We start from the raw sequence: 131,799 nt of genomic DNA on the forward strand, positions 1-131,799 counted from the left end.
AAAGGACCCCATTACCTTAAATAGCTTGGGGCCCCACTAAACCTAAACCCGACTCTGACTATCTAGTTATGCATGTTTGCTCCCTCTCTTTTCGAAGCAGTGTTTCTTTGATATTGCTTCCAATTCCGGCAGGTTTTACCAAGGGGGGAAGAGTCCTTACTCATTCCAGACATTCAAACTAGGGACTGGACTACTTGCTCCCAACATTCTGTCCCCCATGTATCCCGGTCTGAATCAATTGCCTAAAGCCCATAAAACATTCAAATTCAAATGTAGATGTTGTTCATCAGTGTCGACACCGAAATATTTCTCAATCAACGGTAGGGGTGTTTGGTATCCTCAATCTGTCTCCCTCTTATTGGCGGAGAAATACTCTAAATTCGGTAGTAATTTATATATATATATATATAAAGTGCTGTTTAATGTATCGCATAGGAAACTAAATTTTAATATACCCTAGTAGTATAGAAACGCACCATACGGTACCTTACCAAAATAAACATCCTATGCCAAGGATGCAAACATTAACAATAATAATAGAAAAACATACTAATAAACATTTTAAAGACATTCTTTCATTAATCAAGTCGTACTTAAAAGTAAAAAAAAAAACAATTTTGGTTATGCATGACTTAAAAAAAAATGGGATGCGCTCTAATATAGGCTTACATACAGTTACTTTATAAATTCTTAAAATGACGCGCCCCATTCTTTTTATTTAGGCTTGCATAAATAAAATTATTTTTAACTTTTTAGTGCGAATTGATTAACAAAAGAACGTCTTTAAAAGGTGTTTTATCATTTTTTTTATTCGTTGGACATATTTTCCAAATCCTAAAGTGATATGCAACCAGGGAAATAAGGGCTGGTTAAAGGTTAGTATTTATTTTAGGATAAAATAGTTGAAAATAAAAACATATTAAAATTTGCTTTTAAAATAAATAGATATATTGCAAAGTATGAAAGTAAAAATGAAATATTGTATTGTCGCCGGACTTACGTCGCTCTGTGACAGTTCTTAGTTCTATGACGTCAGGAAATAAGTTCAATGTATACGAACACTTATTCAATGTTTGAAACAAACACCTGTTACGTCCTTGTACACTCATCTCCAAAATGATTGTCGCATATCTATAACTGTCTTCATGTAAGAATATAATGTAATACTGATTTTGCTGGGTACTTTTAATACTGACTGTGTGTATAATCGGGAAATGTATATATGGTAAATTTCATAGGAAAATATTTATAAATACGAAAATTAGAATGAGTAAATCATAATGTTGCTAAATGGACACGAAAGTTTTATTTTCGTTTTATTGTTCTTATTTACTCCTCTTTTGACATGAAATTTGCAATTTGCATACATGTCTCTGCCGATTGTACACATACTAACATTATAAGAAATACCGGGTGAATTCGTTATCAAATTATATTCCTACAACAACAGACAATTATAGACATTAATTATTACTACAATTATAGACATGCGACAATAATTTTGGACATGAGTGTACCTTCCTGAAGAAGGTGACACATCTTTTAATTCTATTGTTAATGAAGTGGTCTATTTCCCCAAATAAAAACCAATTCCAAGCAGGGCATATACTCCCTCCTGTCCTTCTAAGCCGGTACCCAAGGCTAAATGTAACATTGCGCCCCTTTCCTGTTGTAATAGGAAAAATTCAGGATGGTCAGCTACTGGTATCGATCCCAGGACCATTTGAATGTGAAGGAGAGACAGAGGGTAAATCTGGTGATCATATTTTGAAAAAAAATAAAGAAATGGATTCCACTGAAAAAGAGTCACATTGCCAATACATTTCAGATCTTTGTCTGGGTTTTCTGCCTTTCAATTCCAAGTTTGTTTTTTTCTAACCACGAAGGCCCAAAATAAATTAGAATATCGACTCTCCCGTGTATATATATATATATATATATATATATATATATATATATATATATATATATATATATATATATATATATATATATATATATATATATATATATATGCAGGGTTCATTTTATATCAGACTCTTCCTGCACTATTCCCGCGTTATTTACCATAGGTAGAATCCTTTGAGAAAGAGACAGGCGACAAGTGCTTTAGTTCTCTATGGTATGTTTGTGACCGTTGTAGATATTTGAGTGGCTGACGGCTGATATCATGTTGGTCCCTCTTAGAATATCTCTGTATTTATTTTTTCTTCAGTTCTGTTTCTCTTTTAGCCAAAAGAAAGGAATTTCACTCCTTTGTCCCATTTACATCCGTAACCATCCCCCTCCTGCGCTGTCCAACTTTGACCACATGCAGGGGAAAACGAAGGAAAAGGAGGGGTGCCATTTGCTTTGACGGCATTTCAGCAACAACCCCATCTGTTGCCAAAATAAGGAAACACTTTGCACTTCGATATCTTCGAATTGTCAAGGTCACTTGACTCCCGCCGGCTCTTAAATTATTTTGTTACTCGGCCCGAGCTAGATCCGCCACTGCTGCATATATACAAATGATGCATAGAGATTATGTTCGTACGCATTCCGACATTTTGGCAGGAGAATCCTTTTTGTGTGTGCAGACCAGTATGGCTTCTTACGAATTAAGAATGTATTTCAGGTTTTGTCACATGATGGCACCACTGGCTTCTCACAAACAGAGTAAATGGAAGTTATACAAGTAATGCCATAGTAGCCATTTTTCGAGGTTTCTGGGGATTGTTTCGGTCATCTTGATTGGATAATTGTCTGCTTCAGCGTTCGTCATTGGTCATTCCATTCCCAATTAAAGAATGGATTGTCATTATTCGTACGACTTCCGTTTACTCTGACCAATGTTTTATTTTAGTCACATGATGGCATCATTCAGAATCATTTCAGAGAGCTCTAAATCTTGATATTTTCCAAAGTATGAATGTTTGAAAGCGAAGGTAGGCCATCCCTAACTTTGTGGAAACTGATAAAGAGTAAAGTTCGCCTATTTACAGCGAATATATTGCCGCTTAAAAGCTCGTCGAAGATGATTTGAGGTTTAGCATCCACGTCTATACTATGAAAACCTTTTTTTACTTTAACGTCCCACAGCTGTGCCCTACAGGTTAAAGGAGACGGATGATTTAATGAAAGTGAATGATTTTGATTTTTGTGTGTGTCTGTGTGTTCTCCCACCGGGAACGAACCTGTGACTACATGCACCAAAGGTATAAAACGCGCTAGTGGCTTTCTTAAAAACTATTTTCTACTTAACACGACGGGAACTCAAACATGGAAACATAGAGGACAGTTAAAAATTCTGACTAAACTCTCCCACCAAGAATAAAAACCAGGACCATGTATACCAAAGGCACACGTACTATCCATTAGACCAGCGGTAAGGGTTATCAGAGTTAGAAGAGATGGAACTTGAAAATGTTTAGAATGGTTCCCAAGCTACTTGGTTCAGTCAGCACAAGAGAAGATATATATATATATATGGAAATCTCCAACAGACGGCCGAAGATATAAGATAGACTATATAATGATTCGGGAGAGGTATCAGAGTAACGCGAAGACCCTTCCAAGGGCTCGGATTTATACAAAAAGGAAAAAGCGGTATATACGGTATTTATTGATCTAGTAAAGGCTTTTGACAGCGTGAATTCGGAATTTTTATTGGAAGTTCTAAGGAAAGTTGGATTGGAATGGAAAGATCAAAGACTCATAAGAAATTTATATATGAACCAACAAGCAAGTGTTAGAATATTGGAGGAAATGACAGAGATCAGTTGGAAAGGGAGTTCGGCAGGGATGCTGCCTTTCATCTACTTATTTAATATCTAGAAGTGATAGCGAAAAAGAACCTACAAAATGAAGACAGCATTTCAGTAGGAAGTAGAATGATTAAGTGTGTAAGGTTTGCAGATGATATGGCGCTTATTGCTGAATGTGAAGAGAAATTTAGAAAGATGTTAGAAAACTTGATTAGGGGTGTGAAGAATATAGAATGAAAATAAATGTTACAAAGACAAAAGCCATGATGATTGGAACGAAGGGATCGGTGTCAAGTATACAGGTAGGAGGGGAGAAAATAGAACAGGTTGACTAGTTTTCGATACCTGCGTAGTATTATTAGTAATGAAATGAAGTCTGAACGTGAAATAAAAGCAAGGATATGAATGGCCTTTAGGAGAAAGAAAATACTATTTTATGGGACCTTGAATAAAGAATTAAGAAAAAAAGACTCATAAAATGCTTCGTATGGAGCGTTGTACCGAATGGGTCAGAAACATATACATCACGAAAAAATGATAAAAAACGACTTGAAGCTCTCGAAATGTGGGTGTGGAGAAGAATGGAGAAAAATAGCTGGGTAGAGTGGAAAACGAATGAGAGGGTGTTAGAAATGGTGGGGGAAAATAAATAATTTTAAATATTAATAAGAAGAGGAAAACAAGATGGTTGGAACTTTGGCTAAGAAGGAATTGTATCATGAGGGACGTGCTAGAAGGTATGGTGACAGATGAGTGAGGGACGGGCGAAGGAGACTACAATTAATAAACGATATGAAAACCGAAAAACCGTACGTGAAGGCGAAGAGGTTAGTGGAAGACCGTGGAGTATGGAAGATTCTTATCTGCAGCAACTGACCTGCCAATAATGGCAAAATACCTGCAATAATATAATAATATACTTCCACTTTCATATTTATATTGTCAATGTAAATAGCAGCAATACAAAATATCAATATCAATATTTAAATAATTGTATGTTTTTTGCAGAGTTTCAATGAAATCAAAAGGTCAGATAAGCAGGGATAAGAGCCGTTCTATGCAACCTCTTGCATTGTTTCCTTAATTGGTCAAACTGTCTTGGGATGTGAACTGTGGCAACTTTTACATACTGCGAGTCTTACCATGTTAGAGATGAGCTACTGGAAAACACAATAAAATTTAGTTTGAAATGACTTGATATAAGACCGAATTAAGTTTGTTTTATGTTCGTTTCAGTTAGAATGTCAAACTGCTTTCTTGCAACTGAGTCAATCAATTTTCCATTTCCCTGCAGGTATTTTAAAAAATCGTATTATTAAATGTGAATAACATTTCTAATATCAGAACTGTATCTAGTTATTTTTCCGAGAAGAAAAAATAGAACAATATCTAAAATGTATGATGCAACTTGAACAAATATTCTTCTTACAAAAGCTATTAAAAATTATATACTAAAGAAAAAATCCCCTGAAGAAATCCCTCTCTGCACAAAGTTTCCCCTCTCCGAACAGTAGGCCCAACGAGAATTCAAGTTATGCCTAAATATAACTTAAAATATTTCCTACAAAGTGCTGGAGGATCTTTAGGCAGAACGGGAGGACACCCTTGGAAGGACCACTGTATATAATGTAATGGGTTTCTCCATGATGCAGCCACCAGCAAAAGAAACAGCACCTCTGGGTGCTCTAATTCCATTGCTTGGGGTCCAGATCAATTAAAATTGTGAAACTGCCTGGACAGATGCAACCCAACTTATATGAAAGTTTTCTCGGCACTGACAGCAGTTGGTAGCACTGAGCTAAGTGTTTATTCAGGTAAAATTACAGAATAGGAAACTAACGAAACAGTTATCCATTCTAAGATGAATCTCTATGGTTTGGATCATATTATCCGATGAACACCATATATTAATCTCAATATTGCTGTGTATGTAATGTATTATTTCATTATATACTGTACCTTCAGAGAAATAAAAATACTGAGCACGCATGAATCAGAAAATGCTTAAAAGTAGATGAAATTACCAAATCTAGAACAACTGCTGGAAATAAGACTGTAAATCATTGTCTCCCAGCGGCGGATCTAGCCCGGGGCCGGGAGGCCTAGGTCCCTCCAGTTTTCCGAGCAACAAAAATAATTTAAGCTACTATTTATATATTTTTGAAAGCTTATAGTATACTCATGATATACCTATCATAATCTGGGTTCTGGGTGCCCCCCAATTTTTACTTTTTAGTTCCGCCACTGTTGTCTCAATTGACAGACATTCTTCAATTCTCCTAATTCCAACATATTTTTTCTGAGGAGGATATCTTGCTTTTCACACTGAGTATGCATTGAAATTGAAATTAAAACCGGGAAATAAAAAAAGGTTGAACCTGGTGGGATTTGAACCCGGGACCGCCCCATTGAAGTTCAATGCGCTAACCACTTACCCACTACTAGTTTTATTGTTCATGTGCTTGTCTTTATACAAAAAGTGTACAAGAACCAGACTGACTCCTAGGAATACAATATAATACAATACAATACAATATGTCTTACATACAAGAAAAGGAAATTGTAAAGTATAACAATAATCGCGAAAAATAAAAAAAATTAAATAAAAACGAAAAGATAAACCTACATCATGAGTTGTAGCTTTTTTTTTTACGAGAAGGAAGGAGATTACTGCAACACCACTTCTAGAAACCTACTAAAATACTGCCTGTCCAACTCGGGGGAAAAGAGCTTATAACCGCTACCAGGTTATAGAAGGATTTTTTGTGGACACTCTATATATTTCGTCAAGACAGTGATCATTATTTTCAATTTATACTTTATTCTGCAACGCACATAAGTTCTTTCTTGGTGGGAATTGCTTCTTTCCCACACAATTGGACAAAGAAGTCTTTCATCGTTTTTTTCATATATATATTTAAAACATTGCTTTTGCTGAGAACATTTCAGTTAGTGACTAACCATTTCAGTGTTTCTCCCTGACTTATTATATGCACAGTATTTATTCTGCAGTTATTGGGAACTGACTTAAGTGCTTTCTTTAATCGCTTATGGAAACATTATAATAGATTAGAGAAATATGGGCTGACCAGATGTCCCAGTAGCCAAAGTGGCACCAGCCTCACAATTTTCGTAGTTCGTTATCTGTACTTTCTCACGCCAGTGTTATCGCCGTGTCTAGTGCATTATGGGCAGTTGACTAAAATTAACAGAAATTGTTTTCCATATTCTGTTTGTATGTGCATACAGGTGAGTAACTGAGTGATTTTTGAAATGAACTGCCAACACTTTTCCGTTGACCATTGCAACCCGTAGCTTGAGCTTGGATGCTCGAGGAGTTTGACTCCAGGTCTGGAAGATGCAACCACGCATCTCGCGTTGAACTTCAAACATAAGTTGTGTTAAGGGGCACAAGCTATTTAGCCGGTGAAGGACGATTTCTTACGGCTAGCCCCAATCAGTGAAATCCCAGGTCCTCAGACCTTGTGCGTTTAAAATGTTACATACGCGCCCTCCAATATCTGTATTCCATTGTGGAGATCTTCTTTTGTGTGTTTGCTGAAGATTCACCTTTACGCTGCAGGACTGTTCAGCGTAACAACTGGATTCATCGTGGGACGATCCAGACAACTTTTCCCCAGTGCGAATCCCCCAAGTGTGTTAATGGTGTGAGCAAAGTATTTATAGTGATACCTGAATTATAATCATATATATATATAGAAAGGGCTCTATTTCCCGAAAAGGGCAAAACGTAATTTCAGCGGCAAAATTTATTAGTGTCCAGTGTTGTGTTCATTTCTCTTCGTTATTTTTTTTTCAAAATAGTGTTCTAATAAATAAGTATAGTGTCATTTAACCCAGTGTGTTTTCGTTGTTTGTATGAGTGATGTTTGTGTGCGTTATGGTCTGGATGACCGTCTGATCGCCCGTGAGGTTTTCGAGACGAGACACCCGAACCTCTCGGCGCCTAATGCTCATCTCATTATTGAGACCGACGAGCTTTTTGGAAACAGTTTGTAACCTTTCTTGGAGAGGTCTTCATCATCCTGTCCAGGTAAGTTAAAGTATCAGGAGTATACTTATTGGTAATACCACGAGCCGAGGACAGCGAACAGAACTCCAGGCGGTTACAAATAAATGTTCGCCCGAACATGAACCACGAACTGAGGACGGGTACAAATAAATGGCGCCCGAACAGGGACTTGAACTCCAGCCGGTTACAAGCTTTCGGCGAGTGCGTTTTAAAAAATCCAAGTAGGTGCGAGCATCCAGCAAAGGTACATGGCGATGGATATACACAATTGTACACGCCAGTAGAAAAAGCACAGCGTGGTGTTTGGTCTGTGGAAAATAACGAAAATCCGGAAACAAAACATAGGATACTGTGAACTGGTGTGGAGGTCGACGACAAATTCGTCCTAAGAAGGGCGTGAGACAGTTCCAGATAGCTGGAGCACCCACACACTGATTGAACCGGTGGGATAGTGTATCTTCTTTGGCGCATCGAGAACACAGTGGGTCAGGAACACGTTTCAGCTTAAATAAACGAGCGCGCGTAGGCACCAACTGATGCACCACTTGAAACCATTCAACCTGTAGGTATGAAGGTAATACCGGGGCAGAGATATTAGCCCATACCTGTGACCACGTAGTCTGAGGATATCGGTGAGGAATTCGGAGAATAATCTGATCGTTAGTCAACGAGAGAAGGAAGTTATACAAAGTGCGAGAATTGTATCCCGTAGGGCAGAGAACCACACCACTGTATGTCCAATAACGTATTAGTGAAGTAATGTACGCCGGACAACAATCAGCAAAGTTAATAAACGGGGGGCTCACAGGTAATTCATAACTAGGCCAAAAACATCGTATCCATTGCTGTGTGAAGGATTCGTTAATAGCAACTGCAGCATAGAAATCGAGCATAAACAAAGTTTGACATTTCAATCTGAGATGTACTAGACCCAGCCCTCCCTGTGAACGGGGAAGATAGAGTCCCGCACGTGGGATACGAAAATAGAAGCCACGCCATATATTCCATAGGAATAAGGAGTCAAACCGCTTAGCGAACAATTCCGGTAAGGGGAAAATTCGAGCCCGATACCACAGCTTAGGTGCAATGTAAATATTGATAAAGTGAATACGATGAATTAAATGAAGGCGACGGAAACGCTGAGAAAACAAAAGCTGGCGAATTTGTAACAACAACGGGGACCAAATCTCCTCGAAAAGGGGAGTAGGTTGTGACGTAAACGGGATACCTAAGATCTTCAAGGAAGTGACGTGGGGTACACACGGCACCCCAGGCTCGTTAGCAGGTAAATGAAAACCATTGAATTGTAATAGGTTAGTTTTCTGTACATTATACTGTAATCCGGAACAAAGTGCAAAACGTTGCAACACTGCAAAAACCCGCGCCATACGAACAGGATCCACGCCGGTGATGGTGACGTCATCCGCATACCCGAATATATTTTGACTCAAGAAACGGGAGGGTCCAGGGGGGTGCAGGGTGGCCAACTGTCGAAGTAAAGGATCTAATGCGAGTGCAAAAAGTATCGTTGACAAAGAACATCCTTGCCTTAATCCACGTTTCAGCGGAATAAGAGGGGACAGGTGTCCGTTAATCTGTATACGGAAATTGGCCGTGGTATATAAATTGTTAATGAATGTGCGGAAGGCTAAAGGAAACCTCCAGGCTTCCAGCACCTGCAACAAAAACTGTGATCTAAACTGTCGTACGCTTTTTCTAAATCTACAGCTAATGCGCCCGCAGGCACCTGCCGGAAATGAAAATAAGCAAAAATATCGCGCAAAGAGCGAAGAGTATAGGAAAGGTTATGCGTAGCATGGAGTGCTGCCTGATAAGGACTAATGTAGTGACGGATGATTGGTCGAAGTCGGGCTGTAAGCACTTTAGTGAACAACTTAAGATCGACGGGCAATAAAGAAATAGGTCGATAGTCCTGAACATAATGCGCTGCGCGGGATTTCGGAATGAGGACTAAGATAGCGGTAATACGACCCACTGCTTCGCCTCCTAACCAAGCATTGAATAAAGCGGTAAGAGAGGGACTAAGGTGAGACCAATACTGTTTATAAAACTGGATATTTAATCCGTCTTCTCCGGGGGCACTACGGCCCTTTGCCCGCCTGAGGACTGCGAAAATTTCTTCCGCACTAATGGGATTGATCAATGTCTGACACTCGTCATCCGTGAGATGGTGAGATAACGTGGACAAAAACTCCGGGGCATATGAGTAGTCTATGGGACGCGCACGTGCAAAGTCTGTATAGTAGCGCGTGAATTCTTGTAAAATCTGCGAACAATTAGTAGTAGTAGTGCCATCTCCCAGAATGAGAGAATGAATGGCGGTGGAACGCCGTTGTCGCAAAATCCAATCAACATGATAAATAGTTATAGTCTCCTCCGGAAAGCGATGATAAAAGTCTTCCGACAAATACGCACTAATCGACGTGTGGGAGTAAATAGTTTTCAATCGGTGTTTGATACCGTTAATACAAGCCAGGTTCTCCAGCGAAGGCGGAGCATTCCAAAAGTCACAGAGAGCTTGATATAAAAATTCATGTAAATGGTGGTCGTCTTCCCTCGCGACCCGCCCTTGCCATTGAAAAGAACTGCGTAATTTAGGTTTACAATATAAATTCCACCAGGAAATAACAGAGGGGTAGTACCGCTGCATGCTGCACCAATAAGGTAAGCGACGCGAGAATTCCTCTACAACCTGCGGGCGAGACATGATGTCATTATTAATCTTCCAATAGGAAGGGCCTCGGGCCGGTGGTAGCAAGAAAGGCATTTTAAAGGCTATTTCAATCGCGGCATGATCGGACACCGCCACTGGAATTGTATTTTGTTGTATCACCGTAGTGCATAAACTCTCTGAAATGTAAGCTCGGTCGATTCTACTCTTCGTCGTAGTAGTGCAGTGGGTGAATACATGCTTAGAGTTAGACACAACTAAAGCGTCTTTTAACTTTAGGACACGAATAAGCTCTGACAGAGTAGAACAAGGCGTGGTAGGCGTCAGAGAATCTCGGGGATCAACAATGGCATTGAAATCTCCGGCAATTATACAATGAGGAATTCCCGGAGGAAGTAAAGAAGGAATGGTAGTTGCATAAAACTCATTCCTCTCTTTTGCACGTGTAAAGCCAGAATGACCATATAATGCTATAAAACAAATGTTCTGAATATAACAACGTATAGCCCTTCCTTCAGGGGCTAACACAACACGATCATAACTCAGACCCTTTCGCACCAAAATCGCAACCCCAGTCTCTTGGTCGCGGTTAATAATAACTTGATAATTGGTAAGAAAATCCAAAGATGTAAGCAGAGAACTTATTTCTTGTAGAAAACAAACGTCTGGTCGGCGGCTTTCGATGAACTGTTTTAGAAGGGCCTTATTATGATCGGAACTGATTCTATGAATATTGAGTGATATTAACTTAAATGAATTTACTGTTAACATTAGAAAATCACTCAAAAAGAAAACTATAACAAAAAGAAAAAAGTACTTACAAAGGTGAAAGGGATTCTTTCCCATGAACACTAGTAAAGTGACGCATTTTGAGACGAATAGAAAACAAACCGAGTGAACTTTCCTGTACGAACACAAACACTATCACTGCCAAATACATCATAACATACAATGTGGACGAAGCCCTGGAAAGCAGGTGTGAAGGTCAATAGCGAAGAGTAAACACACCACGCCTCAGGGCAATTCTCAATCAGATATTGCCCGATGTTGTGATCGTAATTCGCGTGGCTCAGCTTGGTCTATCCCTCGTGTAACATCAAGGGCACACTGTTCTTTCTTTCGTGTAGACGTTCGAGTAACTTTCCTTCTTTTTTGTTGTGAAGAAAAATCAGCTTGCACAGAAGTAACAGTATGTTCAGCTGAAGACGGGACAGTATTGTCTTGCACTTCAGACGAAGAACCAGACGGAACTGTTAACACTTCCTGCTCCGACGGACGAGTCGAGTCAAGTTCCATGACATCCACCGGCGTATTCTGTAAAGGCGGGGGTCGCAGTTTCACTTCAGAATCTTCCATAACTAGGGCATTATTTGTTAGAGATGAATTCACTTGGGGTGTTCGTACTAACACTGGAAACTCGTTGGTATCAGTCAATGAAGGCAAGCCTGAGGAACTCTGATCAGGGGCCCGGGGGGCAGTGACAGAGAGCGAAGGCGAGCCAGAAGAGGGAAAAGAGCGATGCACTTTGCCAATCTCCGTCATGTGTAGAGACGTCTGTTCAGGGGCGGCCGTAGTTGGTTTTGCGTTCTTCAAAGGGCACGTGGCAATCGTGTGAAAATTACTCTCACATCTGAAACAAGTAATAGGCTGCCCTTCATAAGACACACTCACCTTACAACCGTGCACTATGATACGGGACGGTATATGCTTATGTATTTCCATATGAACAATACGTACGCCACTGTCTATGCCTGGGGTAAAAGGGGCACTCCATAGTTGTGGTACCACTTTGCGCACTTTACCATAACTTTTGAAATGATCTTCTAGGAATGATAACGGTAATTCAAGAGGAAAGTCATATATACGCACCAACCGAATGGGGTCATCAGCGGGGACGATCCTTACTGTGCTTGTTTCCCCAGACACATGCGTGAAATCTACAGACGAAGGAGCTGTTGCTGCGAAATGTTCATAGGCTTGTAAATCTTTAAACTTAATATATATGCTATATGATTCCGCATGTAACTGGAGCGCACAAATGTTGTCGAAGATACGAGGAAACTTATTTTCCAACCACTGATATACTTGACTAGCATTAGGTTTGACATTTCTATATCTTCGGTCAAATATTAATTGAAATTGTAAGTCCTTCTTATATTCCATACTACCACAAGCTATTTAAACTGCAAAACACTGTACACACAGGATGAGATTCACCGAGCACACTAAAGCACAAAACTTGTGGAAGAAGCACAAGTCTTTTCAACTAACGTATGAGTAGCGATATCAGGCACTCCAATGGGACCAACACTACTCACGATGTGAACAGCTCGAGACAACGAGCTCAACTGAGGATATCCAGTCAAAACCCACCGCGGAACTTCATCTTCCACTCAAACAATTAGCTAGTTACAATAATCATTTAATGTAAGACTATATACAAGACACTAATGCTCGTATAAGAGGTTATTTATGTGACTATAACAATGACTTACTCGAGATTTTGTTCTTTAAAGTCAAAAACAAGTTATATAGACCTTCCTCAGTGAGGAAAATATCACGAAACGATCTTCAAGTTGAGGTTACGTCATCGGTTTCAACGATGGTCTCGATTTACATCATAATTCTTCCTCACCTTATCTTGTAATTACCAAAGAAGAAAAGAGGGCAGACATCATTTTCACATTCTTTGAATTGTATCAACACGAGCAGAAATCGATAGTTCTATTTTTATCTTCCGCACTACTAGTTTATTTTCTTATCTTTGTATGAGGAATTTGTGGCAGAGTGACAAGCAGGAAACTGCCGTCGCAGAAACCCGGTTTCGAACCCCGTTATGGCCGTTATTATTTTACTTATTGGAATATATTTTTATGTAATTGGTATTGTTTCTGTTATTTCTTTATTATTATTATTATTATTATTATTATTATTATTATTATTATTATTATTATTATTATTATTATTGCAAAGTCGAGACCACTTAAAATGTTTAATTTTATGAAGTTTCTGATTGGAGTTCAAGTCTTTTTGTTGAAGAATCAACACACTCCATTATAAACGGTTGTGGGAGAGAAATATCATCATGTTGTTTTTGTATTTTTTGTTACTCGCACGCTACACCAACCCTGGATACTACATGTCACCTTTGTATATCTACGGGAAGTACTCTAAAGGTTTGATGATCATAAGAAGGTAAGTGAATAAGTGGAGAGATCAATGAAGTTCGCATATTAACAACATTTAAAGTATCAAGTTGCCGGAGAAGTCGTGACGTATTTTGGTGAAATATGACAAATGAAAATTTGTGAATTTACTAGATTTATTCGGATCCATGCAACTGTTACGTCATGATTAGCTAAGAGGTTCAGGGTCTTGTGTATTAATATTGCTCTTAGTTTGGTTTAGTTTTTCAGATTTGATAACACATAGAAGACGGAAACCTAAAAATTGCATTTTCACAATATTTTATTGTTTTACTTCTGGAAAGGGAAGAGCGCGCGAAGAGGTTTTGTGACTTTTACTGCCCTCAATGTCTCTGTGCTTTTGTCCCTCTTCTCAAAATGTTACTGGAAAAACTGTAAAAGTGAGTGAAACGAGTAAAATTAAGTAAAACGTGTAAAAAGAGGAAACATAAAGTACTGACGAAAGTTCGCTAAATTAGTTAACTTAAAAAATAATCCAGTGCTCTGAAACACCAGATTCCAGTCAAGAGGAGTTACTGTCAACTGCCGTGCCATGGAAAATAAGCGCTCAGAGCGAGAGCATACGATGGGGCCCCCACTCATATGTGCGAGGTTGCTAGACCAGCCGCGAAGCGCCAAAATGTTTGGCGCAGAGCTAAGAAAACTTTCAAAATATAATCCATGCTTTCCCATGATTTTGAGCTCTTTTATTACTTTTCCTTCTTTTCTTTCTCCTTCCGAATTTTAGACCCATTATTTCGGTGCTGGAGGCTGTTGCCCCACTTAATCCTCTCACGGCACGGCACTGTGCATGCCAAGAGTTCGAAGCTCTCTACAGGCCAGTTTCTCCTTTATGAAGGTCTCTAAAGTCCAGTTTCTCCTTCAAGTCCTTGCGTGTTTGTATGTCTTTTTGTTTTTCAATTTAAAGTAACTTTACTATTTTATCATGACTGAAATCAGAGAGTTTTGTCATTATTACATTGGAATCGTAAAAGTGTGCAGTTTACTAAATTCATTGTACATCCAGTTTTTTCCTTCTCCGACAACGGTGATGTATTATAGTGGTGGCTTAAGCGTTAGTTTCGAAATGTTGGGGTCGCGGGTTCGATTCCCGGTAGTAATTAAAGAAATTTTTTATCATTTTCAATATTGATACTTCTATGTGTAATAACATGAAAAATATTCAATTTCTCTGGGTCTCAGAGTTGAGAAGACTTTCTTGACAGTTGAAATGCCGATAACACGAAACTAAGTCATCCGCATCAACATTGGTTCTTACTGTCTGGGAACGTTGCGTGTTAAGCCAACAATTGATAAATAAATACGGCTCATCCTTACTCGTAGTTTGGACCAAAAATGTGACTAATCAAAAATGTGTTGTTGTTTCCTAACAATTGTGGAATTGTTCTTACCTGTGCACAAATTGCAAATAGTGATACAACTTACAACTGTAGTCACGAGAATGATAATATTTAAGATGTCACCTCACCTTTCTACGTAGAACATGGGAGAAACAAAATTCATGACTGTTATCAGTTAACAACTACTTATACTCCATTTCTTGACATAAAATGAAAAATTTATCTGTAAATCTATAAACGTTAAAATATTATTGCTTTAATCTGTAAATTAAGAAACATGCTGTTCCTATGAATAGCTTCAACTATGTTGCTTTTTCGTTCGTAATAATAATAATAATAATAATAATAATAATAATAATAATAATAATAATAATAATAATAATAATAATAATAATAACATTCTTTTTTCGTCGAAAACCTGTAACTTTAAGATCTATGGTGTAGACCTGTAATCGCCAAACTTTTGAAGCTTACTAGTAGCTTTTGATTGCAAGTTTGGGAGAACTAGTGTAGAGCTTTGTCGAAGATGACACATTGGGCATTGTTTATTTAAAAAATGATGCAAAAAAACCATTGATTAACTCATTGTCCACAGTTTGGTCTGTAAGAAATGATAATTCTCGACGCTCATGTGCCAACCAAAGTGAAATGTTGCTTCTACACAATTTGCTTTTCTTGTTTGACTGGATATTTTTAAAAAACAAAAATATTGTGATAAAAACAAAACATATGGTTTTAGCGGGAATCGAAGTGAGAAACTTATCAACGTGAGTCCACGTTGTTATCTCTTACACCATCAGGACGCATGATTAATTTATAGAGGCAAGGTACTTCACTTTGAATATTTTCCTTGTTTCGATTTTATTGCGTTCACTCTTTGTGTTTTTCGTACAATGCTTGAAAAAGCAAATACATTTTTCGTTATGCTTTCCAAGAATATTGCTTTAACTGATGACAAAAGTACGAATCTACTTTCGAAATGGTATGGGATAATGTCTAGTATTTTATTGTCATACCATCAATAGCAGGAAGAGGTAGATTATACTATCCGTGAAAAACATGCATTTAATTGTTTGACAGATAGTACAACAATGTTGTGAGCAATTGTTCGTGGTCCCGAAGGAGTATTCTGCCTTAAACGATATCGAAAGAAGACTCGTCAGAGAAAGATTAGGCTCTCAGTCTTGTGGGATTTTAAGGGAATTGTGTTTTTTGAGTTTCTACTTATTAACACAACAATTGATTCCAAAGAGTACTGTCGAAAATGGGCGAGTTTGGACGAATCCATCATCCAGAAACGGCCAGAATTAGTTAATCGTAAAGGGGTTGTGTCCCATCACGACAAATCGAAACCACACACAAATTTGGTCAGCAGTCAAAAACTTTTTGAACTTGGATGAGGTGTACTGCCGGACCTTGCACCGACAGCCTTCCACTTGTTTCGCTCTCTTCAACAGTCCTTGTGTGGTATTACGTTCAATTCCGATGAGGATGTAAATCAGCACCATCTTTAGTTTTTCTCAGATAAAGATAGATCCTACTATGAAAGAAGGATTCAGCAATTTGCTGAAAGATGGCACATTATTGAACAAAATAGGTAATATTTCATTGATTGAAATGTATTTTTGTGTTATGAAATAAATGTTGTAAAACATAGACCAAATGCCTTGACTTCTTCGACAACCTGCCCCATGCCGTAATCGTCGCCAATACCTAGTGGCCCATTTGCCGGTAAATGAGGATCGGCGATATAGCAACACCTCGAAGGATTGCTACAAGTAAGCCACTAGCGGCAGGGTTTCGTCGAGTCAAAACAGATATCTAGAGTCGGGGTGTTGAAGTTACCACCGCGTAGCAGTGAGTGTTTTGCTAAGTGCTCCTTCGATACGTCGCGAAGAATCGGGAAGGGACCAGCACGAACTATCGCCAGTCATGTGCATGCTGTTATTATTCACACGAATTATTCCTAAACTGAGATCCGGTGGACAAGAGTAACACCTTCCTCTACATCATGAAGTGAAAAATCTTGAGATGAGTGAGAGCAATTGTGTGAACTTAGACAGCAACATACTGTCACAATCACTAGAAAGTAAATATGCGAGAACTATGAAATAAAGTAAATAGGCGCTCGTGTTTTTTTTCTATAAAATTACATGCCGAACGCATTTTATCTGCTTCCAAACGAATACACACGGATAAAGAAGCACTCTGATTGGCCAAATTAAAAAGACGTCAACGATTTACCTCTCTACAAGAACATGCAGCTAGCAATCATAAGATTGGTGGTTCGAGCCCTCCCAAGGGTACTTTCTATTACTGCTTTTTAGGCTGACCTTAATGTAAAGAAATCACGAATATAGGTGATTTAACATATTATGGCAGAGTAATTTTCTGGTTCACTGGTGTTTCGTCACGTATCAGCCGCTGGTGGTGTAAATTTCAAAACGGAAGTAGGACCACCGCTGGTCGTCGCTGCAAGGCCGCCAATTTTTGGAGAGATGTCTCTAGTTGCCCATCAATGGTCCACAAAAGCTTACGGCATGGGGGCACTATCAGAATATGATTTAGTACGTTTTCTACGCATGGTGACTATCTTATCCTGGAAACAGAAATAGTATCCAGAAGGAAACACTCAAAAACATACCGAATCGCTTCGAGGAAAAGATATAAACGGTAACGTCTTTAAAGCTCAACTTGAGAAGGAACGATGACGCGACCCTAGATATCGTGATGTACCTTGGTAATCTAGTGCAATATATTGCAATGTATATGGAATATTTCCTTTTATTAATTATCTATGTATATAAGAGGTGAAAATGAATGTTGGTATAGAAAAAATGAAATGAAATCTTTGAGTTTTACGTCCCACGTTATGCCGGTTAGGCTAAAAGAAACGGTAATGATGAATAATGAATGAAATGGTGGAATGAAGAAAGTGGGAGGAAACGGGAGATCCCCGATGAAACCCACGCACACGGTGTTTGTCCACCACAAAGTTCCCTTGGCGGGGGCTGGGATCGAACCCGGGACCCCAAGCACCAGAGAAGAATGCTCAACCACTGAGCAACCGCGGCCCCAATGTTGGTATTGAACTGTCTATTGATATAATTGTCATAGATTTAACAACTTCAGTGTTCCGTAACAGCAAAGTGATGAAATTTTCTTACACTAAGATATAAAGACTCTTACTGTTCTTAGAATGAAAGTATTAGAGTTCGTATTAGGGAGAATAGACTTGGCTGTACATGAGATAACTTTTTAAGAGTGAATGAGGTTCGAGGCTAAGTAATTTGTTTACATGAAATATTTTGATGAGATGATTTACTTTTTAATAAAATACAGTATAAACTATCGTTAATATTAATAATATTATTATTAATAATAATAATAATATTATTATTAATAATAATAATAATAATAATAATAAATGAATAAAAGAATTACAATACCAATTACATAATCAATATTCCAATAAAGAAAAAATAATCGCGAAGACGGGAGTCGAACCCGGGTAACTGCAATCGGAGTTCCCTGCTTTCACACTTTTCAATTTTTTTCAAAAAATTCGCCCCCATTGAGGTATTGAAATTCGCATTGGTACAATTAGAAGCATAGAAAATGTAACAAAAATTTAAGTCCAACTTAGGGACAAACTCTTGCGCCGTGTGGATATGTATTCCGAAATACACTTCTCATCTACTAGTTACTTCCGGTATTCAACTCAACATCCCGTTCTCCACCTCTCCTTGTGTGTGACGGAATGTACTCTTTCCATTCAGACGGGAAAAAAAGGAACCAGTTTACAAGGTTTATCGCTCTAAAACCGTCTCTTTCATTTGTTTATTCTGGAATGTCTTTCTAGAGCCTGAATAAAACAAAACGTCACAAACTGTTCCCATAGCTTCATAAACACCCTTATTTGCATTCTTTCCTTTTTTTAAAGGCTGCACATCACATCAACCTAGGAAGATGTTCTTGTGAATTCTATGGAACTTGTTAATCATGGCAGTAGGTTTTGTGCTTCCCAAAGTCTGTAATGCGGGCGCAGAGCTCTAAAAACTACTGACAGAAATGAGTGTTACTCATTTGTTGTCAGTAATTACAAGCAAATGTTCCAGTTGGCGTTATTTGGGCAGGTCAAAAGGATGTAATTGCCCTCTTCCTTGAGCTTGAGAAATACATATTGTTTGATCAAATTTGTAGTAATATAATAAAAAAGTTCGATCCCAGGTCGCGCCAAGTAAACATTGTGGTGGACAAATACTTGAGCGTGGGTTTCCCCGCTTCCTCCTGCTTTTTCATTCCACCATTTTCTTCATTGCTTATCGCTAACGTCTCCTTTATCCTCCCCGTATAATAGTGGGACGGAAAACTTAAAGATTTCATTTCATTTTTTTACTAATAAAAAATGAAACTATTTTATTATGTCGGAGGAGAATCTCCGCCTATCCCTCCCCGGACCCGGCGAAAATTTAAAATGACGCTGTTTTTAACAACAAACCTATATAGTTACCATAGCACATTGCTAGAACGCTTACATTTAGTTTCAAGATTCGAAGTTTTGATCCCAAGTCATAAGAGTTCATGGATGACATTGAGAGAGATATATATTCAAATATGGAGACAGAAAGGATTGATTTACATATATAAGTTTAGAATTGGAGAAAAAATGATCGGACAGCATCCATATTATGATGAAAATTGTGACTGTGAAACAGAAGAAGAGAAAGTTCCGAACTTCGAGAATCACATTGGGCAGTTGTTGAATTAAGATGGAGAATTCTTTTTAGAGCATCAGATGATTATGAAGGGAGAGAAATATCTTAAGATCTGGAGAACTAAGAATTTAAAAAAAAAAACCTTTAGCTTCCGAGCCGGGTTTCAAACCACTAACCTTTTACTTATCGATCTATGACTTTATCCACTCTGCCTCAAAGAACTCTACATAGCCTGTCACATACTTTTCCTTTACCTAGTAGAATGGAATATTCCAAACGTTCAGATGGGACGCGGACCTCTTGTAGCTTAGTTATAGGGTGTATAATGAACTTCTCCTTGTTCAGGAACACTTTTTAAGTCAGTAAAATGTATTCTTATTATGTCCATTAAGTTATTTCATAGAGCTATATGATAAAATAGTGCCAAATATTTTGCGCCATTGTCTGTTACATGAATGTTTAATGTAAGGAATTCCTACTTGGATGGTCTTAGGTTCGAATCCCGACATTCTTATTGACTTTTTCTTCTAGCAACGCTCATACTATGCAATTGAGAAACTCAATTTTGAAGTAAATGTAGTCACAGCTAGTTTAAGACGAAATCATCTTCAAATATATTTGCTATTATATGCTTTTCTTTAACTTTCGATATTTCAGTGTTGATATTAAATCCTACAACCATATGTAGTTCATTTCCGTACGTTATATCATGCTGAATGTTTGAACAACGACAGTCGGATGGTAATTTAAAAAATCCCATATTTACTGTCATATATGTAACTTAAAAATTTATGCAAATTTATAACTTACAAATGGCTATGTTCACGTCGTGGCTTGTCAGATCAGGGTTTAGTGAACGATATTCCTTCCCTGGTGGTCCTAGGTTCGAATTTCGTTAATTCTTGTTACTTTTTTCTTTTAGTTACACTTAGTTTATGCATTTAGATCTTCAAACTTGAATCTAATATAGTATCAGCCAGTGAATTAATTGTAGCTGACATTATTTTCAAATATGACACGTTAATACATGCTTTTCACTAGCTTACAATATACAACTTTGAAAATAATAGTACATTCAACTTTGTAGTTACATTTAATTCACTAGCTGTTATTGTATTTGCTTCAAGCTTGAAGATCTGGAATGCACAAACTAGTAGCTAAAAGAGAAAAGTAACAAAAATGGGCGAGATTTGAACTCAGGAACACAAGCGTAGAAATCCCCTTCACTAACCCCTCATCTAATAAACCGCGACGTAATATCACTATTTGTAAGTTATAAAGACGTATACCCCTGTCTGGTTTGACATAAAGAGATATCAGTTAGTGAAGCATGAACCTAAACATATTTTCAAGGTAGTTAAAACAACGAGACATTGGCCAAACAACATTAAAAGAATCATCGATCCTGTGATTAGAGAAACTCGTTCTTCTATCATCCAGAGAACATATTGTTGGCTATGACAGTGGATGAGAGACAACACGTACGAGTGTTGGGTTACAGGGGATTACCTGAGGCAAGAAATCAAGATCCGAAGGGGAAATCTGTTTGAACTTTTATGGCAGCTTCAATAAATTTTGATGCCACGGAGTAAAAAGCTGATAGCTTGAAGAAAATGTAAGCTGTCGTCCCCTCCATGGGCGACTATCTTATCACTTTTGCATCATAAATCTGCTCATGAGTTTGACTTCTTAACATTCCCATGCGATACTCAGGAAGTTGAAAGTTGTATCTAACTTGTCACAGAGTCTGCAGGAAAAGTGTGCTGACAGGAAAACAGAGATGGCTACATTACGAGTATAGCAACTTTGCTCTCAAGACTCACAATGACAAAATTTGATTTAAAAATCTGAATTTAAGAAAATATCCTTGACTAAATCAGCATAATTTAGCACACCCTAATTGATAGGAGAATTGGGTAAGGTGCGGGTGCAACTCGAATCGAAGCCACCTCTTCGTGATGAGTTCTGGGTCATTTCATGAAAAAAGATGTTCAGAATTGGGCGCAGACCTTCAAAATTATTACGAAAATGTATAAAAACACTCACATTAACGTATTAATAACAAACATGACCTCACAACTAAAATTAAATACTTAGACGCTATAGAAATAAAAAAAAAAATAGTAATCTGTATATTCCTTGCGTAAACGTAAGTTTTAGTGTGTGTTACCATTTTTTGTCTTTTTTACTAGCCTTTAAGTAAATTCTCAAAATACTTTTTTCTTTGAAGATAACGTGTAAACTTAAAAAAATGAGTCTCTCTGCCATATACTTCGTATGAATTAATTTCTTAACGAGTATGTTTTATTACGTAACAAACCCCCCTTTTTAAAAAAAATTCTTCTTTTCTCTCCCCAGTCCACAGATTTACAGGTACTCAACAATACTTTTGAAATAAGAAAGACTTTTACGCTCCTGTAATGACTCCGTTTGCTACCTTTTGATTATTTTAAATTCGCATTTCATTGCAGGAATGAGAATTTTCTAATACAAATTTAATAACTTCGGTTCTTCAAGGCACGAAGATTGTTTTAATTTATTACAGGAAACAAATAGGAAATCTAATAAATTTTAGTTCATAACTTCAAAGAATTCATACTATTCCACTATTTGTTTTAGCACTTGGAAATGAAATTTAAATGTGAATTTTATTTTCAGCAAATTTTGAATATAATAATGAAGTGACGTTGTTCTTTGTTCTCTGCTTACGGGTAGTGTGTAAACAGCTTGCTGTATGTTCCAGTTTTTTCGAGTGTGTTGCAAGTGGCAATGTGTTTTTGTGTTTTTCTATGTTACTTTATGTCTTGTGAGTCGTAAATAATACTTGTGTATCTGTATAAATTATAAACATTTAAATACAGTTAAATAAATTTAGGATATTCTGGATTTTATGGATCGGATCCTGGAAATTCCTTCAGATCCAACAAAAGCCCCATGTAGGTTTTGCAAGTGAGACATAAAGGCTAAAAGGTACGATGTATCCTTCTGATGACGTATTTCAATTCGATTGATAATTCATTCTGTTGACTTTCACAAATCAGGTGAGTTGTTGATGAATTTTATTGTAATTTAAAGTCAGCCTTCAGTACTATAAATGACCTATAGTCCTACACTCAAAAAAAGATTGGCTTAAAATCTACAATCTAGGTTATAGGTTAGCAGTCCAAAATCTAGCTATTTTCTGCGTATAAATGCTTATTTCTGAAGGTCATCTAGCCTTTTTTTCCTGAGAGGTTGTTGGCAACACTGCTCAGTTGTGTTGACGCATGATGCAATGTGAAGTGCAAGACAACAAATATTTTAATATAGATCTATATATTTACATTTCCAGCAAGAAAAATGCAGGTATAAGTAATTCATGATACAAATGAATATACAAGCTTACATTTATGCTTGATATATTTCATATTAATTGCATGTACTTGTGATATGGTGCAAAAACAAAGTGTTTACGTTTAACTATAATGTTTCGTTAATCTTGTTGTTTCTTGTACCTTCCTCATATTCTAGGCAGTATCAGCGCAATGGATTTTAATCATACAGTTCGTTAGCAGTGGATGTGATATATATAATTTATAAGTACAGCACATAAACATATCACCCCTTTTACATAATTATTTATTTTTGTCCTCCTACCACCGGATATCAGAACAAAAAAAGTGACCTTGCATTTTTTGCGCTCGTGTGTGTTTGTTTGAGTGCTCCTGTCTAGAGTTGCCAAATCAGCACTTTGTGGCTAGATATGGCCATTTTGAGAAACTTGCTGGCCACAAATTTTCAAAAAAGCCCACTAGTAGCTTTTCCAGCCATGTGCAGTTGCGTAACTACAATGGAGCGAGTGGACAATTGCTTCAAGCGCACAGTAGAAGAGCTCAAGAGCGAAAAAAGAAAAAATAATACAGAAAACTATTCCTTATGCAAAGAACATTTGAAAACTATGACTAACAGCTGATACTGGGGGCGAATCCAGGAATTTTTGAGAGGGGGAGCGCAAGTCTGAAAAATAAACTTGATACATTTTTCAATATTTGGTTCGCTTACTAAAAATGTGGACTGTAGTGCTTCATAATTCGTATTTATCTCCGCCCTTCTGGAGGCGGCATTGAGGAAAGCCATGTTGTTCAACAACACGAGAGAATCCAGGATTACCATGAACTGGAAACGCATATATTATATGCAATTAATGGAGAAAGCATTATGAATCTTTTGAGAGAGTTTTTTTTTCAGTCTTTGAACAAGCGCTTCATTACTTACTAATTTATATTTTACTACTCCGGATGGAGGGGCGTTCGAGCCCCATTTCTGGATTCCCACTGGGCGAAACCCGGACAATCGTCACTGCATTGTTTGTCTAGCTAACTGTCTACTGAAAGTTTTGCAGAATGATTCACTGCAATCAGCGCACGGCTCCCCCTCCTGGTTTCCACTCCATTATATATATATATATATATATATATATATATATATATATAGATAGATAGATAGATATAGATATAAAACCAGGTGAAATGCGTGGGGCAGGGCAGATATGAGTAAATCGATAATCGATCGATCCTGGGCGCAGTAAAACTAGTTACGACACTGGCCATGTGCTTTCTGCTTTTAACCATTTCTAGCCGTTTTCTGAGTTCAACCACTTTTATATATATATATATATATATATATATATATATATATATATATATATATATATATATATATATATATATATATATTGTGTGCAGTGGCGTATTTACGATTTTGTTTCGGGAGGGGCTTTGCTAACTTTCGGGGGGGGGGCTTTGCCTGGAAATGTGAAAATTCTGCAAGATATTTCATTTAATTTACTATACTAAGTAAGATTTCGGGGGGGGCTTAAGCCCGGAAGCCACTGATTGTGTGTCATTTTGTTATTTTCTGAAGTTTGATTCGTTGTCTAATAGGCAGCATTCTAAACCGCACTGCTAGAATTAACTTCTTAAAATATAGCATTAATGGTCATATTGATCCCTCTTCTTAGCTTGGTTATACAGTAGAGAATGAGTTGAAAACCTGTAAATGACTTCCTGATTATATAGGCATCCTTAGAAGATGATGCTTTTCAGCGTCAATGAGGATTTCAAACCAGTGAAAGATTTTGACTGACTTACCTTTAGTTTTCACCAGTGGCGGATCTAGAAGCTAAAAACTGGGGGGGGGGGCTACCAGAACCCAGACTATGACAGGTATGTCATGAGTTTACTATAAAGTTTCAAAAATATATAAATAATACCTTAAATTATTTTTGTCACTGAAAAAACTGGGGGGCCTAGGCCCCCCGGCCCTGGGCTAGATCGCCACTGGCTGTCACTTTAGGATTTGAAGATAATATCGATAAAACTGAAAATCAGAGGCAACCATAAATTCATGCTTTCAACTGAAGAATTTTTGCAAGAAATAAATAAGGAGAGTTCATTTTCAGAATTAGTTTCGTTGATTTTCTTTCATACCAAAGCTTCCACATTCGAACGAGGAAGTGTGTACTCAACCAGGGGAATATAGTAAAAAATACACTTAGTAACAGGTTGAAAACAAAAAAATCTTCAATTTTAAGAGCAATATTTGGGGTTACACCGTGTGCAAAAGTGAAATTTCTCTATATGAAATTTCAGCCACAGTTTTGCAACTATTTGAAACAAAAGCAACCCGGTACAAGCAAGACAAAAGAACGTACTTCTCAACCAGTGTTTCTTCCAGACATGTTTTTGGGGAGCACTGTCCCCACGGAGCTCTGAAGGTGCCCCCTCCGGAGAAAACCAAAATAATACATTTATAATATAATAATAAATAGAATAGTACCAGCAGTGCCCTCCGGAATACTAAGTGTGCCCCCCGGAACATTGTTTCTGAAATAATCACTGTTCTCAACCTAAAGTAGATGGTGATGATGCCATTTATTTCTGTTAGGGGAGTTTCCCTTTAATTTTGTTATTATAGGAATCGAATTTATTTAGCTTTGTCTCAGCGCGAAAGCTTGCTTTTTTTTTTTTTTTCCTAGCCATTTGTGGTCATTTTTAGCTATTGATTTTAGCCAATTTTTTCGTTGAGTGTTGGCAACACTACTCCTGTCATAGGCAGATCAGAATTGTTCATTTCAGTGCAATGATGTGTATGCATTCAACCCAGCTAAATTCAAGGTTACGCGTTTAGTGAGTCACTCAACAATGAAAAGAAAAACAAATAAATATTGTCAGCGGTTTGAGTAGTAAAAAAAAGGATGAAACAATGGGAGAAGTACAATTAGCTCAATTAATTAAGAAATGCGCTTCAGTTAAAGGTCAAGCAACAAGATACAGGCATTTGCAGAAACTATAAAGGAAATAAAGCCTAGTATACACAGGGTTGCCAATCGTTCCGATTCTGTCTGGACTGTACCGATTTCTGACTTACTTGTCCCGTGTCCCGACCGGACACTCGTCGGGATGCATATTGTCTCGATTTATCGATTTTCAAATTTAATTAATATTATTATACTGGGCCAAAGACTTTGTAATAGCCAAAGAATATGCCTTGATTTTAGTAATATCTTTTGTCAGTAATTCCTTAACAATGTTATACACTCATTTGTGATAAAAATTCTATATAGTTTTCTCTCTAAATTTTGTTTATATTGAATAAATTGCAGTTGATTTGGTTTGAATTTGTTGCATTTATTGTTTATACCTAGTGATGAGCAGTGGGTGGGAAAATAAAAAAAAAATAAAAAAAATAAGGTGCTGCATTCATTTAGGTTCGTGTCATTCTGCTGATTATTTGCATTGTTTTCAACGACTAGCCGTACGTGTAGTCGTCTCCAAGGGAGGGGGGAGCGCTCCAACACTGATTGTCTCGTCCCGATTTTTTCTTAAGGAAAATTGGCAACCCTGAGTATACAGGAAGCGAGAACGAGGCTAGTGTGTGTTAAGTTTGGTGAAACACGGTCAGATATAGAGCTCTTGGATGAGACAGGTGATCAAAAAATTCACAAATTTACAAGGAGTTTTATTATGATCCAAAATTCAAATTACAAGAATTTATTGACAGTTCTGGACAAAAACAAATTCAGAGTCAGCAAATAATAAAGCTACAAACTCTGGAAATTCGGTACAGTTGTCTATTTTTATTTTACCTACATTTTATGGTAAATACCAAAAGTGGTCCCCTTTTAAGGATATTTTCACTTTACTTATCCACAATAACGAGTCATTAAGTACAATTTGTAAATTTCAATACTTGCGTACTTCGCTCAAGGGAGAAGGTTTACATTAATAGCAAATCTGCCAATAGTAGACGTAATTTACGAAATCGCATGGAAGCTTCTAGTTGAACGCTTTTTTGAGAACAAACGGCTAAAGAACCGAAGTGGGTTGATGAACCGAAGTTATTAAATTTGTATTAGAAAGTTCTCGTTCTTGCAATGAAATGCGAAATTAAAATAATCAAAAAGTAGCAAACGGAGCCATTACAGGAGCTTAAAAGTCTATCTTAGTTGATGTTGAGCACCTGTAAATCTGTGGACTGGGGAGAGAAAAGACGAATTTAAAAAGGGGGGTTTATTGTGTAATAAAACATCCTCGTCTTAAGAAATTAATTCATACGAAGTATATGAAAGATAGACTCATTGTTTACGTTTACACTTCATTTTCAAAGAAAAAAGTATTTTGAGAATTTATTTAACGGCTAGTAAAAGAGGTGAAAAATGACAAACGGTCTAAAGTTTGAAAGAAAATGAAAAAACTAAAAATTTACACAAGGAATGTACAGATTACTATTTTTTATTTCTATACCGTCTAAGTACTTTATTTTAGTTGTGAGAGGTCATGTTGTTAATTCGTTAATGTGAGTGATTTTATACATTTTCGTAATAACTTTGTAGCTCTTCGCCCATTTCTGAACGTCTTTTCCATAAAATGACTCAGAACTCACCACGAAGTGGTGGCTGCATTTCGAGTTGCACCTAGGGGTGTTCGATAAGGCTGACGATCTATCGAACTTCGGGAGTGAAAATTTATCGAATTGTCATCGGTTACTCGAAAGCGTTCGAGTATTTGAAATTATCGAAGTTTCGGGTATTATCGAAATTTCGAGTACTATCGAAGTTTCGGGTATTATCGAAATTTCGAGTACTATCGAAGTTTCGGGTATTATCGAAATTTCGAGTACAGTAAAACCTGTCTTCAACGGACCCTTTATTAAACGGAAAACTGTCTTAAACGGAAATATTTCACGGTCCCATGAATTTTGGAGAACAAAACGTGTAAAAGCCCCTTCATTAAGCGGAAACTGTGTTACGCGGACAACGGAAAGAAAAATAAACATTTAACGGAAAATTCTGAGTTCCGGACTACAGCGTTTAGATGTTTCGACATTCTGTGAGACATATACATTACACTGTTTGCGATAAAATGTTCGTTCTTTTGTTAAATATTTCTGGACTGTGTTGACCTTCCCCAACCACTACTCATATTCACCCTCACAAATTGTCCTTAATCGCCGCAACTTAATCAAGAATCATAAGGAATGTCGGAAAGAAGAAAACGAGATATAGGAAGAAGAGGAATACAATACCGAGTTCCAAGAAAAGTGTAGAATAAATATATATCAAATTGTTCTCAGAAGTTTAAAGGAACTGCAAAAATTTGTCTTACGGAAAAATGATTCTGATTCATTTACTATAATTTCTTAGGCTAAAGTGTATGCGGAAAGTCAACTAGCCAAGCAGCAATGTACACAGAAAGCCCTGCTTGGCTATTAGAAACATAAAGAAAACATGTGCATAGCATATTTTGTATTTATTTTAATTTTTTTTGTGTATTTATTCGTAGAAGAAAGAGTACTGTAATCGAACAATGTACGTACAGCAATATATTTTCTCAGTATGCCCCTTTATAAGCATGTATTAAAAAAAAGAAAGGAAAGGTCTACCTCCACTAAGCGGAAACCTGACTTTAACGGAAATTTTTGCAAGTTCCGCTCGATTCCGCTAAAGACAGGTTTCACTGTATTATGGAAAGTTCGAGTGTTATCGAAGTTTCGGGCATTATCGAAAGTTTGAGTATTATCAAAGTTTCGAGTATCGAGTTTGTAGGAAGAAACTTTTCTTTCACTTCATCTCGAGAGAGGCAAGTTTTAAAATGAACACCCTGCATATATATACTACATGTACACCTATGATAACCTCGTTTGCATTGTTTCTTCTAAACACTCCAATAATACTGAACTTTTCAAAATATTCAAACGACTCCATAAATTGCGATCATACTGAGATCTTTCAGTATTTGCTGCTTTCAAACAATTCAAGACTCACGTACAGATCGAGTGTCTTAAACTCGTCGAATGTTTCTAACATTTCTAATGTCTCGAATACCTCGAGTGCCTTCAAAACTTCGAGTGTCCCGAACATTTTGAGTCTCGAACACTTCGAGTGTCTTGGACATTTCGAGAGTCTCGATCAGTTCGAGTGTCTCGAATACCTCGTGAGTCTCAAACATTTCGAGAGTCTCGAAAGTTCGATAATTCGATAAAATTAAAATTCTATATCGACGAAACGGTTTTGAAATTTTATCGAATTTTTATCGATTACTCGATTATCGGAACAGCCCTAGTTGCACCCACACCTTACCCAATTCTCCTATCAATTAGAGTGTGCTAAATTATGTTGATTTAGTCAAGGATGTTTTCTTAAATTCAGATTTTTAAATCAAATTTTATCATTGTGAGTCTTGAGAGCAAAGTTGCTATACTCGTAATGTAGCCATCTCTGCTTTCCTGTCAGCACACTTTTCCTGCAGACTCTGTGACAAGTTAGACACAACTTTCAACTTCCTGAGTATCGCATGGGAATGTTAAGAAGTCAAACTCATGAGCAGATTTATGATGCAAAAGTGATAAGATAGTCGCCCATGGAGGGGGCGACAGCTTACATTTTCTTCAAGCTATCAGCTTTTTACTCCGTGGCATCAAAATTTATTGAAGCTGCCATAAAAGTTCAAACAGATTTCCCCTTCGGATCTTGATTTCTTGCCTCAGGTAATCCCCTGTAACCCAACACTCGTACGTGTTGTCTCTCATCCACTGTCATAGCCAACAATATGTTCTCTGGATGATAGAAGAACGAGTTTCTCTAATCACAGGATCGATGATTCTTTTAATGTTGTTTGGCAAATGTCTCGTTGTTTTAACTACCTTGAAAATATGTTTAGGTTCATACTTCACTGACTGATATCTCTTTATGTCAAACCAGACAGGGGTATATGTCTTTCTAATGTAGTTTACGAGCGCTTTGAGTTCATTAGTAGGATTTGTTTGAGAAATGTACGACCATAAGGCTCGGTTTGTATATACATGTCAGCCATCGGAAGTGACTGACAAGTCTAGGGTCTCCTATAGCCACATCTGGAGCTCACTGCCCTCTCTAAGTAGCTCTGTTAGAAATTTTATGGCATCTTCAATAAATTTTGATGTCGCGGACTACAGTGAGCTGATAGATTGGAGAAAATATAAGCTGTCGCCCCCTCCAGTACCCGAAAACTTGACAACTTAACAGCCTCCATGGGCGACTATCTTATCACTTATGCATCATAAATCTGCTCATGAGTTTGACTTCTTAACATTCCCATGCCATACTCAGGAAGTTGAAAGATGTGTCAAATTTGTCAGATTCTACAGGAAAACTATGCGGACAAGAAAACAGAGATGGCTACATTGAAGCAACTTTGCTCTCAAGACTCACAATACCAAAATTTGATTTAAACAAAAATATAAGTTTAAGACAACCTCCTTGACTAAATCAACATAATTTAGCACATTCTAATTGATAGAATGTTGTTGGAACTCGAATTGCAGCCACCTCCTTGTGGTGAGTTCTGGGTCATTTCAAGATAAGAAAAAAAAAGTTGAGATATGCGCGAGAACCTACAAAATCATTATGAAAATAAAATGTATAAAATCACTCATATTAACGAATTAATAAAAAAACATGACCTCACATAGCAAAAATAAAGTACTTGGACGTTATAGAAATGAAAAAAGTAGTATGTATATTCCTTGCGTGAAAGTAAATTTTGGTGCTTTTTGTTATTTTCTTTCAAACTTTAGGCTGCGTGTGTGAACTGAAGATCCAAATTGTGATTATTTTCGTTACTTATCCATTGATTAGCACGCGTATACGCAACTTTTGAGCCCTATTAGAATTCGATACTCGAAAATTGATTTTTTTCGCTCCACCCTAATATATAAGCTTATCCAGTCCGTGCCCAACCCAACCCCCCTTCTTTTTTGAGGAACATACAAAACACGCATTCCCTCACTTTACATCTACAATACCTGTGCAGAATTTCATTCACTTCGATCCACTTCCTTATTCCTTTCGGGCTTCAAATTTCAAAATATTGGGTTAGGGCTTTTGCCCTCAATAACCGTTTTTAAGCAGAAAACACTAAATACATATTCGTTTATTTTTTTCCTTTTGTCCCTCCACAAAGTTTCGTTCGAAGTCTTCATGTCCTTCAAGCACTTCTGATATACTGTTATTAGCGGCTTGGATATTTTATGATCAAATTTTTGGATTGGTCCGTGCCCCACCAAAGCATTTCTTCGAGGAAAATATGAAATACTTGTCCTTTTACAGTTAAAAAATACTAAACATTCAAATTTCGGAGGTTATTGAACCCCATTTGATGAGATTTTATTACCTTATATGATTATATGGAAGTATACAGAGGTCTATTCTCTTTCTTAAGATATAGGTACATTGAAAATTTAGGGGGTAATTGGTAATTGTTATTAGAATATGAATATAAAAATTAGGTCGTATCCCATTCTTTGGGTAAATCATTGTCAAATATTAGTATGGTCACGTGGTCAGTTATTGACCTATGATGGGATTATGGGTCCAGATATTGGTACATTAATACGTTCCTCTTAAACTTCGTAGGATCACTTTCCTTAAATTTGAGAATTGTCAAAATGAAATTATCTCACTGGTTTTGATTATTCCCGCCTATGGGCCAAAATATAAACGTAAGCAATACGATGTATCACGTGGAAGGTGTTATTGACATTGATCACGTGGAAGGTGTGTACAGGAATACATTTCCTTTTCAAAATTTGTTGTAGTACTTCTTAAGTTTGGGAGTTATCAAATAACACTTCTACACAATCGTTGGTTTTGCTAAGGTAAACAATTGATGGAGGTTATTGACCTCATTGAGAGCTAACTACAACATATATGGTTAATTCTAAGACTTAGGTATATCGAGAGAGGTACGTAGGACCATCCTTTAAATTTGGGAATTGTGTTAAAGAGGCCCGAAATTTCAATGTTCAATACCCCATTAATATGAAACAATACTTTGAAATTTAGTGACAACTCATAGTCTAAGATCATTGGTGGTGGTTGATTTTTACCTTGAGCTTTAGAAATCTGATAGGTAATCTTATTGAATCTTAGAGTTGTAGTTATGACTCAAAGTCTAAAGGCCGTATGATACCTGATATCCTACAACACTTTGAAATTTAATCATGACTCACTTCTAAGGTGATGTAATCTGATTGGTTAATCACTGGCAAATTTACTGTTGAAGCAATTTGATTGGCTGATCATTATCTTTCATGCAATCTGATTGATTGATGACTTTCAAGTCTTTGCTGGATTCAGTTTTAAGTTTTGTTTAACATTTATCAATTACTGTATAAAAATTTCTCCTTAGGTTTCAAATATAACTGACGGTTCGTGGTTTGTTTAATATTTGTGCAGATTTATACATTCAGACACAAGGAAAACAGAGAAGAATATAGTGTCAATAAACAACAATTTAAAAATGCACGAAATTAACGGTTAATATCAAATACAGAACCATTAACAGAATTAACTCTGTAACTCGTTTCCTCCATTCAGTTTCCTTCCGTTACTTTCAGGATTACATCATCACTGAATGTCTCCATTGGAGATTATCTTTCATTTAGCAGCATCCAACTGGAGCTCAGCCTTGTAAATGAAACATTTTAAAAAGTGTAAACGACGAAGGCGAGAATCGAATACGGATTGCCGGATTACGAAACTACATCGCTAACCACTCATCTAAAGCGTTACTTATTCCGGTTCGCTTAAATAAAGAGTCTTTTCTCTTCACTTAAAACAGTAGCTTGTTAATAGTCAGATTGATTGACAAAACACAGGAACATGTAATTAAGGACTCGGAGGGAATTACATCACTGTATTTACTAAATTATCAACATTACAGAATTAAAAAAATAAAAAACTCCTTTATTTTGAATCAAATACGGCGCGTGCATTATACTCGTAAAAAACTAAATACAAATCAATTGCTATGTAGTAATCGTGTTTAAGTGGTCAAGGCGCTTGACAAGTAATCTGAAGGTTAGTCGAATTGAATCGCATCCACGACACAAGTATTTCTTTTACCTTAGAATTTTTGGTGGCGACTGATCGGCGATGACACACGTTTTATTTTCTGGTGATATTTGAATACTCGGATGTTTCAATACTTGAACTATCAAATCTTCAGGAATAATAATAATAAACGAATAATCATAATTAATATATCATAGAAGATTAAAAGTTAGGAGCTTATTATCGCTCAGGGCATAACATTACAACGAGAAATGTAACATTTGGCAGGAATATTTCGGTTTTGTTTAGCGTTGCTCACGAGAAGGGGAATTTCTCAAATCGTTTCTGAAACAACGCAAAAAAAAAAAAAAAAAGAAAAAGAAAGAGAGACGAGAGTTAACATTTTACATTCAAGGCGGGAAAAGGCTAATTCAAATTATCGTGTCGCTTTGGAGATGGAAATCGAGAGACGAGAAGGTATCATAAATATTTCTTTTTTATCTCTATTCTCGAAATAGTATATGTCCATTCTTTAAGTAATAATTGCTTTGTAGGCTGAATCTCGTACGCTATTTTGTTACTTTCTATTTCGGAGCTCTTTGAATTTCTTATGGTCTGTGTAGGTATTTTTGTAGGAAAGCTTTTATAATTACTTGTACATATCCTAAAAGTTAGTTTATTACATGCCTTACTGTTCAGTGATATTCAGTTATTTTTATTACAGTTCTTTTCCTCAACACGTGCAGAAGAATACTTTCTACATGAAACTTTAGTGGAACGCTTTGGTTTAAAATTTTGGTAGTTCCAGAATTGTGTCCAGCAGGTCCAGACACGCTTTCGAAATCTCGACTTATCTGTAAGTTTTGCCTAATTTTAAGGCAACTTTTAAAAAATTTAATACCGTTATTATTATTATTATTATTATTACCAAAAATTTAAGACCTCAATTTCACGTCCTATTGCAATGTAAACAAGTAAACAAGTTGATAGGAAAAGAAAAAGAAAGGATAAGAAATAGTTTAGAGGGATTAGTGTCTCCCGAAAGGAAACGAGAGGTGAGAAAGAATGTGTCAGTTCTTGGACAATATTAATATTGAAACTTCGGATGCCTAAACAGAAATTAAGTAGTTTTTGTCTTCACCACGATACATAGTAACACGCTTTCTTTGGATAAAATACCTTGGATTAGTATGCGTTATATTAATATTTAATGAAATATACATACAAATATAAAAAGGAATAGTTCCTATTTACAACGTTTGGTTGAACGGATATATGGAACGTGGAAATGGCGAACGAAAATATCATTATTTCTAGACAGACATTGTAGATAGACATGTAACGTCACTTTGCTAGTATTTAACCTGTGAATAAAGCTGTCTCCACTCTAACTTGTAAGGCCGAAAGAAATTGAGTATTTTTCGTTTTATTACACATCAGAAGTATGAATATTCGAGTTGATAAAAAGAACTTGCCGCAGCGAGAATCAAACCCGAGACCCCTGAATTACCAAACAAATACTCACGCTACTACGCTAAGACTGCTCTGTTAAGTAAGAGTCAAAAAACACTCGTGTATGCAGCAAATTCCACACGTTTACGATAACGACGAAACACACTGATTTCTGTCATGATAAAATACTATAGTCGAGAGAATTCTAATTTAAATTGAAAAACAAAAATAGACATATAGTTCCTCAGACCACTTTCTTTTCTGATTCACCGAAAGTATCTCCGTAATTTGTCTTTATTATACTTAGTAATACTCGTTTTAGAGTTATTTCCAGTAACTTTGAACGACAGGGACACGAACTCAGATACATAAAGGACATATTCAATTTCAACGGATCTGCCTCCGGGTATTGAACACGGGACCGCGATTACTGAACTTCTCAGGCAGTCATGCCGTGGTCAATGAAAACAACCCCCCATCCCCAATGACCCACTCTGACGCACCACCCACCAACCCCTTCCGACCCACCACCTACTAAAACACATCGTCATCAACTCTGACACATGATACACAGCATCTTCTCTACTGACTAACGAGCTTATACTTGTAATAAAAGCAGGTTGTGAAATTCTAACTAATCGGAGTTTGAATGTTTACGATCACTCGCTCAAGCACCGGTCTGTTAAAATAACGGTGGATTTGACCTTTACGATATAAAATGGTAAAGTGTTTGTCATATGCCAAATTTAGATGAATTTCAATTAAATTATCATGGTATAACTATTTCCTTATTGAATTATTGATACTTTTCAGTGGAAAAACGCATGAAATTTGAAAGTCACAAATCAAGGTAAGTAGACCAACGTACAGTCCAAACTTAAAATTTCAGTGTAATTAAGCGCACATTACAAATTTTATGTATATTGTTCTCACAACTTTATTGCTTGATTGCCCTGTGCCCTAAGCGCTTCATATACTAAACATAAGCTTCAGCAATTATTATAGTAGAAAGCGCATGGTTTCTGTTTCTCAATTTCTTTGTAAATTTGTTTCTCAACTTATATCGATCGTTCTCGATTATTTTTACAAACCAATCCACTACTAATTTTACATATATAGAAAGTACCCCCACTCTCATAAAGAACAATTTTAAACAATGCTATGAGACGTTGTGTTCATTTACAATAGAGAGTTAATATACTGAATTTCAGCTCCGTAAGTTTAACGGCTTGGAAATACTCAATTTTTTTTTTCGCAAAAATTCTGGATCCCCACTACCCCCTTAAGATATTATAATAATGAAAGTGATATGATAACATCCCAGTTCGGATTAGGGTTTAACTATATACCAAAAGTCATTTGACTTTGCAATTTGGCCGTGATGATCAGGCAGATATAGTTACATCCGCTTTTATATAATAATTTATTTTATATAGTGGTTCAAAAATGTATTGTTTAAAGTAGTTAGCTCTTCTAAAAACTCACAGGTTGTGTGTCTTGAAAGCCAAGTAGTAGTGTAAGTCCTATTGCTATTATTGCAATTACAAATATCAATATCCAAAAATATTTGAAGTTCTTTTTTGACTTAGAGATACTCATCTCAGGTGCCTAAACAGAAACAAATGAAAAAGGAAGGGTAATGGAGGCCTTGAAAGTAAAACGTAGACAAATTCACCAATGTTCAGAAGCATATTCTTAAAGGACGCTTGACCCTAGCAATAAGAGCTTAATACGTGGTTCTAATTAGTTGAAGTTATCCGTTTCTCGCCACCTACCATAAATATAGCACAAATGAACCACCTACTACTGTCGGTCTTCGTGCCCGAGACTGCTAGCGCAAATATTTAGTAATTATAATTATTTTTGCGTGGGTTCAAACCCTGCTGAGAAGCTTTTTTAATTCTTATATTTTATTTTTATTATGTTTCTGTAACACTTTTTCAATTAAAATATGATAAATAATACTAAAAAAGTATAAAATCTTTAGTCAGTAGGGAAGAGGCTATGTATCAGAGTTGATGCCGATGTGTTTTGGTAGGTGGTGGATTGGAGCGGGTTGGTGCGTGGTGGGTCAGAGTGGGTCATTGTGGATGGTGGATCCGAGTGGGTCATGGTGGGTGGTGGGTCTGAGTGGGTAATGGTGGGTTGTGGGTCAGAGTGAGTCACGCTTGGTGGAGGGTCATAGTGGGTCATGGTGGGTGGTGGATCAAGTTTTTATTGACCCACGTAATCACTGCCACAGAAGTTCAGTGCTCGCGGTCCCGTGTTCAATTCCCGGTGGCAGATCTTTTGAAATTGTATATGTCCTTTATGTATCTGTGTTCGTGTCCCTGCGTTCAAAATTGCTGAAAATAACTGTAAAACCAGTAATACTAAGTATAATAAAGACAAATTACGGAGATGCTTTCGATGAATCAGAAAAGAAAGTGTTCTCAGGCACTATATGTCTATTTTTGTTTTTAATTTAATTTTGAAGTCTCTTCACTATAATATTTAATCATGACAGATATCAGTGTGTTTCGTTGTTATCATAAACGTGTGCAATTTGCTTCAAAAACGAGTTTTTTGACTCTTACTTAACAGAGCAGTCTTAGCGTAGTAGCGTGAGTATCCGTTTGGTAATTCAGGGGTCTCGTGTTCGATTCTCGCTGCGGAAAGTTTTTATCAACTCGAATATTCATACTTTTGATGTGTAATAAAATTAAAAATACTCAATTTCTTTCAGTTTTACAAGTTAGAATGGAGACGGCTTTCTTCATAGGGAAATACTAGCAAAATGACGTTAGATGTCTCTGTACAACCTTGATTTGTGAAAACGTAACGTGTTTAGCAAACAATTCATGAATAAGACCCCTAAGGGTCGTGCTTATGGCCTAGTATGAGTCATAAATATATCTGAAACGATATTGTTTCCGAGCAATTATTCCGAACGTTCCGAATTAGTCCTACTGCTAAAAATAATATTTTCGTTCACCATTTCCAACACGTTTCATATATCCATTCAACTAAAATTTGTAAATAGGCACTATTTTTTATATTTGTATGTATATTTTGCTAAAATATCAATATATCGCATACATAATCCAATGTCTTTTATCCAAAGAAAGCGTGTTACTATGTATCGTGGTGAAGACAAATCCTACTTAGTTTCTGTTTAAGCATCCGAAGTTTCGATATTAATATTGTCCAGGAGCTGACATCTTCTTTCTCACGTATCGTTTCCTTTCGGACACTGATCCCTCGAAACTTTATTTTATCGTTTCTTTTTCTTTTCCTATCAACTTCAGTATTCTTATTTACATTGCAGTAGGACGTAATGTTGAGATCTTTTATTTTCAGTAATAATAATAATAATAATAATAATGCTTTTAAAATTTTTAAAGTTGCCCTAAAATTAGGGAAAACTTACAGATAAGGATGTCTGGACTTGCAGAACACACCTCTACAACTCAGGCCCGTATTTATATATTGTGCATCCCTGTGCTCTAAATAACTTGCCGTCCCTGCAGAAAAATTTGCTGCCCCCGCCCATCTAAAACGACTATATTAGAGTTGAATTCACAGTTTTTGGGATCGCTAAAATGAATAGTGACAGTTTTAATATAATTCAAGATAATATCCCACTCTCCAGGAAGAGGGCAAGATTTTAAAAGTAGTCAAAAACGACAGATATTAGTGTTGAATTCATAGTTTTCTAGGTCGCTGAGTTTAATAGTATAACTTTTCACGAGGTTCAAGTTCATCCTCACCCCTTGGAGTGGGGGGTTAAAGAGGATGACTTTTTAAAAATATTCAGATAAGCGAGTTAATTAGTAACTACTATAATTATAACGAATAAAACAAATGAAGATATTTTCTTGCCCTTGTGTGAGACTCTGGTGGTTGTTAGTTTTAAGTAATACTTTATCATGAATTTTTAAAAAATCCAAAATTTTGCCAATCCCTAAATTCTGCCGCCCTGTGCCCGATCATGAAATAGCACTTACCTAAATACGGGCTTGCTGCCACTACCAAAATTTTAAACCAAAGCGTTGCACTAAAATTTCATGTAGAAAGTATTCTTCTGTACGTGTTGAGGAAAAGAACTGTGATAAAAATAACTGAATATTACTGAACGGTAAAGCATATAATAAACTAATTTTTAGGATATGTACAAGTAATTATAAAAGCTTTGCTACAAAAATACCTACACAGACCATAAGAAATTCAATGAGTTCCGAAATAGAAAGTAACAAAATAGCGTATAAGATTCAGTCTACAAAGCAATTGTTACTAAAGAATGGTCATACACTATTTCGAGAATAGAGATAAAACGAGAAATATTTACGATATTTTTGGTCTCGTCTCTCGATTTCTATCTCCAAAGCGACACGATAATTTGAGTTAGCCTTGTCCCGCCTTGAATGTAAAATGTTAACTCTCGTCTCAATTTTTTTTTTTTTTTGCGTTGTTTCAGAAACGATTTGAGAAATTCCCCTTCTCGTGAGCAACGCTAAACAAAACCGAAATATTCCTGCCAAATGTTACATTTCTCGTTGTAATGTTATGCCCTGAGCGATAATAAGCTCCTAACTTTTAATCTTCTATGATATATTAATTATGATTATTCGTTTATTATTATTATTCCTGAAGATTTGATAGTTCAAGTATTGAAACATCCGAGTATTCAAATATCACCAGAAAATAAAACGTGTGTCACCGCCGATCAATCGCCACCAAAAATTCTAAAGTAAAAAAAAAAAATACTTGTCGTCGTGGATGCGATTCGATTCGACTAACCTTCAGATTACTTGTCGAGCGCCTTGACCATTTAAATACGATTACTACACAGCAATTGATTTGTATTTAGTTTTTTTACGAGTATAATGCACGTGCCGTATTTGATTCAAAATAAAGGCGTTTTTTATTTTTTTAATTCTGTAATGTTGATAATTTAGTAAATACAGTGATATAATTCCCTCCGAGTCCTTAATTACATGTTCCTGTGTTTTGTCAATCAATCTGACTATTAACAAGGTATTGTTTTAAGTGAAGAGAAAAGACTCTTTATTTAGGCGAACCGGAATAAGTAACGCTTTAGATGAGTGGTTAGCGATGTAGTTTCGTAATCCGGCAATCCGTGTTCGATTCTCGCCTTCGTCGTTTACACTTTTTAAAATGTTTCATTTAGAAGGGTGAGCTCCAGTGGGATGCTGCTAAATGAAAGATAATCTCCAGTGGAGAAATTCAGTGATGATGTAATCCTGAAAATAATGGAAGGAAAATGTATGGAGAAAACGAGTTACAGAGTTAATTCTGTTAATGGTTCTATATTTGATATTAACCGTTAATTTCGTGCATTGTTAAATTGTTGTTTATTGACACTATATTCTTCTCTTTTTTCCTTGTGTCTGAATGTGTAAATTTGCACAAATATTAAACAAATCATGAACCGTGAGTTATATTTGCAACTTAAGGAGAAATACGCTTAGTACCTGTTAGTTCTCCAACTCTTTTAAGTGTTATCGAATTTTGCTTTTTTAATATTTACAAATAAATTACTGCACAACAATATTTACCATTTTCAAAGGTCATTTAACGAATAATGAAGTCAGACAAGTTTTTGTTTCGAAGTAACATTAGGTATCAATCAGTGGTGCCAGAACCTAGGAGCTCAGGCCCTGTTAGACCCCCAAAATTTGCATTAGGGGCTGGGTTTTTCCCCAGAATGATCAATCCATACTTTAATTGATTTGCAGGTAGGACTACTGTTAGTAGTTTTAAAACACAGTGCAAGGCTTTGTGTTTATTTTAAAAAATAAACTAATACATATACCGCATTATCTATCTGTATATTATTTGATACGCGTATATGTATAGTCATTTGAAGTAAGCTAACTTGTTTATATAATGCCTGGTTTGAGTTAATTATATGATTATTTAAGTTCGCCGACTGTTATAGTGTCATCAGCGCCACTGGTGTCCGTATATTTTTTTCTGGTTCTGTTCTGTGTATTGTGAGCACAAGTATGCAAAGACTCCCTTTTGTCATTTCGTCTGCCAGCGTTTTGCCTCACTCGTGCATAAAAACACTCTGTACAATTTGTTCTTTTCACCAGTGAGGGCAACTTCGTGCTGCTGTTCTAGCTACTCTACCAGGCGTAATTAATCTTGCAGCGGGCGTTAGTTGGGTTGCCTAGCTAACGGATTTTGTACTTCAAGAATTTCTGTGGCCCGCTGTACATGCTTGATACGTTTTTTTCTTTTCTGGTACAGTACGAAACCAACAATTTTTCCTTATGGAATGCGAACTCAAATGTTCCAATGTCTTTCTTGCGAGAAGGCTGGAAGGACGCGGTATCTCTGGGTTATTTTTTCGTAGTGTCCCAACTATTGTAAGATTGTGCCTCAGCATTTCTTCTGCAAGGGGAACTCTAAACTTCCTTCATTATACGAATGAACTAGCCGTAAATTTCGATCTTCTACATGTATCAAATAGTTGATAAATACGTTCATTAACTGAAAGAGGCAATTGAAAATGTTGACGGAAACAAGCATATTTAATGGTCATGATTTAGTATTTACATGATGGCTATGCAAGATCAAGCTTTAATGATCTAAGCGATATAATAAGAATATTATTCTCCAGTCAGTTTGTGTGGAACATTTTCTAAGTTTGTTGTTCCTAAGTTCGTGGTTTCTTTTTTTACGTTAATTATTATTATTAAATTTCAGAATACAATTTACGTTTCTTAAAACATGATTTTTAAGAATCCCAAGTTATTTCTGCAGTAACATGCATTTTCCGCTAACAAAATTTAACAATTAACACTGATGGCATGATTATGGAGAATTTATTAGTGTACTTCCCACATATACAGTATTTTGTTGTTGACGATGAAGTATTAGAAATCTCATTCTCTTTAGCCCTTTTCGAGAAATTGTCAAGAGTCCCACAAAATGTTATTTTTCTTATAGGTTGGTACCACTGCGTTAACGGCGCCTAGGCGACTAACAGGCTCAATATTGGACTTAAGAAGAAGTTGGTCAAGTGCTATATCTAGAGCATTGGACTGTATGGTTCACAGACTTGGACATTACGGAAATTAGAGAAGAAATATTGAGAGAGCTTCGAAAAGATAAAATGGAAAGAGAGAATAGTTTTAAAACGGATCGGGGAGAATAGGGCACTTCTAGCCTGCATCCTTCGTAGGAAGGCTAATTGGATTGGACACATCTTGCGAAGAAATTTTTTTTCTTCATACCGCCATAGAAGGGAAGATGAAAGGAAAGCGAGGAATAGGAAGAACACAACTGATGGATGATTTGAGAAACAGAAGAAAATATTGGGAGTTAAAAGAGGAAGCTGACGACCGAAAAACGTGGAAGAAACATTTCCAGGCCTAAATCATAAAAAAAAGAAAAAATCTAGTACCAGGACATGCCGAAATGCAGAATACTTAATAATAATAATAATAATAATAATAATAATAATAATAATAATAATAATAATAATAATAATAATAATAATAATAATAATAATAATAATAGGGCGAGCGGAGATTTTGCTACCCTACCTTCCTCCACCTATCTCGCCAAATTTCATACTAATTTCTTAGTTTAAATCCTTTATTTCAATTCTGTCTTCTCAATTCTTGTCAAAGATGATTACAACTTACTGTGGAGAAAAAGCTAAACTTCATTATTCAAAATACTTTAATCAGTCTACAACAATCACTTACAAGACCTAAAAATTTAAAACAATTGAAGACACGTCAATATATCACTTCTGGATTTGTTTCTATAAAAAACTAGCCATTGGTTAGCTGGGGGCTCGGCTCCCAGACCCCCGTGTTTGCTCGGCCTACGGCCTCACTTCTCTTATGTAGGCTATTAGCTTTTGCATCAAGAGTGAATTTCGTGTATTGCTCTTAACATTTCCTGCATTTGGCCCAGCTCGGAATTCCGCCTCCAGATCCCTCATTTGTTCGGCCTATGTCCTTGCATCTCTTAAACCCACAATTTTACCGAATTCCAAGTTTCTTTTCCTATTTCAACTATCTAAATGAGAAGATTTTGTATCCGAAGAAAACGCCCATTTAAATCACATGGGCTTTTTCATCCTTCCTTTAGACCCCTTAAAAACTAAAAATATTCTCTATGGGCAATTTTCCTGTGAGTTAGTTCCAGAAGAATCAAATCATACTAAATTTCATTGTTTTGATCCTGCCGGAAGTGCCTAAAATTGTGGGGGTGTAAATGTCCCATATAAATAACATGGGAAAGATTTTTCACTTCCCAATAAAACTACTAAAGTTCAAAATTTTTATTTTTGGTGATTTACTTAGGTAACGCTATCAAAAACGTTTAAGCATACCAAATTTCAAGTTTTTATTCCAATTCCAAATACCTAAAATATGAGATTATATTTGGTCTAGGAATTAATTCGTGCGGGTGGACAAGAGATGGTGCAACGAACGGAGCGTCCCACAGTTCCGTGTATCCACACATGTGTTGCAAACCTCTGTCATCGCGTATCGTTCGTAGTATAGGGCAGTGGATTAAAGCGTCAACAACACCAGTTTGTATTTAAGTGAACATGGCGCAATTTGTGCCTGATAAAGTGTTTTTGCGGGGTGTCCTGCTGCATTACTTTAACATGCAGAAAAGTGCGACTGAAAGTCATCGTATTTTGGTGGAAGTGTATGGTGACCATGCTCTAGCTGAGCGAACGTGTCAGAAGTGGTTTGCACGGTTTAGAAGTGGTGATTTCGGCTTGGCAGACCAAGAGCGAGCTGGACAGCCAAAAAAATTTCAAGACGAAGAATTGACAGCATTGCTCGAGCAGGATTCGTGTCAAACGCAGGAACAACTTGCAGCAGCATTAGGCGTAGATCAAACAACAGTCTCCAAACGCTTGAAAGCCATGGGAATGATTCAAAAGATGTCACATTGGGTTCCACATGAATTGAAAGACAGAGACGTTGAAAGACGAAAAACCATTTGCGAATTGCTGCTTCAACGACAGAGCAGAAAGGGGTTTCTGCATCGAATTATTACGGGTGATGAGAAGTGGATCCATTACGAGAACCCTAAACGAAAAAAGGCCTGGGTGAAACCAGGTGAACCAGGTCCATCACAACCAAAACGAGATATTCACTGTGCAAAGGTTATGCTGTGCATATGGTGGGATATGAAAGGTGTGGTGTACTATGAGCTGCTGCAACCGGGTGAAACTATGAATGGAGAACGTTATCGACGACAATTAATGCGTTTGAAGCAAGCTCTGGCCAGAACACGACCAGAATGGGAGAGCAGACATGATAAACTTATTGTTCAACATGATAACGCTCGCCCACATGTCGCAAAACCGGTCAAAACCTATTTAGAAAATGTCGGATGGGAAGTTTTACCCCACCCGCCGTATTCACCAGACGTTGCTCCTTCGGACTACTACTTGTTCGATTGCATGAACAACGATTTGATTGGACAGCGGTTTACTTCTTCAGAAGATATCGAAACATGGGTCTCTGACTGGATCGCTTCCAAGGATGAGGACTTCTTTCGCCACGGAATCCGTACATTGCCTGACAGATGGGCGAAAGTGGTGGCTAGCGATGGACAATATTTTTCTTAAGGTATTTATGTATTTTGTGTTTGTACTACAGTTTCAATGTGTGCGTACCAACCGCACGAATTAATTCCTAGACCAAATAAGTACCCCTCAAAAAAGGTAAAAAGGTCAAAAATGAGATTATGCAGAGGTTGTTCAGCCTACGTTTGGCCGATTTCGTTCCTTCCCCCTCCCGGGCAGAATGGACTCACCCGACCTGGCTAGTGGCGTCCTGCAGTGTAGTGCAGTGGCTTCCTGGGAATGGACTTGTTTCTCCGCGTGGACGACAATAACGCACAAAACAGGGCCATTGTTGTGAGTGTTGTGTTAAATTTGTTTTCAAGTGTATGGGTTTCCGCACTGTCACCAAAAAGCCGTCCAAACTAAGCCGGTTTTGGGAAAGCTATGTTGCGGCTCTTTATGACGCCCACTTTAGTGTTTCTGTCACTAGAAAACAGTGCAAGAAGAATGGTTGCAACATCATTTTAAGTGGAATAAAAAATGGTATCAAAAAGTACAAGGGCAACGAAGCTCCACCATTTGGATCACCAACGAAGCTACCTAGGAAGCGGGAATGCACCAAGGCCACCTCCAGCATGCAGAGGAAACTTCGCAAAATGGCAATGCAAGAAAATCCGCCAACACAAAGGTTTATGGCTAATCGTCTTGACGTGGCTTTGGGGACTGTGAGCCGGACGTTACACCATCAACTCAAGCTGGAAAAAGTCATGAAAGCTCGCGGCCATCTTCTCACGGATGCCCACCAAAAGGAACGAAAGTGTAACGCCCGGAAGCTGTACGAACTGCATCTGGCAAAACAAAGGTGGATGTACGTCGTAACGCTCGATGAAGCATGGATTTACCTTTCTTACTGCGGCAAACCCAGTTGCCATCATGTACCGAGAGAAAGGCGCCAAGAACATGAACATCAGAAGGTGTATCCGTGTCTGTAAAGAATCCTTCCCAAAAGGGTTCATGGTCGTTACTGGCTACTGTTACCGAGGTAAACTGAAGATTCGTAGGGTGGCGAAGAACTACCAAATAAATTCACAGTATTTTCAGGAGTAGATCATGCGGCCGATCTACGAGCATGAGATTCCAACAATGTACGGAAATGACGCCTATCTGGTGCGCATTCACATGGACAAGGCCTCATCACATACATCACGATCGTCCCTCACATTCTACAGGGAGATGGAGGAGGCAAGTGGTATACAGGTGATACCTTTCAATGAGGTACCTGTTAAATCTCTAGATGCAAGTCCTATGGACTATTGTGGATTTGGATTGCTGAAGCGGGCTTTGGGAAAACGGCGTGTGACAACTGTGGAAGGACTTTGGAAAGCTGTGCAAAAGAAATGGGACAAGATTCCCCTCCCAGTTCTTCAGACAAGCCTATTACAATGGAAATTACGCTGTGGGGCTATTGTTAGGAACCAAGAGAAACACATCGAGTACTTACGGACCTGGCGCCATGGATTCTTCTAAAATTTTAGGTAAGTCGAAATTGGCAGATGTAGACTGAACAACCTCTGTAGGTACTTCCGTTTCCTCCCACATTATCATCCTTATTCACTTCCCCAAATCATCCATCTCCATTAGCCCAGTGGGCATAATCGCGGAATGTTAAACTGAAAGATTTCATTTGTAGTATGCGTATATTGTGTCGTATTTTGTTGTTGATCATTTTTCATTTTTGCAGTCAAGTCGAGAGTTCAGGATAGACTACATGAATAACCAGTTCTTAAAAGATGGGGAACCTTTCCAATATGTATCCGGTTCACTTCATTACTTCCGTGTTCCATCCCCTTATTGGGAAGACAGACTACTGAAATTCAAGGCAGCTGGACTAAACGCAGTTTCAACGTAAGTTTTCTTTTCTTTTATGGTTGCTTCTAGACTTGTGAGAATGTAAATTAAATTAGAAATTAATTTTAGGTTACATGGAGATTACTTGAAAGGTACTCTTTTCGTTTCTCATTCATCATTTTACTGTTGACAATCTTGACACAACTTAGTATTTCTTTCCTTCTTTTATACATAGCCTCCATTGAAGTTTTATATCTTCAGATACAGACTTAGGTTCAAGTCACCAATATCATTGAATTTGCCATAAATAATTATTTTGTATCGTAGTAAATTCACAGTAAATATTGACGAAACTGATCGGTTTTGACAGAAGATGGCGATCAACTTAATATTCACGTCTTAAATTTTTGAGAATTGAAGCAAACATTTAAGACAATCCATTGTGACATTATTAAACTTCTAAATTAGCTTTAAAGTAATAACTTTGCCTTGATTCAAAAACCAACATTGTTAAAACATTTGATAATACAAAATTTTTGTTCCACGTGACATTATTCACAGTGAAGCCATAGAAGGTCGGAAGAATGGCCGCCCGGCCTCCCAAATATTGTTTATTAAACTTGTTTATTATTTAGGAAATGAAGAATGTATATATAGAAAATAAAAGAAAAATATTTTTTTAAAAACAATAAACCATTTCAACCCGTTAACATAATAAGAACAACTTACAGCACTTACATATCTTCGGCGCAGAAGACCTGGGTTCGAATCGTGGCTGTAGCTCATGTAATTCCTGCCCTACGTTAAGCTGTAAGTCCAAATTACATAGTGCTGAATGGGACGCTAAACGACAATCCACTCAATCAAATAATTGAAACAAATTAATCGTCCACTTAAATGCTTCCACTTGTAACTGAATTACAGAGTTTTGAATTTATTATTGTAGTACTAGTATCAATTACCCGCTTCGCTGGGTTAAATTAAGAAAAAAAATCATAATGTTCCGTTACTCAGTCGCTTTTTATTGTTACTGAAGAACTCTTTAATATCGGTCATTTTCGATTATACTTATATGTCCCCCTCCTCTCCCAATGTTGCAGGGCACGGCATCGGAAGTGCCATTGTTCATCTCAACGACCCCGAAAATTATGGATTCGACACTAATATCGGTCATCTTCGATCATTTTTAAATGTCTCTACTCTCCCCCACCTTTAAAATACACCGTCAAAGTGATATGACAAAATTCATCTCATGTTTAAACTTCATCTAGGTTGTGAATTTGATCAAGATCGGTCCGGTGGTTCAAGAGTTATTATGTTTTATTTATTTTTATATATCTCCCCATATCCCTCTCCCCTAAGTTGTACCGTTAAAGTTAAATGACAAAAATCATCCCAGGCCTGAAAGTCATCTATGTTGAAAGTTTGATCGAGAACAGAAAGGTGGTTCAAAAGTTATTAAGCTTTATTTACTCTTGTAGATCTCTCTCGTCTCCTCCCCTTCCCTAAGTTCTACCGTGAAAGTAATATGATAAAAATCACCCCAGGTCCGAGCCTAATTTATGTAGAAAGTTTGGTTAAGATGGGCCGGGTGGTTTAAGCATGATGAAGTCACAAAGACAATCACTTTTATTTTTTTTTTACATATATATCTTTCCCTTCCCCCTCCCCTGCGTTGCAATGTAAAACTGAAATGACGAAAACATCTCGAGCCCGAACCTTATCTACGTTGAAAGTTTGTTCGAGATCGGTCAGGTGGTTCAAGAATTATTAAGTTTTATTCATTTTTATAAATTTCCCCTCCTCCTCTCCCGCATCCCTAATATCTACCGTCAAATTGAAATGATGAAAATCTTTCCAGGTTCGAACGTTATCTATGTTGAAAATTTGATTGAGATCGTTCGGGTGGTTCAGGACTTCTTAACTCACAAATATAGTCACTTTTATTTTTATACATATTGATTTTAGTATATCTTCCCCTCCTCCCTTTCTCTATGTTGCTCCGACAAAGTGAAATGATAAAAAAAAAACATCCCAAACTCGAACCTCATCTATGTTGAAAATTCGATAGAGATTGGTCGTTTGGTTCAAGAATTCTGTTCATTTGGGAGCTGCGGCTTCCCTGGTAGGGTCGTCGAGACCCTGCACCCGGTAATGACAACGAGACCTGGGACGAAGAGTTCCGCACTTCCTCAGCGCTCCTGAAGTACGAGAGTGCATTAGGATACTAGGTATCCCATCCCAGACCCAAGAGCACACACTGCACGCTCCTTGAGGGCAGTACCTACATCATCATCTCGGTAAGGCGTTGGACCCGCCCACACTTTACACACACCAACTACCAACTCTTTCATACGTGTTGCGGTACCACGAAGCCTTATATCCCGGGCCCAACGCCATGGCCTAGTTGCCCATTTCCGAGGATAGTCGAAGCCTCACCTCCGCCAGTAGGTTGTTGTTCAGCGTTCAAGACGGTCTGTTTGGAAGAGTTGCCCTGGGTGCTGGACATCTGAGATAGATACTTGTTTCCAAGAACCACTCGAACTTATCTCCCCTTCAAAGCATCCGGTCCTCCACAAGGCAGAGGTAACAGGCTGTCATGAAGGGGCCCCTCCTCCATTCTCAGCACAGTGTTGAGACCGGCCACGGCGAAATTATTTCCGTGTAATAAATTCAAACTGGCATGACCTAAACTCAAAATACACACTTTACACATTTCAACGATGCACAACGCCGTAAACTTAGAGTTGGAAAACGCCACAATGAACCTCTCTCAGAATGTGTTCAGTTTCGGCGGAATTAGACTCCGCTCGATCACACTACTCTCATGCGCGACTAACAAGATACTGTTGCTTGCCTTGTGGGAATGTCACCGTAATTAGTTGCGCATGCGCGGTACAGTTGCACACTGACTTTAGCTTAATATAATTGGATCAACTTCTGTATGTTTAACGCCTGTCCAGTAGGGAAGAAAATTGTGACTAATTATCATTTTTAAAAACAAACACGAATGAGTCAGTGATTTGGCAATTCCATCAGTGGTCTGCACACCCAAGAAGAATCCTGAGTCAAAATAATAATCAGCCAAATACACCAAGCCTTCATTACTACATAGTTAATTTGTCATACTAAATTTCTCCCACGATGGATAGAACACGAAAACCCTAAACTCTAGCCAGCACGATCACCGGACTTAAACACGTTGAATTTCGAAGGTATCTAACTACTATCTAATGATATACAGGTCGTTCAGTTATTTCTAAACATATTTACATATTTTTGGAACATCCTACTTCATATGCCTCGATCATATTATCTCCATTATATTTGGTGACCCAAACATGTTGTGAAGCTCTAAAGTATTCAATGACATTTCAAATATCAAACTTGAAACTTCATCGTTTTATGATTTTGAGCTTCAACTTAATTTTGACTTCGTTTCATAACAGTTTGAAATTTTTTAATCAATAATAGGTGTGTTATCAAACGTAGCGATATGTTCCTACAACACCTTTGGAGTAGTCCTGAATTTTATGTGTTATTTCAACGTACATCTACCAGGTTGTAGAAAAATGTCTGATTTAAAAGTATGTGAATCACCAAAACAAACGCAAAATCTCATAAACGTGAAAAACAAGTTTCTTCGGAATTGAAGACTTTGGGGCAAAACCCCGTTAAGTCCAAAAACTGAAAGTGTAAAGGAGATAGCTTCACAAGGGTTTCTCCTCATCCGATTTTCTTCAAACTTGGCACCTATATACTAGACCGAAAATAAATCGAAACGTATTGTTTTCTTTCTTTCGAAAGATAGGTGAAGGGGGGCAAGGGGCCCTTTTTCAGAAACGGGTCCCCTTGTTTAAAGGGCTACATTAAAGAAACTACACTCTGCCGATACAAAGATGACTTCAAAATAAGACGTACTGGTTTTTTCGTTTCTGCGAGAAAAGGGTTACAGGGGGCAATGTTCAATTCGAAATGACAAAGGACCCCGCAGAATCCTTACGGAAGTTGAATTTCGGTGGAATTGCTTGAAGCTGTTATATGTTGTAGATATGGTGTTCCTGAGAAAATGTCTCAATGGTCACAATCACAAATCACTAATCGTTTGGTCACGGCCGGGCTACTTTCTTGAAAACAGGCGAGTATAACGATGTTCTGGATTTTCATAAGATTGAGTAAAACTAACTAGGAATGTACTTGAACCTGAACTCACAAACTGTGGGTTATGTATATATTTCCTGAAAGCTTGGGTCAAGGTAAGATCAAAACCGGTTACTAAAATTGGGGAGGTTTCATACATTCCGCTTGGGGACAACACTTTACTGATTTTTATTAAAATCTTCAAGCGTGTCCATAAAGTCCGTTGCAACCCCGAAAAATCTGAAATCTGGTGAGACAGATATGAAAACAGAAATACGTGTCTTTCATCATTTCAAAAGGATTACGTATCAAAGTAAAATTAATTGTTCCAGGGTTCCCCGCAGGGTCACAGACGGGGTCAAACTCAAAATTTTTAAATGGAATCCGTCGTCAACATGCATATCGTATGAAAGTTGATGTTAAATGAAAGTAGATAAATCAAGTCTCGACTCTCGACTATAAGCCTGTGCAAAATAGCGGTGGGTCAAAATGTCAACACAATCTTTATTGCAAAGTCTGCGGCCACTCGTATATATTTGAAGCGGTGGGATAGGTGTAAAAACAAAAACACGGATATCTCGTTATTTCAAAAGTATAATAATTCAAAGTAAAAAATGTTCCAGGGTCCCTCGCAGGATACCGTCGGGGTCCAACTCAAAATGTTGAAATTGGAAATCATCACATCTGATTCATTTAATTTCGCACGTAAATCGCGAAGTGCACGGGTGCTCCATCCTAGTCCTCCATGCCAAGCAATGTTACCAAAGAAATGTTGGTAAAACCTAAAACCGTCAGAAAACACCTATTAGAGGTATGCCATTTTCAGATCACGCTGTATAACATATCACAGTTTCAAGCAATTACACCGAAATCCAGAAAACCGTTCGTTACCTGTTGCTCGTTTAAAAAGTGGCCCTATAGTGGCCAAACAGTCAGTGATGGGTAGTTGTGCCTCTTGAGATTTTTCTTAGGATCACAACATCTAAAACATATCACGGTTTCAAGCAATTCCGTCACAATACAGAATACCGTTATCTTCAGCTCTTTTAAAAAAGTGATCCTGTAGTCGCCAAACGGTAAGTGATGGATGCTTTTGCAAATTGAGACTTTTTATCAGGATCATAATATCTACAACGTATCACGGTTTCAAGCAATTCAACCGAAATCCAGAATAACGTTATCTTCTGCTGTTTTCAAAAATATGGCCAAACGGTCAGTGATTGGCAGTTGTGCTTATTGAGACTTTTTCTCAGGATCTCAACATCTACAACATATCACAGTTTCAGTTATTTTAATCGAAATCCAGAATGTCACAATCTCCGGCTGCTTTCAAAAAAATGGCCTCACAGTTGCCAAAGAATCAGTGGTGGGTTGTTATGCCCATTAAGACATTTCCTCATGATCACAATATCTACAACATATCACGGTTTCAGTCATTTTTATCGAAATCCAGAATGTCGGTATCTTCGTCTGTTTTTAAAAAAGTGGCTCTGTAGTGGCCAAACGGTCAGTGATTTCTGGTTGTGCCCATTCAGACTTTTTCTCAGGAACACCATATCTACAACATATAACAGCTTCAAGCAATTCCACCGAAATTCAACTTCCGTGAGGATTGTGCGGGGTCGTTTGTCATTTCGAATTGGATATTCCCCTCTGTAACCCTTTTCTCGCAGAAACGGTAGTCCTTTAATGAAGGGGACCCGTTTTTGAAAAAGAGCCCTTTGCCCCCTTCACCTATTTTTCGAAAGAAAGAAAACAATACGTTTCGATTTATTTTCGGTCTAGTATATAGGTGCCAAGTTTGAAGAAAATCGGATGAGGAGAAACCCTTGTGAAGCTATCTCCTTTACACTTTCAGTTTTTGGACTTAACGGGGTTTTGCCCCAAAGTCTTCAATTCCGAAGAAACTTGTTTTTCACGTTTATGAGATTTTGCGTTTGTTTTGGTGATTCACATACTTTTAAATCAGACATTTTTCTACAACCTGGTAGATGTACGTTGAAATAACACATAAAATTCAGGACTACTCCAAAGGTGTTGTAGGAACATATCGCTACGTTTGATAACACACCTATTATTGATTAAAAAATTTCAAACTGTTATGAAACGAAGTCAAAATTAAGTTGAAGCTCAAAATCATAAAACGATGAAGTTTCAAGTTTGATATTTGAAATGTCATTGAATACTTTAGAGCTTCACAACATGTTTGGGTCACCAAATATAATGGAGATAATATGATCGAGGCATATGAAGTAGGATGTTCCAAAAATATGTAAATATGTTTAGAAATAACTGAACGACCTGTATATCATTAGATAGTAGTTAGATACCTTCGAAATTCAACGTGTTTAAGTCCGGTGATCGTGCTGGCTAGAGTTTAGGGTTTTCGTGTTCTATCCATCGTGGGAGAAATTTAGTATGACAAATTAACTATGTAGTAATGAAGGCTTGGTGTATTTGGCTGATTATTATTTTGACTCAGGATTCTTCTTGGGTGTGCAGACCACTGATGGAATTGCCAAATCACTGACTCATTCGTGTTTGTTTTTAAAAATGATAATTAGTCACAATTTTCTTCCCTACTGGACAGGCGTTAAACATACAGAAGTTGATCCAATTATATTAAGCTAAAGTCAGTGTGCAACTGTACCGCGAATGCGCAACTAATTACGGTGACATTCCCACAAGGCAAGCAACAGTATCTTGTTAGTCGCGCATGAGAGTAGTGTGATCGAGCGGAGTCTAATTCCGCCGAAACTGAACACATTCTGAGAGAGGTTCATTGTGGCGCTTTCCAACTGTAAGTTTACCGCGTTGCGCATCGTTGAAATGCGTAGTGTGTATTTTGCGTTTAGGTCATGTCAGTTTGAATTGTATTACACGGAAATAACCCCGCCGTGGCTGGTCCCAAGACCGTGCTGAGAAAGAAGGAGGGACCCGTTCGTGACAGTCGGTTACCTCATGCCTTGTGGAGAGGCGGATGCTTTGAAGGGGAGATAGGTTCGAGTGGTGCTTGGAAACAAGTATCTATCTCAGATGTCCAATACCGAGGGCAGCTCTTCCTCACAGACTGTCTTGAGGCTTCGGCTACCCTCCGAAATGAGCAACTAGGTCATGCCCTAGGACCCGGGATATAAGGCTACGTGGTACCGCAACACGTATGAAAGAGTGGGTAGTTGGTGTGTCCAAAGTGTGGGCGGATTCAATGCCCTACCGAGATGATGATGTAGGTACTGCCCTCAAGGAGCGTGTAATGTGTGCTCTTGGGTCTGGGATAGGATACCTAGTATCGTAACGCACACTGGTACCTCAGGAGCGCTGAGGAAGTGCTCTCGTCCCAGGTTTCGTTGTCATTACTGGGTGCAGGGTCTCGACGACCCTACCAGGGGAGCCGCAGCTCCCAAATGGCCTTTGTCATTAAAGGTAGACAGTCTATAGCAGCCATTGGGTCTGGTAATGTACGGTGTGCCTCTACCGTAATAAGAGAAAGTTCCGTATTCCAACCCACCTACCGAAAGAGGGTGTTGTGGTCCCTCTTAATGGTGTCCTGTACGTACCATTGGGTTCAGAATGTAGCTTAGCTACGACGTGTACGTAATACCTAGATACGTAAAATATAGGTAGCTCCGTATTGTTTGGGCGGGCCTACAAGGGGAGATACGGCTCCCTAGGGAGACACGGCTCCCAATGACAATGTATGTTTTGAACAGATAGTCTAGGCTCTGGTAACGTACGGTCTACCTCTACCGTAATTAGAGGAGGTCCCGTCTTGCTTAGCGCTTTGGGGATCTTACGGTACAATTTGTACCATACGGGGTGTTTCATGGTACATTGCGTTATAACTCTCCTATTTGAGCTTTTTCGTCCGGTTTTTTTTTTTTTTTGAAGTCCAGAGGCATTGTAGAAGACATTACGTATGGTTTCACACCTTCCTGCGTCGAGAGATAGAAGGTGATGACGTCATAAGTCTAAAATTTATATTTTCGTGTAATACTTTCTGGGGGGGGGGTTTATGTAATGTATTTTTGGCGGGCTTATTTTTGCACGTAGAAGATTGAAATGTTGCACAAACATACAGTCCACCGAGCAGTATTTACCAGATTTTTTTCAGATTTCTGCGTTAAAACAGGGGGGCACAGAGGGGCTAAACGTTGAAAAAGGGAAATTTTTACCAAAAAATTCCTTTCACGGGATTTTCCCGACTTAGATACATGATGGAGACAAGTGAATGGTACCGCCTGAAAGGCAGTTCTATTGTGAAGAGAATGATGGGCGAAACATTACCCTAGGGTAATTAGGGATGTCTCAGGGAATGTTTTAAAATTTCCCTCTGTATACGGGAATATGGGTCATTGTCGGTATATTTTTTTGCCGGGCTTACTTTTGTACCTGGAAAATTGGAATTGTGCATAAACATTCAGCCCACCGAGTAGTGTTTACCAGATTTTTTTCAGATCTCTGCGGTAAAACGGGGGTCCAGGGGGGCTAAAACTTGAAAAAAGGATATTTAGACCCAAAAAATCCCGTATTTCCTCATTTTCCCGCCTTAGATACATGATGGGGACACGTGAGTCATACCGCGTGAAAGGCAGTTCTATTCTGAAGAGAATGATGGGTGAAACATGACCCTAGGGTAATTAGGGATGTCTCAGGAATTTTTTTTACCTGAGATCATGGTGTTTTAGGGTAATTTGGGGAATGGTGGAAATTCCTGATAAAATTTCTCCCGCCCTTCGTATTCAAGATGGAAATTTGGAATTTGGCACACACATTCAGTATACGAAGTACTATTTATCAGATTTTTTTAGATGGCTACGTTCACACAGGGCCGCTCCAGGGGGGCCCAAAGTGCGAGAAAAAATTCTCTCCGAAAATTTCCCTTTGACATCATTTTTCCCGCTCCTGGTATACGGTATTAGCATGCAAGTGGTATCATTTGAAAGCCAGCTCCATTCTGAAGAGAATGAGGTATGAACCATAACCCTAGGATAAATAGTGACGATGCAGTAGCTGCTTGACTGAAAGTCTAAAAAATAGCCCAAAAACCCCAGATCCCTTAAGGGTTAAACGATCCTACCGGGAGGGGCGTGTCGGATTCCTTCTGGTTGAGGGACTGAACGGAGGTGGGGGAGGTGCCTATCCCAGGAATCTGGGCAAAAGCACTGACCTCGCTGAAGGGAGAGACTCGGTCGGCTATGGGCCGGCACCAAACTCAGATGGTGACTTAACATGTACCATAAGAACCATGATGAGATATGGGAATATCTCGACGTGTGCGTGGTACCTCTACACGCGAAGGCGGTTGTCAATTGAACGATAGAGGTAGCCGGGACTGAACAAGCCCCCTCGGGCATGTCTGGGGCTCCCGGATTTGGGTTGGACTCTGCCGGGCTGTGGTCATACCGTGGGATTCAGTATCACATGGGAGCTAATCCCAGGAATCTGGGTAACGGTGAGCGCGTGGGGAAGGTGAGCTTGCCTTGAAACATTCGGGCGCCATACCTGCAGAGTATGGTAGGACTGGCTTGATAGCAGTCTGAATTCACCAGTAGGTAACTGGTAGATGGAGCCTCGCCTCTGCCGCGCAGTGGGCGTATCCCACTCCCTTAGAGAATGGGGTATACACGCTAAAGCGTCAAGGTTAGGAACAAATCTTGACTGTGAACATCGTGCACAATGACCAAGGTCCAGATTGAGGAAAGCGGGTCGGGTGCATCAGAGCTCTACTAATCCATCAAATAGGCTGAGCGGCCACAACACGTCTTGTCAACGTCAGATAAAACGTAGAGGTAGACCACTAGCTCTAATGTATTATACGGAAATATGCGGCACATAGTTCTAGGTCTACCAACGACGCGAGCAGCTTGAAACCGGCCTCCTATGATGAGAAACCCGCCCCTATTGCGTGTGGTTCTGCGTATGACGACCTACGAAAATCTCCACACAGCTTACTATGGTCTCCAAATGCCGCAGATTTGAGACGACAATTAACTGCGCTGAGTGAGTGAGTGAGAGCTGAGTGAGAAAGGAACTACAGGAGGCTCTATAAACGTCATCTCATGGGTTATTGGTGTATGTGTATTGTTACTTTTGATGAGACGTATATTTAACTCACAAACTGTGGTAACGTTTGTGTCACTACATCAGACATGATGGTGCTAAGGGCCGATGATCATCCTTCAGCCAGTACGCAGAGAGTTTTTCAAAAGGTTCATGATTGTGGCCGGTCTCATACAGGGGGAAACTGCATCTGCGAAAGATGGAGTGAAACGTCAAAATCAATGCTTCGCACTACTAAACTCGTGTCCTTACTGAAATGTACCACCATGAAATCCCAGTATTGTATGGACAAGACATGAAGCTGGTTAAACTGCATCAAGACAAGACATTCAGTCATACGGCGAAAACTTCGCTGGAATTCTATCACCGTATAGAACAGGAAACTGGAATTTCGGCAATTCACTTCTCTAACATCCCTGTCAAGAGTCTAAATGCCAACCTAATAGACTATTGCGCTTTCGGACTCCTCAAGGAGCGTATGTCCTATCTTCGAGTCCGCATCGTCTCCAGCCTGTGGAATTCCTGTAAAGAAAAGTGGGATAAATACCCCTGGTACAGCTGCAACGCGATCTCATGCAAAGAAACCTCCAATGCCGGATAACAGTCAGTAGAGGGAAACTGCAGATCGAACACAATCAGTGGCAGAAACACAGCATATTCTAGCTAAGTCGCACTTTCAAATTCAACCCAATATAAATGGATCATTCTCTGTAAAGCTGTGGCAGCACCGTCACTTGCCCTTACTGCATTAGATGGTAAGAGAGATGAAGATTTGTTAAAGCACATGCGTACAACAGATCTCAGATCAATATTGTGGATGAATTCAAAGTTCGAATTCCTCACTTATTGTCACTAATAGCGCCTTCTTTCCTACAAAATCCATTACATGCAACCGTGGATGAATTATGTGCATAGATACTGATGGAGCACATGTCGACAGACATGTGTGACGTCATTACAATTTTACAAAGACCCAAATGATAAGGTTAAAAGTTTATTAAATTCTTTTAAATGATATAAAAATCTATCGGTTAGTACAATAATGTTCTAAATTAGTTGCTTATTTTTGGAACAACCTATACACTTTACTAGTGTGTGTATAGAATTCTAGTTAGAAGACCTTTAAAAATAAGGGGGAAAATTTCAGTAGACACGAAGACACGAGGTAATTGGAAGTAATAAATAATATAGTTAAACGCAAGCATAAATTTTCTATGGTTTACAGTGGTTTAATGAACCCTGAAGATTTACTAGATGTATCAATATTGCTGTTGTTAAGAGGCCTATATCTCATTTATATATTGAGGTATTCTTTTGATGTTTACCATACATTGTTGGGATCATCAAGTGTAGGAGGCTCAAGTGGGCAAGTCATGTAGCCAGAATGGAAGAAAGTAGGAACGCTTGCAAAGTTTTAACTGGAAATCTAATCGTAAAATGACCATTAGAAAGATTTAGTGGGAGGGCAGCATTAAGATGAATCTTGTAGAAATATGAATATAAAGTAGAAACTGGATCAAGTAGTTAAGAACAGGAGTCAATGGAGAGTTTTTGTGAACGCCATATTGAAGCTCAAGACTCCTTAGGCTATAGAGTAAGTGAATTAGTTAGACGATCTTTTGTTCTTAAAAGAAAGAATATCGCTAAAAGAAAAGGTAAGGTAATCAAATATTCAATACCTGTAGCTTTTCCTTGTTATTGGAATCATAAATGTTAAAAAGATTTATTTTTTATCTAGATATGTGGAGTGGAGTCTTCATCAGCCGGAGCCTGGAGTTGTAGATTTTTCTGGTGATCTGGACCTCGAGCGTTTCATCAAATTGGCCAATGATATTGGATTGTTGGTCCTTTTGAGGCCGGGGCCATATATATGTGCAGAAAGAGAATGGGTAAGTTTTTTTTTCTTGAAAATAGACACAAATTTAGATTCCCAATTTAAAAACCCAATACAAATCTTAAAATAGGATGGCGCGTCAATTAGATGATACTTTTTTTCTGCAAAGTGACTTGTGGCATGGAAGCTTTTCATAGTGATGAATCTTGTTTGAGACCTTGAGAACATATGGTGAAAAATTTTAACTCCGTCGGTAGCCAGCATAGCGGATGACCTAGCTAAGTGTAGACTGAGATTGTGACAACTGGTCACCGTTTCAACAATGGAACGGAAAGTGAATATCAAGTTTTGAGCGAACTTAGGAAATAGTTGATATTTACATTTATTTTTCTTGTTTGCGTCTTTTTGAGTAGCGCAAGAAATTCAGTGCTGAGAGTAGGTCTATGGAAGATGATGAGTACCCAGATCCAAGCAGATTTGTCAGAATTAACGTAAATGATTGACAAAGTTCGTGATATCATTTTACATGACCGAAATGCAAGTCTCAAAGCGATAGACTTTGTGGTTGTAAATAAGACGGCTTGTGAAGAAGAACTTCGTCGGGTGGTCGCCAAATGTAACGGATGAGTGAAGGCAACAGAAGCTCTGTGCAAGTTTTGTGCCCCATTTCTTAAGAAACTGGAATGTGTCATTCTCAGGAACTGATGGTCGCTGCTGAAAGGGAACGAAATTCTTTCCAAAATATTATTGAAGAGAATAAATCTGGGTTTTTCAGTACGATTCGGAAACTAAGCAGCAGAATACTGAGTGGAAGGATCCTGATTCGTTCCAACTTCAAACAATTCGTCAATCAAAATCAAGACTCTCCCTTATTGATTTTTTAAGGACAACAGATGACGGGGAACTTGTACGCAGCGGCTAAATTGTCACTGGGGCTTTTATGTGGAAATTCTGAAACATCTGCTGTGAAGAATCATATCAGAGAGACCAAAGTATGGAGTTGCCTCCAGTGGAAGCTGTTGCATGGCAATGCCTCAGCACACGACACAGTCGTTATTAATGAGTTTGCTGCCCAAACAGTGCTTTTACTACATCTCACTTACCCTCGCTAATCCTGTCCAGCTATAATTGCTTTCTTTTCACAAGCAAAAAGCAACACTGAAGGACGTCTTTTTTATTACTACGCTCCTACCATCGAGAATGCATTGACGAGAATCTTAAACACTATCACAGACCAGAACTTCAGAAAAGTCATTCCATTGCTTACTGGATCGCACATACCAAAAAAGGCTGATATTTAAAAAATGATAGAAGAGGAAATTTATCGTGATTGGCATTCAAGTATATACTTTGACTATTTTTCCATATCGTAACCATAAACTTCCAAACATTTCTGGTAGCCTGGCACAATCTTCTGTATACAATCTGTGTAAAAAAGAAATCTGTCAGTCAAAATTTGATTCACTGTTTTCGCTTACTCTTCTGGCAATTCTTTGTCGAGTTCAGTTTTGTGAACTGACGATTGGATCGAACTAACTTGTTAACGCATTTCTCCAGATCGCTCGTCTGAACACAATCTTTCCGCTACTCACGTCGTCTTGAATACTTGAACGCCCTTCCCGAAACTCAGTACAACATTGCCTGACTTTCCCTGAACTCTTTACAGTTGGTCTGTAAATAATACACAATACCCGATGAATGTCAGCTGAAATCTGTCCTTTGGCGTTCGTAAATCGTATGACAGATCTCACTTCACATTTGGCGGGATTTTGTATTACGACAGCCATTTCACCTTACTGTTACTCGCACATATACAGATCTTCTTCTTTCGGACGATTCTATCTCTGTTACAAGCACAGAATGCTAGGACACGTTCTTCGCATGCTCAACTCCATCAGTATTGCTAACCCTGCATAAAAGAATGTCGGCCTTTATTTTTTGCATGAGCCTCGTACAAAGGTGTGTGTGGACAAAGAAGATTCCTACTTTGAATAACCGGAGGTAAGTTGATTCCACTTGTTATTCATTTACTTGTATCCTCGTCGCCAAAACTGCCTTTACATCGCTGTGACGTGTATGTGACCGCGCAGTACTCCAAGGAAGGGATGGTTGCATACGAAATTGAGATTAATTTTGAAGAGTTTTTATTTTGACTCAGAAAATAACTTAGATATAGGGAGTAAAGGCATAGATTTGAAGCATCAGCGCACTGGCATCTCTGAAAAGATTCGTATTCTCACTTTTCAATTTATTGTTTTATATGTTAAGTTAATAACTGCTAACACCTGTTACTGGCGCTTTTCACTCTTCAGGAATTTACTACGACATGTTCCCAGGACACTTTTCTAAGTCCTAAATGTGTGCGTGAATTATTTCATTGGCCACACTGCCCTTATTTCACAATGGAAACTGATTACACTGAACGTGAATATGTTTCGCTGTCGTAAAGCAAGGGCCGTAATAAATGTAAACAAGGTTCTTATTATTAAATAAAACACGAATTATTTATTCAGTGTTTAGCACAATGTAACACAGTATGGGATAGCACAATATACAATATAACATAGGATTTTATCCAACGGGAAGGGGGAGCAAAAGACCGATATAGTTTTTCGATTTATTGTCCTAAGTACTTTAAAAGTCATAACATTTATTATTGATAGCGTATATTATCTTACTTTTTAAAATCGCCACTGTAGCCTATTAGAACATTCATCTCCAGACATGATGTAGAGACAAGAGAAGGAAAGAGAACGAAAAGTGGCGTAACTAATTTTACTGCGCCCTGGATCATCGATTTACTCATACCCGACTCCTGCCCCAGGCATTTCAGCTGCTGTATTATATATATATATATGGTTCCATGTCAGAAGGACAACAAAAATGGTCCTGGACAGAAAGGCCCGAGTCAAAACGGCTTCTTTCAAAAGGGCCCGCGACAAAAGGGTCCGAACCAAAACGGCATTGCGTCAAATGGGCCCGGGTCAAAAGGGTTCCGTGACAAAATTACCCGAGTCAAAAGCGCCCCGCGAAATCAGGGCCCGAGTCAAAGCGGCTTCGCGTCAAAAGGGCCCTGGTCAAAAGGTGTCCGCAACGAAAGGTCCCTGCGTCAAAAGGGCCCGTGTCGAAAGGGCCTCGCGACAAAATGCCCCGTGTCCAAAGGTCCCTACGTAAAATGGGCTTAGGTTAAATGGGGCCCCAATCAAATTGTCCAACTCAAAAAAACCCGCGGCCGAAGGTCTCCGTGACAAAAGGACGCGAGTCAAAACGATACCTCGTCAAAAGGGCTGCAATGAAAAGTGCCCCTCGTCAAAAGGAACTGGGTCAAAAGGGTCCCGCGACAAAAAGACCTCAGTCAAAAGAACCCCACAAGAAAAGGGTCCTATTCAAAACAGCCCCGCGACGAAAGGTTCCTGCGTGAAAAGGATCCGAGTTAAGAAGGCCCGAGAGAAAAGAGCCCGAGTTAAAACAGCACTGCGTCCAAAGGGCCTTGCATCTAATGGGCCTGGGTCAAATGGAGCCCCAAAACAAAGTGCCCGGGTCAAAAACACTACACGGCCAAAGTTCTTCCCGACAAAAGCGCCCGAGTCAAAAGAGTACTGCGTCAAAAGGGCTGTAGTGAAATGCGGCGGGGACGTGTCCCGCGACAAAAAAAACGAGTCAAAAGGGCTCGGAGACGGGCCCGACTCAAAACGGCCTCGCGCCAAAAGGGCTCGAGAGAAGAGGTCTTCGCGACAAAAGGTCCCTGCGTAAATGGCCAGAGTCAAAACGGCACCGCGTCAAAAGGGCTCGAGTCGCAACGGGTCCGCTTCAAGTGACCTGGGTCATAAAGTTTCGGCGACAAAAGAGCTCGATTCAAAAGGGTCCTGCGTCCAAATGGCCCCGCGTCAAAAGAGTCCGAGTCAAAAGGACCCTGCGACAAAATGGCCCGAGTAGAAACGGCTCCGTGTCAAAAGTGTTCATGTCAAAAAGGTCTCCGTAACAAAAGGACCCGAGTCAAAATGGCCCCGCGTCGAAGGGACCCTCCACAAAAGGGCTCGAGTTAAAACGGCCCTGCGTCGAAAGAGCCCGGGTGAAAGTTATCCGCTTCAAAATGGCACTGGTCATAACGGCCCCGCTTCAAAAGTTCCCCGCGACCAAAAGGCCTGAGTCAAAAGGGCCCTGCGTAAAAAGGGGTAGAGTTAGAAGAGCCCTGCGTCAAAAAGGCCCGAGTCAAAAACAGCCCGCGTCAAAACCGGTTGAATACGGTTCCACGGGTAAAAAGCCTGAAATCAAAGGAAGAGTGAACTATAAGCTACAGAACAAAATCGATAGAAATGGATCTGTTTCCTCCCGACATCCTTAACAGTGAATTTAATTATTGACAAATTTTCTTGAGATTCCTTTTTCTCTCTATTCGATCGTACTCGTCTTCCAATTCATCGTTGTTGAAAGGTTTTTGTTTTTATGTGAGTATTGTCAAAAGTTCAGTTTATAGTGTGGCGGCGTTTTGTTCTGTTAGAGCCATACGTAATACAAGTTATATGTGCAGACTAGATGGCAGATAGAATCTGTTCTCCCTACAAGTAAATAGATTTAGTATTTAATAGCGAACACACAATTTATAACTTCCTTTAAGCATTTCGGCATGGTTATTGCAATTTTCCTGCTATAATGTAGAGAAATATTGTTCCATGCTGTGCGTAATGCTTTTTTCAAAACTTCTTTCGCCGTAACTCATACATACTGACCTTACGTTGCAAAGAATCTCAATGAAGTTAAAGTCGGTATTTTGAGGTACGGATTCACGCATTTTTGGACAGCTTTAAATCAATCATTTCCTTACAATATACAGGGTGTTTCAAAAGAACACCGACAACGTTTGGAAGTGATTCCTGACACCAAGATAAGACAAAAAGTATAGACCAACCTAGGTGCACAAATGCTTTCTTTCGGACTTGTAGGCTGCCGAAAACATGAAAAAATGAACTTTAAAGATCTATAGCTACAAAACTATGGGACCTATCGTAGTCGGGTCAAGACTTCACTTAGGAACTAATATGTGCGGTATCCAAAAATCCGTTTCACGATCCTAACGTACTTACACAACAATTTTTATTCAGGGAATTTAGCTACGGGCATATAAATTGAAGTGCTCTGCAACTACCTCTACAAAAATTGTTACGGAAGTACCACAGGATTCTGAAACATGGATATTTGGATAGGTTACATACTAGTTTCTAAGTGAAATCTTGACCCGACTAGGATAGGTCCCATAGTTTTGGAGCTATGGACCCTTAAAGTCCATTGTTTCATGTTTTCGGCAGCTTATAACTTCGAAAGAAAGCATTTGTGCACCAAGGTTAGAGTATACTCTTTGTCTTATCTTGATGTTAGGAGTCACCTCCCGAACGTTGTCGGTGTTGTTTTAAAACACCCTGTATATCTTGTAATGAATATCTTGATAAATTACAAGTCCTCGTCATTCCCAATTTTCAGTATTTTTCTGAAGATTTCCCCTAAGAACGTTAATATATATTCTTAAAGTAACAATTAACAACAAATATACTTACTATTTAGAAAAAGTTAAAATATATTACACTTAGTATTATTATATGTGGTAACTCACTCTACAATAGGGTGAGGCAAAACTCAAGAAATGTAAAGAGCAGCTTTTGTCTCTAGCTCTAAAAGTTGATACAGGTAAACAGAATTTCCTATGCAAAATTTCAGATTTTTATGTTTTAATTTAAGGGTCCCAACTTCTGTTTAAAATGAACCCAAAATAGACATATGGCAGAAAATAGCTTTTCTCTTCAGTAAGTATTGTTACAATTATCTGCTTTAAGAAACGCATGCTTAGTGTCCAGGATTCCAAATTTACTTCTTGATTCCTCTGATGAAACAATCATTCCATGCCTCGCTTTATGACAAAAAACTTTGGTGGAAACCCTGAAAACTCCTTTTACAATTTGTTCAACTGCTTGTGCCTATAAATTTCTTTGGTCCCTTTTCCATCTTTGCCAATAGTTGTTCGTCTGACATTGAGTTTACAAGTGGAGGTGGCGTTATAGCTGAAGCATCCCAATCATATTGTAGAAGGTTTCTGCTTCACGATTGATCATAATATTTGATTTACATTTTTTCACCCCAGCTTGATTGATCCTCCTTGCAACAACAATTTGGTTCACTGCATCTCTTCTCACCTCAATGCCTGGATGTGCAACAGCTGCAAGAAGAGAATATTTTCACTGTGAGCAAAGTAACAGTTATCTTAAGAGATTTTATTGCAGCTTCCTGGATCCCTTTATCGGGTAGATTACGAACTGTCTCCTAAATAAAGTGGAAGTTGCGTGATCCATCAGTGCAGTTGGAATGGGTTTTTATTTCGAACCAACTTGGAGCATACACTCTAACAATGTAAATTAAAAGCTGTAGTAGGTTTTTAGATGGACTTTTTGTACCCTTAAATAAACGAAGTGTCCGATTGGCGAGCGTCAACTACCTGGCGTGATTAACAGCATCTGGAGAAGCAGTTTGTAAAACTTTTATAGCATCATCATCACAGTTATTCTTTCCCTTCTGTATGCGGTAGAAGCCTTCAGCAAATACTTTTGATCAGCACTAAAATCTTTTGTGATATTTACACAAAGTTCCTTATTTCCAGTGACAGGCTGGAAATCAACTATTGGTAAATCCCGTGGATCAAAACTTGACATCTTTCCGAAAATCCCAGAAAATTCCTTTGGACTCATGTATTCCAAAGGAAAATTCCGTACTCATGTTTTTCCATCAATATTCTAAAAAAATTCTCTCAGTGGAAGCTCATGGAGATGCAACATACAAATGAGTAACTCTAAAGGTCGATTTAAAGTTGTTTCCACTCTACATATAATTCCAGAATGTTCACCGATGTTTATGTTTGTTCCCTCACATATTACAGCACACAATGTATCACCCGAATCCATGTCACGTATAACAGAGAATATTTCCTTTGAAATATCTCCTGCTTTACCACTTTGTGAAGTAATATGGTCCACATATTGCTCACTAGGAAGTTATAATATCGTATTGATCCTCTTTTTTTGTTAATTGTCCTCCATTTGGTCCAAAAAGTCTGCTTTCATCTATGCGCCTATCAAAACAAACACAAACTATCTTGCGCAAATCAAATGAATGAGATTCTGCTTCTTTGTCTCTCCACTAAACTCGTTGTCTCCGCAGCTTTGTTGATTCTAGTATGTTTCCGGTTTATCCAGTTTCATGTCTTTCAGGCATGCGTTTATTAACTTGCATGCATCTCGGTTACTAACGCCAGTTCCTTCCATCCTTCCCTTTGCCTTAACTTTGGGTAGTGATGCCTGTTTTGTACTAACCGTGTTTCACATGCTGTCTCTCCTGAATCGGATGTGTTTAGTTGATAACGTGGTTCATCTTCCAAGGCTACATCACTTGCTTCATTTTCTTCCGTAAAACTCAACTGACAAGCACTAGTTGTATTGGTTGTTATACTTTGCAAATACTTTTTCCTAAACATCTCTTCCCGGCCCATTCTCTCTGCTAATTTCTGAAACGAACTCGAAACAATCTTATCAATCGGACCCATTATCATTTTTCGAACCGAAGCCTGATCGACCCAAAAGTTCCACTTGATTTGCGGTACTTTTATAGCGCATTTATACAACTATCTTTCGACTATTTTCTTCCTGACACACTTGCAAGTACGAATGTCAAATACTTCCTTGAAATTACAGAAGTCCACTTTGAATGTAAGTGAAGTGCGGTTTGCTGGTGGATACTTTGGAGCTGTTGGGCAAGTTGTATGAGCTTTTAAAGTTTACCCGAAACACTGGAATATCCAATGACTGGAATGCTACCTTTGTTCCAAATAATAAGATCATTAGCCTAATATTTTAAAATATTTCTTGTATAAGGAGTTTCATTCCTTCTTTAGGCACCATTTTTCTGTTAAACAGGTAGCATTTAACAACTTCTTTCGTTAGGAGTTAGGCTGATCAAATACAGGGTGGCTCAAAAGTAGGTATACGGTACCGTACTGATCAGCTCATTGCATTTTATATCATTTCTTATTGTTATCCATCCGGTAGACTTAGTTTCTTTATTATTTGTTATTAATGATTTTTACTTACATCTTAAGCTCGGAAGAGCCGTAGCAAATAAACCCATAAACTAGAATGTTATACTTGATCAATGCATGGGTGTATACTTACGTTTGGGCGACCCTGTATAGAATTTTCAGATACTGATCGAGTTACTGCCCCTTTAAAGATGATGAAGCCATAGTCACTTTCAGCCAGATAGCCTATTTTACAATTTTAAAATCTCGTTGTATTTTACAATATTATAAATGTTAAAACAAGGTTTGGTAAAAAAAAATGTTGCGAGTGTAGAGATAAAACCGTTATTACTGCATTGAACATAAATTAAATTATATGCAAAACAAAAGAGAAATAAAAACGCAAAAATTATAATTAAAATGTGCAGCAAGAAAATTCCGTAGCTATACGCGTCATCTTTTGTTTCATCAAACTACATGGACTTATGTTGCTGCAGTCTAGCGAGAAATCCAAAAGTCTTCCTAGTTTTAAAAGTCATAGCTGATCATTTGCATTGTAGAAGTCAAGGCACTCTAAATTTTCCATTTTATTATGAATCCTAAAGAATATTCAAACTGCCTCCACTTCATACACTGCCTATTTTTTACACATTTTAAAATTCAATTAAATATTTTGTTTAATTACATTATGGGTCACAATAATATTTACGATAATTGAAACAATATATGATAAAATGTATTTACTAATATTAATGTGTTCCTTCTCATACTAGTATAGTGTAGAAATTTGTTCAGTCTTTACACGCACTCAACAAGACTGTAGAAACCCATAGGCTATATTTTTATCGTTTCCCCAGCAATTGCACCAGTATAAATACGACAAAACATATCAGTCAAGACTCATAAGTCTTTCAAATCTCTTTTCTAGTTATGAATTTATGAGTTATGTATATTGTGCATTTGTAAACGAAATACTACCTTCAAAAAGTTTAATGTGTGTTTTCTTTATTTTTCCAGGGTGGTTTTCCTCCATGGCTTCATAGCGTAAATCCAGACATGAAACTCCGAACAAATGACGCTAGTAAGTTATATGGGACACATCCAAAATTCAATAGCTAGGAAATATATTAATCAGTTAATAACGTTACCTTCACAGATTCTTCATTAGAATTTATATGTAATACAGTAAACAGATGCAGAAAATAACGAGTAAATTACGAGAATTTCGCATACAAGCAGGAGTTTTTTTTTTTTTACATTTATGTTCCAAGAATTCAGATAACAGTTTTCATCATATTATTTTTTATTAGTAAAAAATTCTTTGAAGTTAGAAGGAATAGAATTCTTAGAATGGATTTGCAATTGACATATTGAAAATATTAAAATTTGTTTTCTAACGAAATACTTTCTCTAATTATCAATTGAGTTTTCTGTTTCTTTGTTTGAAAGGCCAATTGAGTTCAGCGTCTGTATTTGCCTTATACTACGAGGTGTACTCAGCAATTGTTATCCCTGATGTAGAACGCAATATCCGAAATAGGTAAAATTGTACACGGTGAGTGACAATTGAGAAAATGGACAAATCTGGGCAAGGCGCCGTCATTTGGTACCTCCAGAGAAAGTTATTAACACCCAAGGAGATTCATGAAAATAAGGTGATTGTATTAGGTAATGGCGCCTCTACATACCAAATCATCAAGAACTGGTCACGTGACTTCCGGTGCGGCAAGGAGAGTAATGAACATGCTTTATGGGGCAAGGCCGCCTATAACAGTATGCACAGCAGAAAACATTAACTTGTTTCACGACCTGATAATGCCTGACAGACGACTTACTGTTCAGAGGTTAGCTGAGGTTACTAGCATGTCACTCAGTTCAATAGACACAATTTCTATTCGCAGAAGAAAACAATATTACTGTTTCAGTGCACAATCATCTGGCTATAGTAATTCGCTACGTTATAAATGGTCAAGTATTGAGAAGCTGTTAGTAGTTGTTGTAAACAGAGACACTACAGGACAAAGAATTCATAATGGAACCAAAAGAGTACTTTCTGCCAACAATGTTTTGATGTATATTATTGTAGGCTGCTCTTTTGATGTGGCTGCTATAAAGGAGTTAAAGCATTACTGGAGAATGAAAATCCTGAAACCATTTACACCCACTTAATTTGGTTATGAGAAATTTGACTGAACAGATCAATGAAACTGCAAACTTATTTGGTGTGGTTCAAACCAGTGCTGTGTTCCTGTCTGAATCCTACAAAAGAATGGATGCTTGGAAGAAAATGATTGATGCAAGCCACGAGGAACAGGACAGACTACGAAAACTTCAAAACGTTTGTGCAACATAATGGTGGAGCGAAAACAAGGCACTGAATGCGATAATCGACACTAACGAGTTTCGCTACGAAACAGGAAGCCAAAACGATTATGACTGTCCATCATCATCAAGATTTCTTAAATTTTTATTGTTCCTTAATGATGTTATACAGGACAATGCGCTTTGATACGAAATCAAAATTCCAAGTTGAGACTTTGCTGAATAAATGGACAGAATTTAACACTGTGGTGACGTGCTCTGTGTATCAGGACTTATTTACAGAAACGGAGCCTGTTTCAAAATATCTAGTCTCACGGATTGGACTATTTTACTTCCTGGAGACTTGTAGACAATTTGCTGCAGCAGCTTCAGAAGAAAATGGAGGCAAAAGATGTCTGTTTAATGCTTTACGAAAACACAAACATATTTAGTAAGAAGATAAATCAACAGCTTGCGCAATCTGGTGTTGAGATAGAAATGGAAGAAGACTTTCCGCCCAGAAGAATCTCAAAAAAGAAGAAAATGCCAGAAGAGCTTGCTGCAGATGAACTGGGAACGAAATTAAATGTAAGTGAATACGATTTATTCAGAATAGGAAAAATACAAAATTCTGAATACAGCTGTTACATGTGTCAGTGATAGATTTCAGCATCCAAAAGACTTTCTGTCTGAACTTCAAATCCTGGATCCCAAACACTTTTCGGAAATCAAGAAGAATGGTGTGCCTGCAGAAGCTTTCAGAGTTCTTGCGAAAAAAGTAAAACAGGAGGCAATATGCAAAGAGCTCCAGCAATTCTATGTCGTGTATGACACTCTGTGAAAAAACGTTCTACTTTTTGATGATCCAGAAGAGAATGATGCCCCTATATCAGTAGAAGAAGATGATGATGATGATTATGCATTTGAGCTTGCTATACGAGATGAAACATCTTTGGACGGGATTCACGGCCAGAGTGATAATGATGCTGCAAACACCTTGTGTAAAAATTGTTTGTCATGTGCAGGAAAAATTTTGTACCAATTTCTACGTCAGTCTAGTTGTTTTAATAATTTATACATTGTATACAAATATGCATTGTCTTTACCATGCACACACGTAACATGTGAAAGGTGCTTCTCAACGTTAAAATTGGTGAAAAAAATCTCAGAGCTAGTTTGTCTGAAGATATTTTGGGCACATTTTCACTAATGAGTATGGAAAGAAACATGTTAAATTTAGTGTCCGTGGACAAAGTTATTCAGGAATTCTGCAATTCATCATCTGAACTGAATACTAATTTTTTTTTTTTAATTATTAGTTGTGTATTGTTTCAGCAGTGTTTTCCATTTGTAGTAAAAGCGTCGTGTTCATTCCACAGTCAGAAGAAGTTTTTTAGCGTTTCAATTTTCAGTAAGCTGTCCTGCTCATTCCACAATAAGAAGTTATTGACTATTATTTGTTTAGTGTTTCAGCTACTGTACGGCAATACAAAAGTAATTATAAAATATTCTGTCGAGAGTTTATGTTTCTGGAAATCCTGTGCTTTGCTCTTTGATTAAAACTTTCTCTGACATCAAATTTCCAATGACCAATGATAAATCATAGCTTGCAGAAACTATCAAGTAACAAAACATTTAAACTGCATAACGCGATGGCTCATCGCAGATGCTCATTGTACGCTATTTTAGAAATTGGTATTATAGTCTGAGGGCCCCCCTTGGTAACTGCGGCCTAGGCCCTAATATACCCAGTCCGCCCCTATTGAAGGAAACTTGCCATATCAAAATTTAAAATTCCTGCTGTATAGCTAGTGAGATATGATGAGTGTAAGTGAAACATATGTAGAGACATGAAGGTCATGGGTTTGTTGTTAGGATTACAGTTAGGCTACACAAAGTACTGTTGTTTCCATTCTGACTGAGACAGTAGAGCAGGTGAAATGCTATATAAACAAAAGAAATGGACTAATCGTGCATACCTCACTCCCGGAATTAAGAATGTGAAAAATGAACCTCTTGTCGATCCCAATAAGATTTTTCTGCCTCCTTACACATTAAATTCGGCCTTATGAAGGCGTTTTAGAAAAATTGGAGAAGAAAGGACAAAGATTTAAGTATCTCCAGGGAAAGTTCCCAACTTGTATTCATTGGCTCCCGAACACATATATTGATGGAAGATGACGTATTCCCTGAAAAACTGACAGAAATGGATAGAAAGAGTTGGATTTCTCTTAAGAGGGTCTCAGAAAACTTTCTGAAAAATACCAAAAGTGCAATTATTTGCAACTAGTTGAGGAGTTACTGACAAACTTGCACATTATGCGATGCAATATGTCACTCAAAGTGAATTTCCTGCATAGGCTTTCTACATAGTCTTTTTTTTTCGAAACCATAGGAGCAGCATAATGAGAGGTTGATTTGCATAATGAGAGGTTGATTTGCATAATGAGAGGTTTCACCAATCAATTCAAATCATTGAGCATCTATACAGAGGAAAATCTGGTGTTTCCGCAGATTACAGTTGGAATTTGGCACGTGGCACGCTCCTCACATCACACAAGAGGAAAGCTTCTTAACATCCATCAATCTGTGTCTGTCTCTTTCGCTTTTTTTTTTTTTTTTTTTGGTCACTTGACTATCACTTTTGTTTGGTTGACAATGCATAAACGAATTGATTTCAGCCGCATCTTTATACGCGTGCAGATTGTCCCATACATGTGGATTTTTACTGGTTTTCATATTTTTTCCAGTTTATTGTTCATGGAAAATTGCAAGCAGTGCTAAGTTATTAATCTATTCTGATATTGTAACGTTCGTTTGCATTACATAAAAATAACAATTTTATTGAAAGACATACATTTCAAAAATATGAAATTTCCTTCAAAATTTCATTTCAACATTTCTGAAAACCCAGACCTGATACCGCATAGCCCTATTTGACTACAGATTCGTAATCATGTGTAGACCTACAAGAAACGCCTACTTTCCTTAAGGAAAGAGGGAAAAAAGTAAACTTGAACGACAGTGAAATACTATATACTAGCTTACATATAAGTTTCAGTAGACATAAGAAAGTGTGTTGCAGTTACGTAACAACATCATCTTATTCGCATTAATTTGCACAAGGCTGTATCAAACTTTTACAGACAAGACTGTAAAGATAAGAACGTATCAAATTAGTTCCAGAGAGGGAGAGAATAATTTTTAGCTGGGTGTTTATTTATAGTTACTATTGTTGTGCATGAAAAAACTGGTAATTCTTAGGAGCAATTATTTACCTCAAACAGAGGCACCGACTTTGCGGGGCAGGACACTTCCCCCCCCCAATATTTAAAAGTGGGGTCCTTGCCCCCCAATATAATCCAGTCGAGAAAGAATTAACAAAGAGGGGCAATAATTTCTGTCGTAAACTTGGTGTCTTTATTTCAATATTAGGAATAGCCGTCTTATTTGATTTCAAAATTGTTTTTTTTAATAGAGCACTGAAGCTTCAAACAACACTCTGGCAGCACTGATATGAAAAGTAAAGATCAATGTGGTGCGCAAAGTTGCAGTGAAGTTCCCAAATTTTGAACTTGAATTTGTTTTAATGCCTTTAAGCGAATTTGACTTAGGTCGTGAATTTCGCAATGGAGCACTGGACCGAGATTTGAGGGTTGAGAAGGGGGCCTTGATCAAGCAGTTGATAGAAAACAGCTGAATATGATTATATATTTATTCATTGTTTGAGCCACCCAATATTTTCTTCAAGTCCTATGTTTGAGCCTTATGACCACAAATACTCAAATATAACCTTTACGATTATCTTTTCTATATTCTTAGGTTACATGAATTATGTGAAGCTCTGGCTTGATGAATTAATGCCAAGAATGCAACCTCTTTTATACGGTAACGGTGGCCCCATCATCATGGTTCAGGTAAGATTAATTTAATACTGTTAACAAGTGATTCTCTCATAGGGTATAATCGCAGAAAGTCTAGTAGTTTTGAATTAATAACTAGGAAGCTTGATGTAGTGTTTTCGTACCATTTTTTTTTTTTTTTATCTAGGCAATGTCTAGTGTGACACATCCATAAAGACAGCCTCTCTACAGGTATTTGAATTTATTGTAAAAGCATGATTGAATTCGTAATAGGTTTATTTCAAGAATCTCACAAGTGATGTCCGCATGTTTTCTTTGCATATATATAAAAGTATAAGTTTTCAATTGTTTTCAGTACAAGAGTTATGAATATGTGGCTTGACATACAGTATCGCTCAAAAGTTTTCAAACACCCCGGAATTTTGTAAGCATCTACTGTGATCCTATTATTTTGGCACGATAACTTTACCGCCCTTCATGAGAGGTTTTCCTGCCTATAGAAGCAAATTTGACGACAGTTGAATCGAAGTCTGAGAGGTATTGCACATGATATGTCAAATCATAATTATTAAAATATTGCGTAGTAGATATTGCATAATATAAACAAAAGTGTGGAAGGTGAGACAAGATATTAGTTTTGTTTGGAAAGTGTAGACAACTTGCCAATGAGGTGATAACAATTAATTAAAAAAAAAAAAAAAAAGCTTTCCAAATTTTGCAGTTCTTTAAAACTTGTTGATATGCTAATGTTTAAAACGAAAAAAAAAATTGAAACGTGCTTACGATGGTTTCGTATGCTGCATTGTTGCTCGTTGAAATAGTAACGACGAGCATTACATATACGCGTCCACTGGACGACAATTGAGCACGGAAGAATGTATATTGACAGTATTGACAGTCCTAAACGTTTTTCAAAGAAAGGCGTTTTTAACTTTCTTATAAGGTATATTGTAGATAACTACGAAATTTGGAAAACTACTTTCTCTTTAAAATTTTTGTCACTGCATTAACCCTCTATGTCTACACTTTCCAAACAAAACTAATATCTTACCCCACCTTATACACCTTTGTTTATACTATGCAATATACATATCAAATTGTCTTCTTTGGTCTCAATTTTAGGAATTAGAAATTGACATATCATCTACAGTACCTCTCAGACCTCAGTTCAACTATCGTCAAATTCTATGCTTTAGGCAGGACTACATCACATAGGTTAAGTTCTCGTGCCAAAATAATAGAATCACAGTAAATGCTTACAAAACTCCAGAGTGTTCAAAAACTTTTGAGTTAAGGTATTAAGTGGGAGAATTGACTTTGAGTTCTCTCTGTTTTAGAATGAAAACCTCCCTGTTTTAAAGAAATGAATCAACAGCTTGATGGCCTAGGCAGCAATATAAAGTAACAAAACAGACTGTCAAAGATAATTTTCCTGGAATTTAAGTTCAGAAGTGTTTCATCACATGGCAGTTCAGTGATTCTTCTTTCCCTTTCATTTAAAAGAGACTAAAATTTCCTTTAGCCTTATTCCTTTCATTTTGCTAATTTGTCCTTGAGAACACTCATGCTCCTCACGTACGTCACACATACCAAAGTTTGAAGTCTCTTTACTTACAATATTAGCTAGAGATATAAGGTAAAATCAGTTAAATAGTCGTCAGAAAAAACTTCAAGAATAACTATATATATATATATATATATAGGGTGACCGCGTGACTATTTTACAAAATTTAAGGGATGATTCCTGACACGGAAACAAGAAAAAAAGTTCAAATAAACTTTTGTCCAACGTACATAATTTCGGAGCAACAAGGTGCCGAAAACGTGGGAAAATGACATTCAAATCTCTATAGCTCGACTATGGTGAATGATAGAGCTCATACGGCATGGTCACGTCAAAGACACCGAAGCTGCTGTATTCAAATATGGTTAGGTCGAGATCGTGCAATTCGTGCACAAGGGATTCCCCGAAGGAGCGTAAGGATTCCCGGATAATCTGTCAAGAAAATGGGTCGAAAAGGATACGGATGAATAGCTGTCCCAACTGCTAGCAATAATGCGTCTGTACTAAGTCGATATCTCGCACAAGCACAAAATGGCGAAGTTTTATACGTGCCATGTGTGGTTGCATAACGCGCACTAAATATTAGTGGGAAAATATGAAAGCAAAATGTGAATAAATTGGTACAAACGGTAAATACATGATAGTACACTCTCCTGTTCATTGTACGTATAGATGCGTTTAATAAAGGGAATAATCATGGAACGTACTAAAATGTTGTATAAACATCACACTAACATTGTTTTCTTCCATGTAGTTTTGTCATTGAAAAGCAAGTAAAACTAAGGGGAAAAACCGGGGGATATGGGTACTTTCTTCCAGGCAGAAATCTTATTTTATTTTATGATACGAGCCGAGGATACTTTTTACGAGAGGGGGATTTTTCCGCCATCCAATGTTAATGTGACCACTGCCAGAGAACAACAGTTTCTTATCATTAGCCGTAATGTGCGTTACCCGAACATTGAAAAAGAACAAGGAAAAACAATTTATCAGGACGTTTGTTTTAGTCGCTGCTTCCGATGTTTTGCAGGACTGATTCCGAGATTTTGTCTAGAATGCTTAATATTTCGTCATATTGTTATCGTTTAGAAGATATTTTGTTTTCGCAGACGGTGCTATCACCTGAAGTACGCCACAGTTTGCAGGTTCGATCACAAGCATTTGCTCTTCCTTCTGTCGTAGAAAACAATCGAAGGTAAGGAAAGTATAAGACAACCCTACTAAAAGACGTTGTGGAAGGTGGAAGGTCATTCTTCATGTGGTTTATTCGTAGCGTACGAGTTCCTTAGTGCAGTTTGTGCTTTGCTTGTTTGAATGTGAGATCAAATGGAGTATTCAATAGCAGAACTTGCGGACATGATATTTGTATACGGTCAAGCAAATGGCAACAGTCGAGAAGCTGATAGGTTATATCGATTGAAGTATCCACAAAGAAGACATCCAGCCTATACTATGTTTGCCAGACTTTTTCAACGCTTACGAGACACGGGGAATTTACAACCTCAATACCACGACCAAGGAAGACGAAGAACCACAAGGACTCCGGACTTTGAAGAACAAGTGCTTGATCGTTTCGCCCAAGACCCAACAGTAAGTAGACGGAAAGTAGTATGTGAAAGGGGAGTAGCACAAAATACTGTTTGGAAAGTAGTACACGAGCAACAGTTACACCCCTATCATCCGCAGAGGGTTCAGGACTTACGTCCAACTGACTTTCAACCTCGGGTTCGGTTTTGTGAGTGGTTTCTCCAACGCTCTGTAATTGATCTGCAGTTTGCTTCCTACGTGCTTTTCACCGACGAAGCTTGTTTTACTCAAGACGGGATATTTAATAGTCACAATAGTCATGTATGGGCAGACGAAAATCCTTATGCAATTGTGGAAAGGGGCCACCAAGACCGATTCGCCATAAATATGTGGGCGGATATTATCAGTGATCAGATCATAGGACCATATTTACTACCACCACGATTAACTGCACCAGTGTATACGAGATTCTTGTGAGACATACTTCCAGAGTTATTAGAGGATGTCCCTCTCGGTGTTCGTCAACGGATGTGGTTTCAACATGATGGCGCCCGAGCCCACTTTTCAGCTAGTGCTCGAGAGTATTTGAATCAAACGTTTCGTGACAGATGGATTGGAAGAGGCGGTCCTTGTAATTGGCATGTACGTTCCCCAGATTTAACGCCACTTGATTTTTTTCTTGTGGGGTCATGTCAAAACACTTGTCTATGAAACGCCTATAGACAACGCAGAAGAATTATTAAAATAGATACTTGGGTTCAAATTAGGGATAGCATTAACATTTCAGCAAGAAAAAAAATAGGGCACGCGGAAATGCGTAGGAACAAATCATGGTTCGACCAGAAATGCAACATACTAACGGAGCAGGGAAAATAAGCGAAACTGCGTTGGCTACTAAATCCGAACGATATAACAACACTAAATTTCGTTGACATCAGATGGGAAACTTCCAAAATGTTCAAAAGTGAGAATCGCGATTTTTTGAAAGCTTAAATGAATGAACTTGATGATAATAGTAAAAGAAAAAATCGAGGTATGTTCAAGGGCATCAACGAGTTTAAAAAAAGGGTATCAACCTCGCACGTATATATTAAAGAGAGATGACGGAACAATTCTTACTGATGCAGATAGCATCTTGAATAGATGGAAAGATTTCTTTGACAATATGCTTAAAACACACAGCCAAAAACTAATGTTCGTGGGAAAAGAGAAATGCACAGCAGAACCATAAATTTCAGAGTCTAGCCGAACAAAAGTAGAAATTCTATAAAGAAATTAAAGAAACACAAATCTCCGGGTGTAGACGAAAGTCTGGGTGAGTTAATTTTAGCTAGAGGGGAATATTGTGGAAAAAGATATACAAACTCATTCTCCTTATCTGGAACAAGGATGAGTTACCACAAGAGTGGAAAGAATGAACCATTGTTCCAATTCACAAGAAAGGCGACAAAGCGGATTGTAATAATTTTCGAGGCATTTTTCTTGTGTCAACATCCTGTAATATCCTCTCAAACATTTTATTAGCAAGATTGATCTCATACCAGCATGTAATTATTTGAGATTATCAGTGTGGATTTAGATCCACCAATCAACTATGGACTAGATATTTACAATTCGACAAATTCTCGAAAAGAAATGGGAATACAATACCCCGGTACATCAACTCTTTATTGATTTCACAAAGGCTTACGATTCTATTAGGAGATAAATATTATAAATTCTTCTTGCAGAATTTGGATACCAAAAAAGCTAGTTAGATTCCCTATTCCCTCGTGGAATTAAGATATGTTTAAATGAATCCCAAAGTAAAGTCCAAGAAGGAAAATTCTTGTCCACGAGCTTCCTCGTTGAGAACGGTCTGAAACAAAGAGATGCGTTGTCGACATTATTATTCAACTTTATTCTGGAGTACGCTATAAGTAAAATCAAAGTTAGCAACCAGGGCCTAGAGCGGAATAGTATTCGCCAGGTTATGGCGTATGCTGAAGATGTAAATCTGATAGGAAAAAAATAGAAAGAAATACAGAGACATTATTAAATACGTGCAGGTTTAGAAGTAAATGCAGAAAAAAACTAAATACATGGAAGTTCACTGGGAACGTAATACTGCAAATTATGGATGCGTCAAAGTATTAAATAGTATTTTCGATAAAGTGGATACTTTCAAGTATCTAGGATCAATACTAACATACAAAAACCATATCCACGAATAAATTAAATGTCGACTGGAAGCAGGGAATTTGTGTTATTATTCAGTAAACAATCATTTGTCGTCGCGAATTCTGTCACGGAAGTTTGAAGGTCAAAATATATAGAACTATAATCATGAACGTTGTTCTGTATTGTTGCGAAACATAGTCGCTTACTTAAGGGAAGAACGTAAACTGCAAGTATTTGAGAATAAAATCCTGAGAAGAATATTCGGACCCAAGAGAAACGGGAATAGGGAATGGCGGAAACTTCATAACGAAGAACTGCATAATTTATACGGTTTACCGAACATTGATAGTCATCAAGTCTAGGAGGCTCAGGTGGGCAGGTCATGTAGCGAGAATGAAAGAAAGCAGGAGCGCTTTCAAAGTTTCGACTGGAAATCCAATCGGAAAACGTGCGTTAGGAAGACAGTAATAAGATGAAACTCGCAGAGATAAGAATAAAAAGTAGAAACTGGATTCCTCGGAGGTCATTGAAGAGGTTTTATGAACGCGGCATTGAACCTCCGGTTTTACTGGCCATAGAGTTCGTTAGTTCTTTTACGGTAAAAAATGTGAAATATAACAGAAATTCTAAAGGTTTTTTTTCTGTATGTAGATAGTTAAAACAGAGCACAACTGAGACGTACCGGTATGCACAGAAAATATATTCTGGCGATACGAGCAGCAGATGGAGAAATGATCCCAATAAATTCCTTCAATGAGTTCCTCGGTGGCTAAGCGATTAGCGTACGCGCCTTTGGCATGGGAAAGCTGGGTTCGATTCCCGGCGGGAGCTCATGTGGTTCGGATTCCACGTTAATCAGTAGGTCCTGTCTCATTTAGCCTCGCTGCTGTAAGGGACGTTAAACCCAAATTCCTTTAAATTGTCTTGTAATGATTAGTCTTTGAAAAAGACGAAATTCGTTGGGTTAAGTTCTGATCCTTTTAGCTCCTACTCTACGATTTCAAATATGTTATTATTTACCTTGTTTACCTTAATTTTTAATATTCCCAAGCAAACAGCAACTTGCATGTGTCTCTACACTCCTCTAATTTTCATACCTTCATTCTCACCATCGTGATTAATTCGATTGGGTAGAAAAGCGTGATTAACTAAGCAAACTCATCGCCATCACAGTGCTAAACATATATATCAGACTGACTGTTTCCGATTTTAAGAACGCTCCGGCGTACACTATAACTAATTACTCGACACCTTGTATGCCTCAAAGTCATTAACAAATCGTATATAATAACTTTCTTTAAGTAATAAGGAAAAATTTGTTGTGACTTTTATTGAAAATTTTGGGTTGCGAGCGAAGCGGACAAGAAAATTTTTAACAAGCGTATTACTTTGCAAACCGACAACAACATTGATTTAATAGGGCGCCAATCCTTTTAGGGGGCGCAGGGTCGTTTACTCTTTTCCGACACCTTTTCTTTCTTCTTGCTCGTTCGGCGCCCCCTTGCTATCAGCGTCCGGGGCGACCGTTCCGCTCGACCCCCGTAGCTACGGCTGTGAATACGTATCCAAACAGTGTTGATCAGGAATGTAAAATGTGTAAACTGAAGGAGAAATTGCTGAAACATTTCCCACGTGCGCTACAGTTTGTTATTTTACCAGATCGTTGAGGTGAAATTGTTTAAGCAAGATACATACCTAAAATTTAATTCTTTAAGGTACACTCCATGCAGGTATGTCAGTAAGTGTTCTGGTTATTGAAGCAGCTTTACTGTTACTGCGAGGTGTTCTTAATCACCATCCATAGGTTTGAGTTCCTTCGTGACCACCCACGGTGGGAATGCTACTTTCCAAGAGCTCAGACGTATTGCATCTCTTCATTCAGATTATATCTAACCTTTAAACTGGAAGTGATATGGACGCAAATCCTCGGAAATTATCCTATTAAAAAGGGGGAGAACACAGATGACTCTTTAAGATGGCTGGTCATCACCGCTTTCAACAACACAATCATACATTGCTGTTTCCAATTTTAATATTTGTGGATATGAAGAGGAGTGCCCCGTACAGTTTAGCAGATTTATCAATTCTATGCTGATTTGTAAGATGCCTGAGTGTTATACCTAGGAGCAAATGTTTTGAATCAACCAAGGTCCATCTGATACAGCTAACAAATATCTTGCGCTAAAGATTTAGCGACAGGTTTTCTGAGGACTCGTGCCTGTATTACTTACAGCTAAAAGGATAGATATAAACTAAATATGGAGGTGAGGCACGTCGAAGCTCTTGGAATGTAGCATTTTTGTCATGGGCGGCCACAAAAGATCAATGTTCGATGGTGATTAATAGCAGCTCACACTAACAGTAAAGCTACTAGAATAACCAAAAACTTTCTGGCATACCTGCGCTAGTCCATCTTCAACTAAGTTATCTTTAGGTGTGTTTCTTGTATAAATAATTTCACCTCAACGATCTGGTAAAATATGCTGTAGCGCACGTGGGAAATGTTTCAGCAACTTCTTGAATTCACACACTTTGCACTCCTGATTAACACTGGCTGGGTCTTCTTCTTGAACATACATTAACGGATAGAACGTGAAATTTCTACATTAACTCCTTAATTACGTATGTCCGCTGGATATATGCACGCTTTCTCATGTGCCCTGCAAGCCTTTTTGTCTTGTCCCTTCTTGTATATTCTTTACGGCACAAGTTGTGGTACCTCATTTCGGCTGCTATAAGATCCATATCTCGAATCTGTAACAGTAGTGGTTCATCTTCCTTTCAAATAGCTGCTTCTTTAATGACATGTACAGCAATTCTAGAGAAACATGTCACCAGGGATTCCCATGACCCACCCTTTCCCTTTTTCCGTGATTCTCATTCTCGCGGATTCTGGCAAAATACGCACTTCTCCTCGTTATACAGGATGCCTGCGACATTATCGTGCGGCAGAACGGTTGAAATATGGCGAATTATCCACTAAGAGTGTAACATTTTTCGCCCCGCATGATTCAGCAGACTGACTTAGCAATTGTGGTAATTTTGTAAACCTTTGGTAGTCCTAGCAATAGACCGTGTTCGTTTGTGTCGTATTCTGTAGAAATTTGGATGCAAATTGATGTTAAGAGTGTAGTTTTGTAGTGCCACTGTCTTGTTGCAGTTCTTTGACCTGAAAGATTTTATGGAAGCTTTTTTCGATTACATTTTATAACCTCATGTCAGTTTTGTTTTATGGGTAGTGTATTACTCAGAATTTCGATTTTTCAGAAAAGCAATCCTTTTTCTTGTTGCAGTTGTCGCCTGTCTAACTGGCTTCTTTTTGTTTGTCATTCTTCATCAGATGACGTGGATTTCAGGGGGAATGTGCCACTATTCTCAATCTTGAAAAACTACATATTATATAATGGTGTGATTATCTGTATGCATATGCAATAAGAATGCATGCACTGTCCATAACTTCGAGAGTTATTTTTTTTTATAACTTCACATATGGACAGACATGTTTAGAAGTTGTATTCACTGTAGAAGACTAAAACACCAAGTATTTTCAAAAAAAAAAAAAAAAAAAAAAAAAAAACAATGTAAGCGCACAATAGTAAAATTATTTATTTTGAAATATTTCCTATTATACCATGAACCAACAAAGCATAAAACCTTCCTGGAGGATTTCTTGGTACTGAGAATCTGTCATAATATAATAAATGAGAAAAAGCAACTACAATAATTTATATCACTTCTTTTCCGTAGAAAAAATAAAACGGAACATTTATATAAAGTGATACTTGTCATTCCATTAAATAGATTATCATGAACCCTGTGAAAACTATAAAACACATTTTCTCTGCCACTATTTGATGGATCAAGATGAAATTTTCAGTTTAAGTTGAGCATAAAATGGACACATAAATATATTTTATTATCCACCTAGCTTGCAGTGTTGCCACGTAATAAGTTAAAGAATTGCGAGAAGGGACAGTTTTAGGGAAATTTTGTTAAATATCCTTCAATTATTTTTCCTTCGTATGTAGAAATGTCATGCTTGTTATATAAACTGAAGCCTATACTCTTACAAATCGATCGAGGTGTAACTTGTTCCAGTGTTGCACTGACGGTCTGATTTACAGGCATTTAAAGAGACCCCATTGATGTCTGTAAAAATATACGTTTGGTAAAGCGTTAAGGAGCCCAGAACCCAGGTGTTCCACTTATATGTTGATCAACAACTATTTTTTTGATTCTAAGAACCCTAAGGAACATTACTAATATAGTGGCGAAAATTCCCTTAGGGTAGGAGTTATAACCACCTTGCTTGGCCCAGTTTATCAAGAAACACAATACTGTTAAGTGGTTTCTTCAGAACAGCATCCAACCAGTGAACAATCAGTTTATATTGATCCAGTGATAAATAATCTGAAAGAGAAAGCAAGGAAGAAAACTTTTGAGATTCTTGGGCAAGGAAAAGAAATAATATATCTAGGCGTATTACGGTACTCATATGATCCTCATGAAGTTTGGCATTAGGTAGACCTTAATGTCCTTAATATAGAGTGATCCACAATTATATCCTTATTTTCATTTTACTATTATAATCTGTCATCAACAATGTTACATGATTGCTGTCAAATTCTATTATGTATATACAATGATCCTTGCCATTTCATTCAACGTAGGCACCAGCATTAGTAGCACAGTGTTGGAGTCGGGGCTCAACGTTCCTCACAGACCGTTTTAAGATGTCGTTTGGTACCTGCGCACACTCTTCCATAATGATTGCTTCTAAAATGTCCAAATCACGCGGTTTTCTGGTATATACTTTCTCATTCAAATATACCCAGAGGAAAAAAATCCAATAGGTACAAGTCTGGACTTCTCGGTGGCCACTTAACATTTCCGCGATGTCCAATAACGCGGCCTGGAAAACACTGTCAAGCCATTCTTGCGAAATCAACGCAAAATGGGGAGATGCCCCATCATGCATAAAGTACAAATTGTCCACTCCGATCCAGGTTGAAACAGTGTGAAAAACCCATTCGTAGCATGTGCACATACCTTTCCGCATTTATTGTTTTACGAAAAATGTAAGGACCGATAAGAGTGTCATCCCGAATACCACACCACACAGTCAGCGAAGGACATTACTGCATTTTTTTCAATCGTAGCTTCAGGACTGTTGTTATTACGGGTCTAGTAATGGCAGTTATGGCAATTTATGAACCCACCCACATGGAACACTGCTTCGTCTGGTCATAGAATGTCACTCAGTATATCTGCATGTGGATTCAGCAAACTCCATCTTAACATCACAATTTTCCAGTGATAATCCCTGGACAAAATGTGGTTCCATGGTCTCCAGTCGATCTCCTTCATTAGCTGTTGGACCGAACCATGCGATAAACCAGATTTCCTATGATATTGTCACGGGACTTCCTGGGACGTTGCGCAAACGCCGCAGCAGCATTGGCTTTAGCCTCGTCAGTGACAACTCTCCCTTTTCGTGACTAACCGAACCCGTACGCAACAAATTCGCACGCAGTCTCTTTATTGTTTTCATGTCCAGAGTCGTGTGTCTACCCTTCTCCCGTCTCCACCATCTTTGCACCATTACGGGCGACTGCCACACTTCCATCCTCGTTGCAATCCGAGCACGGTCAGCAATGTTCTGTCTCTGCGCCATTTTCACTTATTTCCTGGATATACCTACAACAAACAACAATAACGTAACAATTACATAATAGCACGTAATGGGATAGAGTATAACACAATATAACGGTAGAGTTATTTATCGTTTGTGATAAAATAGCAGTAAAATAAAAATAGGGACATAATAGTGGATCATGCGGTATGTATGAATTATATCGCATGCTCTTTTGATTCCGAAATTATCAGGTTCTCAATTTAAATTTTGCATTTACAAAGAGACAATACAAATTATATTTGTTTATCAGAGATTTACCAAAAATATATTATTATCTTGATCAAATTTATCTCCATATATTCTAAAATTCTCATAGTGATTGAATTTATATGTGGTCACTGTCAATGTACGGGACATTTTTGCATGGAACTGAAATCGAACAAACTTATCTTAAACTTGCCCCTTTGCGCACTGACTACATTCGTAACTGCGTAACCACTCTTTTAAATCTATGAGCTCAAGATTAAATTTGATAACTTAAGAAAATCAGTTGAAGGATAAAATTCTACTTCTTTAATTTGTTTTAAGGCCGAAAGTAAATTATTCATAATATGTGAATTGTTATTCGTTTAGGTTGAAAATGAATATGGAAGTTATGGTGCTTGCGATGCTGAATACTTAGCTGCCCTCCGTGACTTGTTTGCCTCCTACGTAGAAGATGCAGCCGTCCTGTTCACCACAGACGGAGCTGGAACAGACTATTTGAAATGTGGAAAGATTCCTGGTGTCTATGCAACTGTAGATTTTGGACCAGGTACGTATGTTATATATTGCTGTTAATACTCGTATGCTTTACAGACATTGAGTCAAAATTTCAAGATTATCATAAAAGATCCGGGTGAAGTTTATATAAAACTATGTGTTATAGTTATCGAGATTTTCGCTCATATCACTGAAATTTTAACTCGAACTTTGTATGTAGTGAATTCTGTATGTAATGGAATCATCGATTCCGTTGAAAACAATCAACTTATAGAAAATAAGTGCATATTGAATCAAAATCTGTTATGTATTACGAATATGGTTCTGGAGCAGAAGGTAAATACAAGATTCGGTCAGCAAGTAATACACAATCTTTAATAACTTTTTAAATTAATAACTTACAATAATTATACTAGGTATATATGCGCCAACAACTATTAGCTACAGATCAGAATCATTCAGTGTATCCACTATTCCTGTCTACATATTTGGTTCATTGTTCTTTATATCTCACACAGGCACCTTGGTAAAATGCTACATGTTACTTTCGAAAACAACTTTCAACCACTTGGAGTAACTTGTCGTCGTTTCCAGTATAAAATTGCTCAATTTACCAAAAACGTAGAAAACTGAGTGAGCAAAATTGGAGTTGTAAGTCAAATGAGGCATCAAATTCACCCATATTTTGCAATTGTTGCTAGCGTCTAGTGCGCAGTGAGCAAGCCTGAATTGTCCTGATGAAAGTTTATTTTTGTGTCTTTTAGGTGAGGTCATTTTATTGTAATTACTCCTTGTAGTTTATCTGAAGATTTGCGGTATCATTCCTTGTTGGTGGAACGATATTTTTCTCAAGAATATCGATGAAGATGGGCCATCTTAGTGCCAAAATATGGTGATAATAATTTTGCCTTTGGAAAGGGAAATCTTTTTATCTTTTTTATTTTATTTTACTTATTTAGTTTTGGTGGTAACGTTATATGAGTTCATTGCATTAATTGACGCTTTGAAGGATTGTCATACTGATAGACTCAAGTCTAATCACACGTTATGACGTGTTGAAACACCTCACTAGGTACTACTGGGAAAGATTCGATTATGCCTAAACCGAGTTTGCATTATTTTTCTTATTAGATGCTTTGCTGTCCATTTTAGACACAATTTTCGATACCTAAGTTCTGAAAGAAGCTTAGCACTTGCTTTCGAGATTGACAATCTTTCCATCATTTGATAAACCATCGTTGTCCTATTATTCTTTACCATTTCCTCCACATGAACCAAATTTTAGTCTGTTTCTGCAAAGAAGGGTCTGTCTGGCCTCTAACTGAAATCAAAATCATCAATCTAAAAGCACTGAATCAATACACATATTGCAATTCTAAATGAATTACTGTGACTGAAATCTCTCCGAGCTTAAACTAGAACATGATCACTGACCATTGTTGGATTCTGAAGTTTACTTCAGGCTTCATATCTGAAAGAATTTTATATATACATGAAGACCAACGTCGTGAATGATGGGCAAAATTGGGAGTCACTATTTTTGAATTGAAATTTAATAATTTAGCCAAAATATGAAAATTAAAAAAAAATTAAATCAATGAATTTTGGAAATGCTTTGTGTATGTTTTAGGATTAACTAATTCATATCGGACTTCCGAAGAGAAACACGAAAACAATTTAATGACCGTGTCAGGACCTCTCTTCAGTTTTATTAGAAAGAGGAAAAGAAAGAGTGAGAAAGAAGAGAAGAAAGTAGGAGAAAGGAGGGAAAGAGGAAAACGGAAAGCGAAAGAGAAAGAAGGAACTAGGGATAAATGATTACTGGACCCCTCCCCGTCAGGACCCCTCTTCAGTTTTATTAGAAAGAGGAAAAGAAAGAGTGAGAAAGAAGAAAAGAAATTAGGAGAAAGGAGAAAAGGAGGAAAGGGGAAGCGAAAGAGAAAGAAGGAACTAGGGATAAATGATTACTGGATAATTATGGATATGTGGTAAAGAAACTCGAATAGTTATTAAAAACGTGGTTCATACCCGAGGTTAATTACTGGAGGATCAATTCTGAAGTGATCCCGATAATACAATGTTCCCTCATACTATCCCAACCTGGATCCAGGCAACTGCGAAAGTGGAAGTTGCCCTAACCCAGCCCTGGTGACGAGAAGTTTTAATTTAATTGTTTGTCTATTGTTTCGAAATGTTGAATAATCTGTATCCAGTATTTGAAGTTCTATAATTGAGTTCGAACACACATCTGAATCAGCCAAGGAAAGAAAAAAAGTCAAATTTATTTTCCACAAATAGATGTTTTGAAAAGACTGTCGTTATTCTCGCTCATCCTGTTATTTTGGCTTTTCTCCTAGAGCCGATTTAAATTACTTTAGAATCGGTTATCTTTCATAACTTTCATCACACACTAATACATATAACATGCTCTTACACACTTATTATGAACATTATTACAGTAAATCAATATTAAATGCGACCACTTAAAACTTAATTTTATCATTCATTCACACACACTCATACATACATACAGGACAGTGTATTAACGTGGGTATTAATAGTTTTAAGAAACCATCTAACTACAATTAACGAACATTTATTACATTTACTGAGAAATTGAGGCACAGAATTTTATAAATATGCAATAAGTGTACATTTAAACGTATCAATTCGTACATGAAATTGGATACTACTAATGTAATAGTATACACACACACACACACACACATATATATATATATATATATATATATATATATATATATATATATATATATATATATATATATATATATATATATATATATATTAACAGACAGCAAAAAATATGTTTTTATTTAACTTTTGTTAAAAAAATAATATAGATTAGTGAATAAAGTTTAGTATACACAACGACGACTGGAAAGCAGGAAGAAAAGATATTAAAATGTGGGTTAGCAATGAGTCTTTGTCTCATTTATGAGCATTTTGAAAGTAATTAAAACAAGTCCTTTCTCATACTTTCAGATTAGCTATACTATTATGCATATCGTCGAAGCACCCTTTGTGGTGTCCACACGTTTCACTCTTTGCATTTTTCATATTCACACATGAGAATGTATTTGCGTTAATCATAATCAACACATATTCGATTTGTAAAAATATTCATCAATACACTTATCCCATTTCTGGGGGTTTAAGAGATTAAAGTCTCGTCTTTCGTATCACGAACACTATGTTACGTATTCTGTCATTTGCTTACTATCACATTCACTGTCTCAAAAAATATCGCTTTGTATTACGAATTACACACATTTATCATTAGGTTTGCAATATATACAAGTCAGTGGAGAGCTTTTGTGAACGCGGCATTGAACCTCCGGGTTCCATAGGCCATAGAGGTCGTTATATATATTCTCCGAGTTCAGAAGGACTTTCGCTTGATTTATAAACACAACTACTAAGATGGAAACACTGGTGAAATTTGAGTATTCGCATGGTAGGGATGGAAATTGAAGTGTGGTTCTAGAGAAGGATTATAGTTTACTAATATGATGGTTGATTTAAAGACACATTAGGATTACGATGACCTGCCTAAATACCATGCTATATGCAGTTAGTATATTACTTACGATGTTAGTTGTTACATAGATTACTTAATTACATAACAAAGTTTGACGAGAGTATCTAACATGCGGCGGTATTTTACAACATTTCCATTTTACGTATTTTTATCGGATATTTCGTAACTATGGCAACCAAGAACCGTTCTGGGTAAGTACTAAAACCCTTTACAGATATTTATCTACTCAATTCAACATTATACATTTTATTTCACTATTATATTCATATTCCATACATATGCATATCTCAATATATATATATATATATATATATATATATATATATATATATATATATATATATATATATATATATATATATATATATATATATATATATATATATATATATAACTCATTATCACCGTCTCCTTTAGCCTAACCGGCATAACCATGGGACGTTAAACTTAAAGATTTCATTTCATTTCATATATAGGTTGCAGCACTTTACATAAGAAAATTCGACATATCGCACATATACAAATTCCACTAATTACCCGTGCATAATGATAAAATTAATATTCTCAAATATTTTATTTAAACCTGGAGACATTGAAATCGCATGGCATGCACGTAAACACTATATATATATATATATATATATATATATATATATATATATATATATATGGTTTTAAAATATTAACACTATATTTAGGCCCAATACAACTACAACAACCTTTACATTTGTGATTATCAATTGACCAAAAGTAGAAAGTGACGGATAATCTAACGGAGAATTCTGAACGAATAGTAAAAAAAAAAAAAAGTAAAATTGTATCAGATACTGAACCAACGTCCACTACCGCAGTGGATCAAAAAATGTGATGGAGAACGTTCCCTCGACCTTCCACATCAACGAATACATCTACGAATGGTGTCTCGCTACATCCGAGCTGGTGAATCAAGTTCAAATGATATATGTTGAATGATTGGTATTTGTCAGTTCAAAACTGGGGGGAGGTTAAAAATTTTAAAAAATCCTGAAAAAGAGAATAGAGGGATAGATAGAAAAGAGAAAGAAAAGTGGCGCCAATGAAATAAGCTAGGACATTAAAACTACAAAGATAAGTGTTCGAATTTAGACATACAACAATCCACAGCCAAATATACTTTCATATTGCGAAAGAGGGTTGGCCTACTAAATATGTAGCCTAAGATAAATATCTCAGAGCCTACAAGCAATTCCAGTCGGCTGAGACCTTGGAGACAGCGGCACTACCGGGAAGTCAGTGTGATTTCTTAATTTAGGATTTCTAAACAAAAAAATTCGACCCCTCAGAAACTGAGAAAAGTTACGAGTAAAGTATTAAAAACTAGACTAAAATCAATAAGTAGAAAAATCTAAGAGGGATTTGCCAAAATTAAATAAAAAAACTTTAAATAAAATAAATTTTGTACTAGTAAGTTGTTTGCCAAATCTTGCTAGTCGCTCCCAGTACGCAATAGCGCTAACCTTGAGGCGTCAACTAATTTCAAACACTATATACTAGAAGTGAGAGAAGTCAAAATTCATAGGTATTGGGGTTTAGACGGTCTGGTACGGTATTACGAGAGTCTACTGTAATAGATTTTTCTATGTTATTCGATCTACTATTCGATCGATTCTATCTACTTCGTCACCTCTTCGGACAATAGTGAACTTAGCTTAGACAAGTGACGTTGAAAAACTCAAAGTTGCAGAGTAGTATCACAAAAGTAAACTGAACGAGCAATTTTAAATTGTATCAGTTCTGCAAACGGTTATTCTATTCTTTGACCGGGAAATATCCGGAACCATATGCTATACGACTATTATTAGTATTGTCAGGCCGGTTGATCAGTAAACTGGTATGTTTATTATTGAATGTCAAGCCACGGAGTAAAACTATCATCAATCATTTTTACGTAACACACTGCCCTCATACAAAATTCTGACGTGATAATTAACGCACTAAAAATTTATCATTATATATTTATATAATCAATATCTCGTAGCAAACTTTACCGCTGGGCACATTTATACATGGGTGTCCTATTATTAATTCATATTCTCTACTATACACATATATATATCAATATTATTATTACTTAGTTATTCATTTATGTGTTTATTTATTTCTCTATAACGTCGATTTATTTTCAGACACTCTATACTACATCAATACGCCCGAGACTTTTCAGAGCAGTCTTACTATCTATATTAAAATCAGCAAATTCTTATAGTACATTAACTAACACCTGTGATTTTATATGAACTTGTACGAATTTCTTTATGCAATGAAAATTCAGTGTTCTGAATAGCATGCTACTATATATCAGAAAATGTCAACAATGCCATTGCTTACAGAAAGCAACGGAAAGAGAGGATTCGTAACCACAGCATGGCGACAAAAAATATGCCATATAAACAAACTTTGAGTTAAGTGGAAACGCGAAGTTTAATATTATTAATATTTTGAGTACTAGGCTATATAAATGATCGTTCATTTCCGGAAAGTTAATTTACGATGTATTATCTAGAAATCCATTCTTATGGGCCAGAACCAATATTTATTCATTATTTATAGCAAAAGAGGTGTCATTTCCGAGTTGATCAGTTCACTAAATATTGGAGTAACAAATCACTAGCGGCGAATAATTCCTAACCGAGCGAGAGATGGTGTTGGTAGTATAAAAACAACCTATGCAAGATTAAGTATTCTTTGCACTCCGTTATCGTCTAGCTATAAGTAGTATACGGTACAGGATTAACTATAAATTTTAATTATGAATCAATGCACTTACTACGAGGGACCAAAGGAGATCTATAATAAATAATCCACAATACACTGTCCGTAAATAACTAAATCATACTCTCACTGACATATTATTGCGGTCAAACTACTAAATTATATATATACACACACATGCATACTACATACCACATAAACTAAGAAACAAATACCAATACATATCACTATACTGCACAGGCGTCTCTGGCGGGAGGGCGAGGGGGATGCGTCCCTCCAATATATTGAAGTACAAAATATTCATTTTTTATCCTAATTTAATTTATTTACTAAATACAGAAAATCATTTAAATAATAATAATTATATTTATTTGGAATATAATGTTCAGGCTGTGGAACAATTATAACAGAGTTCTTGATATATCTCAGGGGGTCCGTGAAGTTAAGCAGAAAGGTAACAAATGGAATCGAAGGTAATAAACAGGTTGGGCTAGGTAGTACCATTTAAATCACTTTCTTTGATGCCCCCCAAATATTACATGCCAGAGACGCCAGTGATATACTTTACAACGAGGTAATTTCAGCCAGTTTTATTTTTAGTTTTACTTATTTATTTTAGTTTTATTTCTGGATCAGAAATTAACTTTCTATCAAAAATGTATCGAAATTAATAAGTGAAACTAAATCAACATATCAACATCTTACGTTTCAAATGATCATATCGTTACATTCTAAATTTAGAAGTAAAAGTTATATACTGTACCCAGGTATATAGATCGGAGTCATCCCATGAGGTGAGGGTACTTCTATCACATGATTAAAAGTATGAATGGGCAAAGTCAAAAGTCAAAAGGTTTGAATCCCATTTTTTTTTTAAATATTACATGCAAATTGTGTACGTCAATATTAATAAAATTGTTACCATAAAAAAGTAGTAACACTTTCATGGAAACAAAAATTACTTAACTTTTGCCATTTCACGTCTGTGAAGAAAAAGCGATCTCCCTGCAGAAAGGTACCTCAGAATATTTAATTGTAATTTGTAATTTACACCGGTTTGTAATTGCCCTGATTAAAGACAGAACGTACACTAGTTTTCACCTTGGAGTCACGTGGCACGTGATTCATAATAACGTAATCAAATAATGCGCGAAACAACGATCGCTTGTGTCAATACTTTAAAGTTGATAATGAATACATTGTTACTTGCTCCGTTCTTTGAATAAATTTAAGTTAACATCCAGGGATCCTAATTTATGTAATTGCCACCAAAATAATATATTACGCAATCCGACGAAGTCGCCCTATCCTACGGTATTTGTGAAATATTTTATTATGTTTTGTGACATATAATCAGAAACAAGTATTCATTCGACTTTATGAAGTTGCAAGAATGCGCGGGAACTTAGTGGTAGGGGAGTAGGGATTTTTCATCAGCATTTGAACTACCTTTAAGAAATTGTCATCAATTGGTAGGACCTATATTTAAGAAACATAGCTCAATATTATCAATACATTGAATACTTTACTTCCAGGAGGTAATGTCACAGAAGCTTTTCTTGCACAAAGGACCTACGAACCTCAAGGGCCTTTGGTCAATTCTGAATTTTATACTGGCTGGTTGGATCATTGGGAAGAAGGACATTCTATAATAGGGACTGATGAAATTATCAAAACATTGGATGAAATGTTAGCGGTTGGTGCATCAGTAAATCTTTTCATGTTTCATGGAGGAACAAACTTCGGATTTATGTCAGGTAAAACTTTTTATTTCAACCAAAAGTGATAATTTGTCAAGCTTTCACTAATAATTGTAAAGAAAGGAAAATGTATCTCATATATATATATATATATATATATATATATATATATATATATATATATATATATATATATATATATATATATATATAATAGAATTCACTACGGATGTAATGGAATGTATATCCACCTAATAACTTTATAGCTAATAACAGCATATACAAAATGCACCATTTCTAATATCCAACCGTGGTGGTAACTGTGAAATCAAAAGAGGGAGAAAAGCGAAACTTCGCACGAAACAAGTATAAAGAGCGGAATACCCTTGTATATATTAAACAGAAACATCGAACAAACAATGTTGCCAACTAAATATAAAGTTATGTTTTTTCTAGTGGCGCTACGCCAGAATATTATATATTTCAACTCATTTATACAACAGTGACTCTTCCGATGCCGTTTAAATCCAAATTCAGCCCTTTATGTCTAAGATGAAACTCCGTATTCTCTCCGTACGAAGAACGGGTATTCTGCTAGCCTATTATAGAAGTTTTAGTTTTATTGGGTGAAAGAGCATAATAATCAAGAAGACATTACATGAAAAAGAATTGAAGTCAATTTGAGAAGCAATGTTAATTTTAAGTGGTATTTTCAATTATCCTAGACATTGGGCGTGGGTGTTGGTCTAGATTTGTGGCAGTTTTGATAAAGGAATTGTTTTAATCTTTTCACCGCTATAATAACATCACAATGAACAAAAGTCAGTGCATTATATTTTTTTTTAACCCTGATAGATCTGAGAGAATATGACAAACATTCAAACTCACGTTCAGAAGATATATTTTGTGTCATTAAAGTCAGCTTTCTGGTGTGTGGCCCCTTTTCGTAAAAACGATGGCAAACGGCAGCAGCCCCAATGAAGACACTGTATTCTTCGGTAAATTTCTCAATATATAGTCGTAAGTACATAAAAATGTTGATAAAAATGATTTCTTGAATTCAATCGCTTATTGGAAAAAGGGAATAAGTGCAACAGACCTGTTTTCAAAAGATGCGAAAGAAACCATCCCGAGGCGTTGTTTGTATTTGTTTCAAAAAGTGTATAATTGATTACTTGTAGCAAAATAACCAACAAACACTAAGACAAGAAGGAGAATCTTGTATTGCAGCACTGCAATGGGTTAGAAAAGCTTAAAAATGGAAAACATATTCCCTTTCTCCAATCAATTAGAGTTAGACTCAATTGTAATTGTTTCAATGGCATGTGAATGTGCAGTTGACGATAGAAAGCTATGAAATGCATATGTTGAGTGCAATGCTGTATGTTAATCTTTGTTTTTCATACCCAAACTATCATACATGTTTGGTTTCGAACACTTTTACTGTCACCGTTCGTTCAGTTCAGTTCTTAGTCTATTGATATACTCTTGAGCTTCCACACAACCTGGATATTCTGCTTTATAAACAAAGTGTCTGTATTTACTTATTTGCAACTTCACTGTTTTGTCCACAATTCTACCTGGAGTTTTCTTTGTAAAACGGTTGCCAGCAATGTTTAAAATCTAAGATTTCTTCATTGACAACCTCGTAAACCTGAAATGGAATATAAGTATTTCTTGCATTCGCAATTATATGGTTGTACAGCCACTTACATAAGTACCTGGACCTCTGTTTGTTATAATTCCATTACTTGGTGTCCAGGTCATTTGAAGTTGTGAGAACGCCTAGACATGTGCAACCCAACTTACACGTTACTTTTCGCGGCACTGACAGCAGTTGGTACCGCTGAGTCAGGTCTTTATGCAAGTAAAATTGTGAGTAGTTGACGCACGAAACATTTCTCTGTTCTGAGATGAATCTCTCTGGTCAGAGCGTGTTGTCCAATGAACATCATATGTTAATATCAATATTGCTGTGTATATAATATATTATTTCATTATATACTGTATATTTAAAGAAATAAAAACACTGATCTCACATGAACCAGAAAATGCTTGAAAGTGGACGAAAATGTCTAATCTAGAACAACTGCTGGAAATAAGTTTGTAAATCACTGCCTCCATTGACAGCCCTTCTCCAATTCTCCTCATTCCAGCATCTTTTTCTTTCTGGAGGAGAGAAGGTCTTGCTTGTCACAATGAGTATGCATTGAAATTGAAACAGAAACACTTGATGAAGTTTCCGCCTGGTCGGGATTCGAACCCGGGTCTACCGAATAGAAGTTCAATGTGCTAACCACTCACCCATCGCGCCACTTAATCTTCCACCTTAACTAATATCTACTTAAAATCGTTTCTTGGAAAAATATAAACAAGATACTAATGCTTGTGTGATTGTCTTAATGACGTACTCGAGTTTTCCTTGTTAAACTAAAAAAAAAATGTTATAGAGACTTTCATCAATGAGGAAAATATCACGAAACGTTTTTCAAGTTGAAGCTACGTCATCGGATGCGGGGATTCTCCTGATTTACATTACATTTCGTCTTTACCATAACTTTCGTCTTCACCGTCCGGAGTTTTTGGCAACGTGGTGTATGGTGATCCTGGAAAAAAAATGAATCAAGATTTTAACGGATTTACCATTTTCATGCTTCGCTTTTAGCAGATTTACACGTTTTATGGTACCTACGAACCAAAAAGAAGGAAAAAAGAAAATAAAAAAGTGATTTCCAAATACCTATGCGTCAGTTCGCTGTTCTTTCGGTGATAACATATTCACTCATCTTAAGAACATACCTTTTCCAACGTACGCGTAGGCCTACCAAATTTTAAACTTAATATTTCTATAAGGTTCTCTTTAGGGCGTTTCGAATTTTCTTCATACTCCCAAAAATAGGAGACGTTACTGAAGAGTGATTTTTTATTTAAAAAGTGCAATTTTGTCAAATAAAAAATACGGCTATAACGATTTTGTGTATATTCTATATGCAAATATTTAATTAACAACTCGATACGGTGATATAAGTCATTTTTCTAGGACAACATTACGAAGGGTTATTTACTCGTCCAGTAAGTTAATTTTGGATGATTTTCTCCAAAGACAACACAGACGAGTTTGCTCATATTGCATAAATGAATATTTCATTAATAACCTGATAATATGGCATAACGTATTCGTCCTTTAAAAGTACACAAAGGGTAGTTTACTCTTTACCCGTTTCTTTCGAGACATTTTTTTCAAAAGCTACCCAGGTGACTTTGTTAATATAACGTAAATATTCCATTAATAATCCTATAATATTGTGTAAAGCACTTCCATGAAAATATCTACAAGGTGTAGTTTAATTTTTTTTATAGATAATTTTTCCCATACAAGCATGAAATTTTGTTCATATTTTTTAAAAAGAATTCACTAATATATGGCATATGTATTTCTTATGGAAAACTGGTAGTTATGAAAGAGGTAGTTCTATTTTTGGAGGTGAGTTATCTTCGGACAGAGTTACCACATAATGATTTGTAATTTTGTTGGTAAGGTACTGGAACCATATATGGGTATCTTAAGACATTTTGGGTCCGTGTGAGAAAAACAGATTCAGCTATCAGTCTCAAAATTAGCTTATAATATTCCTTGAACCTTCCTGTATCTAATAAAGGACTTATTTATTATAAATATTGACACATTTAAGAAGGAAAAATTCGAAACTTGACCCTTGCAACGTGTCCATATTGGGAACAGGGTCATCTGATATGGGCACAATTTACATCAGTGACAATAAGATTCAGCTAGTAAGTGAAAAATTATTGTAACAAGAGAAACACTAACATTGAAGTGATCAAACAGTTTCAGAAGCACAATAACAGTGTTATAAGCATGTTATGAGTTACATTATGGGCATGACTAGTTACTAACACTGTAAAAGCAGAACATTGATTTTCTTTAAACATTAATTTTTTAGTCGAAATTTCTAATATAAAAATAATAAATCACAATGACAAAGTCATGGGGAGAAGTAATCCTTAATCTAATAGTTTGTCGACAAACTTCGTGGCAGACGCGGAGAAGTCTGAAGATGTTCTACGGTATGGGCACTGCGGAACTAAAGCGGACACTGTGAAGCACATTGCCATGACAGGTGCCCATATTAATTCCTATTGCGTAATTTAAAAAATGGCTTCTACAGCAACACCTAACAAAATCCCATGAAATATGGGATTTCTATTTTAATCTAGGAAGTTTATACAATTTAAGATACATTGCTATGTAAAATCTCTTTAATTAGTAACTATAGATTTAATTGCTCTTACCAAATATTAGAGGGACCTCACAGGCGCTCTCAACACAACACATTACTCGCTCCTGCTTTCGTCACAATGTTCCCAGTTCAGAGTCAACTTAATTTTCCGTCAGTATTGAACACCATGAAAATTTCTACATTACTCAAACCATTTCAAGCATCCACTGTGGAATGCTGAAAGGTATCCATATTGGTTACAGAGCCCATATATGGTTTCCAGTACCTTATTTCACATAAAATATGTCATTAATAACTAAAGCGTAACATGATTTAACTTAAGGAATTGGAGAGAGAAACTTTAAAGCGATGGCCCGTAACTTTTCTTTTATTTATTTAATACTAGTAAATAGTGTTCATTTTAGTACTGCTATTTTTATTTTGGTACATATACGTTAAAGATTAATGTATTTATAATGAGGTACAGAATACCAAATTTTTAATTTATTTATATCGTTTCTAGAAATTTAAATCTCCATATATTCTCTTTAAAGTAGACAAATTTTAAAGTCTGAGAAGAAAATTGTTTACCGTCAGGCTCTCGTAATTGGTGTAAAATTTTGTTAAAAGAGCATTCAATAATAGTGAATAATGTTCAAGTTGCCAATTTTCATTTTTGCGAAATATATAATGTGTTTAACAGCCGCGAAAAAGTAATAGCAGAAATACATAATTACGAGGGTAAGTCAAAAATTATCCGCAATTTTGACATAACTTTTCTTACATTGTTCGTGTTGACTCTGTCCTCGTTTATTTTATTGTTATGCTGTTGTGGTCATGCTATGAAAGTGTGATCCTAATTCCTCAATTTGTCTTCCTCTTGTTGCAGATAGATCATGGCCGCTCCATAAGAAGTTTGCATCAAAGAGAAACAACGAGTAGTGATCCGGCTTTTGTGGTTGGAAGGTGTATCAGGAATCATGACTAATTTCCGAACGATTTGCACTTCATCAATTGTCTCTCGTCTGTCTAACAGAACCAGTTAAAATTCAATGTTGCCGTCATTTGTGGGCGTAGATGGTTGTCCAGCTCCTTCCTCGTGCGTAACACTTGTGCGACCATTTTTGAATTTTTCAATCCATTCGTAGACACTTCGTTGCGGCAAGACATGTCGCCGTATTGTGCCGAAAGTGTGTGATGGATTGTGGCCTCTGTTCACTGCTCGTTGTTCCTTTTTGGTGCAAACTTCCAATGCAGCGGCCATGATCTATTTGCAACAAAAGGAAGACAAATGAAGGAATCAGGATCAAACTTCCATAGCATGAGCACAACAGCATAACAATAAAATAAACGAGGACAGAGGTCAGCATGAACAATGCAAGAAGAGTTGCGTCAAAATTTTAAGTCATTCGATTTACAAAAACACAACTCTCTCTTGGGTTGGCAACACTGTTCATCCGGTGATGTTTGTCAATACACGGGCAGATGTTGCTCTTTCTCTAGTTCTTTCGGGCAAAGATTCATTTCTCTGTCTCTTTTAGTTTCTCCGTAATCATGGTTGGACATTCTACATTATATTTCATGAATTTGTCGTCATATCAAGTCGGCACGAGTTAATGTTCTCGTAGGGAGCTGCTATTTCCTAATGGATAAAAAGTACTGACAGTACATTTCTCACGTCAGAGGGCTGTGACTCAGCAATACAAGAGTACCGTAGTTAATAAGGGAATATGAACGAATGAAGTGTGGCAAGTCGTAACGACTGCGCTTTATTCAGTCAGAAGCACCATCCTATAAAGTAGAGGTAAGTGGTAGCGTCATAGAAATAGTTATAGTTTCACTTCAGATGGTATCGACACTAATGACATTTGTGATTCAAGAAGCCTCTATTTTATTACGAAGGTACGAAGATGCAGTTCTTGCGTTTCCGGCGAAGTTAGTTCTACACTTATCCTAATACAGCGCATAGCTATTTCCATCCAGCATCGTAACGTGTTGTCAGTTCTTGGCACTTTACCACTTAGAAAGGTACTTGATGAGATGTCTCTTCTTTAATATAAATATAAACTTATTTTCTTTTTTTAAAAAAAAAACTTTACTGCTTATCTAATTGTTGAAAGAGAGTAATTTATTAATTCCAATGCTTAAAGAAAAAAAAGAGTAATACAGAATGTGTGGAATTTGTAATCATATTATTGTAAACATCAAATATTGTACTTCTCTTCATTTTTATGGTAATAAAATATTTCAAATTTCAAAAAAAAAAAGTAGTATATGAAAGAATTGTTTTAGAATACTACACAATTACTACCACTTTCTATCCTGAGATAAATCAGGTAGCATACTACTTTCTATCCTCATCTACAATCATCGATAAAAGAAAATAGCACTGTCGAAATCTCAAATTTCCAGTTAAGTGGTTTTGCATGGGCGTTGATCAGTCAGTCACTCAGGACTTCTTGTTTTATATATAGAGATTAACACTATATTTAGTTTTAACTTTATTATCTGTAAGTTCAAATTATAAATATTTTATTTTGGTTTCTCCTATCTATAATGACAATTTCCATTTCGGATCATTTTAGGAGCTAACGATAGATACAAACCTCAGCCAACATCCTACGATTATAATGCTCCTCTAACAGAAGCTGGAGATCCCACTGAGAAGTACTATGCCATCAGAAACACCATTGCAAAGGTCAGACATGATTTCCTTAGCTAAGTATGTTCAGAATGCTTTATTTTATATGTACTACTTTATGCTTGATTGAAAATTTTCATTTACTCAACTTTAACTTACTTTATTCAAGCACAAATATGCGGTCATATATGCAGTGTTGCAAACTTTATCAATATCATATCTGCGGAAGGTTTTGAGATATCAAATTGCTGCAAAAGACTAAACTTTTTCAATCTCTTCTAACTTTGTTCCTGCTTGTAAGATATATGTCCTATGATGATCATAGTATTCAACGTTAAGGTACTCTTAATACGCATTGTCACATGTGCTTCATTTGCATCATTAATGTTGTATAGGTCACCAAAACTTGAGCGTTTTGATTATTTGTCGTATTGTACTACAGTATTTTCAGCTTCAACACTGGAAACAAAATATGGTATTGTAAGTTTTAGTTTAACATTCACCTTTGAAATATCTGACGTAGTGCTATTTGAAAAAACATATATATACATTTATGTTCCGCTTGCAACACTGTTGATCTGGTGACAAAGCAGAGTATGTCAAACAATGAATTCTGTCGATATTTGCATGAAAGAAAATGGTATTGACTTTCAACTATTAGTTTAAAAGTTGTATGGACGTGTCGAGATAAAATGATCCATCCTGTATGTAGAGGTTTATATTATATATATATATATATATATATATATATATATATATAGTAAGTCCGGTAGGGATGGGCTACTTTTCTTCTGCCTCCATTAACTCGAATAATCGTGCATGTAGAGCATGTTTTCTGGACGAAATCCAAGAAAGGTCTTTGTGTAACTATAACGAAAGGATTTTAGGATCAAACAAAATATATTTCTACGCAAAATTTAAACTTGAAGAAAATGGCTGACTGGTCCATCTATTCCATAGTACTACGAATTCGATGAATCATGCACCATGGGAGTGGTGGACAATATGCAGAACCTAAACAATAAAGAATAAATAAATAATTTGATGCAGTTTTGTCTTTAAATACTTTATATTAATAAAGTAGATATTATACAACTATCAAGTTTTTACTGAAATCTAATATTGACCTAATATAATCTAATATTGATTAAGCTAAGATAAAAATATAGAAAACCTAAAAATGAACTGTAGGAAAAAAACATTTGCAAATAGCAAGAATACATAAGTTTCATGTCTTAAATAGAAAAATGAATATCAGTAATTACATTACACCATACATTGCATCTTGGTTTGTATATTTTAAAACTTTGCCACACAAATCTCAAAAATCCTCATATTTCCTATGTGGTCCATCTCTCCCTCAAATGTAGAGGTTTATCTATCCTAAGAAGGAGAATTAAGAAGGGTAGTTTAACTGTTGTCATGTTTTGAATGCGGGAAACTTCATTGTTTTCATTAACAAACTCTCTTATGATGAAATGCGTTAGTAAAACGCAAAACCGAAGAGCGGTGCATCAAGAACAGTGAATATTCGTTTCAATGAAATGTGATTAAAAAGTTTTGACCTACCTAATTAAAATAATCTCGTCTACTGAAGAAATGTGTGGACTTCTGTGTCAGGAAAACACACAAATTCACGCTGCACTCTGGTGAATAGTTTACGAATTATGGCCTTGGTTCGCCTCACCCGTATCGGACTTACTTTCTATATATTCGTTTTGAGATATATTTCGTATTGAAGGTGTGATTTTCATTATTTATATGATAGTATATAAATTTATAATAACTTCATGTTAATAATAAATTTGCAATTAAAATTTTTTAAAAATAATTTTCATAGAATGAGAAAGATATTCATAGATTCAGTTCCAATTATTTTTTCTTAAAAATTCTTATGTATAAACGTAGCATGCGTTATAGAAAATATTAAACATACAGTCACTAGCAGAAGAGCATACCTCCCTAACATGCTTTTTGTCAATTATCTTAAAAGCATGGCCTAATGTAAGTCTCAGTTCTTATAATTCACAGAAAATTAGTTCTTTCTACACCAAGGGAAACTGCTTCAATTCACTTATTCCCTCTGAATTTTCTGACCATGCATTCACTTCTTTTGCTGAGTGTAAAATGTATTCTAAACACTAATATGACATTTCTTTTTAAGTATCTGCCAGTAGAAATCAACGAAACGATCAAAGTACGTGAGAAGGGTCAGTATGGTCCAGTACAGCTTATTTATGCAGGATCAGTGTTCGACGCTCTGAATACTCTATCTGAAGAAGTCAGCTCAGATTATCCACTGTCGTTCGAACAACTTAACCAGTCTTATGGATTCGTTCTTTACGAAACGACTATCACCGATCAGTTAACAGATCCAGCATTGCTTGTAGTGGATGATGTTAGAGACAGAGGATACGTGTACATTGATCAGGTAAGTCGTTTAGATTTATTGAACTCGTTCAAGATTTTTCATGAAATAATTAATGCATTTCTTATTACTTAAAAAAATAGTGCAGTGATGGCCAAATTTGACAGCCATCAAATATGGCCAACAAGTGTATTTCATCTGGCCCTTAGATAAAAATTTAAAATGTGTGTTTTTTTCTGTTAACTATCCATAAAAAAAGAATGTAGCTAGTCGTTATGATGTATTATCTATTAGAAAAGAAAATGAAAATTTTTCGCAGGAAAGTATCTTTTGGCCCTTACTATGAGAATGAAATTAGTACGCTTACCTTGCTACCACCTTGTGATTTCATTAAATGTTTTAAAAGTTTTAAAGACACAATCCCACAGAATCGATGAATGCATTATTTGTTTTCTTTGCAGTTCACACAAGGTAATATAGAAATATCATACAACTTAATAAAAAGAAGAAAATGAAACTACATTTTTCCACAACTTGAAACTTGCAGATATTAGCCACATATTTAGAAAATACATGAGATTTACTGCATGTTGTTAACGTGACACATTGGATCCGTACAGGACTCCTACACATACGACCGTTGTTAAGTTCTTAGTCGCGCATTACTTCTTTTTTTCATTGATCAATCAAGTAGGAGAATACCAAAGAGAAAAAAAATGGTTACAATTTTAGATGTAATTCGACATTCTGTTTTCTTTCTTTGTCAAGTATAGATGATGAAGTAGAGTTTTACAAATACAAAGATCATTCTTGATTTTTCTATTAATAAAAACTAAGAATAGTTTTATAGCTGAAAACTAAATTATGGTAAACGAGATGGATCTCAATTACTTTCGGCCAGTCATTACATTCGCTTCCATCATCCTTATTTCTGGAGCTAAATATAACTGAAATATTCTTTTCTTTAGAAATTAAACACTCATCTTCAGTTCTAAACAAAACAGAGAGCATAATTGAAAATATCATACATTTCGTTACAAAAATAAATAAAAAAAAAAACATTTATACTGGAATATGTCAAAGATAATATGACAAACATTATGAACAATTCCGTAATAAATTAATCAATGGTTTAAAATAAACCGCAATGAAGTGCAAAGTATTGGAAGTTAGCAAAAATATTTTTCATTATATGCTGAAACACAACCGTATTGAACAAATAGGCACACTTCACTTTGAAATTTCCATTTTAAATTCAATTCTCGATTGAATCTCAAATATGTTAAGAACTTTAAACCTTGAGGAACTCAACACAAGTTTGACGTCCCATGGTTATAATATTGCCATTACAAACTGACTAAAGTAGCGATAAAATCAAGGGAGTACCTTATTGAATCATCTCCTGTTTTCCGATTTGTTCATGAATCAACATAACTAATTATATTTTTATTGCATACCAGACTTTAGGTCAAAAGATGTTTATCTTTGCATATATTTCATGCTTTCTAAATGAATTTTCGAATGATTTCACACAACAAGAAAAAAGAACTGTCCAATACTTCACAGTTTGTGTGATGTGTTGGTAGGTGAACAGAATAGCGGAGGGGTATCGCTTGTTATCTCACGGATGTAGGTTCCAGTCCCCATCAAAGTGGAAACTTTTCGTTTTCTTTATGTAATGGCTCAGTTTTCTACGATTTACGAAATATTCATCGACAAACACAAAATCAGCTCAGTCTTGAACCAAACAAATCTTTGGAAACAGCACTTTCCATTGCTTAATGTGAATATCACTAATACATTTGACTGAAGCAGAATGTGGGCAATCACCGTTATTTTTAAAACAATTTAATTTCTTTACGCTCTTAGGAACATCATTTTATTGATTAGAATCATATTTGTTAATTTCTTCATATAAACTATATACTAAATTTCATATCTTTTGCTGCTGGCACTCATAGAATTAAAAAAAAAAACAGTTGAGAATAATCGAAGAGCATTGCCAAACCAAAAAGATTTTTTTTTCGAAATGTATATGAAATTTTAAATTAAATTCATAGATAATACACTTACATATTTGGAACCTGTATATTAGGGGGTCTATTGAATTTGGTATATGCAGCTGTCACTTTTATCACTATATATATATATATATATATATATATATATATATATATATATCGTCGTCGGCAATTCAAAACCTGCTATGTGCATTTTTCAGGAGAAGCGAAAAACAGTATCCTGGTTAGATTTTTCGCTTTATAAAAGTGATGTTATAAGTAATATTTGATGCTGCACGTAACTTGATATCTTCTCAACTTACTTGAGAAGGTATCAAGTTACGTGCAGCATCAAATATTACTTATAACATCACTTTTATAAAGCGAAAAATCTAACCAGGATACTGTTTTTCGCTTCTCCTGCAAAATGCACATAGCAGGTTTTGAATTGCCGACGACGATATATATATATATATAGGGTGTTTCAAAACAACAACGACAACGCTTGGGAGGTGATTCCTAACATCAAGATAAGACGAAAAGTATAGACCAACCTGGGTGCACAAATGCTGCCGAAAACATGAAAAATTGAACTTTAAAGGTCCCTAGCTCCAAAACTACGGGACCTACCGCAGTCGGGTCAAGACTTCACTTAAAAACTAATATGTACCCTATCCAAAAATCCGTGTTTCAGAATAGTAAGGTACTCATGAAACCATTTTTATAAAGAGAGTTCGGCTACTTGCTTATAATTTGAAGTACTCTCCAACTAGCTCTATAAAAATTATTGTGGAAATACCGCAGCATTCTGAAACATGGATATTTGGATAGAACACGTACTAGTTCCTGAGTGAAGTCTTGACCCGACTACGGTAAGTCCCATACTTTTGGAGTCATGGACCTTCAAAGTCCAATTTCTCATGTTTTCGGCAGCCTATAACTCCGAAATTAAGCATTTGTGCACCCAGGTTGGTCTATACTTTTCGTCTTATCTTGGTGTCAGGAATCGCCTCCCAAACGTTGCCAGTGTTGTTTTGAAATGCACTGTATATACATATACTGAAAATGCAGATATAAGCAATGGATATCGGTTACTATTCGGTACCAAACTGTTCATCATCCCCATAGATATTGATGAATACCAATATTATCTTTCTATGACTTACGGTTCTCGACATATGACTTGCGGTTCCCTTATATCTCCCGAAATCGGAATTTTTGGGTCAATATCTCGAAAATGGTAAGAGTCACTCAAAAAACTCCATCACTTCGTCCGGGCTGAAAATTGAAAAATACGGAAATAACAGAAACACACACACACACAGAGAGAGAGAGAGAGAGAGAGAGAGAGAGAGAGAATTCAGTAACGAACTTTTTAAGTTCGTTGAAAATACTCCTATTTCCACTTTAAAGCAATATTTATGTAATTGTTAGTGAATAACTACATTCAACGTGTTTGAAATACAATATACTTCAGGAGTTAACCACTTGTTCATTAAATTAAATGTTTTCGATGGTTACTGATACAGTGATACTTACAGTTTTCCTAAGGCAAAGTTACCTAATTTAATAGTGCTGCCACGACACGACACGAGACGAGATTGTAGCCGATCCAAACGCCACGGCGTCTCGTATTCAACATTATATGCCTTTCGTCTCGAGACGATACACGAGAAAAATATCTTGTCTCGTGGCATCACTAGTGTTGCTTTAAGGTTTCTTTAACCTTTTCAAATGCGACAGGGACACGAACACATACATATCTAGGACAGTTAAAATTCCAAAATCTCTCCCACCGGGTATAGAACCCTGGACCCCGTGCACCAAAGGTGGACGTGCTAGCAACGAGATCAGCAGGGAGGGCACTACCGACTTCTTATATGTTATAGGATTGTTCTACTACATGACATGATTTTCATTATGATCGTGTTCCAATTCGTCTCTTTTGATAGATAATTTCCACTGTTTTTCTTTATTTATATGGAGTCTGCATGTTATATCTACATTTCTTATGGGTATAAGAAGTGTTAGAAATATTTGATTAAATATTTTGTTTGTGGATATTAATCCACATTGTTCTCACTTTCAGTGACGTAGAGGTCTCAGTTCTACGTTGAACTACAGAATTCCTCCCGGTCTAGAAAAATACCCTTTTCAACAATGTTGGTAATTGTATTTTCGGCCAAATTAAAGCTTTTTGCTTCTAATTTCTTTATTTTAAAATAATATTGAACACAAACATTGAAAACGTGTTTGTCATTAACCTTTCCTGCTGTGGAAACGTTCCAAAATTTTGATCATATACAGAAAACGGAAATATTTTCAAAACAACGTCAGATTAAAGAAAGGCGTCTTTTTCTTATTTTACTCAAACTTGTACATTGACAGTGATCGCCTATTTTGAAAAAAAAAAAAAAGAAAATAGCCTATTTATTAAATCAATATTAGAGGATGTACTTAAGTCAATAGATAGACAAATCGAGTCTGAAGAAACTTTGCTCTTTATATTTCCTGAATATTATTTGGATAAGATTCAAGAGTAGTGAGAGAGAGAGGAACACTCGTGCGTACGCACATATCTTTAACTTTGCAAACGCTGCTTTTGCAGACCATGAACTGGCAAACAATGAGAAATGTATTAATCATTTCCTTTTTTCAAATAGATATCATTTGCCGTCCCTGTGTGATGTGAGACGTCTTCGATTTTTCTTGAATTCTGAAAAATATGAGTGTGATGCCTAGAGTCCGGATTTTTATGTAATATCAACCCCCTAAATATGTTCTTCCACGAGACTGCTCAAACATATGTATGCCCTGTTAGACTATAATAATTCACAAACCGATAGGGAAAGTTGAATTACTACATGTAAATAAAAATTTTAACAGTATCCGGTCCTTACAATTTCAGCCAGTAACCCTGTGAGAGCTGGCTTTTGATTTCAAAATTTTCAGGTATAAACCATAACTTTGTGAATAGACGATGATAATTTTCCTTATTCTATACTTCTATAAAGGACCACAGGATTCAAAATATGGTAAAAAACGTGTTTTCAAGCAGTTCATCCCACCGATTATCCAGATGAAACAGTTTCCTTTCAAAACATCCGGATCATCAATACGCTTAGTATCTATATGGAGCAGAGAAGAGAATAGATTTGATGGAAAGCCACGACAAACTTTTCACTTGTAAGTCAGTTCAATAACTATCACAGCATGTTAGTACAATCTAGTGAATGATCACTTACTATATTTCACAATATCGGTTTCATTGTGTGGATAACGAGATTCTATTACTATAGAATAATCACTATGTAGTTTGTATTACGTTTTCTAACTGTTGTTTCCCCACTTAAGTTCGTCAGAACCTTGATGAACACCGGTTTTGTACGCGATAAATCATATCCTCCATGTCACTATAAATCATCATTCTTGAAGTGTTTTTTCTTCTTCCCAATATTCCGAGTGTAAACTTCGATGAAGCACGACATGTTATTATTACTATTATTAGCTTTTAATATATGAATACACTTACACAAAAATAAAAGAACATTTCAATTTCTTTTCAAAAACCCACTTACCCAATATGAATACAAATAATTATCTTCCCCATAAGCGAGAAAATTAAAATTTTCTGATAGAGGTAGCCTACTAATAAGAAACTACTTGAAATAAAAATTTAACATTAATGATAATAAATATTTCTGCCATCGTTGACAGAAGATCACTCGCATCAAGTTGAAAAGTTTTCTTGCACCACGGCTTTGGGCTAGCCTCGTACTCTTGGTTTGTGAATTATTCATCTCTCGATAAGATTCATCAACTGTAATTTTATTTTACTCTTCTTCGTTTCTTCTGCCATATCTTCTACCATGTTCCTCAGAATATAAGGTCTTCTAAAGCCATTTCCATTTCTCTCCTTAATTATTTCAAATAATGCTGATTTTTCCTGTAATTTTCTCAACACTTTCTGTTGAATTTTTCATTCAACCCAATTCATTTGATCTAGTTTACCTCATACACATACCAAGTAGTACGTTGGCTAAAGATATGGAAAAAAGAAGTTTATTTTATTTTGAGTGTATATGAACGGAAGAATAACACATTAATCGTCTTGCCATCATTATTCTAAAAGATAAGCGTGCAGCTAATAATGAGACCTGTTTCAAAAACCCTGCATCTTCATCGATAAGTTATAGCATGTCTGTTGCAAACAGCCTGTTTTGGTTTGTCTGTTGGTAACAATTCCTGCAATATCTGTACCTTATACACATAGAGACGTAGCCGTTTGTGAAGCACCTTGTGCACGGTTGACTTGGGTATTCGCAGTTGTCTAGCGTCCGAACGGATTGATTTTTTCGGACTGCCCACGAATGCTGTACGTACCTGCTCAACTCGTTTATCAATTGTGCTGGGTTGTCCTGCTCCTTTCTTATGCAACACAGAACGTGTTGTCACGAAGCTGGTGTGTCATGCACGGATGGTGAATCGGGATGGTGGCTCCCTGTGAAATTATGTACGGAAGTTCCGGTGGAATTGTGTGTCCGATTTGGTCTCTATGAACCATGTCATACACTGTGTTTCTCCTGTGGAATCCAGATGCTTACTTACAAGTGGCTAACCTAAAACGATAAAACAGATTGAAAAACTTTATGAGTTGCCAATTCACCGCAAGAAACACAATATAAAAAGATTTTCTCATTACAAAGCAATTAACGTTCGAAATTGTAAAAATAATTTCTGGACACCCTGTACATATAAAATATTTTTCATATTAGTTGCCCACACAATGTGTCTTTCATTATTGTTTATTTAGTATATTGTTCACCGTTAACTGGTAATTGCTCATGAATTTTAACATGTTGCTATTTCAGCAATTTGTAGGTACATTAAGTCGCACCAGGCAAATTTATTCTCTTCCCATTTTCGCAACTCAAGGCCAGAAACTACAAATTCTTGTGGAAAATCAAGGCCGCCTTAATTATGGAAACAATATAGATAATGAGTTTAAGGTAAGTTTTCTTTCATATACTTTCGCAATAGTCATTTAAAGTTATGCAGTTGTAGCGGAGAAGTAGAACAAACCATTCAAAGCAAATAAACGATTAGACAGTTAACTCAAGAACTGCATAGTTTTTGATACTTCTAAACAAAATTTAAACTTTATGTATCCTGCGAGAAATAAAACGAATGTTAAGTTCTCCTTGACAACAAATTGAATATAAAACTTCAAAAATGATATGGCATATCGTTCTGATGTAATTTTCAACATAATTTATTTATCTTTTATTTTTTTTATTTTTTATTTTTTATTTTTTATTTTTATTTTATTTTATTTTATTTTTTTTTTGTTTGTTAAAGTCTAGCATCCCTTTTCAACACCATAGCTTGTATGAGAGTAGACCTGAAGTCCACAAAATGTGTTTAAACTTTTAATATCATCCTACCAAAAATTGAACCTGGGACCACATGCACCAAAGATGCACAAGTTAGCCACTACGTCAGCTGGAAGGGAAGAAATATATATTTAGTTCCTTTCTTGTTTCTGGATTAAGATTTAGGCTCTTTTGTAGTATATTTGTTGTTTGAGTTTGTAGAATAGATACTATTCACATCTACAATATAGAATCAATGTTCACCCTCACACTTGAAATGAGAACCCCAAAGATTCGGTACAGTCTTTGAAACTTCTAAACTGAGAATTGTTTTTGACTATAAGAGTCCACTTGTCAGGTCTGAATCTGGTGTCGAGTTGATGTTCTGGAGTTAATTTATTGTACTACCTGACTTTCTCTGACATTGAATTCGGAACAGTAGCCCTAGGTTTCTTATGAATTGAATCTGTTCTGCTCTTTGTTCAACAGTTAAATGTGCTTAATCTCATGCAATAAATATCTTGTGTGTACAAGATTAGTTAAAGAATTTATTTTGTGGAAAGATAAAATGTCCTCTCGCCAAATGTATGCAATGAAATAATAACATTACTTAATGTTGGAATTCCAGGATGTACGATCACAATCTCACACGTTTTACGTGAAAGTTAGTATTAGAACGTGAGACGTGAGCAAAAATATAAGAAATTTGTGGATCATATTCTGGCAAAACTCGAGCAAGGCCGACATGTAAGCTGTTATATCAACAATGGCCTAAATATCCATCATCAAACAGTGATAAACCATTTGAAGAAAGCTGACTATAAAGAGAAGCTTGACCTTTGGGTGATACATGATCTGTCTTAAAAACATTTACTCGATCGAACTTCTATCTGGGAGTCTTTACTGAAACCTAACGAACTCGAGCCATTTCTGAAGTGGTTGATCACAAGTGATGAAAAGTAGATTACCTGCTACAACAATGTGAGAAAAACATGATGGTCGATGCGAGGAGAAACTCCACAGTCTGAGACAAATGCCACACTGGCGCCAGCAAGGCTATGTTATGCATTTGGTGGGATTGGAAGAACATCGTGCATTACACGCTACTGCTGCAGGTAGAACGATAGGCTTGATTCTGCATTGTGGACAATTACCACAAATGCACCTAAAAATTCAGAAGAAATGATCGGAACTGGTCAACAAAAAGGGTGTAGTATAGGGTCTACAACGTTGACAACGCTGGATCGCATAAATATTTAACGACCTGTCAAGAAATTGAGAGAACTGGTTGGGAGGTTTTAATTCATCCACTGTGCAGCCAAGACCTGGCAGCCTCATGCTATTATTTGTTTCTGTCTCCACAGAGCTCCCTGAATGGTGTTAAGTTAATTTCGGAAAAGGCCAGTAAAAACTATGTCTTATAATTTTCACTCCAGAAATCACAAAGTTCCATAGCGACAGGGTTATGGTGCTGCCGGAAAAAAATCCAGAAAGCCATCGAGCAAAATAGTGCTTACGTGGTTTCATAATATTGTTTTCCAATAACAATAAATTTATTCTCAATTTTGACCTCCAATGGCTAAACGCTTTGTAGAAAAGTTGATATAAAGCAAGGGAAATGGAGCCCAATATCCAGCCTCTAAGCTGCATGCTGTCCTAGCCTCTAGCCTACTCAGCCCAGACGCTAATTTGGGCCTAAACTAGACTCAGTATCGTACGTGTTTTAGTCATCACATGTTTGTTAGCTTTGGTTCAAGATACGAGCAGAAAATCTTTTTAAAATGTGTCAAATTCTTTTTGCTGGCTTTTCAAGCACCTATTTATTGTATGTAAAAATCAGCATAACTGCATTTTGAATAGTTGTTCAAAATTTGCTGTTGTGAGAACAATGCCAGTAAAGTTGATATGATTCTTTATACGTTAATAAAACAGAAAAGTAATCTTACTAAAAGTGTAACTTAACTTTTCGCATGTATTTCTTTGAATAGGGAATAATTAAAGATGTGACAATCAATCAACGTATTCAAACAGGATGGACAATGTATAAGCTTCCGTTGAAGAATGTTACGGAAGTTCAACTTTACGCTAAAGGTGCTACCACAAACACGAATGTTGTACAAGGCCAAACAAATTTAAATGGTGCTCAGTTTTACTATGGAAACTTTGATCTTCAAAGGGATGAGGAACCACTAGATACATTTTTGAGGCTGGATGGCTTTTACAAGGTACAATATGCATTTTCCTTTGTATTACAATTAACGGCTATTTAAGATAAAACATTTGTAATATTATTATACATAGGAAAAGTAGTAGTTGGTCATATTAATTATTACATCGCCTGCTCATTTCAAGAGTGACATAACTCAAATATCATACTTATTGACTTATGGGCAGAAAATGAAAGCTAATCTTGATGTTTATCTTTAGTAAAAATTTCACAAATGTGCTTCCAAAACTGGGCTAGAGAGTATTTGTGTCGTTCTTGCGCCAAGTTGTTTTCACCGTGTTTCGAAACTTTCAAACGCTTCTACTGAAAAGTTAGGAATTTTCAGTTATGTCACTTTTGAAATAAATAGGCGACATGTAGATTTTAAAACGTGAAGTGATATTTCAATAATATTCAACTAATATTTCATTTGCTAACTGATATTTCAATTTACTTGCACACTATCAACTTCTGGACTGGCTGTTGATTTCCTCTTGTAGATACATCCACTTTCTTTACATTATCTGTACCACTTCCAAATTGGGTGTTGAAAACTAACTACTATACAGACTATGTTACATGAAATTCGAGATCAAAATGCTCACTGTCTCCAATTCTATTCATCTTGGGCCTTATGCAGAGTCATTTTGACGTATGATTAGCGTCATACTAAAGGTCTGACTACTGCAGGAAATATATGTTAGTCGAACTCTTTAATATGGTACTAATCACGCGTCAGAACGTCTCTGCATAAAGCCCCTTGATTTCTGTCGCTCTAGCGGCAGAATGCGTAAGTAAACACCAGCTTTGCCAACCACTGAAACTTCTTGAGTTTTTCTTTCACTAAATATAAGTTGCAGGTTATTGTGAATAAATAAAAAGTGACTTATTAAACTTTGAAATTAAGAAGATGATTTCCAATATTCCTGTGTTATAAAGCAACCATTAATAACAAAAGTCCGTAATATAAGTGACTGGGACCTAGGTCTGTATTTGAAAATGTTAAATTCAATAGAGGTTGAGATAGAAAGAATGTTCAAATAAGCTTGAACACTTATTCCCATATCTCTTGTAGGAATTTGACACCTCAATGCCCATATAGTATTACAGCAAAGAAATACATACATGTCTATCTGAAACTTTTCTTGTAACTGTATATTTACAGGTAAGAATAGAGAAAGTTTCTAAATAAAAGCGCGAATTGAAGTTTTGAACATGAATATTGTACATCCTTTTTAAGATTCATTTTATATAGCTTACCTAATAGGGTTGAGCGTTTTGCACTTTTGTTGGAAATTCGATGACGGCTAGTGCGGAAAAGGTATCATTAGTGGCACCGACCTTACTGAATTTTTTATATTTTTTTGGACAACCATTTTTTAAGTGTTTGGTTAGGCAACATGCACAACACCAATGCCAGAAAAGCTACTTGTGGTCGTTTTTAGAGTTACCTGATGGCTATAATACAATTATTTTATTAAAAGAAACTTGTAACAATGCCAGTAAATAATTTCAAAGTGTTTATGAGTCAAAGTACAGCCATATTAGCTCAGTTGTTGGAGTTAATGTCCACCAATCCAAGAGGCCAGTTTATTGCAGCTTAAGCTTTAACGGTTTTAGTTCGCTACTGTCTCTGTTAAAACAGAGAGTTGTGCACCGCACCTAAAGTTACAGTCTTCTTAGTGCGATACGATTCATAGACATTTTGTATTCTTGTGCAAGAAAAAATTAACGGCAAACTACGAAGACAAGAGGTTACAGAAAAGCATCACAGTTCTATCGCAGCCCGGTTCAGAATACTTGGGTCATGTCATACCTAAACCAGGCACTGCCGACTCTATATTGGAACTTTTACAGAAGAACCAATACGACGTGTCAAGTCTTCAGGCAGTCGGCAGCGATGGTGAAGCCATGAACACAGGATGGGATAACGGTGTGATAAGTCAAATACAAAAATCCCTAATAAAGGAACTGCAGCATCTCATTTGCCTTCTTCATACCAACGAGTTGCCATTTCGACACCTGGTTACCGAATTTTTATGGTGGGACAACCGGACCCAACACTTTTTCCGGTCCCATCGGAAAGAAATCAAACGATTGTGAACGTTCACCGATCGTCTCCTTTACACTCATTCCCGTTGAATGGATGTCTGAAATGGAAAAACCAGATGGTTTAAGCAGCGACCAGAATTATGTCTTTGAAATTTGTACGGCCGTTGCTACAGGAATGTGTACTACCGAACTAGCAAACAGAAAACCAGGACCATTATTACATTCACGATGGCTTACATTGGCCTGTAGGATGCTTCGCCACTACATCAGTACTGATAAACCTAGTTCAAGTTTGTGTCTATTTTGCCAGTACATTGTTAAAGTATACGCTCCCGTCTGGTTTTCAATACGGCGAAATCCTTCGTGCGAAGTGGGCGACATGCATCTGTTTAGCATAGTTAAGCTATCATGTTTTCTGCCAGAAAATCTACAACACATAGTTCATTCTGTTCTACAAACAAACGGATACTACGCTCATCATGAAAACCTACTGATAGCGATAACAGCAGATGAAGATCAGCATATTCGAACGTTAGGCTGGAAAAGGATTAAAAAGGCTCGCAGCGAGAAGACTCCGAGATCAAGCCGCCCACGTGACTTCATCGTTCCGAAATTAAACTTTACAGCTGAAGATTACTACGACATGATTAATTGGCCTAAATGTCTAGCAGAGCCGCCAATCACACGAAACATAACGGATCAGCAGCTTGAAGAAAACATCCGAACTTCAGCTACTCTAACAACAACATTCCCTTGCAATAGTCAAGCTGTGGAACGCACATTGTCCGAGGCAGCGTCGAAAAAGTGCGGCCAGAACGCAAGAGATATCTACGTTAGAGCCAAACTGAAGTCTAGAACAAGAATGCCCCGCTTCGAGACCAAGAAGAACTACGTGACCTAAGGTCAAATGTCAACGTATGCCTATTGGGTGGGCGGGTGGTCGGAACTCGATTTGCAACCACCTTCCCGTAGTGAGTTCTGGGTTATTTTGCGTACAGAGCAAAATAAGCGAAGAGTTACACAAAGAAAATCGTGTTATATCAAGGGCTATGCCTATAATGATCGTTAACGTGGCATTCTAAACAAAATCTGGACATTAATTCCAACAACTGAGCTAATATGGTTGTACTTTGACTCGTAAACATTTTAAAATTATTTACTGGCATTGTTACAAGTTTCTTTTAATAAAATAATTGTATTATAGCCATCAGGTAACTCTAAAAACGCCCCAAGTAGCTTTTCTGTCATTGGTGTTGTGCGTGTTGCCTAACCAAATACTTAAAAAACTTACCGTTGGGGCGGGGTAAGGGGTTGTCCATTTTTAAAAACAAATCAGTAAGGTCATTTTTTCCGTCATCGAATTTCCAACAAAAGTGCAAAACGCTCCACCGTATTACCTAACTTATAAGAGTTCTTGCCATGAACTCTGGGAAAAAAATTGAAGGTAAATTAATGATTTACCTTGAATACTAGATTCGTCCTATTCAACATTATGTTAATGTGATGTCAGGAAATAGTACAATATTGTCTACACAAAAATCATACATTTAATGTTTTACATTACATTTAATGTTTTACATTACATTTAATGTTTTACATACATTACATTTAATGTTTTCTTAGAGGCATAAAGAAAACATTAAATGTAAAAGCACAGCAATAGGTATACACCCCTGTATTGATCATATATATCATTCTAGCTTATAGCTTTATTTGCTTGGGCTGTTCCGAGCTTAAAATATAAGTAAAAACACATTAAGAACAAATAATGAAGTAACTAAGTCTACCTAATGGTAACAATAAGAAATTATATAAAAAGCAATGAGTTGATCAGTACGGGACTGTATACCTACTTTTGGTCCACCCTGTATAAGCTTGAAATAAATTTTATCAAACTTAACGGTAAAATAATACCCTTCATTTCAGCGCTGCTAAACACATAGGGGCGAGGTGGGGACATTGATGCGATTTTTACTTACCCGAGATTTTAGAACATATCGTCAGCTTGAGAAACATGATTTTTTTTCAACTTAAATTGTGATTCTTTAGCTAAATTTACATTGTACAATATTGTTTCTACTAATATCCTACCTGGAATGAATTACGTTTTACGAAAGGTCTGCAATCTGTACTAATCTTCCCCATGTAGGGGCAGATTGGTACGAGCAAAGTGAAATATCACACAGACTTTTTGATAACAGAGTTAACGCAATTTTTTGTTTTATTTTTCCATGAAATATTTTGAGATATAACATTCTATTAATTTTCCACAAACTCTAGTATTTTAACAATAGATTTAAGGACCTACAGCACCAAAAATGCAAAATAAAAACATATTTCATAAAAAGGATGTGAAGATTTGTAAGAATCTTTAGTAATTCAACAGATCTAGTTCAACCTATTTCAAAAAATAAAAAAATTAAAAAGTCCAACGCTTGCTTGTGTTCTCTTCAAAATTTAAAAGTTCTGCAAGCTATTTAAAAAGATAAAACCGTGTTATAAATGAGGTTCTGTCTCTATAAGGAAAAATAGAAGTAAATAATCCAATCGCTATCTAAAATTTACAAAATTTTGAAATCTTTCATACCTAAACTACTAACTGGAAAAGATGTTATACTTTTGGTTCGAGCGTACACCTTCTCTCCAAAGGTGGCGGAGCTTTGTTATTATAAGGGTAACCAAGAAAGTTCTATCGCTTTTTCACCAACAAACTTCGAACATTGATATGTCACCTAAGACGTACCTCGAAGATCAAAAATAGTCCCATCAGCATCGACAACCTTCTGCCAACGTTCTGGAAGGCCAGGCATTCCATCGCGGCAGAACAGGTGATAATCGGATGGTGCAATGTCCGGGGATCATAGTGGATGCAGTAGTGTTTCCCATCCAAGGCATAGAATAGTGTCCCGGGTCATCCTAACCACGTCGGGCTTAGGGTTGTCCTGTAATAGGAGGATCCTTTGCGATTTAGAAAAGCTGGCTCCAGAGTTTTGAGTTGTTCTTGAATACAAGCCAACTGTTGACAGTAGACAGTTGCATTGATGTTCTGACAAGCTGGTAGCAATTCCCGATGCACGATGCCACGAGCAGTCCACCAAACACACAGGAGATCTTCTGGTGCGGTGCTGGTTTCGTTTGATTTTGGATCGGTTCATGGGATGCTAACCAATGATGACGGCACCGTGGAGCTTCGTACAGGACCCATTTCTCATCATATGTCAACACCCTGTCCAGAAATGGCTCTTTCTTCAGACAAGATAGCAAAGAAACACAGGTGTCTGCTCGCGTTGCCTTCTGGCCCGGATCCAATCATGTGAAACCCATCGACCAAATTTGTAGTACTTTCCAAGTTGATGGGGGTGCTGCCGAACAGTTTCTTCACTCACACTGAATTGTAGTCTCAGTTCCTCACATGTCTGGCCACTATTCGCCTTAATTGCTGCCTGAAAATCTTCATTTTGAACATGTGCTGGCCTTCCGGCACGTGGTGCGTCTTTCATTGTTTCATAAATATCTTTAAACTTGTTAAACCGCCGTTACACTGTCCGCGTAGTCACAACACCCTCATCAAAGGACTGGCATATCTTCTCCCTTCCTACAGCGGCGTTTGACCCCAGTTTGAACTCGTACACCATACTCGCTCTTAGGGCTCTCTGTGGAGGTCCCATGTTCACTCTGTCCTTACGCAATTTCACTGTGCAACTGAACTGCCACAATCAGGTAGTACGTTGAGTATATCCACACCAACAACTGACCTTCGCCTTATCTCATTCGCATTCAACTCACGGTGTGAGGGCCAATTAAACATAGACCTCCACAAAAAGCGACGAACTTTCTTGGTTACCTTTATAATATTAGTTTCAAGAACTTCGCCGAATAACTTTCAAATAGGTTGCTGAAAGTCGAATAAATATGACACTTACTATATGCTGCCTTTTAGCATCCATGTAGAAATATATATTTGAGATTGATTTTGTTAGACATGTGCCTATTAAAATCACTCGCATGCTATGACCTGAGGGGAAGAATCTTCACGTTTTTGCTATCATGGAACCTAAAGGGTTAAACAATTTTCCATTCATAAGTTTGTGTATCTATCGGCTATATCTATAGTTCCGGAAAGTCGGAAATATAATAATAGGAAAGTTTTCCATGTTATTTTGGTTAATTTATTTTTATGCTTTGATTACGGAAATCAAACGATCACACAAGATATAGCTTATCTTATTAGTAACTTTTTCTACTTGATGTTAATCACAATGAAAACTGTGATACATGGAAAATGCACAAAGAGTAGTCTGCTCTTATAATTACAAATGGAAGGGGTAGGTTGGTACAGAGCAGTGGGGGCACATTAGTCCGTATCAATCCACCCCACATGCATGTGTACTAATGTGCCCAACCGAACTTCAGGATCATTAATTCTTATAACTGAAAAATTACTCCACGCAGGACAATTGAACATAAGTGAAATTATTTGTAAAGAATTACACTTCCATGAAACATAGATAAGTTTTCAAAAATCCAGTGCTTATTACAAATATAAGCTTACAAAGACAGAAGTGAAAACTTACTTTTGCTCTAAGAAATGAAGGTTTTTCTGCACAGAGAAAAGAACGGTGCGTTCATCCATCAACTGTGCCACACGATGTTCGCTTGGCACCAATGTTGTCAACACCAAACTGTTGCCCATTTACCTCTTCACAGTGGAAAAATATCTACATCGCACATATGTGCTCCGTGTACCAATGCCCCCCCTCTCTCCCCTACAAAGCCTGGATAAAAACATTCCCATTATTGGTATTGGTATAATTCGTACTTGCCTTGATAGACAGAAAAATATCTAGTACATTCCTTAAATGTAATCACCTCCCATTTCTATTTCTATATCATCTGCCAAATGTGTGGAAGACGTTGTAAAACATCAACGCATCCATCTTTATCGATGTCCCGCAGTAATCCTATATGACAACAATGAATGCTTCTCTTGTATTGTAGTGCTTCTCGCGAAATGATTCCTTCATTTTGGAGAAAAGATAATAACGAAGTCCCTGAAAACAAGTTGTGGTTCTCCCACGTGCCACTTCAATCTTGATCAACGCACATTGTTTGTCTGACCGAAACATATTGTTATGGTGCTCCTGTTCTAGTTTCCTCCTCTACTTTGCAGTACTGCTGCTTTTGATTGAACAACACAAAGTCGTCATCAGTCGGCATACTTCATTGCCTCTCATTCCCTTATCAGCTACAGAAATCTTGTGATACTGAAACACATACGGCACCTCTGACGTGAGAACAGAGTTGCTACTATTTTTACCCAACGTATGTACCTAGGTACATACACAAACTTGGGTACATATTTTGTGTATACTTATAGGCTAATAGCATTAACTTAAAAAAATCAAGTTCCTATTTAATTCTATTACTTGTTTGTATCAAGATTTTGACTAGTATTTTTATTTATGAGCGAATAACTCAAATTTTATTAACTCAAATCTTGAATAAACATTCCAAACATTTACCTCTAATAAAATCGTGATTCAGTAGATATTTTAAATATTAATTTTTAAAATTCCTCCTTATGATTTACCTTAAGTCCATTGATATTTTTTCAAATATGTATTATAAATATTCATCTTCACGATTACTAAAATTGATAAATATTTCACAATTACTAAAATTTAAGTTATATATATAGTAAAGAAAAGATGGTGTAACCACTACCAAATTCTTTATAATCCGTTGTATCGAGAGCATACTGCTGAGAATTGCCAAGTGTAAGAGTTCTAATACAATAACCATCAACAATTTGCAATTCTTATTTTTCTTTTTGCGCCATGCATCTCAGTTTTTTAAATTTGTAAACGAAATATTTCTTCTTTGTCACACTTTAAAGTTTTAAATATAATTTGCTAAATCACTTTATCCTATCCTTATCCTGTCTTATCTACTTTATCCTATGCATAAATTTGATTTCAAACTGAACATTGCGCAATTTTCGAAAGTGATTCTACAATTTAACAAAATCTGCAAATTTCCTATGTAATAAGATGAATACATTGAAAAATTTTCATTTAAAAAATAAGCCTTACAAGACTAGTTTCAAATATCACTTGCGATAATATCTAACACAAACGATGTATTACATTGGTCAATTTCCGTTCTGATAAAAATACTCTCTGTGGCTGTTTTATGAAATTATTTTTGAATTATTTTTAAAGTTTAATCATAGATATTTCTATTTATTTACTATAAGTTCTTGAATATTTATTTTTGTCTGAATACCTAGTTTGGTACAGGTACATGTATGCTATTAATACTACATTATCATACTTTATAAAATCCAGGCAATCAATTTAAGATTGTGTGTGTTATTAAGAAATAGTTTACTTGACCAAAAATTTTATTTATTTATTTATATGTTATTTCAGGGTGTAGCATTCATAAATGGTTACAACCTTGGTAGATATTGGCCCGTAGTTGGTCCTCAGGAGACTTTGTATGTACCAGGTAGCTACCTTCTTTCACAAGGCAATGAAATCGTGATTTTTGAGCTGGAGAGGGCACCCTGTGCTACCAGTGTGAACTGCGTTGCAAAATTTGAACAAAAACACGAAATAAATAAATCGACATATGTCAGCGATATAAGCGATTAAAACAAATACAGTGCAATATGAATATTTGTACTATTTTGTAATAAATAATTTGCTATTGCACTAATGTTTTATGTGTATTTCCTCATATCCTTCTGGTATTAATTAAGATTGATTAGCGTCCTATCAAACCTTATTTAACAATATTACTGATTAACATGTACAGGGAAGTTACCATATACTAGAAGACTGCCTAATTTGGGAAACTGGAATTACTCAACAATAGGGAAAAATTTGTATGAAGGCAAATATATGAATGGACATTTTTGTGTTTAAGTCTCACAAACAGGATATGCTATTCAGCAAGGTTATCAATTTCTTTGTTTAAGTTGAGACAATGTGATCTGCGAGTGCACGAATATTTTCAGTGTCTGAAGAAAGCACACTGTTTCTATACTCCGCTTAAAGATAATAAGTGTTCTATTATAATACTTTTAAGTCTTTAAGCAAAGGACAGAAAGCAAGTGAGTAAAGGATTTCTCGTTCGCTCGAGTGACCTGTTGTTGAAATAACAATTTAAAAAAAAGCCAAAGTGGAAGTTGCCTAATATGGAGCGATTCGAAATCCCTGTATAGGATTCTCCAATATAAGAACACTTATTTTACTTCCCCAATATAAGTGCCCACCAAGTGGGAACTACGTGATGCAATTCAATTTCTTCAGGTGGATGCTGAGCTCCCTGAAATTCCAAGATTGCTGGAAATATGGCTTATACCTATACAAAAATCCTAACCTACACCTTCAAGACCTACATGATTCACACTTTCATCATGCGTTCTCTGCTGCCACCGATTTTCACCACTGACCACTCTCGTCATGCACGTTGGTAAATTATCTTTAAACTCTCCATAGTCCTTGTGCATATAGTCATACTTACAAAGTTCCCGCCGTAAACTTACTCATGCGACGCTGAAAGTTATGTGTTATGCCCTTCCGCTCTGAAAACTCGTATTACATCGCCACTCCCCAAAACACGTTTTATCATGAGCATGACTATAACCTTAGTATCACCATCAGTGCTCTGCCACATTGACAGGTCCTTACACGAAACACATCTTTCTTCAATTATTTCTATTCTCAGCCTTACATTTTGTTAACGCGTCCCAATTTTCGATCTTCATATCGTCCAAGAACCTTCTTCTCTTTCTCCTTCTACAAACTAATGCTTAAAAAATATCTCTTATAAGGGAATTCCTCCTTAGACATTGCCGTAACTAATTTCTTTTCAATGATGGCATCAATGTCCTCATTCTTATGTCTTCATTCACTCTTCTCAGAACTTCTTTATTTCTTTTCTCTATTTCCATTTGATTTTCCATCCTTCTCCATATCTACATCTCGAACCTTATTATAATGAAAATAGTTATAATTGTAGTAAACAATGTGTGAAAGTGCAGTAATGGAGTATGACTTCCAGCACTAAATTATAACACAGGATGAAAGACTTAGAGCTCGTTTTTATAGCTACTTTTCCAGAGGTTGCGTTAATTAAATATGTCGGAGTAACTGTTTGTGTGAATATTTACCTTTTATTTCATTGCAATGATGAAATGGCTTACCGACTATTTCAAATTTTACAATAGCAATCTTATCAATTTGTTAAGAATTTTGTGTAATTCCTTGAATTCTCGTATCTTTCTTCAATGCCTTCGCTCCCGATCGTTTTAAATTTTGAATAATAATTGATAATTGTGAAGCTGAATCGAGAACCGCATTTACAAGTTTACTTTCAATTTGTACCGGTAAATAAACCATCTCTTGCTCACATTTAATAGAGACTTGCAACTCTCTTCTTCTCCGAGCCTTAGAATCTGTAAACGGGTCCCTGCCATTTACAGTAAAACTTAGTTTAAATTCTGGTTATTATTAACATACTGCTGCATGTGAAATTACCCTAACAATTATTACAAATTTGAGATTGCAATGTTGGTACAAATGTTTGTGCATTATAATTCAACGAATTAGGTATATTTTACATTGGCACTAAGTACGCTACTTTAAGTTGGAACTGTTGATACGGATTAATTTGCTGTTGTGATTGTTGAATCTGTGAATTCCAATAGCTCCTATTTGTAAACACCCTAGAACCTCCACCTCCATTTCTACTACAAAATCCTCCTATAGTCTAAAATTACCTCTATTTTGATAATAATTTCCCTGATAAGTATCACCATAACCTCGCTGTTGACATTGTTGTTGAAAATTCCCATTATTATTTCTCTGATGAAACTGCTGTCCATTTTCATCATTGCTTCTAAAATTCTTACTCTTTCCTCTAAACGAATTTTGCTGATATTGACCCTGGTTTTTCTCTTCTCTATTCTGCTTGTTTGTCATTGAAACCTTAAGTTCCTCTAATGTGTATTTCTATTCTAGTCATCTGTTCAGTCACAATCAGTTCTTCTTTTACTCTTGTTTCTACCTTCTTACTTGATTCTTTCTTCTTCTGTTCCGTTACTACTGGTTTCGTCTGTTTCGCTATTACCAACTCTCGTCCTCACTATCACTCTTTGAAGAGTCTATACTTACAAACTACCGGAATTCTAACCCTGTTCAGCAGTTCCTGCAAAGAATTTGCCTTTCTACTTTTCTCTTGTTTTTTCTTCTTTCTACTTTCCACTTATATTTCTTTATTTTCAGTAATTATTCTATAAATTCCTTCACGGTGCCAAACGACTTTAGTCCTACCTTGTCAAGATACATAGTATGGTAATAACCCGAAAGCTATAAGTCCTAGCTTCTTACCATCCATCATTCACTATAAAATTTATCTGCCAACGCTAATATGTCATTGACTAAACTAATAATCGGTCCTTCTTCCTTCTGCAATCGATCACTTAACTTTTCCTCTATATGTAAATAAAAACTGAATTTCGAAATTCCTTTATTATCTCATTTTTAACTTCCTTGTGTTCCATTTCATCTACATTTCTACGTTTCAGAAATATTTTGTTCCATTGTCTACCAACAACAATCGAGAATCTTAAATTAAATCTTTTGGGAGTTGTGTGTTTCATAAATTTAAATGCAAGAATTACGGTGTTTTGAAGGATGTTTTATCGCATATTGTTGGTGTATCGAATTATGTCTGTCCGAATCCATTGAATATCTACACTGACTAACACATTATTATAAGTGAAAAAGTTTGTAAACAGAACGCTGCAGCCTATAGTTCATTCAAGGAACGTTCAGTACCTCATGTAAACAAATACACGTGGTGATTGTTTCATTTTATTGGTTAAAAAGCCTTGCCGCATCCATGCGGCAGAAGAAAATAATCCATTGTCAAGTAGGCTGTTTTTCAACGTTTTCGTTGCTTATAAGGCTCATTACCAGAAATACAATTTACTTACAGTAAAATAACAGAAACAACACTCTATCTAAGAACTAAATTTAATTAATGCAATAAAAGAGAATACGCATGCGTAGAAACTGGGTTTGGCCCACCTTATGCGCGAATCACAGTTTACAATATGGCTGCGTGCGGGGAATATGCAAAACGCCGATAGGGTACAAGCACGTGCTTCTCGAAAGAAGCGGTGACCGATAGCCAATCATCCGATGACTGGCGGAGTAATACCGTTCTACAATGTTTACATCAGGATCAGAAGGTTCGTTGAATGAACTTTAGTTGTTGCGCACCTAATCCTACATTTCCCCACTCCCTTCTCCGCGACGATGATGTTTTGCAGTGTTGCAATCTGGAGGGAGCGGAATGGTCTGAGGATTTTCTACGACATTTGAGTGTAAATGCTGTATATTGACTGCACTAAATTTTTAATGCATTTTAATATTTTCTCTTTGAATATTAAATGAATTAAGTATGATTAGGGGTATTCCTTACCAACGTAATATATGAATTAAAAGGTGGAAAAGTTCGCAATGAATCTTAATGAAAAATAAATAAATAAATGATAACAGAAATCACCTAAATGTTTTCCATTTCTCCTTCAGTTTCACTCTCCCACTCATCTGAGTCTGTATCGGCCGATGAATCTGAGTCTGTATCGGTTTCACCAAATCTAATTATCAGTTCATCTACACGCTCACCCATAAGCCCGTCTCTTTCAAAGTAAGAATCTTCAATTTTTTTCACGTGTTCACAACATTTTACCCATTTCTGTGGTGAATATTCATGAAATAACTTTCTTTTCATCCAGTGAATCGGAAATGCTTTGCTCTTGATCCCCCCCACAAGTTCAATAGGATTTAAGTCGTGGTAAGGTGGAAGTCTTATTATAGTGTGCCTCGTGTTTATAAATTTCTTGTCAATCGCGTATTGTTTCACATAAGGTACATTTTGAATTCTTAAAAAAAAAATGTCTTTTGTTCATTCTCCACAATGTATTTACTCTATTCTCCGCTTCAATTTCGGTTTCGTTTATAGGTTTGTCTGTCGCTGATAGCCACTGTATCATGTCGCTTTTAAGTGAAGACATAGATAGTCTTTTATTGATTTGAACATTGTGATAACTGGCATTATCAACGACAACAACGCTGTTTTCGGGAAGATTAGGAAGTAGTTTTTCACCGATCCATTTTGAAAAATTTCTACTGTTCATGTCATCATGATAATCTCCACTTTTTTGCTTAGATTTGAAGAATAATAGAGCATTATCAACAAACCCAAATTCCCCTCCTGCATGGACAATAATAAGACGTGGCCCTTTTCCAACAGTTTCTGTTGCACCTATTTCACTCTTACTTTGCCAACACGCCGGTACTGAATGTGATGCGTGACTGTAGGTTTCATCTCAGGCCGGGCCCGTGAATTAATAATGTGAGGCCCGACTCGAGTTAGAAATATGTGAGACCCGACTCGAGTTAGCATTTAGGCCCGACCCAAGGGCGCCGATTTCTCTGTAAAGTTGGGGGGGGTGGCATTCAGATGCAGAAGGTATATACATGAGGATTTTAAGACAAATTGCATTCAAATTATGCCAAATAATGTATATTCATAAATACAATAGGGGGCCCACATGACCTTTGGGACCTCGAACGTATAACTAGGGTGATAATTAAATCAAATATTTTAATTGCAACTATGCCAAATATTTTGATCCGCACTTCTGGAAGAGGAACTAGCTGAAATAAAAGAAATCGTTGAACAAAGTTTTCTCTACTAGTTATCAGTTGTTATAGTTTTTTTTTTAACACAAGTTGTATCTTCGGCCTTGGAAGTTGAATAATTATTCATTCTTACTCAGAAGGATGGGGGGCGCAAAATGTTAAACATTATAACACTTGAGACATAGTTTGTACTAACAATAGATTGAAAGCAGCTTATTTGTTGTCTTATATTGACAAAAATACTTTTGTCAACTCGTCTCATTGAAGTAAGACAGAAATATTTCCCTTTCAGAAAGATGCGCCCCCCGTTCTGTATTTGCCCCTGGTTCAGTATCGTAATGTTTTAGTAGGCACGGCTGTCAGTTCAGTCTTTAATGTGGAATCCAGAAAATTAAGTCATTTGCCTTTTGGTTTCTCTTCGTTATAAAGCTTAATAACGAACATACGCAGAATATACTACCGTAGAATACGAAGAGCTACCACCGCAACGCATTTTCAAAAGCGGGATTAAATGAAATGGACCACTGATATGAGAATTACGAGTCGATACTGTAGGTATAAGGCTACACGGTAATATTTGTCATTTATTTTAGCAGGTGATATTTGTTGATGCATAAGTTTGCTGAGTTAGTATCACTGGTACTTTCAAGGCAGATCAGTGGATGGAAGAGTACTGGGGAGGGTGGTGGAATACGAAGTGCTCCGCAGCGATCTGCGCAGCTTGGTTTGAAACTTGTCGAGTTATAGCCAAAACTCACCTCTGATTTTTTTGTATTCCTTCAAGAATATTATTGAAATGGTGTTACTTATTCAATATAAATAAAAATATATAAGTAATTACTAGAGATTCGTTCGAAACCTGAATTGTCTTACATGGTCGTCATTCATGAGAACAAGCTACACCATAACGTTATTAACCTAAGCTATCTAGCTAATATACTTACCTGGAAATCCTAACTTATCAATTTAAACCTAAAGCGTATAGTAGGGGAGCTTACGGGAAGCATCCTACACTTTGTGTTAAAAAGGTGCCACTCAGATATGTTATTCCCCTGATCCAACTAAGCAGGAATCGAAGTGGCCCCACTCCGACAGGAGGCCAGAATCCAATATGGCGGCTATCAAAGATGGCCGCCTCTACGAATTCATCGTGTTGGATTTAGAGGCCTATATCTCCTTAACTAATAGTCCAATCTTCACGATTCAAAAACTAAACGACGTAGACGATAACGGGGTCTAATAAATTAGAAAAAGTTTTTACCTAACACTGAAATCAACCCCTACAGAAATTATTTCATTTGGAACTTTGCATTTCTTATGATGGAGTTTACTCATATTTTTTAAAATAACAAATAAACGGCTGGGATTATCGAAAAAGATGTCGTATAACTTTTTAAAGAGTATTAAATTATCTTTCGTTTGGTGTATAGTTTATTCAGATTGGTTAATAAACAACGAAGTTATGACAATTTAAAGATTCACGTTGAGTCGATTGATTTTCCCAAATTTCGAACGAGAGTTCATTTACCGTAATAAAACATCACTGATGGATGCTGCATTGTACGAAACGAATCATTCTCTTGTGATGTGTTCTTTATATGTCCCATTTTCACCAGAGCACAAGACAGCCTGGACGAGCCCGGTTTTATGAATCCAATATGGCGACCATTAATTATCATCCATAAAGATAAGTCTTTTTCGAAATATTAATGCAGTATCGAGATTTATAAACAAGTACGACCAAGTAATAACAAACATTTTCCTCTCCTCCATCCTTCTGCCTCACAGAGTAATTATGGGAAGGAATGAACTCCAAATCATGTTTCGAAATACATCAAAAGAAAGAAATAAATCTTAAGTAATTTTGTTTTAGTTATGTTTCTTTTATTCTTTTGAAGGGAAGAATGAAGCACTAGAGATTTTTTCATGGGCGAAAAGAATGGTTTGGTACATTCTACTAATATCTCTGGCACAAATTTCTTGTACACATTAGACCCTTTTCTCTTCTGCTGAATACAGGGATTCAATTATATCACCGCTATAGATGATTCTGGAAGCATTATCAAGTCTATTATTTCTTCAAAAGGATTTCCCAATTCAATGAAAATTTCTTTCATCTTTTCAACAGACGATTTAAATCTTTTTTGCATCGACGAGTAATCTTCATGGTGCTATTATAAGGATCGTATTCATTATAGGACATTTTGAATACATTAATTAGTCTACTAATTTCTGGTCCCGCTGTCATCCATTTGACAAGAGCATTGTCGTCCTGTAAGAGACCAATCGCCCCACCATCCCCTTTTATAATTTTGTTATTCTGTTCGTGAGCCTGATCTATAGCTATTGCAGAGAAAGGTCTTGTCTTTCTTATCACAAAGTAACCCATTTCGAAAGCATTCATAATCTCAGGATGTGTTTCTTCCAACTTCTTGAAATCTAAAATGTGAACGGGAAGCCAACGAGCATAGTTTAGGTGGTCCATTGTGAAAACGCATTCTGCTATTAGTTTTAGTGTTTCAACGTAGAGCTTAAAGTTTCCTTGACGTATGGCTCTGATGTAAATTAAGAGTAAAATCACGAGACGGTAAAATATTGTCCAAAACTTATATGTTGGACACGAAGATTCATTTTCAGTGTACCAGTCATTGAAAGATTGCCCTGATGAAGAATTCTGATATGCATCACGCAGCAAATGATGTAAAATTGTTAGAGTAATCTGATGAGCAAAACGAGCTTTCGTAATATGAGTTACTTTCGATAAACTGTCAGCGGTTTCTGATGCTGCTACATCTGACTTACATAAATTTTCTATCCAACCACTTCCATCTAACCATTTGCCTATAAGAGGCAGGAAGGCTTGTTTGATGTGTAACCCTCCCAGCATCAGAATTTGATGATCTTCGCCATATAACTCTGGCCAATTCCATTGAATTCGTTCCCCCAAGGCAAATAGTGGTTGATCCTTTACAAGAACCGGAACTTGTCCTTTGTTGAGTTTGTCTGTAAGTTCTCGTACAACATTCATTCCGTGCTGTATCATAGCAACAGATTTAGAGTCTTCCTTAAACAACGGAAGCTGGCAGCATATACTTGGCATTCCTGCAGAGTTTTCAGTTTTTGAGACATGATGTACAGACCAAGTGCAAGTAGTGTCATTTTTTAAGCATGCTTCAAGCCAACACTCCTCGTTTTTTTTTTTTTCTTCTGCGAAAAATCAATTTAGCGGAAGAACTTTTGTCTACAAACTGCGGGTTCTGTTGAGGTAAAACTGGTTCCGTATTAGTGATATAAGCAGGAGGTACTAGAGCATAATTATTGGGGAGAGCAGGAGCAGTTCTCACTTTTATATTCACATTATCCAGTGAGACATGGGCAGGGTTATCCTTAGAAGGATGCTGGAAAATAGAAATGCTCGTACTGTGAAAAGAATCATTTGATGTTGTGTTAGAAGGATTGTAGTCAATGCATGCAACGCTGCAACGCGTTGCTGTAATGCTGTTATGTAATGCGTTATGTATTGCTGCGACGATTAAAATGCCCCCAATGAAGAGTGGAAGGACATACCATTTCGTAACTTTGATTTATCAAGCACTGAGAAGGACTTGGAAGATACTTCCTGTACACGTGTAGACGATATACAAATGCCTAGTGAATGCAATTCATTTATGAGAGATTTTTTAGGAGTTTTAGCATAAACGCTCAGTCCAACATAGAGAGGTAGAGTTGCCTCGCAAATTGCGTTTATTCCTTGCTGCTTCTGTTTCAATATCGCCTGCTTTCTGATGGAAGTTATAAGATATAAGATGGCTAATAGTTGAAGTTGCTTGACTTGCGTTGCTATCAGGGGTGACAGATGAACCAAAAAGTAATATATTAGCAGCAGCTATTAGTGAAGGAGAAAAAGAATCTTCCTGGCAGTGATTCTCAAATGTTGCTGCAAAATGACTCTTGTGGTTTGCCGTATCCTTCTGAAGCATCTTAACAAGACGACGTAGTGCCATAGCATCTTCATCAATGTCTTTTGCAGCTCACTTATTATGTCAGATTCTTCTGAAAGTAAAACATACTCTTTGACGGACAGATAAGCTGTTAGCTCTGGACTGTGACGAAGAATCCTTTCACGAATTCTTGTACTATGATCTTCTATTTCTTCTGAATCAGGCTTCTTCATAATCGTCATTAACTGTGTTTTGTACAGTTTGAGAAGATACCTCATTTTGAAAACAAGTCCTTTGGAATAGCTTTCTCGAATAGATTCAGTAATATATGTAAGTACGTCGGCAAAAGGAAAACTTTTACATAATGTCCGATCGTTCCCTAGTTCATCTTCAGTGTGTTTTCTTTCTGCTTTATTATAAAAGTCAGATAAACAGTTTGCATGATACTTTGCTTCTTGAGCAATCAAATCCCCGGCACTACAAATTCCTATAATTCTTTCATCGCCTAATTTCTCAGCGCACTCTGCGACACGAATAGAAGTTCTCTTTGTGACAACTAAGCACAATTTTCTCGCAGGTTTAGCACTACGCTCATAAAAATAACGGATTTCGTCTTTCAGTGATTTATTTTCGGACTTACGCGTTCTTTTCTTTAAGGGAGCTGAGTCGTCTTCTTCTGTTCTCCGTGGATGATAAAATCTTGTGCTCAAGTCTGTCTAATTTGTCCTTACTGTAATGTTTATAACAATTTTTGTGATACTTTTTGCTGGAATTTCTCGAAAATGTTTGCCACATCATCACCACTTGTGGATTCCGTTATCAAAGGGCGGAAATAAGTTGGTAAAGTAGTTAATTTTGAAAAGGCTTCCAGATTCCTACCTAAGGTAGAATATGCTGAGTTTCGTCTACTTGGATCCTTATTGTCGTTGGGAAGTACAAGAGACCTGGTATCACCTTTTGGCAGAGTACGCACTTATTCCAATCTATTACAGAGCTCACTTCCATTGAACTACCTCCAACAAGTTTTACCTTTTTCGAGGAAGTTGCCATTTTCCTACGATCATTAAACATGATCAATTTAGACCCACTTGATTTGAGACTATTTATCTTACATAGTCAATAAATTAATTTACAATGCTTTTAATTACAATAATTGTGATATTTTATACCTACATAGAAAAGTGCATTTAGGACCCATGCTTAGTCTAGTGGCTTGCGCGCTTGCCTTCTGTGCACGTAATTTCGGGTTCGATTCTCAGTGAGGGTAGAGTTGAACGAAAGTGGTTCAAGTATAATCGGATTCCACTATAATCAGTAGGTCCTCGTCTTCTTTAGCCACCAGGATGTACACGTGGGACGTTAAACTCAAACAAACAAAAAGTGCATTTAGTATCATCAAAATTAATATTAAATTACTAGTTTATCAACAAATTTGGCACAATATCAACATTAGAAAACTAAACTGAAAGCGATATTTAAAAGTGAATGAAGATTGTCGAAGATGATAAAACAAGTATATAAGGATTAAGATAAATATGATCTTTTCATGAATATATAAATGACTTCTCCCATATTACTTAAAGTGAGGGACCATTCCGATCGGGAATCGAGCTTGAACCATCTAGTTGCCGGTCAGGTATTGTACCACTTAAACTACCGAGACCGTACACAATTTTTCTGCTGATGTTGATTCCACTGGCAACCTCTTATAAGAAAATGTTTCAAATTCCACGATTTACAGGATAGATTCTTCGATTTAAAGTTATTTCTTGTAGTGAAGTGCTTTCGCTTTCAATACTAAAAATATGAGTTTGTTTGGGAAACGCCGGGTTCGATCTCCAGTCAGTCTATGTATTATCCTATGACGTTTTTAATCACCAAACATCAAGAAATCATACAAAGTAAAAGAAATGTTATTTACCGGTCCATTAGATAATAACAATCTGTATTATATACAGTGATAAAACTTACCCGAATAACCATACTATTAGAACTGGAATACGCAGTAACAGCTTTACTTGTCACTTCTTTGTACTGATCAAATGCAGTTTCAACACACTCACTATCGTCAACTAAGTTAATCTGACTGCAGCCGTAGATGTGAGTCCACTCATCGAGACAAAACAATCAACCTTTCTTTCAGAAACAATGTTCCGGGGAGCACTACTGATACTATTCTATTTATTATTATATTATAGATGTATTATTTTGTTCTGCTCCGGGGGGAGGCAGTGCTCCCCAAAAAACAGTTCTAGAAGAAAAAATTGAAAACAATAGGCTAATCGGTGACTTCTTGGTAACACACAAATTGCGTAGGCGCCTGAAACTACGCCTGTTTGTGTGATTCCGAACTATTCCCTCCGAAACATTACACGGGATTTACGTCGTTGTTACTTTCAATAGAAATACTACGACAATAGTGCTGTTGTTATTACTCCAAGTTTTACTCCAAGTCCAAGTCCAAAAACTCAGTTCTATCTGATACTTTTGATGTATTTCGAAACATGATTTGGAGTTCATTCCTTCCCATACTTACTCTGTGGGACAGAAGGATGGAGGAGAGAAAAATGTTTGTTATTACTTTGTTGTACTTGTTTATAAATCTAGATACTTCAATCAATATTCCGAAAAAAGACTTACCTTTATTAATCATAATTAATGGCTGCCATATTGGATTCATATAACCGGGTTGGGTCAGGTTGCCTTGTGCTCTGATGAAAATGGGACTTATGAAGAACACATCACAAGAAAATGATTTGTTTCATACAATGCCGCATCCATCAGTGATGTATTATTGCGATAAATGAACTCTCGTTCGAAATTTGGGAAAATCAATCGTCTCAACGAGAATCTTTAAATTGTCATAACTTCGTTGTTTATTAACCAATCTGAATAAACTATACACCAAACGAAAGATAATTTAATACTCTTTAAAAAGTTATACGACATCTTTTTCGATAATCCCAGCCGTTTATTTGTTATTTTAAAAAATATGAGTAAACTCCATCATAAGAAATGCAAAGTTTCAAATTAAATAATTTCTGTAAGGGTTATTTCAGTGTTAGGTAAAAACTTTTTCTAATTTATTAGACCCTTTTATCTTCTACGTCATTTAGTTTTTGAATCGTGAAGATTGGACTATTAGTTGAGGAGATATAGACCTCTAACACCAACACGATGAATTCGCAGAGACGGCCATCTTTGGATTCTGGCCACCTGACGGAGTGGAGCCACTTCGATTCCTGCTTAGTTGGATCAGGAGAAAACAACACTATTGAGTGCCATTTAACAAAAGCCGTTCCATTTTTATGCCTTAAGTCACTTCTACTTATAAAACAATTAACCAATAACTGTAGGAATACCCAAGAATATCGAATTTATATAGCACTACGGTACCCAATACC

At 36.7% G+C, this 131,799-nt stretch overlaps 1 protein-coding gene across 1 annotated transcript; it reads left to right on the forward strand.

Moving 5' to 3' along the window:
- Positions 1-22,988: 22,988 nt before the first annotated feature.
- LOC145671878 (beta-galactosidase-like) lies at positions 22,989-119,393 on the forward strand. Its single transcript, XM_081741106.1, has 12 exons — positions 22,989-23,080; positions 45,833-45,996; positions 57,878-58,028; positions 67,047-67,110; positions 72,153-72,247; positions 83,713-83,893; positions 91,690-91,911; positions 98,678-98,790; positions 100,898-101,164; positions 107,973-108,110; positions 110,462-110,698; positions 119,163-119,393. The coding sequence occupies exons 1-12, from the start codon at positions 23,075-23,077 to the stop codon at positions 119,385-119,387; spliced, it is 1,863 nt and encodes a 620-aa protein (XP_081597232.1). The 5' UTR covers positions 22,989-23,074; the 3' UTR covers positions 119,388-119,393.
- Positions 119,394-131,799: the final 12,406 nt, after the last annotated feature.

This window comes from Thermobia domestica, chromosome 15 (assembly GCF_964235325.1).
Source record: "Thermobia domestica chromosome 15, izTheDome1.hap1.1, whole genome shotgun sequence".
In the NCBI taxonomy this organism is placed as follows: Eukaryota; Metazoa; Arthropoda; class Insecta; order Zygentoma; family Lepismatidae; genus Thermobia; species Thermobia domestica.

Coding starts and splice junctions, on each gene's coding strand:
- LOC145671878 (XM_081741106.1), top strand. Junction 91,912..98,677: donor AAACTTCGGATTTATGTCAG/GTAAAACTTTTT, acceptor GGATCATTTTAG/GAGCTAACGATAGATACAAA. Junction 101,165..107,972: donor GATACGTGTACATTGATCAG/GTAAGTCGTTTA, acceptor TTGCTATTTCAG/CAATTTGTAGGTACATTAAG.